This window comes from Acromyrmex echinatior, chromosome 6 (assembly GCF_024713525.1).
Source record: "Acromyrmex echinatior isolate Ae372 chromosome 6, ASM2471352v2, whole genome shotgun sequence".
NCBI classification, from domain to species: Eukaryota; Metazoa; Arthropoda; class Insecta; order Hymenoptera; family Formicidae; genus Acromyrmex; species Acromyrmex echinatior.
Window position 1 is genome coordinate 13615126 of NC_141857.1, and position 144179 is coordinate 13759304.

General features: G+C 35.0%; 3 protein-coding genes, 1 long non-coding RNA gene and 5 pseudogenes across 9 annotated transcripts; 4 read left to right on the top strand and 5 right to left on the bottom strand.

Moving 5' to 3' along the window:
- Positions 1 to 29975: 29975 nt before the first annotated feature.
- Positions 29976 to 32816, bottom strand: LOC105154797 (uncharacterized). The gene is made up of 4 exons (XR_847243.2): positions 32711 to 32816; positions 30504 to 31763; positions 30201 to 30292; positions 29976 to 30122 (listed from the first exon to the last, which is right to left on the bottom strand). It is a non-coding gene; the product is annotated as an uncharacterized LOC105154797 (long non-coding RNA).
- Positions 32817 to 33577: 761 nt separating this feature from the next.
- LOC147909500 (uncharacterized) lies at positions 33578 to 35237 on the bottom strand (annotated as a pseudogene). Its single transcript, XR_015545359.1, has 3 exons — positions 35158 to 35237; positions 34533 to 35092; positions 33578 to 34444 (listed from the first exon to the last, which is right to left on the bottom strand). The product of XR_015545359.1 is annotated as an uncharacterized LOC147909500 (transcript).
- Positions 35153 to 35562, bottom strand: LOC105154796 (uncharacterized; annotated as a pseudogene).
- A 3066-nt stretch (positions 35563 to 38628) lies between these two features.
- On the top strand, positions 38629 to 106448 carry hd (humpty dumpty). 3 transcript variants are annotated; one of them, XM_087406870.1, is made up of 8 exons: positions 38630 to 39056; positions 80051 to 80124; positions 96715 to 97356; positions 97567 to 97895; positions 102935 to 103152; positions 103214 to 103417; positions 103515 to 103695; positions 103775 to 106448. In XM_087406870.1, the coding sequence occupies exons 3-8, from the start codon at positions 96719 to 96721 to the stop codon at positions 103960 to 103962; spliced, it is 1758 nt and encodes a 585-aa protein (XP_087262996.1). In that variant the 5' UTR covers positions 38630 to 39056; positions 80051 to 80124; positions 96715 to 96718; the 3' UTR covers positions 103963 to 106448. The 3 variants fall into 3 exon arrangements, with proteins under 3 accessions (XP_011068822.1, XP_087262996.1, XP_011068821.1); XM_011070520.2 differs by lacking the exon at positions 80051 to 80124 and having other exon boundaries at positions 38629 to 39056; positions 103013 to 103152; XM_011070519.2 differs by lacking the exon at positions 80051 to 80124 and having other exon boundaries at positions 38631 to 39056.
- LOC105154794 (uncharacterized) lies at positions 45723 to 66527 on the bottom strand. Of its 2 annotated transcripts, XM_011070518.2 has the most exons (4): positions 47385 to 66527; positions 47182 to 47292; positions 46807 to 46936; positions 45723 to 46643 (listed from the first exon to the last, which is right to left on the bottom strand). In XM_011070518.2, the coding sequence occupies exons 1-4, from the start codon at positions 47418 to 47420 to the stop codon at positions 46471 to 46473; spliced, it is 450 nt and encodes a 149-aa protein (XP_011068820.1). In that variant the 5' UTR covers positions 47421 to 66527; the 3' UTR covers positions 45723 to 46470. The 2 variants fall into 2 exon arrangements, with proteins under 2 accessions (XP_011068820.1, XP_087263004.1); XM_087406878.1 differs by having other exon boundaries at positions 47182 to 66527.
- LOC147909501 (uncharacterized) lies at positions 87121 to 93070 on the bottom strand (annotated as a pseudogene).
- Positions 106449 to 107910: 1462 nt separating the features above from the next.
- LOC147909502 (uncharacterized) lies at positions 107911 to 112453 on the top strand (annotated as a pseudogene). Its single transcript, XR_015545285.1, has 3 exons — positions 107911 to 108109; positions 108270 to 108619; positions 108726 to 112453. The product of XR_015545285.1 is annotated as an uncharacterized LOC147909502 (transcript).
- A 2563-nt stretch (positions 112454 to 115016) lies between these two features.
- LOC147909503 (uncharacterized) lies at positions 115017 to 117982 on the top strand (annotated as a pseudogene).
- An 8687-nt stretch (positions 117983 to 126669) lies between these two features.
- LOC147909504 (uncharacterized) lies at positions 126670 to 129935 on the top strand. The gene is made up of 3 exons (XM_087406812.1): positions 126670 to 127783; positions 127854 to 128443; positions 128490 to 129935. Exons 1-3 carry the CDS (start codon positions 126670 to 126672, stop codon positions 129933 to 129935), a joined length of 3150 nt encoding a protein of 1049 aa, XP_087262938.1.
- Positions 129936 to 144179: the final 14244 nt, after the last annotated feature.

The following is a 144179-nucleotide window of genomic DNA, read 5'->3' on the forward strand; positions in this document are numbered from 1 at the left end:
GAAGTCCTACCCCACCCGCCGTATTCTCCAGACGTTGCTCCCTCTGACTATCACTTGTTTCGATCAATGGCACACGACCTGGCTGACCAGCACTTCCGGTCTTATGAAGAAGTAAAAAATTGGATCGATTCGTGGATCGCTTCAAAAGATGATCAGTTTTTTCGACGCGGGATTCGTATGCTGCCCGAAAGATGGGAGAAAGCAGTGGCCAGCGATGGACAATACTTTGAATCATAAATGTATAACCAGTTTTTTACAATAAAGCCTCGAATTTCGGAAAAAAACGGTATAAGCAAAGTCGTACGCCTTATAATATTATCTTATGTTTATTTACAGTATAAGACGAATTAGAATTAGCATCCTCGTCTTCATACATTCTTTTTCGTATGTTTTTTTTTACATTCTTTGTTTTATTGATATCTAACTGTGAGTCGATGCATTAACATTGTCTAATAGCATTAACATTGTCTTCTTCAATATTTTCGTCAACAATTTTTTGATGATTTTCAGATAAATCATCATCATGTTCTAAATGAAATATATTTCTTTGCAAATGTTACTTTAAATTGATAGTATTGCCACCATGCTTTAGTGTTTTTTTACATAAAATGCAAGTAGCATTCGTAGAATCTTCTTTCTTAAAATATTTCCATACGACACTTTTGCACATGCTTTTCTTTTTACCCATTTTATATTCTAAAAATAAAAGAATTAATGATAAAGGTTTACAATACCCCGGTCACTTCAAATTTTGATAAAAATAGACTCAATCGATGTGTTTTCACGTAAAAATAAAAATTCCACAAGAAAAAAGCGTCACTCTGCCCCACGAACCGCGATATTAAAAGGGTTTGTTTTAAAATCGTGAATTTGTGTTTTAGAGCAGAGAACTTGTTTTAAAAGCGAATTTGAGATCATAGCGAATGCTTGCATCGCAGTATTTCGCGGCTAACAGACCTAACCTCAATCGTCAACTTTAACTTAAGCTTAATATCTCAGTTCATGGGGCAGAGCGCTTTTTTCTTGTGCAAAAAGCATCGATTCTTAAATCATCGATCGATAATTTCCCATCCCTAATATAAGCCTTCTAACCTAAAAAAAACCTGTTGCTTTTTGCTGTTACTTAAAAAATTGATCACAACGTTTTTTTTTTTTTTTTTTTTGATAACGGAGAGGAAATGCCTGACGCATACCGGGTCTCGGGGGAGAACCCGGGATTATGTGGGGCTTGCACCCACTAAAACCCCTCCGGGTGTCCTTACCTGGCCTTGCGTGAGGGGCTCCCAGGAACGCGTGCAGCATACTTCTGGGAGACGCTTATTATATCTCATTACGAAGATTCATTATGATAATGAATTTAATAATGAAGTACTTGATACTTAAAATGTGATGGACGAAGATATAAGTGATGTAACTTTTATAAATGAAGATTCTGTGGATGAAGATACAATCCTCATCTCTTTAATTCAAGGTTATCCTTATTTATATAACAAGTAATTAAATGACTTTAAAGATAGCCTCAAGAAAAAAAATGCTTGAAAAGAGATAGCCAAGATTTTAAACATGAAAGGTATATCTATCATAATATATTTCTCTAATTTTAAATAATTCACAAATCAAAATTTAAGTTTAACTTGAATACTTGACTAAATGAAATTGTATTCAAGATTAGTGATTTTTTATTGAAAATTAATAAAGATTCATGACTGAATGAAGAATTCCATACAAATCATATGAAAAATAGATTCCAGTCAAATTAGTTGAAATATCCTGAGGATACCATAAACTATATCATAATAAAATTTCAACCAATTCAACTAAAACCCATTCTTTATAAAATTTATGTGGGGTCCTTTATTTGTTTACTTTTTTAATGTACATTATAATATATCAAGTAAAATTTTCCTTGGACAGAAGACATTTTGAAATGTAGCCTTAATATAAAATTTGAAACATGTTTGCAATCAATAATAAAATTTGTTTTTCTTAGAAACTTAAGTGCAAGTGGCGAAAAAATGAACTTGTTACATTATTCCTCGAACAGGCAAATAAGTGCGCCTCTGTCAACAGAATAGTCTTGAAAAATTTGTAACATTACCAATCGAAGTCTACATTCCAAAACGTCTTCTTCGAAGAAAATTTTATTCGAAATATATAGTATACGTAACGCGTATACTATAATATATTGAGTAAAATTTTTCTTCGACAGAACATTTTGGAATGTAATCTTAATATATTGGGTCATCTAAAAAGTATCCGCGGTTTTTGTCACTAGATGATGTTGATGGTCAACACCATTTAGTGACAAAAAACCGCGGATACTTTTTAGATGACCCAATAAAATAGAATGTACGTGTGTTTGCAAATCAATAATAAAAAATTAAAAATTAAAAAAAAGAAGAACATAAAAAACCACAGCACAGGTTGTCGGTTGTGAAAACTTTATTCAATAATGAATTATTTAAGCGTTTATCAATACCCATATCAAAAAATAAGCGATTAAACGTTTCGGTCACAATCTGGCCATCTTCAATAATTAAACATCCTCTTAAAACGCAAAATTTTTACATTTAGTCGAAATAAGTACAACGGTCATATGTTAAAATAGATTAAAAGTGTTCTTATTAGTGTGACGATGATCGTGCGGCAATATTACAACACCAGCTTATATGCCAGGACACAGTAAAACAAGAATTTCCAGATTCTAATCAGAATAAAATTTATAATCTCGTTAATCTCTTATACACGAAAAATAAAGAGTAGATGCGTTACCTGTTTTACAGTCAAAAAACGAAGCGGTGGATCTCAGACATTACTTTCGCACAATTAAAATTTAGTCGTGACATTGTGTGTTGTTACTGGTCATATCATGTATTTTACCACTATTTATATACCAAGTGAAACTTTCGAAAGTACCAGAACAATCCTTGAAGGAAAAGAAGAACCTACCTAAGCAAAGGAAGATAAATATCGGGTAAACCTTCCGTGTCACTTTGCTTATTGATGCCTTTTGTTTGTTTCTTTATATGAATCATTTCTGAAATTCTTCTTTTTATCAAAGATCATTCTGTATCTAAAATTTTTATATCCTCCCAATCCAGATTATGCATCTCGCTAAGACGATGACGCGAAACTACGGAGATCTCAGAGGACGGTTTCTTTATGTCGGCTTTATGTTCCTTTATCCGAGTTTTTAATTTTCGTTTCGTTTGGCCCACATATAATGATTCACAGTTTTTACAATTTATTTTATAAACTAAACTGCTTTTTTCATGCTTTGAAAGAGAATCTTTTCCTGTCTTAATAAACTTGTTCATTGTGTTCATGGGTTCATAGGCTATATTAAACCCATGAATGTGTGAAAGTTTTTTGAACTTTTCGGATACCCCACCAAAATACGGTATCGTAAAAAATTTTTTTGAATTAGAGTTCGAATTATTTTCATCATGGTTCTCTTCCAAGTTAATTCTATTTGCTAAAGTTTTAATCCTATTGTTTATATAATAATAAAAAAATTTTTTTTGGAAACTAACGCAAGCGGCGAAAAAGAAATTAATCTATCTTCTGCGAACGTGACTCTCTCAGTTAGACCGGAATCAGACTATGCATTGAAGAATGAGATTGAAGATTGAAAGATTGAAGTTTGACCGATCAGAACAAAAAGAGCCAAAACTTCTTTGTCCTCATTAGTGAAATTTCTTTAATCTGTAATCTCAATCTTCGATGTCTGATTCCGGCCTTAGATAATCTTCAATACGTTGTAATCCAAATTCAGGACAAAATATATTTCTAGAGCTTACATCCGAATTAGACATGAATGAAGTTCCACGAATTTGTTCGCCTTCGTTATCATCATCACTTTCTAAAACATCTCTCCATCTCCTTTTTTTTGGCAACAGAGGAGAAATGCCTAACGCATACCCCGGGCCTCGAGGGAGAGCCCGGGGTTATGTGGGGCTTGCACCCACTAAAACACCTCCGGGTGTCCTGAACAGGCCATAGCTGAGGGGCTCCCAGGAACGCGTGCAGCATACTTCTGGGAGCCCCTCTGGCCAGTCGGCTATTTCGCCGACAGTCTTTTCCGCCCGGGGTTTCGTCAGAGAGAGACGACCCCGGACGGTGCGAGGCACTGCCTGCTCAATTCGGGCGCTGGAGGGGACACCACCCTCGCGCCCGCCACCCCGATTGTTGTTGGGGGGGGCGGGAGTTGGGGATCCCGGCCCCCGCCGGAATCCCCAGCCCCAAGGCGCGCCAATTTTGAGAGTTTGGCGCCGCGAGACACGCTCTCGCGGCGCATCCCCCGCGCGCGGCGGTGCAGAGGCCCCGACCCCGCGCGCAGAGGGGTTATCCATTGTCCGGCGGCGGTGCGACCCTGGGGTCGGCAGTCCGCCGCCGCATCACTGCACCGTCCGACACGTGGAGCCGTCGGTGATGATGGGGGTGGAGGGGCCCATAACCTCGCCTGCCCCACGCACACCTTCGTCATCCTCCTCTTCCGTCACCTCAGGTATAGGGGGAGGAGGACACCGCCGTTCTCGCCCCGTGGGGCGGTCCCGGCGGCGAGTATACGCGAGCGGCGGCGCGGGCGACCCGGCTGAAGCCGGCGCCCGCGTTGTTCCCCAACGCCATCATCCCGCCCATCTCCCCCTCCCTTCATCGCCTCCGCCGCCCGGCAGGGGCTGTCTCAGGCTCAACTTCCTAATGGAGCCGACTACGCACGCCACTGTATTTGTCGTACTCACGGCTCTTCCCAGGTCGTGCCTCCGGCCACCACCAACGTGTCGTCCGCGTAGCAGACGACATGACAGCCGGGGGATAGAGCCGCGCGGAGAACATAGTCGTATGCGACGTTCCAAAGGGGATCCAGCACGGACCCCTGTGGAACGCCGCACAACGTGTCCCTCCGCTGCTGGAGTCCCCGTTTATCGTGGAATTCCAACTGCCTGTCCCGGAAGTAGTCCTCAACGACGGCGACCAGGTGGGGGGCAAGAGGTGATGTCCTCTCATCGCCTCCACCACCTGGCCCCACGGGACGCTGTTGAAGACGTTGGCGATGTCCAGGGACACCGCCAACGCCATCTCCCCGCCCGCAGTCATCTGCTCCGAGAGGGCTCGGACTTGCCTGATGGCGTCGATCGTCGACAAGCTCTCCCGGAAGCCGTACTGACCGCGGGATAGGTTGGGACCATCCCGGGACAGATGCTGGACGATGCGGGCAGTGACGATCCAGCAATTTTCCCGCATCGTCCAGCAGGCAAATCGGCCTATAAGCGGAGGGACTCTCCGCTGGCTTGCCCCCCTTGCGGAGGAGGACAAGCCTGGCCCTTTTCCACAGCCTGGGAAATATGCCGTCTCTGAGGCAGCTCGTGAAGAGCCGCCTCAGACGGCCGCCCACTATGGGGGCCGCGGCGAGCCAGATCCTTCCGTGTACACCGGAGGGTCCGGGCGCCCGCGGCCACCCCTTGAGGCGGGCGAAGGCCATCACCATCTCCTCCCGGGTGACGCCCAGCTCCTCCGTCCATTCGAACGGGAGGCCGACCCTCTCCGGTATTTCTCTTTCCCTATTGGGAAAGAGGGCGGCCACTATATCCTCCAGGAACTGAGCGTCCAGGGTTTCCGTTATCGGGGGGGCCCATGGACAAAATTGCTTCGTCACAATTTTATAGGGCCTCCCCCACGGATCCCTGTCCAGGGAGGAGACGAGGTCGCGCCAAGCGTCGGCCTTCGCCCTCCTAATGGCCCTCCTAGCTTCACAGAGCGCCCCGGTGGCCACTTCCACCTCCGCGTCGGTGCCCCGCCGTCTGCGGCGGGTGTACCTCCGTCGGACAGCTACGGCGACCCGTCGTAACTCAGCTATCTCCTCGGACCACCAGTAGACTGCCTTCCTCGCCACAGGACGGCAGCGGGGCATCGACGCGTCGCATGCGCGCGACATGGCGTCCCCGAGCCATTCGGTCTCCTCCTCCACCGAGCGGGCCGGATTATGTTCCGGCCAGGTAGAGGAGAGGAGGCTCACCTCGAGAGCGCCGGGGTCCAATTTGCGCAGGGCCCATCGACGTTCCAACTCGTGTCGGCGGCGTCTTCGTGACACCTCTGCGGGGATGGACACCATCTCCATACGGACCAGGCGATGGTTCGTAAGTTCTCCCAGGGAGCTGGCGTCCACGTGCCATCCCTGTATCTTGATGGCCGCCGCGGGGGTCGCCCACGTCAGATCGACGATGGACTCCCCTCGGGCCCCCACCCACCAGTACTGGCCTGGGGGAGCGTCGTCTGATGTGCTCCCCCAGAGACTCTAGGGCGTCCTCGTATTCCCTCCTCGTTAGTCGAGGAGAGAAGTAGCACCCTGCTACATCGATGGGCCCCCACTCTACCAGAGTGAACTCCTCCCCCGCCGATATTGGGATCATCGGCGGGGTGTCGCGCGCGTGCCGCCTGACCACCGCCACTCGTCCCAGAGAGTCCCCCGCCCATTTGGGGTGACTCTCAGGGATTTGGTATGGGTCTGCGGCGATGGCCAGTCCCCCCCCCCACTCGGTGAGGCACTGCATCAGCATGCTTTGTGCCCCGGCCGAGTGGTTGAGGTTTGTATGTGCGAGGGCGAGGGACATTTATTCGGTTCCTCGCTCCTTGCCCTCACCGACCTTGGTCTTGTCGGCCACATCTGCGGCCGCCGTGGGGGGTGTGTCCTCCACGACGACCATCTCAACGTCGGCCACTATTACGGCCGACGTTGTCTCTGCGGTGGTCGCCGCCGCCGCGGGGGGTTGTCCCGCCGCTTCTGCCCCCCCTTCTTGCCCTTCGCTTTAGCGGCGCCGCCGATTCTGTGCCCCGAAGGGCGGCCGAGCCCACGGCACGCGGGGCAATCGACCTTGCCGCGGCACTCGCGTGCCGCGTGGCCGATGCCCCGCACCTATAGCACGACCCGGATCGGTCTATTGTACTCATGCATTTCTGTTGCACATGACCAGCCTCCAGGCATCTATAACATTGGAGGCCCCGGGCCGGCAGTAGTGCCATTCTGCAGCTCGACTACCCCACTACGACTCTAGAGGCGACCACGAGCTGCTTGGCCGCCTCTACGGGGCACCGCACCTTGAACTCCGGCGGGAGCCGCCCACAGGCCCGGGCCAACTCCTCGGCAACCTCAGTGGGGGTTGCCGAGTCGTCCAACCCGGAAACCCGCACCTCGGCCGCCTTCGACGGACGGGACACCTTTACGTCGTTCCTGTCCGCAAAGACGGCCGACAGTTTCTCCACCAACTTGTCAGCTTTGGCGCGACTCTCCGGGTCCCGGACTTCCCAAATAAGTGCCCCTGTAATGGCCCTCCTTGGTCGGAGATCCTCGATCCCCACATCTTTGAGGGAGATCGAGGACCGCGCTTTTGTCACCACCTCCTGGTAGTTGGTGGGGTCGGCGCAAGTGACTACGATGACCGTCGAGCCGGGCAACCTCAGCTTAGGAAGGGGGGGAGCCTTCTTGCCGGAGGCTATAGGCTCCACGGCGGTGCTCCCCTTTCCGGCCGTCCTTCTCGCTTTCCCGCCGCTCCCCTTTTTGGTGGGAGCGGGAGCTACGGGCGCTTTGGCGCTCTTCGCGTTCTTGGGGGGCGGCCGGGGCGGCTCCTCCTCCGCCTTCTTTGCCTTGGCGGCCGCCCTTTTTGCCCCCCTCGATACGACCTGCGCCCAGGTCGCCTCGTTCGCGTCCGTCCCCGTCATTCCGTCCCCAGATGTTTTGGAGACAGCCGGGGGCGGCAGGTTCGCCTTAGCGGTGGGGGGAGGCGCGTTGGGTGCGCTCTCTCCCTTTTTAGGAGCAGCTTTGGCCGCTTTCTTCGCCGGTGTGGCATCGGCCACACCGTTCCGCGGCTTTCTTGCCGGCGCCGTCATCGGGGCGAGCCCCATCTCCCGCAGGAGACGGGGCAGGAGTCGCACGATGAGCCGCTCGATGCGGTCCTCCTCATCATCGACCCCGTCGGCATTCTCCCTCCTTTTATTTTTCGAAGGGGGTTTCTTGCCGACAGGGGCGGTCCTATCCGCGACTGCCGCCAGAGGGTTCAGCTGCTTGCTAACCCCCTGCAGAGGGGTCCTGAAATACGGGGATCTCAGGTCCTCCTCTGTGACCGTCACGCGCGGCCCCTCCCTCTCCGCGGGAGCAGTCCTTTCCCTAGTCCTAATAGGACTGCGGTCGCCGGCCAGGCTATCGGGACCCGACCACTCCATGGTCGAGTCCCATTTCATCCTCGGCACCCTGTCCCTGCCGGACGTGCAGCGGGAGGTGGACGTCCCCCGGCCGTGTTCCAGTACCGCGACCCTGGAGCGGAGGAGCACCAACTCTTCATTCAGCCGGCGTCTCTCCTCCACCCAGGCGGGTCTGGAGCATTCCCCCCTCTGGTCACCGTTCGCGACCACGCTGCCATCACTCGCCCTCGTAAGGACCGACGTGAGGGCTGCGGACAGCTTGGTGTATGCTGTCCACATATCTCTCACGATATCTCCCTTTATATTTTTCGATCTTTCAACCGACTTGGCAATGGTCGCCAGCTCGCGTGTTGCGACCGCGGCGACCGCGCAAATCGGTTGATCGTCGAACTCGAGGGCGAGTTCGACAGCCTTCGCTTGAGCCCTCTTGGCTGATGTGGAGGTCGGCTCAACTTCCGGATCCAAGATCGTCCGGTGGTCCTTCCGGAGCTGCTGGGCTTTAGCCTTTTCGGCCTTCTTTGCCATTGCCTCGGCAGTATATTTCCCGACATGTTCGGGATTTAGAGCTGGCCTCCCCCTAGGACGTTTTGTTGACTCCCCCTCGGAATCCGAGGAGGAGACAACGTATTCAGCCGTCCGTTTTCGGCTCTCTCCTCCGAGGGAGATCAGAGAGGCCGCAGAACCGGCCCTCGACAGCGCTACCTCGAAGGCAGCTGCCTCGGCGCGCGTCCCCAACTTGCTACATGCGGGGCCAGTGCGCGACCTCTGTGAGCTGTCGCTCGCGACTGAGCGATCCTCCTCCTCTACGCTCTTGGCAGAGCGTGTTTCCTCCACGTTGTTTGTTTGTTCTTGATTATTATTCATTAGGTTGATGCCCGCGGCCCGCAGCGGCTCCGCCAGCCAGGGTGTACCCTCACCCCTCCCCCGAAAGTTCAGGAGAGGGGGCCACGAGTTCCCCCGGGGGGCTGGCATATGGCTCGGGTCCCCGGAATGTGTCATCGGGGACACAGGCCTCCGGCCCCTTACTCCCCGTGAGCGGATGACCCGAGTTTCAGGGGTCCCTCGTCTCCGATGTCGAGGGCACCGCTGCGGGTGGCGCCACCCGGGGCGGCCCCACGGACGGTTCAGGTCACGGAAGCGGCGCCCCTTCCGGACCCTAGCCGCCGTGGCGACCAGCGTTGTTTGCACCGCCCGGTGTCCCGCTTTGGAAGGGACGCCGTCGCGGAGACACCGGGCACAATACTCGACGCCCCCCTCCGGCCCCGACCTCAGAATACGTCCGAGCGGCCCGGAGGGGGCGGGAGTCGCGCGCCCTGCCTCGGAATACGTCCGAGCGGCCGCGCGATGCCCCCACCAGGAGAGACGGGTAATTCCGCGACGGACCGAAGTCCGCGCGGCCCCGTCCTCCCCTACGGACATAGTCCGCACCTCTCGAGGCGGGAGAAGTCCCCGGTGCAATGAGCCGAAGCTCTCGAAGACCCCATCCCCCTCAGTGGCATGAGCCAGCCCGTAGCCAGGAGCACCCAGCATACGGGCCGGCTCGCCTGCGGGAGCACCCGCGTCGACCCTTTTGCACGTAAACCCCAAGGGAACCACCCCACCTCACAGGGAGGAGGGGAGGGCCCCACGGGGGTCCACGTGCAGTGGAGGTCGAAACTCCACATCACGCACGGGAAGGGAGCAATCCTCCCCCTGACGGTGCCGTGCCACCGGGCGATTGAAGTCAGGGCCGCCAACTCCTACCGACACACTGGGGACCCGTCCCGAAGGACGAGACCCCCAGGAGTCCCTCCCACGAGGAGAGGAAACCCCCTTAGGGTGCAGGACCCGGTGTACAGACTCCCCCCGTGAGGAGGGAGTCCGTACAGGCTGCTCTTAGACCCCCACGTGCCGCAAGCGACCCGTGGGGGAGCCCTCTCACCACGACAAGGTGGCAGCCCACGAGAGGGATCTCTCCATCTCCTTTTTTTTTTTTGATAACGGAGGGGAAATGCCTGACGCATACCCCGGGCCTCGGGGGAGAGCCCGGGGTTATGTGGGGCTTGCACCCACTAAAACCCCTCCGAGTGTCCTTACCTGGCCTTGCATGAGGGAGTCCCAGGAACGCGTGCAGCATACTTCTGGGAGTCCCTCAGGCCAGTCGGCTTATTGCCGACTTCTATTCCCGCCCGGGGATTTTTATGGCGTCGTCTGAGAGACGACGTGACTCCGGGCGGTGCTTGGCACCTTCGACTTTATTCGGGCGCTGGGGGGACACCACCCCCTGCGCCCGCCGCCCCGGTTGGATCTCTCCATCTCCTGTATCATGTATTGAAGATAAAAAAAAAAAGGATCAGTATTTCCACAAACATCTTTATGTATAAGATTTTTATTTTTTATTAACTTTTTTGTATGAAAATTTTCTCGTTTAGTATACATATACTATTGGGATTTTTATTACTGAATAAGATAAAAATACAGAGCTTGGTTTCTGGCGTGTGCGAACAATAATAAAAAGGTTAGATTAGTACGAGAAGGGTGCTCACGCTATCTGTCAGGTAACTGATATAATAATAAACAAGAACACGTGATATACATATAGTGGGACTAACGGCATACAATCAACACCCCCTCTTGACGTAGTCTCACTCGATAAAAAGAAGGTTACAGCAATGGAGCAGCTTTGCATGGGGTAGAGGCTTCGTTAACATGTCCGCTGGGTTCTCTGTGCCCGCAATATGTTTAACTTTCACGTTGTTGTTTCCAACAGTCTGTCGTAGAAAATTAAAGCGAACATTGACATGCTTGGTTTTCTTCTTTATTTCCTCGGATTTTGACAGCTTAACAGCCGCTTCATTGTCGCAATAGATTATTATTGGTTTCTGAGAAGACGTCATGAGTTCTTTCATGAGATCTTTAATCCATATGGCTTGTTTCGATGCTTCATAAGCAGCCTGCAGTTCAGCAACAGTTGTGGAGTCAGCGACAATCATGCTCTTCCGTGATTCCCAGGATATTGGTCCACCGTTTAATACGAACACATGTCCATAAGTACTTTTAGCAGTGTCCGGACATCCAGCATAGTCTGAATCACAATATCCAACAACTTCGTTTTTACCTTCACCAAACTGAATTCCTACTGACATTGTGCCTTTTAAGTAACGGAAATTCTTATCACTTCCTTCACGTTATACGGTGTTGGTGCTTCAACAGCGCGAGCAGCATGATTAACCTGAAACGAGATATCTGGTCTCGTATGCGTCTCGCTGCATATAGTAAACATCCAATAGCTTGTCGATAAGGGAATGGAACTCCAAATGTTTCATCGTTCGTTAGTTGATGTTTCCTAATTTGAACTTCTCCCGGAGTAGGGGCTTTGTTACAATTTTCCATGCCAAAACGGGCGAGCATATTACGAATATATCCCTGTTGATTTACGCGAATACGTCCTGATCTTCGGTCAACATTTAGTTCCAAACCTAAGAAACAGGTTCTTCGATCTTTATCTCGAACGCAGCCCTCATGAAATCTAGCAATTCAGTCACAACATTTTCTGGTTGTCCAGCAACGAGGGTGTCGTCTACATATATTGCCAACAACAAACGTCCCTTCTGACCATTTCCATAATATATGCAAGGATCAGCTATAGAACGAATCAAACCGAAGGTTGTGACAAGCTTATTAAATTTCTTGTTTCAATTCCGAGGTGACTGCTTCAGATCATAGAGCGATTTTTTTAATTTCCAAACTTTTCCATCATCAATGTCTACTGCATCAGGAGGTCGCACATAAATTTCTTCCTCGATGTCTCCGTAGAGAAATGCCGACTTGACATCGCATTGCTTGATCACCAGCTTCTCATGAGCTGCAATAGCTAACAAAATTCTAATTGAATCCATACGAACTACAGGTGCGAATGTCTCGGTAAAATCAATCCCGCGTTTTTGACTGTATCCACGGCAAACAATTCTAGCCTTTAGCTTGTTGATTTCATCATTTAGATATCGTTTGATCTTCAATACCCAGCCTGTGTCAATAACATTCTTTCCTGATGGCAAGACACATGTCTCAACCACATCATTTTTCGCGAAGGAATCGAGTTCATCTTGCATAGCCATTTGCCATCCGGTGGAGTCCTTACCCTCAAGAGCCTCTCTTGCTGTCTTGGGTTCTTCCATGTTTAACGCCATCAGGACTTCATGCCCTCCTTGTTGCTTCTCGTCAAGAACATCCTCACTGATGATGCTACGACTTCGGAGCTTCATGGTTAAAGGTCCACTGGGTTTGCGTACATTTGTTGACTTCGGATGAAGAGTAGATACTTTAACGATCTCATTTACAATCTCAGTAGAATCATTTTCTTTGACTTCATAAGTTTCGTCATTGGTGGATAATGATTTTATCTCGTCTTCTACATAGAAAGAATTTTGCTTTCCTTCATTGAATTTTACATCACAAGCGATGCGAACATCTTGAAGATCCTGAAAGTAAACTCGATACAGCTTCGTACTCGGTCCGTAACCTATCAGCTAACTTTTTCAAGCTTTCTTGTCGAACTTATTTCGCTTCGGTTTTGGGATGTGCACAAAAATCACAACCGAATGCACGCAGATGTTCAATGGACGGCTCCTTCCCATGCCAGAGTTCATACGATGTCTTCTTTAGATCACGAGTGGCGACGAGATTGGACAGATAACAAGCAGTCGAGACACACTCGGCCCACATAAATTTTGGCAAGTTTGCATCTGCAAGTAGAGATCGAGCCTTTTCTGTAAGAGATCGAATGGCACGTTCGGCCATACCGTTCGACTGTGGTGTACACTCATCTCATGCTTGATTTTATGTTCCTTCAGAAGATCTTGAAATGATGTACCAATGAATTCAGTGCCTTTATCAGTCCGCAAAATCTCAATTGGATGACCCGTCTCTTCCTTGACTTCCTGAATTACTTTCTTGAATTCTTCGACAAGTTCCTTCTTTTTCAGCATGGCAACTTTCTTGTATCCTGAGCTCTCGTCAACAAAAACAGCAAAATATTTGCAACCACCTGCTGATTCAATTGAAACCTTCCCACTAAGGTCGCAGTGAATTTTTGCACCTGGCTTGAAATCCTTATTAACGATTTCCTTGTATGGTCCTTTGGTCATTTTTCCAAAAATACAGGCTTCGCAGAAGAAATCTTCTTTTCCAGTTGCACAATATCCTTTAGATTCTAATAGAGCTTTGACTTTGTTTTTTCCTGCATGTCCAAGTCGACGGTGCCAAGTTTCCCATGATGCGGAGATCTCCTTCTGAGCCGTGCAACCTTAGCTGGTTTCTCGACTTTGATCAGCATTCGATACGTCGAGTGTCCTTTTTTAATACCACGGACAATCACCTCGCCTTTTGAATTCTTTACAACAACCTCTGACTTACTAAAAAGTGCTTCGTAACCAAGGTCAGTCGTGGCTACAATAGAGAAAAGATTGAATGGTCCAAAATCAGGAACTAACCTTACATCCTTGAGACATCTCGGCACCCACTCTTTACCGTTATGGACTGTTACATTTATTTTGCCAATAGCCGTCGCCATTAGAATCCTGCCATCCCCTATTTTCACTTCTTCCGGAGGATCCAATGCCTTTGATTCTACAAACCAATCACTATTACGAGTAATATGGCTGTACGCACCTGAATCACCGATCCACTCATCAATATCTCTTAATTGTTGTTTTGCTGGCATTGCCACACGATTGCTAGACGAACGTCCTTCTGAGCTCGTGTCTTTCTTCTCGAATGGGCAGTCACGAGCAAAATGTCCAAAACCTTTGCAGTTGTGACATTGTAGCTTCTTTCGGTCCTTTTTCCAGCCTGCTTTCTTCTTACCTTTGAAAACTTCTCGGTCTTTCTGACCTTTCTGACCAGATAACGCTACACCATGATTTCCGGATGACGTCACGTTAACGTCACGTTCGACATCTAACAGTTTTGCTTGTAATTGTTCTACCGTAATGTCCTTCGTAGGACAAATCCGCCATACTTGCTTGAAGTTATCAAACTTTTGCGGTAGACCACGAACAATTTTTGTAATAATTATTTCATTTTCGATATTTAATTTTTGCGCCTTGAGCTTATTTTCAATGAGCATAAGCCCTGAAATATACGACGTCACAGTCATATCGTCTTTCCAGTGATAGTCGTTGTATGCTTCCAATGCAGCCAGCTTCGTCGTGTTTGAAACCTCGTCATAATGTCCCACGAGAGTCTTCCACATATCAGCGGATGATTTACAGGCGACCACCAAATTAAAATGTGCATCATCGAGAGAATTACTTAACAAAGACCTCGCCAAGGCGTCCTTCTTTTTCCAATCAGCCAGTGTGGCATCCGTTGGTTGCTCTCTCGATCCATCAGCCACATCAAACACATCGTTTGCTTCGAGATGAGAATTTCAAAACGCCAACGAACGTAACTGCTTGAGTTCAGTTGCGTAACAGACTTCAAGTTTATTTCCATCCTTGCAGATTCAAGCGATGTTACTTGGACCTCTGTCTTCCTTGCACACTATCACTCTCCTTTTTTTTATTATTATTATAGCCGTTCACACTCCTGGGCCCATAACCTATTGGGATTTTTATTGCTGAATAAGATAAAAATACAGAGCTTGGTTTCTGGCGTGTGCGAACAATAATAAAAAGGTTAGGTTAGTACGAGAAGGGTGCTCACGCCATCTGTCAGGTAATTGATATAATAATAAACAAGAACACATGATATACATATAGTGGGACTAACGGCATACAATCAACATATACAGGATTCATTTTAATCTTAACAAAAAAAAAATCTTTAAAAATTGTGCAATTTTATCAAAAAAATTCCAAATAAAAGTTATATGGTATGGGGGGGGGGACACACAGTGATGATGCCCTCCTCTATACCATACAACTTTTATTTGGAATGCTTTTTTCTAAAATTCCATATTTTTTCGAAATATTTGTCTTTAAGATGAAAATAAGTCATTCCGTACATATGTGCGTGCGTGCGTGCGTATTTCTTTAAAAATATGATTTTATGAATGTTTGTTTATTTATACATACATGTACAGTACACAACAAATATTTGTAAAATTATTCATATTTTCTTGAAAATTTATGTTTTATATTGTAGTTCATCTAACATCCATTCATTTATAATACATTAATGGGATGCTGGAATGCCCTGTTTTATCAACAAAGTGATTAATTTTCTTCGGCTTTCTTTCTCTTAATTGCACTTATGGATTGAAAAGTCCTTCTCTACAATTAAAGTATCGACAACAACATTGGCTGCTAGCTACAATTTAATACGAAAAATGAAAGAAAATTAAAAATTGTAGTTTTGTCACCGGCTCCTGCACTCGACTCGTCATATCAGTATGTGCTGTATGTAAGAATTTCAGATTTTACCAAATTTTTTTAAAATAAGTAGCCAGCAGTCTACAGAAAACCTCGAACAATACTATGCCTGTAGAAACGAGCTAGAAGCTTTAATATAAGAGAATAGAGTTATCAAAAATTTCGTTCATATGCTACGAATAAAATTGACATGAAGCCATCGAGCACTATTTTAGTTCCTCGATAATGCGACAGCGGCACTGTCATTAAGTGTGCCTCGCTGGATCAGCAGAAACGATCAAAATTCGACCTACTCAGGCCCGTAACAAGCTTTTTACGTGCCCTGGTCAAAATTTTTTCTCTTGAGAGGAAAAATAATAAAACAAATATGATATTAATTATTTCAATTTTTATGTACAAATAATCTGTCTTTATAGACACAAAAAATATACAATATTATTCACATATATTATATTATTTTCGATTAATTTTCGACTCTGCTCGGATGCCAAAGCGTTAAGCAGCAATTTCACTCATAGCATACAAATGAAATTTTCGTAGACTCCGTTCTCTTATATTAAAACTCATTTCTACAAGCATAGTATTGTTATTTGAGATTTTCTATAGAGCGCCAGCTACTTATTTCAAATGTACCAAGTTGAAATTGTTATATGCAACACATTTTTTACTTGGTTCGAATGTCAAAGTGTCAAATGGCACTTAGTAGAAAATGTCATTTCTCTCATTGCCTGCGCACAAATATAGAAATAGAATTGAATCATTATGTAAACCATTATGATTGAATCATTATGTAAATAATATATTATCAACTGGAAACGCCATAACATATTTTTCTATATACAATATAAAAAAATATATATTAAAATAGAATCGTTGCTTAAAAAAGGAGTCGTGCATCCTTATCGCTGCATCGACGATAATGGTAAACCGGAACTGATAGAACATTCTTGAATTACAGAATGAATTATCGAAACAGAAGTACGACAGAGTGAGACAGAGAAAAACAAAAAAGAATAGAAGCTCCAATTGTAATCGGTGAGGCGCACGCCGAGTTGGGTTTGTCGAGCGAAACAGCGAGTCTATCTTTCAGAGTCTGTCTCTCTTTCTCTCTCTCTCTATAGTCGCTTGTTTCTAGCGACCGAAAATGCTTTCTCGGCAATTTCGTCCGCTCAACGTGTATAAATAAGAGGAGAAGGAACATTATAGATAACGTATAAGTTTTAATAAATTATATTAATCGTATATTCCTCCAATTTATGTATAATAGCAAAAATAATTTCAAAACACGATAATTGACGAGATATTGACATTTCCATGATTTTCCATGAGCGTTATATACCACGTTCACAGAAGTGGTTTGCAAGACCTCGGCGTAGTCTCGCGCGTAGGGTGCGAGATCAGAATGTTAGAGACCCCACGATCGATTCCTTTTTTCTTTTTTCGTATTTTTTTTTTAAATAAGTGACATTGTTAATAAACACATGTTACAAGTCAAATATATTATTAATTATTGAAATTATATGTGTATTTCTAAAAGTATTAAACCGACAATTGTAGCAAAAATAATTTGACGTAATATGCGTCGAATAGATAGAAAACTAGTATTTTTATAAATGAAATCTGTTTACTTTTAGAAAAAAATCCAAAAAGAAATTATGTTTTTGTAATGATGTTACATTTGGTATCGATCAGTACTTTCAGTTAAATGTTTCTTTTATAACTATTATTCGAAAATTCTGATAATGAACCAAATTGCAAAAATGCGATGATTAATATAATTGTAGGATGATGTCAATATAATTTTATAGTTCACAAATTAAAAAGCCTTTATATGTCGTGCAATATACAAATAATTTTTTATTTATTTAGAAGTGATTCGGTATTCTTCAAACAGTTGTTGGAATACATATTGTTAAATTTTCCGGTGCTCGGAAATAGCACATTTTGGATCGACTTTTAAAGCGTCGTCTTTTCCCTCGCCGCCTATTATCGCTCAATGCTCGACGGCTAAGCCGTGTGCGGACGTGTATATCAGGAGCATTGCATTATAAGAAATATGCTGCGACCGTACCTTCCAGCAAATTATCAATCCTTTACTTTTCTTCTTACATAATTATAATTTTCTTTATTAAATCAAACTTTCTACTAAAATATATATAATATATATATGCATATGTGTGTGTGTGTGTGTGTGTGTGTGTGTGTGTGTGTGTGTGTGTAATATATATATTTTATATATATATATATATATATATATATATATATATACATACATACATATATCAAGGACTCGGACCGAAATGAAATTTCGGTCTGATTACGGTCACAGTCAGAGGCTGTACCCAATTTTCAGTTTCGGTTCCGGTTCCGGTCCTTTTACCGATAACGGTTTCAGTCTTTTTCGATCTTTTTTAGTTCCGGATCGAAAAAGTCCGAAATCCAAGCGGTTTCGGTTCTTTTACTGATATCGGTGACCATAACCATTTGGATTTAAGTTTTTTTTCGATTATGGTATATGATTATCTACTGTAGAGAAAGGTAATACAACAAGCATAAGTTGCATGTTTAAGGAAATGTTTATTTTAAGACAATATTGAATTGGAGATAGGTAAGCACTAAGCAGTGTAAGTCCCGTTTCTACCAATGCAGTTTAACTTTAATCTCGGTTCAACTTAGGGCTTTAGCAGAAGGCTGACTTATAACCTTAAGGCTGTTTGTTAATGATTTGACTCACTTTTTGATTAAAGGATAACTCGCTTGCTATGGTCGCACTCTCCTTTATTGTTATAAACAGACTCGTACAGTAAAATGATATGACTTCATGTTTCGTGATCACACGTGTCCTTTTTCAAGAACTCGACAAAACGTAATGGCGGGTCGTGACGAACTGCGCACGCATCCGCAATATAGCTGGCTGGCAAGAAGGCCATCCGGCCGAAACTAAATACTAGGGCGTCCCTTCGATCGAATGAATGCCGAGTGGCGGGTAATAAGAACGCGCCGATCTCAATCTCAAACAGTTCCTGACTAATCGCGGCGGCCATGTTGGAATCGTAACGATAGAAGCGAGGAATGACACGTTAATTTATGTTGCGTGCCATTTTTAAATAAAGACAATCTGGATGAAACGAAATGACGAGATCATTTTAAAACATTTGTAAAAATCGATGAAAACTGTCCTTTCCTCTCTTGATAGTCAGTAAATGATAATAAAAGGCATGAACTTATATTAGACCAGAAACACACGGTCCGACAGCTATTGAAACGAGTAAAATATACGCTTTTACATAGAAAATTCCAAGACTTTAGTTTTCATCGATAATTATGACTTCGATAAATATGAGACAAGTCACATTTCCACAATTAAGCAAATAATAACGAAATGGCACGCAATATAAATTTCGTCGTCAAAACGTCACTTTTCCACATCTACTATATAAGTTCGGCTATTTATCGCGGCGCTGTAACACACAGCACAAGCCATGTCTGTGTGCTCGCCTGCGGCGCGCCGAGAGTGAGCAAAACAGTGAGCTCCTTCTCACACTTGTTTCAAGCGAAAAATGTTTTCTCAGCCACTCGGCGATCCTAGACATCAATAAGGGGCGGAGGGCATCCTAAATAACATATAAGTTTTAATAAATTGCAGTAATAGTGTACCTCTCCCCTTAATTCAGAATAGTATAAATCATGTTAAAACGCAATAGTTTACAAGATAGTTGTTTACGATTTTTCATGCGCGTTATATATGAACTCGAATAGCAAGAATAAATATTACTTCTAATAGAAGTAATAGTCTAATAATTCAAATAGAAGTAGATTTTACCGGAAAAAAATTATAAACCAGCATTTCTTTTCACGAAAGTCTTGAAAGGTCATCAAAAAAGAAATGCGTATGTTCGAGACTCGAGATTTGTGAAGAAAATATGCGGGAAAAAATTGAATAGTTGCAAAAAGCATGTTTTTCGCTTATAAAACAAAAGATATTGATTGTATGAAAAAAAATCGGTGTAAAAAAATAGATATTTGAAATAACTACAAAATGAGGAATAGCGAATGAGCAAGCAAATGTGAGGAAAGTGGAACATTAAAATCGATCTATTAGATTAGTTAAGTAGAAAAAAAATAAAGAACACCTTTTGATGAAAAAGTCCTTTTTTTCACTCGCTCTTTGTTCATTGAGATTTAAACGATTTGAAATTTTCATAAAATATAGCTCTCGTAACGACAAACAAATCTAGCCCTGAACAAGACTAAAATGTTCATTAGTTTTTGCAAAAAGCCATTTGTTCACTAAAAACATGTCTGCGGAAAATTTAATTTCTTCATCTTTTTGTAGTCGCACAACAATTTACAGGAGTGATTTTTCTTCTTCAAGAGTTGCATTACCACGTACACTTAATAACAAAACGATTTTTTGCAGTTAAACTATTATAAAACGCCTTTAAAAAGTGGCTGTCTTAAAAAAAAATGGAAATAATTTCGTTAATATGCATCACATCAAATAGCCGTGTAAAGCATTCGAAATCTGACATTTTTCTACAAATTTAAAAGAAAAGATTACTCTCCGATTATTAGGAGCCGAGATAATAATTTAAAAAAAAATCACTGTGGCTTTAGTTTTTAAGATTAGGAGTTCCGTCTAGCATCAATTTGTCAAGGAAAAATTGAATTTGCTGTTGAAAAATTCTAGAATTTTTTGCTGCCGAAAAAGTTTGTTTAAAACCATTAGAAAGTTGAAGAACGCGAGCAAGGCAGTGTGCCGGGAGGAGTGAGGGAAGCAGGGTTGATAAAAAACGTGTTTTAAAAAAAAAACATTCAGTTTTTTTTTATTTAAAATATGTTTTTAATGTTTTATATATGTTTTAAACAGCTTTAGAAAAAAATCATGTTTAAAACAAAAAAACCTTTTAAACATATATTTATTATATTTTATTATAACGCATTTTTACTTTCGTATTTTGGAACGTTTCTGAGGTACATTTTAGCATTTAATTACATCTACTTCCTCATTTTTCTTAAATTTGAGCGTATTGTCACATAAATATATATATATTTGAATGTGTTGTTGCTATTTAACATTTTATTTGACTGTACATATTTTAAATTATGCAAATTTAAACAATAGCATGGCATTTGGCTAATTTATAAATATATAAATATATAAATATATATATATATATATATATATATATATATATATATATATATATATATATTAGGTCATCTAAAAAGTATCCGCGGTTTTTTGTCACTAGATGGTGTTGATGGTCAACACATATATATACATATATATATATATACAGGGTGTTTCTTTTTAATCTAGCCAGGCGAATATTTCAAATGCTGTTGAGTTTATAGAAAAATGTGTCAGATGAAAGTTGTAGAGTGCGGAGGAGGACATAAGATGGTGATCTGGAGTTTTTGATGAAGGTCAAACTGAAGGTCATTTCAAGGTCAAGTTTGATTTTTTTAATGGAATATATAGTATTTTTCATTGCATATTTGCATACATTTCTGAAAGAGCATAAAATTCTGCGTTGTCTGACACCTTTTTCATGAAAATCCATTTTATTGTAGAAATTTAGCAATTTAAGCAAAAAAATTCGTAAAAAGAATCATGCATCAAGTTGTACATGTTCATGAACATTTTTCGTTCTTAGAGTTACCCGGAATCAACGGCGTGGACGTGACGAAAATCTGATCCCATTGAAGTGCTTGATTAAAGTGAGTCCCCTTGCCTCTCACTACGTATCAGATTACTGTAACATTACAGGAGATGTTCAAAAACGTCTCCTCCAACGGCAATAGGCACATGTGCAATCACGTTGAAGTGAAAGCGTCGTTCTTCGTAATATTTCTTCAGGAATTAATGCCATTGCATTACGTATACGATTCTGCATGTTATCGGGAGTTGTTGGCTCTATAGCAAAAGCAATCCCTTTCACGTAACCTCATAAAAAATAATCGCATGTAAGGTCTGGTGAATTCGGTGGCCAGCGAATGAAACCCTAATTAATCCCTTTTGGTTACGTCGCGTAGACAATTAGCACCAATAGAGGGTCAATGCTTGGTGCGGAATATTGGTTGGGCAAATTGTTGGACCATACTTTTTTAATGCCAATTTAAATAGCGATGTACCTGCAGTTTTTGCAAAATTATCTGCTAGGTTGATGGAAGACATCAATTTGCAAACTCGCAGGGACATGTGGTTCCAACACGATAGCGCTCCAGCACACTCTGCGGGTGTTGTCCGAGATTATTTAAATGAAAGATTTCCTCAACGTTGTGTAGACAGAAATGGTTTGATTCGCTGGCCACCAAATTCACCAGACCTTACATTGTGCGATTTTTATGGAGTATGCTCGCATACGTAATGCAATGGCATTAATTCCTGAAGAAATGTTACGAAGAACGCTTTCACTTCAACGTCGATTGCACAGGTGCCTAGCCGTTGGAGGAGACGTTTTTGAACATCTCCTGTAATGTTACAGTAGTCTGATACGTAGTGAGAGGCAAGGGGATTCACTTTAATCAAGCACCCCGAACGTGACAGGCAAGGGGATTCACGTAAATCAAGCACCCCAATGGGATCAGATTTTCGTCACGTCCACGCCGTTGATTCGGGGTAACTCTAAGAACGAAAAATGTTCATGAACATGTACAACTTGATTCTATTTACGAATTATTTTGCTTAAATTGCTAAATTTCCACAATAAAATGGATTTTCATGAAAAACATGTCAGACAACTTTAACGCAGAATTTTATGCTCTTTCAGAATATGCAATGAAAAATACTATAAAATGCAATGAAAAATACTACATTCCATTTAAAAAATCAAACTTGACCTTGAAATGACCTTCAGTTTGACCTTCATCAAAAACTCAAGGCCATCATCTTATATCCCACTCTTTTGTCTGACACATTTTTCTATAAACTCAACAACATTTGAAATATTCGCCTGGCTAGATTAAAAAGAAACACCCTGTGTATATATATATATATATTATATATAATGTTTAAAGGTAACCGAAGGGGCCGCGAGGAGCGGGAATGGCCTAGCAGGCGCGCCGCACCGTTCGAGTTTAGAGGTCCGCGCGCCGTGCGCTCGGTGGGCCGTACCTTCGACAATAGTAGGTCAGGCGGACGCGCGTATTCAGCTATCTTTAAACGTTAATATCTCGTTAATTATTGCGAGCATTGTAAAATAGTATAGGACTTTTCTATTCAGTTTAATCCGCTCTACCTGCTCGGGACGAGTGGGGCCATATATTTATGCCCTATATATAATATATATATAATATATATATAATATATATATATATATATACATATGTGTGTGTGTGTGTGTGTGTGTGTGTGTGTGTGTGTGTGTGGCTTCAGATGTACTCTTTACAAGGTACAATAACTGTGTGTGTGATACATGTGTCGTTTTTACAGAAATCGATGCTAGAGAAAAATATAATAGGTTTCTGTGTGAGTGTGTGTGTATTTGTGTATTAAAGGGCAGGAGAGGAACTTCTTATAAGTTCGATGAGATGTTCAAGTGATTGGTATATCTCATCACAAGATGTGTTGTCTTCCGCAGGAACTGGAGAGTGAGAAAGCAGAAAGTTCTGAATTTTGGAAATTATCGAGGAGAATAGGAGGGGAAAGAGAATTCAAAATCCAAGGAAGGGTCTGTATTACTAGAGGAACTATCGATTGGCTTGTCGGAGGTAAGGTCTATCAAGGACGTTGGGAAAGCCTTGATCTCGATATTTTTGGCACAAATGAGCCTTTTTAAGTTGACGATGGAAGGGGACTTGAGGGGAGATAAATTACCCGGTTTGTATCCGCGTAATAATTTGGACGCTAGCCTTTCTGAGTTTCTCGAGTTTGGCTCGCTTCTTGCGTTCTGCTGTGTCTATTCCGCCAGACCATCTATTAAAATTTTCTCTCGTTAGTGCCCATGATGGATAATTAGAAGAACGTAGAAGATAATTCCGAAGAAAAGGGAGGGGAAGATAGATTTTCTAGGAATTATGATTTGCTTCTAGGGAGAGTAACCATGGGTTATTTAAGACATTTTATTGCTTAAGTGAACTGTGAATACGGAAAAGAAAAATTACTTGAAACGTTTTACCGCTTAAGTAATTTGGAGCAGAGTAAGAGGTGAATTACTTGAAACGTTTTACCGCTTAAGTAATTCTGAGGAGAGAAAGAGATGAATTACTTGAAGTATTTTACCGTTTAAGTAACTCGGAGCAGAGTAAGAGGTGAATCACTTGAAGTGTTTTACCGCTTAAGTAATTCGGAGCAGAGAAAGAGGTGAATTACTTAAAGCGTTTTATCGCTTAAGTAATTTTGGATAAGAAAAAGGAGAATTACTTGAAGCGTTTTATCGCTTAAGTAATTATGGATAAGAAAAAAGAGAATTATTTGAAGCGTTTTATCACTTAAGTAATTTGTTAAGAGAAAAGATAAGCAGGATGTGTCTGTGGTTAAAGAGAGAAAAGATCAAGGAGGAATAAGAGAGTAAGAAAATATTGATGGTCATATAACTTTGAAATTAAAGTAACATGAGAAAGAAAAAAAAAAGAAAATTTGTTCTTACTATTTGCTGGAAGTAGTGGCAAACTATAGCGGGAGTCATAATGTCTCAGTGATGTCTCTTAATTAAGGATGAAAGATCTTCAACGTGAACTATTGATTTTTCTTAGATTGCACTGAGCCGAGAACTTCGCACTTGGAACAATTAAACTCGTCGACTGATCTTGAATGTCACTTATAACTGCTCGAAAAATTTTTTGATAACTGCGCTTTTCCGAAGGGCCATATAAATATCGGGATTATTTACTGACTGTTATGGAAGTAAAGACAGTACATCCATTTTTATAAGTATTGCAAGAATCAACCACAGGCGAGCATTTTTCTCTCTTTCGACTGTAAAAGGGGAATGCATTGTTCTTGTTGTACACCATAGCCAATGTTCGGCCGTAGGAATATGTATGAATATTATATCATGGGGATATGTATGTTTCGTGGCTGTAGAACTGTAGTTGACGATCGTTCGTACCGAAGAGGTTAAAAAAATCGAAAACTGGATTGAAACCTAACCAAAAAACATTTTCAATCCGGTTTCGGTCTATTAGCCTGTACAATATTTCGGTTCGGTTATCGTTTTTGGTCCGACAAAAATAATGGTTATGGTTCGGTTATCGATTACGGTTTCGGTCCGGTCCGAGTCTCTGAGATATATATGTATATTATAGGGAGTACAAATTAGTTCGGTCCGTTTTTTTGTGTTCAAAAATGCATTTATTTCAAAACAAAATGAATGAACAGATTAATTAAAATATTGTCCATCGCTGGTTACTACTTTTTCCCATCTCTCAGGCAATTTTCGAATTCCATCTCGAAAAAATGACTCGTCTTTGGAGGCGATCCAATTTTGGAGCCAATTTTCGATTTCTGCGAAAGAAGTGAAGCGGTGACTTGCCAAATCGTGCTGCATCCTTCGGAACAATCAATAATCAGAAGGAGCAATGTCTGGAGAATACGGCGGTTGCGATAAAACATCCCATTTGAGCGTTCCCAAATATTTTTTTACGACTTTTGCGACATGAGGCCGAGCGTTGACATGAAGAAAATTAACTTTATCATGTCTTTGCTCGTATTCCGGCCGTTTTTCTCGCAATGCACGGCTCAAACGAATCAACTGTAGCCGATACCGATCGCCCGTAATGAAATCGCCAAGTTTCAGCAGCTCATAGTAAACAACACCCTTTTGGTCCCACCAGATACAGAGCATGATCTTCGAACCATGAATGTTCGGCTTTGGTGTTGATGTTGAGGTCGATGGCAACGATTGACCGGGCTTAGCGTATTTTTTCTTCTTGAGGTTGTCATAGAATATCCACTTCTTATCTCCAGTCACAATCCGATGTAAAAAATCTTTTCTTTGTTGTCTTTGAATCAGCTGTTCGCAAGTGAAAAATCGCCTTTCAATGTCTCTCGGTTTCAGTTCATAAGGCACCCAATTTCCTTGTTTTTGAATTATTCATAGCTCTCAATCATGCAGAAACAGCTTGTTACTCCCAATGATTTTGCAAACTACTCTTGCGTTTGACTCTGATCTTCTTCGAGTAATGCCTCTAATTCTTTGTCTTCGAATTTTTTTGGTTGTCCAGAGCGAGGCTTGTCTTCAACGCTGAAATCTCCATCCTTGAAACGTCGAAACCATTTCCTACATGATTTATCAGTTGGAGCAGTGTCACCATAAACTTCGACAAGTATTCGATGGGCTTTAGCTGCACTTTTCTTCCAATTAAAGCAGAAAATTAGAACCTCCCGCAAATGCTGCTTGGTTAACACAAAATTCGACATTTCACACACAATAAAAATCAAGGTTTTTGTATGAAACTCAAAGCGATATATATATATATATATATATATATATATATATATACATACATATATATATGCCTTGGATATGCATAATAATAATAATTAATTATCTTTCAGGTTTATGATAAACTAGAATTAGGGTTGAAATTGATCAGCGCAAGAAACGAGATAGAATTAGATTAAGTATTGAATCTGTATCTGAGACAATGGAATAGAACATTTTAAAATGACTCGGAGACAACTGTGCTACGCGACGATGTCTTCGAATCTCGGATAAGACAAAGTACTGCGATAGTCAATCGAGCGTCTATTTTTTTTGAGCAATAAAATAATTATTCTGCTTTAGATTTTGATTTTTTGTTCTTCTAATTTCCTTTTTTTACCTTGTAAAGCGGAAGATTAGTTCCATCATTTAAATTCGAATACGTGTGCTTCTATGAACGCTCAATTCACTGTTAGACAATAGTTTTGTTGTTTATTACAGTAATAATATATAATACTTAGGTGTTATACAAGTTAAACTGTAGTAAGTTAGAACATTAAAGTTAAACTATGTGTATAAAGTATTTATTAAACAGGAGGTATATATATAATATAAATAATGTATACATATTATTAAGAATAATTATAACTGCGATCAATTTCTAATTGTTGTCGCAACTGCAATAATAAAAGTGGAATTCATTTCCATAAAGTTTGAGAGATTTTAAATTTTGATTTTCGAAAGCTTCTATAAGCTAGTGCTTACGATTAGTTTATGTTACGAATTCCTTTGGAGTAATTATCTTCTCTTAGAGATAAGAACGCGCGACACTCCTTTGTGTCGTCTACATTGACTCGCTAAGAGAAAAAGATTCGATGAATATATTTTGATTACAATATTTTATTGCTACTTGATAATTATTTATTAATTTAGATCTCTCAAGATTATAGAAATGTTATATATAGAAAAAGGATATTGTATAAATTTATATATATATATATATAATATATAAATTCTGTATATATATACATATATATATATATATATATATATATTTCTGTAAGCAATAACATTGAGTTGACATTCAATATTTGGAAATTATTATATGTTATTCTTTAGCATTGTTATGCAACGCGTTAAAGGATATATTTATTAACTCATTCCTTTTTTGTTTCATTTATTGTTAAATAGCTTCGAATCGAGGAAAAGAAAATGAAAATTAATGGGAGTATAACTATTGTATTATTATAGATAGTGTTACATTAATTAGTTGTATATTTTCGTAATCATAGCAATATTCCATTTACGACTTTATGTTGTCAACATAATGTTATGTTCACCAGAGTGGACCAGCTTGGAAATTGTATGAATAGCACGATCTCTTCTAAGTAGAAGTACGTTGGCATTTATTTTATCGGCGGACGTTACACAACACTATAGGTTTCTATGATGACGTAGCGTGTAATAAAATGTCTAAACGAATACATTCATTACAATTTTGATCAATAATGATTGCATGACATGCAGTTTTTCGGATCAATAATTATGAGTTTTTTTTTACAGAGTGTGTATTATGAAATTATTCAAAATGGATTTCAATCGGAATTATTCAAGTGCCAGAATGTGCCAGAAATTCATGAAATGAATACAATACAAATAATATATCAATTTTTTATCCATTCTCTCCCCAAATTTTACAAGAAATTTTATTTTTTATTCGGAACATGACGCTCCATTCCGATGATTAAAAACTATTCTTGCAATTATTGACAAAAAACTGCATATGAAATCGTTAGTTACTAAAATTGTATTGAACGTATTCGTTAGATTTCCTACTACATATTATGCTATACCATAGAAACATATTACCATACCAAATATTATTACTATATGTTACCAAATGTTATTATGTAATTAGAAAAAAAGTCAGTGTACGAACTCTTTGTTCAAATCATGTCAGTGCATTTCTCTTTTTAATTATACAAAACAAAAGCAATAAATACTTTAGAGTTAGAGTTAACCGTTGTCCTGGACTAAATGCACGTTTACTCAGTTTAGTCAAAGAAGATGTCATTTGTAGCAGAAAATTAAAAATTTCCTTTTTCATCCTTACATCGATAAAATATATCAAAATCATTATATTTCAATTCCTGGAAGAGATGATGAAAATTCCCATATAAAGGTCGTACCACATTAATGGGTCCCACCACCTTCGATGTAACCATTTCGTTTCACTCTCTTCTTTGGAGACAATAAGCATAATAATTACAAAATTGATAAAATAAATACATCTTCATCATCCATATTTATAGAAATTTATATGATGTTCAAGTATGTATAAGTTCAAAATATACCTAAAAATATATAAACAATAATAAAGTGGAAATGGACTGATAAAAATAGTTCAAAACAAATAATAACGCAAATATCTGTCAAAACGGATTTTGGTTTTTGAATAATATTTTTGCTTTCCAATGTTAATGTTATGTTAAAAAACACGTAAATTATAACTGATTTCACACATATGTAAATAATTTATCATATTCTTTTTAACAATGATAGACTAAGGTCAATAATCGAGTCTTTAACAGATAAAATATATAAAGTGCGATATAATACTAGACTTGATTTAATGTTGATGTTAAGAATATAGCTTTAAATGTTTCGGAACCACAGGTTCCCTCTTCAGTTAAAAAAATAAAATTATAATATTTGATATGATGTCGATTTATGAGTGGTTGGCGGTGTGACTTTGACGTTCGCGATGTACTTAGCGTAGGTTTTATTAGATGTATTGAGCAAGTGGAAAACCAGTTTCCAATACCATCACGTCTTTTATCAATAATCTCACACACACAATGGAATATAGATGTATCAACAAACTCAACTCTTTCATCAGAGTACATAAAGATAGAATTAACAAAACTCACACTCAGAATATAAAATAAGTTGCAACTGTGATGCCTCGTATGTAGGACAGACAAAGAGACAATCAAAAACGCAACTAAAAGAACATAAAAGCAATATTAGATATGATCCGTTTAAATATACAATCATCACACAGCATACATTAGAGAATAATCATAATTTTGATCGGAAAGGGATAGAAATACTAGACATAAAAAATAATTACAATAAAAGAATATCTGAAACATATCAAAGAACAAAGTCAAGGAATTAATTTGCAGGACACCGAGAATCTATATAAATCATAATCTATATAAATCATATTTCACTAGAGTCTTTTTATAGAAACAAAAATAAATAGAAACGAGCCTCTTTGTCGGTCATACATTGCGAGATTTTGCGAGCTACACAAGCATGGACGTGATGTTCCTGTTCACTCATAAGTTTTTTAAAATCGGAATCTGTATATGTATACTCTTACATATACATGTATGTATCGATGTTATACAAAAATTTTGTATCCGAGTTTTAAAAAAATATTAGATCTCATAAATGTCATCATCAAATTGAATCTCGCATAACCACGATGGTTCAACGTTTAAAAAAAAGCAGAGTGACTCAGAGACACCATGGTAAACAGGTTTACATAAGTTCCATAAACTGCATCACATGTCTTCGACCACGTTTTGAGATGATTCCACTTGCTCAACACATCCAGTAAAACCTAAACTAAGCACATCACAAATGTCGAAGTCACATCGCTAACCACTCGTAAATCGACATCATATCAAATATAATTTTATTTTTTTAACTGAAGAGGGATCCATGGTTCTTTTACAGTTGTAAATATATTAAAGATGTTTCATAAAGAACTCTTAAAGATATATCAAAGTTGTGCGTCGATTTTAAACATTCTGTATATTGAGTAATTAAAAAAAATATCAAAAATTGCAAAATGAGAATTTTTTCACTTGGTTTAGTCCATTATATCTGTATATACATATTTTAAACAAAAAAATTTCATCCCAAATGTTTAGAAAAATCTTAGATAAATACTCTTATAGAGATATGATTGTGTTTGTTCTTTAATACATGCTAAGAAATGGAAACAATGCTCTGAGGAATGATGACGACTGAGAAAATAAAAAAGTTTGTGGAACTCCTTGATTCTTTTTTTATTTAAGTCTAAACTTTTCGAGTATATATGCCTTGAATTCAGATGCAATCTGTGTAAAGATTGTTCAAAGATGTCGCATTTGCAGGAGACATTTATTTTTCACCACTTGCGTCAAAATTTCTAAAAAAAGAAATGTTATCAGTAATTTGCAAACATATGTTTTTAATTTTATATAAGAAATTGATAGATATTACGAACTTTTCAAGACTGTATCTTGATGGAGACACAATTATTTGCACGTTCTAAGAATTCTGCAACAAGTTTATTTTTCGCCACTTACACCAAAATTTCTAAAAGAAAAGATATTTAACTGATTTGCAAACATGCTTCCAATTGTATATTAATATCGATAAATCGTCTTGATTCTTTCTATTTCTGTGAAGATTTCCGATCATTATATTATATACATTTTGAAAAAAATTATTTTTCGAGTAGAAAAAAATCGTTTTTCGAGTACAAAAAACCGTCTTATGAATAAAATATATATAAAAATAAAATTACTCTTATATTTTAATATCCTTGTTCTTCTCAGTTTATTTTGCGCAATAAGGCGGAATTAACAACTATTACAAGGAACGAGCGGCACGAGCAGACACGAAGCACAAGAAGAGGTTAAAAAAATCATTCCATAAAATCTGGTTAGTTGTGGCATTTTCGCGTTTATGCCATGTTTATACATAAGCTTGTGCGTTGCTGCGCAACTGTGTATGTTCCACAATACATGATTTCTGATAGGTTGAAATTCTTATTCTCTGTTCTCTGTTCCCTATTCCTTTTATTGTGCGGAGCCCCTTAAACCGTAATCACACTAGCGATTGCCGATTGGATTGAGATTGCGATTGGTGATTGACGATTACTTTTCAATCAATCAAAGCAAAGCAGTAACCGATTGAGATCCGATTGAGATTAGTGACTGCCGTTTAGACAATGCTCTATTTTCTAATCGTCAATCGCAGTTGTCGACCAATGGTAGCCAATGAAATATTGTGATTTTAGTCACGTGATACCAAATCACATGTGTCTCGATGATATATTAGATGTACAAATAAGTTTTAAAGCGTTTTTAATGAAATTTAATATTTATTTATTTAGAAACGAAAATACACTTAATTATCAAAATAATCTCCATCATTATCTATGACCTTTAGCCATCTTTCGGGCAGCTTGCGAATTCCAGAAGCAAAGAAGGTTTCGTCTTTCGATGCGATAAAATTATCCACCCGGAATAAATGATAATCAGAAGGGGCTATGTCTGGGCTATTCGCCGAGTGCGGCAGAACTTCCCAACCAAGAGCTAGTAACGTTTCCTTTACAAGTTTACCAACACGAGGCCTAGCGTTGTCATGAAGCAATTTCACAGAATGTTTTCCTTTGCCAGTAAATGGATGATTTCGTTCGATTTCTTGATTTAAACGGATCAATTGTTGACTGCAGCGATCACTGTTAACCGTTTCATTCGAATGGAGCAGTTCATAATATAGCACACCCTTCATGTCCCACCAGATGCATAGCACAACTTTGCTGCTATGGATTTTTGCGTTTTGGCGTTGATGTAGTGGGTTGTCCTGGATCCACATAATGTTTTCTCTTTTTAGGATTATCGTAAAAAGTCCACTTTTCATCACCAGTCACGATTTTCCACAAGAAAGATTTTCTATGCTGTTTATTGTACAGATTCAAACACTTCTCAAGACGATCATTTTTGTTTTTTTTACTTAATGCATGCGGCACACACTTTCCTTTCTTCAGAATCTTTCCCATCTGCCGTAAACGAAATATCTTGTTGAGTTACTCCAAGTTGCTGTGCAAGTTCGTTTTGTGTTTAACATGAGTTTTGATCGAGTAATGCTTGCAATTCATTGTTTGTAACCTTCTGAGGAGCACCACTACGTTCTCTATCGCTAACATCAAAATCATCCTCTTTATATCGCCTAAACCAAAACTCACACGTACTTTTGGATACAACATTGACTCCAAGAACAAAACAAATTGATTCACATGCTTTAGCAGCGCTTTTTCCTTGATGAAATTCGTATCGAATGCAGTGTCGAATAAATTGCTTGTCGCTCGCCATTTTAAAACCATTTAATTTTGAGATTAAGTTTCCAATTTTGTGAAGTCAATTATGTTTTTTAATAGTTATATTAAGCGCCACAACATATCAAAAGAACGCGAAAATATTTGAATTCTAAGTTTAAATTATACGTTACACAAAATACGCTTTAAAACTTATTGGTACACCTAATAATATATTAAATTGTAGTCAAAAGTGTCATACTTGATACAAGAATACAAGTTTATGTGTATAATGCCGCCAAAAAAGCAGACATTTACTATTGATCAAGAATTTTTATTGATTGATGCGGTAAAAAATAGATCTCAGTTATGGAATGTTTCTCATCCAATGTACACAAGAAACGATATAAAAGAAGTTCTTTGGCAAGAGGTAGCAGATCTTATGGGGATCTCAAATATAACAGGTAAGAAGATTTAAATAAGTATATAATGTTGCTATAAATTTTATTTTTATGAATTTTCTTTACTTCATTTTCCTTGTTCTTAATGGAATAGATTAAGGTTATGTTAGGTTATATTTTTCTATATTAGCTAGATATCTAACATTTTATTTTTTAACTGAAATAATTCGTGACAGATTCATTAATATGAGAACTATATTTATGAACAATGAAAACAAATGTGCCACTCACACATATAACTGCATCTGCCAGCAGTAGCAGTATTTCAATTGAAAAAGTTGGAGTTCCACATACATCTGTATTATCTGAAGAGCCATGTGCGTTTCACATTACAAATTCTGAATTATTTTCTTCTGAAAACTTACAAAATTCTCGCTGTACATCTACATCTTCGCAATCTTCAAATTGAACTTCTATGTCTGAAAATAACAAGCAAGCCAATAATTCAGTTTATGTAAAGCGTGGCACAATGAAAAGGACAACTGTTATGGAAGAAGCAGTACAAGCATTAAAAAGAATAGGTAATACGAAAACATCACAAAATCAAATGCATCAACAATCACCACCTAGGATTATTGATGCTTGCGAACATCTGGGTTTATTTATTGCTGCTCGATTAAGAGAGATGGAACCAGAAAGACGTTTGTATTGTGAAACAGAGATTCTAAAAATTCTTATCACTGTTTCCTCTATTAAAATGCGAAAGGAAAATAATGAATGCTGATAACAATATTCTATTTTTATAATTCTATTTCTATTTCTTATTTGATACAGTACCACAATGTTTTTTTATTTACGTATGATTACACATTTTTGTGTAAAATTATTTTCATTAATATGCATAAACGATCACTGCTACTTAAATATTGAATGTGTTACGTTTAAGTTTGTTGAACTGTTGGAAACATTATATATTTTATTTAAAGGTATATAAAAAAAAATGTAATAAAAATTATAGAAATTGTAAGGGCCGTAGCAAAAAAAAAACAAAAAATTTACATCATAAAATATTTTAAGATTATGAGTCAGTCATTTTGCTAAGGCCCTTAAAAAAATAGGTATGTGTACACAAATAACAAAACGTACTTTGCCAAATCGTTCATAAACATTATTTTAAAGTATACATATAAGTATATAAACAATATATAAACATTAAATATTTTAAAATATTTATATAAGTATTAGATACTTTAGATTAAAAAAATAAGCTTCGTATTATTTTAAGCATATGTTTAATAGATGCAACTTTTAAATGTTATGTTAAATAGATATTATTTGTACACTGAGAGAAAAATTTGCAGATTTTAAATAAATATTTATTCCAATAGTACTAACGAAATATTTACTTATATTAAATAAATATTTATTCAAATAAAATAGTTGTGTTTAAATCAACTAAATATATGTTTACATTTAGTAAATATTTCATTAATACTATTGGAGTAAATATTTATTTAAAATCTGCAAATTTTCTCTCTGTATTAATATAGTCTATTACTTGTATTTTATACTGTGTATTATTCTCATGTGTATTTTTTCTGATAGTAGCTATAAAAGATATATTTTTAAAGAACGTATAAATAATGTTACAATTTTTTTATCGCACCATATGCTCTTGCCATGGTACTGCATTAAAATAGTCGCACCATTTATTTCTTAGAAAAATAGAATTTGCGTGCCTGTTTCCTCCTTGATTACCCAGATTTATTAAACCATTTGCTGACTCTTCCCGGAAATCACCCGGTCTGATTTCACCTGACATTATATCTTCTTCATCAATAAATGATGGAAGTGTATACATGGCCCTGCCAACAACTTTACTCCGTAACATATTGTGGAGACAGCAAGTTGCCATTATTATCTTTTCACCATCATCTGAATCATATCTCATTGCACTTCGATATAAAGGAATCTGGCTCCAAAATTACCAAAAGCATTTTCTGAGCAACGTCTAGCTCTTGGCAAATGTATAATACAGTATTACCATCGATCCATTATCAATAAAATCATAATCAAGAGAATTTTGACATTTAATTCTTAAAAAGGTACCTTACCTATAATTGAAAATTCTACGATTTTTTTCTACCAAAGCACTGAGAAGGATACAGTATAAGGAGTTTCTCTGTTAAAGGAAAACCTTCATCACCTATTAATACATAAGGAAACATTTCTCTTGTGCCCGATAATGAAGATGGATCCAGAATATGAAGGCTGTTGCTTTCTAAACGAGCTTTGAGAGTACATTTATTCCATACACCCGAATCACTATTCGTCCATTTGTCCCAATATCAACGTATATAAAGCGTAGATAAGCATCGACAACTGCCATTGAAACAATACTGAAGAAATCCTTGTAACAATAATAAAGTGACCCTGATCTAAGTGGTGGGTCAATTCTACAGTGTTTCCCGTCAATTACACCTATACAATTTTCAAATTGCTATAGTTCACCAAAATTTCGTGCAATTTCTTGCCACTTCATTTCAATAGAAGGAGCTTTTAAATATTCTTCCTTTATAATACAGTAATGATAGCTCGACATACTTCTTTTATGATGCCAGATATTGTGCTTTGACCTATTCTAAAAGTTAATGACAAGGATTCCTGTCTCTCCTAAAAATAAAATATAAAATATAAACAAAAGCAATTATATATCCAATAATTTAATTTAATCTAACCTGTAGCCAAATGCCGCAAAGTTAAAGAAAGTCTTTCTGCTGCTAAAATAGAAATGCTTTCTCTCAAATGTGTATTCTTCTTTTCAACAAGTTTCAGGAGAAACTTTCTCTAAAAGTTCTTCAAAAGTTGCTGTGTCCATACGTAAACACTGTAAATAAATATTATTAATTGATTATTTTAATATTTCTTTTTTAGATGTACATTAAAGAATGTAAACTCTTATGTATACACCTCCTGAATCTATTAGGATCTTCTAGACTGAGTTCCAAGAAAAAGTTATGATATAATCCTTTTTCCTTTCTTCTTGCTATCCATCGATGCGTCCAAATTCTCTTGTTGGTACATTTACTTGCAAGGAGCATAATAATTATCACAATCAATTCTTGCTCCCGCAGTTGCCAATATTAATATTTCTTGGCATTTTTTCGATGCCATTTTTCGTTTCAGACACGAATGAGCGATTGTAGCGGCCACAATTCCTAACTACAATCGTCAGTGTAATTGAATGATTGTAGATCACCAATTGCCAATCGCAATCTCAATTCAATCGGCAATCACTAGTGTGATTACGGCTTTATGCTATGCGCTTTCCCTTAAGCTGGTTCTACATTAGTTGCATGCTGATCGTAAGTTTGTTGCGACAACCAATCTGAAGCTTGCATTTTGAAATCAATGCTTCAAAATGGCTGTCGCAACAAACTTGCGATCGGCTTGCAACTAATGTATTGGGTCATCTAAAAAGTATCCGCGGTTTTTTGTCACTAGATGTGTGTTGATGGTCATATATCTAGTGACAAAGTACCGCGGATACTTTTTAGATGACCCAATATAATGAGTTCATTAACATTATATTATTATATAATTCTGATTCAAAAATCTCGCTATGAACAATTTTCATGACACGATCGAATTATGTCTTTTTTTTTAGAAAAATCATTCTATAGCTTTATAAAAACTCAAATTTATAAGCGCCTTTCCAACCTACAACATGCGAATCATGTGATCTGGGACTCACTACGTCAAAGGTGCCGACGATCAGTGTCCATACTGTACATACTGTATATATTTATACTATGATACCGTATAAAGTTAGTTCTACATTAGTTGCAAGCCGATCGCAAGTTTGTTGCGACAGCCATTCTGAAGCATTGATTTCAAAATGCAAGCTTGTATCTGGGCGCAGGCGACGATTAACTAATAGTAAAGGAAAATTGGCGGGAAATCACTAAGTTCACAAAGAAATGTTACTCATTGTTTCTGATTCACAAGCCATAAAATGGTTTAATATAAGCTCAAATAAATATGTGGAACGTACAGATCGAATGTACAGAAAGAATAGAAACGTAATTGCATGCGTTATACTACAGCTTGGATATCGGTATCGCATTATTAGGTTAGAATACGAGAAACTAAAAAATCTACATAAGCATTTATCTGACGGCGCAAGTAATTACCTAACACATTGCGCCACATTGGGCACAGCAGCCACAACGTAGTCACAATTAAATGGATTGTGGCACCATCTCATAAAGATTTACTAGACTTATCGAATCACCCTTATATTATAATAATTAAATAAATACAATTTTTCATTGTTTTACCGTTTTCTCTATCCCTATCCTATATCCTAGGCAGCATAAATTTGAATACATGTCCAAAACTGGGGAATAAACCGTCTTAAAGATTTATGTTATGGCGTCTTAAAGAGACGTTTTATATCCCAATTTTAAACATTGTGAATGAAATTGTTAATTAATTGTTGACTTACAAATATTTCTCATACTGTTTTATAATTTCATTTGGTTCATTCCAGAAATATTAGGTGTAGTAAAAAGAAATCCATTATTTTTCCAATAGATGGCTTTAGTAATCTGTATCACGCGTAGACGAAATACAGATTACTAAAACCATCTATTGGAAAAATAATGGATTTCTTTTTACTACACCTAATATATTAAAATTAGAAACAAAAAAATAGACTTATATTGGTATATACAGTGTATATCTAAAATCTATATAGTATATCTAAAATCATATATAGAATTTATATATACAATACTTTTTAATTTAAAAAATACTTTATATGCGAAATAATACATCTCTTGATGCCGTTTAAATTCAGCGGTCCGTAAAACTTTCAACATGGCTTACAGTCACGTGATCGATGATTACCGATATCAAAGGAGTCGACAGCTACTGCATGTAATTATACTAAGATACTAAACGAGTATTCGCATCCGCAATTTTTATTCTTTTTCTCATTCTTTTACTCCTTTCCTTAATTCCTTGCTTTTTCTCCATTTCATCGCTAAACTAAGATTGAAAAGAGAAGAGAGAAGGTTAAAGAGAGAACAAAAAGTGAGAAAAAAGACAAAATGGCGGATGCGAATACCTACATTATAGTGCTCTAGTTATACTGTAACGGCTATTCATGCAGAGGTCCGTTCGATAAATTAATCATGTGATTAGTAGATGAGAAAGTGGATGTGCTAGCCACTAATCCCGGATCTACAATAAATTTTTAAGCCTTATTAAGCCATAAGGAATGAACGAATCACAATCAATTCTCGACTGTAGTTGATCAATTTCTTACGGCTTAAAGCTTAAAACACCTATTGTAAATCCGGATCTATAATAAATATTTTAAGTCTTAAGTCGTAAGAAATTGACCAATTACAGTCAAATTTGAAAAGAATAATCGACTATGATTCGTCCATTTCTTATGACTTAAGACTTATGGCTTGGGCACATCAGAGCGATGTTCGTCGCGCGCGACACGCGATATCCAATGAGAATACCTTTCATGTAAAAAGATGCATTTTCACGAGCTGCTCAAATTGGCCGTTTCAGCGACAAAAAAGATCATGTGACTTTTGTCGCAAAATTATTAGAGTGACAATTTTATACACTAAAATGGACAAGTAAAATTGACATTTGAGCGACAGATTCGATATGCTGTTTTTATTGTATTTTTCATGTATCATTTGCAATATTAATACGTTGAATTAAACAGTTTATTAGATTATTCTGAATACATCGAATCCTCTATCTGGATCAGAAATAAAAAAAAATAAATTAGATTATGTATATCGCAATCAATGGTGGTCTACACGATCGATACAGTATGTCAGCACTGTCAATAGCGTTTGAGCGTTTGACGCTTGTAGTTGAAACTGTTCAAACTACAAAATTTCAGCCGCTGGATAACGAGCGACATATCTCCAATTGCTTATTTTATCCGCCTGTGAAAATGTATCTATAGAAATTGACGAATATCACGCATCAATTTTGATCACGTGACTTATTTTGATGCTGAAAATGAGCGTTGAGCGTCAGCATGAAAAGGCACCTTTACAGTCGAATGTGAGGAGAATAATCAACTGTAATTCGTCCATTCTTATAGCTTAAGTCTTAAAAATCTATTGTAGATCGGGCTTACGCCTTGTCGTGTAGACGAGCCTTAATGTATAAGAGAATCAATCAATCGAAATTTTTTTTTTCAGTGAATGCGAGGAAAGGAAAGATTCTGATGATTTTAGTTGATTCGCTTATGCACGATGCGTTATGCGTCATGCAAAAGTTTGTGCTGCGGCCTTAATTTTTCTTTTTTTTTTTTGTTATAATTTAATTACTATAGAAAAAATTTCGCATTTTCTAATAAAACTGGAGATTTTCAAGTTTTTTTTTGGAAATCTCTGGAAATTTTTAGAAACTTTTCAACTCTTATTTAGAGATTTTTTCTATCAGCGAGTTGGCAACTGCCTTGGTGATCATTGGCAGCTATGTAGAATGTATTGTTTACATCGTACTTCGAATTCTTTACACGAATGATCAGGAGATAAAACTTACGTTAATAGTCGATCGATATTGACGAATAATTGGCAAATAATAAAAAACGGTACGTATTTTCTTTTTCTAAAAACCGTAAACCATTAATTACGATGAATTAATTATTCTCGTGAAAAATTACGATCTAACCTATATGTTTTAATAGTTATTTAATAGTTATTTAATAGTTGTCAATTAAGCTCGGTAAACTATTATGACTTATTTAAAATAAAGTGTAAAATAAGTTCTAGATACTTATTTAAAATATAAACTTGGAGAAATCGAGAAAAACTACGAGAAAAATATGACTTGTTTAAATAAAATAAAAAACAGAACACACATTTCAAAAACTTATTTGGAATATAAAATAAGAAATAAATCCCAAAAGCGTTACTTAAATAATTGTTTAAAATACCCTCCCTCCCTTTCCTAAAATCTTAATAAAAATATACTCATTCGACGCATTTTAACTTAAAAATGAAAGGATTTCGCAGAAAAACGCGGTGGTCTCGTGAATTGATTAAGCATTAAAGTTCGAGACTTTAGAGGTTAAGATATCTGTCATCCTAAGTCGATACAGCGCTATGTATACGTTCTGTTTTAATTATACAAATTTTCTGTTTTCCAAACACAAATTCACTATTTTGAAAACAAATTCATTTCTTTAAAAACAATTCACTGCTTTAAGCACACAAATTCTCTGCATTAGTAGTGAATTTGTGTTTTTACAGCAGTTAATTTGTGTTTTTAAAGAAGCGAATTTGTTTTTGTAAAATAAAGAATTTATGTAATTAAACTAGAAATACAGCGTATATCCATAGCGCTATATCGAGTTGGGATGATATATCTTAACCTCTAACAGCCAATTACGACTAAGATCATTAATTGAGTATTAAGCGTTAAGCTGATTCTACAATGAGTCGGTAATCGGAAATCTTAAGTTTTAATACTTAGGTGACTATGATTTTTCACATCTACTAGTTGTACAACGAGTCGTTTAGCTCGACTAATGAGAAGGGTCAGTCTTAAGAAAATCGGTAGTTTTAATCGTATAAGTTGGCTGTTGGATAACTTCACCGATTCATTGATAAGACTTAGGACTATCGACTACCTATTCATTGTAGAATCAATTTAACGCTTAATAACTCGATTCACGAGGTTGATTGCCGTGTTTTTCTGTGAAATTCTTTCGTTTTGAATGAAAACGCGCCAAATGAGTATATTTCTTTATTATATTTTTGATGTATATATTTTTTAAGATTTTAAGAGGAGGTGAGATATTTTAAAGTGTCCTTATTTATGATATAAAGTAAAAAATATATTTTAAATATATTTTAAATATTCTGAAATAATCATCAATCAGAAATATCTGGGTGATTGAAAGCAATAATAATGCAGAAGTTGGTGCGTTTGATCTTCACCATAATATATTTCAATTCTTACAATATCGATTGAAATATTCTGAAATAGTAAATAGTAACAATAAACGCTTGTTATATTGCATAGCAATCAAAATAAATTTCTAAAAAAGAACAACCGAATAAAGGAGTAAAGTCACCGTAGAAAAATAATAGTGTATTTTGTAATTTACATAGTTGATTTACGTTTTAAATTTACAGAGTCTTTTTCAAAATCTAAAACAAATCCAACTTATATGTTAGTACAGGAAACAAATTGTCATATATAATACATTTAAAAATGCTTCAGAATAATATAATAAGATGCCAATTCAGTTCAGACTGAACCTTCCATACTTTTCAATAAATGCGGTGATTTTGATCCATACTTCATTCCTTCTTAAGAGATGAGAAAGATATGCGCATAAACGACAATTTATTTTCTGTAGTAGTTAGATTTGTTTCTAGGTAGATTTTGAAAAAAATTGAAGTCGAAACGTAAATCAATTATGTAAATTTTGAAATATAAGTACTATTACTCTGTGTTTTCTACAGTCTTGATTTGATTTTGCTTGTTAATTCGATTTTTTTTAAATTCTAAAATAGTTTTTATGATTTTATTTATTAGAATATATTCATTTCAATTTTTATGTACAGCTATAACTATTATAGTGTTAAATAGTAAAATAATTATAATATTGTATTAGCATATTTTGTACATATAAACTTCTTAAAATTTCAATAGCAAAGTTCAGTAAAATAACTGATACGACTTATTTAAAATAAAAAGTATAAATGAAATTCCAAAAACTTATTATTAAAAATATTAAATAAGAAATAAATTAGAAGAATACAGTAGAGAGCGCCTTAAGGATCGGTCAAAATTGAAAGTTTCGAATAATATATATTCTAAGTTCATGAATTTAATTAATCTCAAATGTGACTGTGTCTTAATTGTGCTTTAATTAATCTCAAATGTGATTGTGTCGAAACGTTCGGACATTAAGACACAATCAATCTGAAGTGCTAATAATTTTTAAGGCGCTTTCTATATTTATTATGTTATTACATTAACTCGATCGGTTTTTATTTCTTAAAATACGCCGCCTGGTTACGCGTTCTCTTACTATACATGTCAGTTATTGCGATAAATATTTTCGAAGCCTCAGTGATCGAGCTGGCTAACACACTTTCCCTGGAAAGTCGAGAGGTCCCAGGTTCAAATTTTGGCTGAGGTAATATTTTTCACAATAAAGGTTTCTTATTTGAAATAAGAGGGGATTATATATACTCGCGATTGTCCGACCGTTTCGACTCGCGATTATTAGCATCTCAGATTGATTGTGTCTTAATGTCTGAACCTTTCGGCACCCAGTCACATTTGAAATTTATTAAATTCATGAACTTAGAATATATATATATATATATATATATTATATATATATATATATATATATATATATATTGTGTATATGTATATATACAGGGTGTCCCATTTTAATTGCCCACCCCAAATATTTCGAAAACTACACATCCTAGAAGAAAAAGTTTTAGACAAAAGTTGTAGGGTTTCGAGGGGGGCATCCAACAGTGACTTTGACCATGACCGTTACCATGGCCGTCAAGATCATTTCAAGGTCAAGTCAAAATTTTCAAATGGAACGCCCCTTTTTTCACACCGCAATTGGAAAGAGGAAGAAATTTTACGTCCGAATATGACCTTGACCGTGACCTCAATGTCAAGATCATGTCAAGATGAAATCCAAACATCTTGAAAACTATGTGCTCTTGCAAAAATGTTCGACACCAAAGTTGTGAGGTTCGGCGGGGGTTACTTAATGACCATGATCATGACTTTCAAGGTCATTTCAAGGAATTAGAAAGAGGAGGAAATTTTACGGGTCTGAATTTTGTGTGATCATAAAAGCAAACTCCCAATGAAGAAAACTAATTATAAAGGACCATTTTATGAAAATTAACCCTTACTCCGTAGCCCTTTGTTTCGCACCTTAAATCTGTAAACCATGGTCTTTTAGATCCTGTGCCTTTTTTAAACGGTAAAAATGCTTTGAAAAATCTGCAGAAATTCATGAAGCTTCTTAAAACCCTCAACTACAAATCCCAATTAAATATTTCGGGAAAAATAATTTTTTTATACATTTCTTACTTGAAGAAAGTGGAAAAACCTATGGAAAAATCACTTGCTCTTGCACTTGCGGCAGGGTCTTGTAGACCCTGGGTTACAGATTAAGGGTTAAAGATTTACCTTCGACATTAGTGTTAACCGACGTGTACGGCGTGGAGGTCCGAATGGATTTCACACGTCATTGGCCCTGAAAAGGGCCGATATTAGTCAGCAGTTGTTGGACCATGTAAATAACTGAATGCCAACAAAGGCCAGATGTAATTAAGCATCCAGCCAACAAAGGGAAGATGTAATGGAGCATCCAGCCAACAAAGGCAAAATGTAATGAATAATCCAGCCAATAAAGGCAAGATGTAATGGAGAATCTGGATAATTTACACAATATCCAGCCATCAAAGGCAAAATAAAGTGTACAACCCAACCAATAAAGGTAAGATCTAATAGTGAAATTGAATAAGTTAGGAAATGCCCAAACAACCATGGCAAAATGTATCAATCAAGTTCAGGGATCTATTTTAAATGTTCAAATGCCTCTCCATTCACTTCCATGCATTTGTTAATTCTTCTTTGGAAGGAATTTCTTACATTTTGAAGAAAAGTTGGAGGAATATCTTGGTATGCCCTTCGAATTCTGTCCTTCATATCTTCCATTGTTGTGGGTTCCGTTTTATAGACTTTCTCTTTGAGATATCCCCAAAGAAAGAAATCCAAAGGAGTTAAGTCCGGTGATCGTAGTGGCCAAATTTGCGTAGTACTTCCCAGACCAATCCATCTGTTTGGGAATCGCTCATTTAAGTAATTTTTTACTTGTCGAGATCGATGTGCCGGGGTCCCATCTTGCTGGAACCACATTATTTCCTGAATATTATGAGATACATTTCTTAAAAGATTTGGTAACTCAGTTCGAACAAAATTTAAATAGTTATTACCATTTAAATTTTCCTCAATGAAATATGGTCCCACAATGTAATCATCCACAATGCCAGTCCAGACATTAAGCGACCATTGACGTTGGAACTCCTTATGTCTTTTCCAGTGTGGATTAACATCTGCATAATAATGCATATTATGCCTATTAACGTCATCTCTATTGGTGAAGGTGGTTTCATCGCTGAACAGTACCTTTCCAACGAATGCTGGATCTGCTTCCACCTGGCCTTGCACCCAGTTGCAGAAAGCTAAACGTCGAGGATAATCAGTCTCTTCTAATTTTTGAAGCATGTGAATGTGATAGGGATGGAATTTTTGAGCCTTCAGGATTCGATTGGCCGTTGATTTTAGGATACCATGCCTTTTTTCTATTTCTCTTGTTGACATATGAGGATCCACAATAGCAGCTGCCACAACAGCTACAGATTTTTCTTCACTAGCACCTGATTTTCGTCGCTCTCTTTTTAGACTTCCGTTCTCAGTTCTGGTGCAAAGCCTTTTTATAGTCTTCCTATCAGGATGACGCCTGTTCGGATATTTTTCAGCATAAAAGCGCGCTGCTAGTGAATAATTATGCTCAGCTCGACCAACTTGGCGAATCATATCAACAATTTCATTAGGCGGATAATCGCCCATGATTACGGTTTACAGAAAAAAAAGACAGAAAAAAATCTAAAATAACCGTTAAACTACTACAAACAACAGAAATCCAAAGATCTTGTTATTGTTCGAGACAACATCAAAATTTCTTACTTTATGAAATAAACATTGAGTATAACTAGATTAAATGACAATCTGCCTTCCGCATGAAAATTAAGAATCTTCCAGTTATTCAAGTGAATAAAAGAAACTAAAACGAAACATGGATTACATAAATAGAAATTGACAACTTTTCAGGTACTACTAAAACAAATGACAATCTGCCTTCCGCATGAAAAATAAGAATCTTTCAGTTATTCAAGTGAACAAAGGAAACTGGCTGGATGCTTAATTACATCTGGCCTTTGTTGGCATTCAGTTATTTACATGGTCCAACAACTGCTGACTAATATCGGCCCTTTTCAGGGCCAATGACGTGTGAAATCCATTCGGACCTCCACGCCGTACACGTCGGTTAACACTAATGTCGAAAGTAAATCTTTAATCCTTAACCTGTAACCCAGGGTCTACAAGACCCTGCCGCAAGTGCAAGAGCAAGTGATTTTTCCATAGGTTTTTCCATTTTCTTCAAATAAGAAATGTATAAAAAAATTATTTTTCCCGAAATATTTAATTGGGATTTGTAGTTGAGGGTTTTAAGAAGCTTCATGAATTTCTGCAGATTTTTCAAAGTATTTTTACCGTTTAAAAAAGGCACAGGATCTAAAAGACTATGGTTTACAGATTTAAGGTGCCGAAACAAAGGGCTACGGAGTAAGGGTTAATTTTCATAAAATGGTCCTTTATAACTAGTTTTCTTCATTGGGAGTTTGCTTTTATGATCTCACAAAATTCAGACCCATAAAATTTCCTCCTCTTTCTAATTCCTTGAAATGACCTTGAAGGTCATGATCATGGTCATTAAGTAATCCCCGCCGAACCTCACGACTTTGGTGTCGAACATTTTTGCAAGAGCATAGTTTTCAAGATGTTTGGATTTCATCTTGATATGATCTTGACATTGAGGTCATGGTCAAGGTCACTGTTGGATGCCCCCCTCGAAACTCTACAACTTTTGTCTAAAACTTTTTCTTCTAGGATGTGTAGTTTTCGAAATATTTGGGGTGGACAATTAAAATGGGACACCCTGTATATATGTGTAATGCTCTAATCTTCTCTAGTATTCAAAAAATGAAGAATTTTGGATTCGGGAATGACCATATGAATTGCTAAATCATCATTGTCGAATCCAAAATTCAGATTTTTCGGATACTGGAGAGATTAGAATATTACATACTTATATATCATACAGGTAACACAATACAAATCATATATATGTCTATATTACAATGCATAAGTTCATAAATTAATAAACGCGTCAACAAATACAAATAATATTTTATATTATTTATTGTTTTATATTATACAATAATTATTATACATTAATATAACATATATATAACATAGTATAAAATATATATCGATTTCTTTAAAGCTAATTTCTCTTTACATAAATTGCTCAGGTATATAATAAAAATATGAGAAAATATGAAAAAAATCTATACTTTAATAGGTGGACGCAAATGAGAGCACTTTATATCTCAAATAAAAAATAAAATGTATATACAGAGTAATGAAAACTGTAATTTATTTAGAAACAATTATACATGATCGTCTTTTATCGATCACATTTATCAGTACTTGTAACAATTGTGCTTTTTGCGCACCGTTAAGATTATATTAAACAGTGACAGAACATATTTGCAGAGGATATCATTGTCTTGGAAGCAATATATAAATGTAAAAACTAAATTTGAGGTATACTAATAATCATCAAAGTTATATATGTTAAAATAATGCATGTATACGTATTTTAAATTCATGCATTTATCTCAATAATAAAATAATAATTTTAACACTTCATTGCAAGATATGGATTTCTAATGCCAAATCAAATTGATGCTAAAATAATGTCCATATTTTTCTGAAAAATTAGCTTTGTATTCTAAAACTCAAATAAAATTTCTTTAAGTAATGTCATTGTTCATATAAATTAATATAACAAATTCACAAACGTTAAACTAAAATTTAGTGATATACTATTAATAATCAATTGTTAATGATAAACGACAATGTTTCAATACTATATGTAATATATTATTAATGAACAAAATAAAGGATAATTAAATTTTATCCACAAAATAATTTTCACACTTACTAGATCACATATCGATACATTATACTCTTAAGGACGGGTACGATTGCGATGAATTGATGAATTTGTCTATAGCTGGATTTTCCTTTATTGTTCCCATCATTTCATGATCAATGTATTCCATTGTGTTTTTGTATGCATTGGAGTACTTTTTATCTCAAACATAGTATGAAGTCAATAAACAAGCTACTGATTTGCAAACAGATGGCTGAAAAATTTTCATTCTAATCTCATCTGCAACAATATAGCAATACCTCCCTCCATTGTGAACAAAACTAGTCGAGGTGAATCGTCTTCTACAGTCATTAAATTTTGTGTAGAAGACATAGCCTGATAGAAAAAGGAAATTAAAATTATTATTTCCTGAAAAATGGAATTTCTATATTAATTAATAGATATGAAAATATCTCTTTCATAAGAAATAAAGGGGTATTTTTTTTAAATTTCTTGTTTGTCACAGGTTCATAGAGTGTAAGTACGGCCTGGGCTTTACCTAATTCATTCTGCTCAATGCCAAAATGCTGCATTAGGACTTCAATCGTAATATTTATTTTTGCAATGAAGGTTTCTGTAGCTCCTTCCTCCTTCCTTTTTTTTATATTAATGCAGAATTCAAACAGAACCTGTATAGAAAAAAAGGATTTTTAATAATAATAAGTGTTGTTGAAATCATTTATATTTATGTTCTATTTTTATTTCATCCTATTCTTTAACAACTTGAACAATTCATTTAAAAATCATTATTTGACTAATAGTTGCTGATTATTTAACCAATCTGAATATTTAACCAAAAATATTCGGCCAAATAATGTCGATATTCGGTGCATCTCTAATGCAGATTACAGATTGCCATAAAATAATATCTTACCTGTACATCAGTTTTATCTAATGCTAAATTGTTTGTTGCATCTGTCTGTTCCTGAATAATAAAAGGAATGTCGTTGATATCCATCTCCATAATATGTTCAGATTCTAAATTCTGTATACAATTCATTGTATTACTTGTAGTAACAACAGGAAGAAATGTTGAAAAAGTAGGATTAAGATCTATCAATAAGACTGTATCATTACTTTCAGTAGAAATTTCATCTTCTTCTTCAATGTCATAAAGCCTACTTTTTCCTGGAATAGCTTTTTGCAGTATAATTCCTTTTCCCCTCATCGTATTGTCGAGAATGTTGTCCGAGGCACAGGCTTTGGCCAAAGCTTGGTGTAAGCATTCTGCATCCGATAAATGATTTTCTTTTACAAATTTCACACGCTTGTATCGTTCACCAATTTTGCAATAAATCTTGCGTTCTATGATAGACTACACTAGAACAGTTACGGTACAAAGAATTTTTAAGCACGAAGGTCTTTTTTTTGTTCTTAATCCAATATGACTCCCGGTTCCCGCCAATTTCGGAGACAAACACGCATCCGCCAAGCGATCTCACGAATGATTTTCTTTTCTTCTTCGTCTTCGTCAGGTTATGACCACGCTTCCTTCTCTGGAATCGATATAACCAGAGTTAATAATAAAAGACACCGCAATGCATCGGCTATTTTGAATTGGGCGGATTAAATAAAATTAAATGATGCAATTGAAAATGGCAGTGCAATCCTCTAAACACTGCCCAGACGGGACGACGCTTCCACGCCGCACGAACGCGCGTCCATATTGCCGCAAAAGCATCACTGTGTGCGAGTCGAACGCTTGCTGAAATGAGATAGCGCTCGAGGAGATTTGAATATTATCTCATTTCAGCAAGTGTTCGATTCACTCGCACGCAGTGATCTTTCTATCAAAATAATGACTTTTTCCGAAGAAACATAAATTCTATTGCGAAATATAAATTCTATTTCTCCTCTTCTCAATTCTTAAGACCGATATTTACGATTACAGCCTAAATGCATATCATGTGGTTAACCTTGTATGTATGTACCTTCTATGTATGATTTATTAGAGATTAGTGAATTAATTCCCACACTCATTGTTAATCTTTTCAATTATGGATAAAAAATACATCGTTTTGTTAAACCACAACCGAACAGAATTTTATGGTTGAGAATATCACCGTATATTGTATTGCTTGTTTCATATAATTTTATTCAAAATAAAATGTATATTATAATCTATTTTTAATAGTAATATTTTAATATTTTCTTAAATTCTACTATTTATCCATCTTATAGGATAGTCAATGTCTATATCGCAGAATAAGTTCAAAAATAAACTTTTGTTAGTAACAACATTTATATTATATCGTTGATATTTTCGTCATATTTTTTTATTCATTTTTTTATATATATGCTGCGAGGCTTCATGTGTAATTCCTGTAAATGTGTAACTTTAATAATGTGTTGCTTTTTCCAAATGTGTTATTCTGTGATTCGTGCATTAATTATACACACATTATATGCATTCATTTTGCTGAGTTGCGATATTAACACGTATGAAGTGTGTTATCCATTGTAACACAGAATTTGTGTGTAGATTAATGCATTTCGTGTGTCATCTCAACACATTTGTAATCGCAGTTGTATTAATTTAACACATCAATACACCACATTAATGAATCGTGTGTTTTAACACACTTGATAACACGCCTGTTTTTATAGTATACCGATCGAATGTGAGGCGATTTTCATCGCACTGTGCGATTTCTTGTCACCCACCTTCATCGAAAAGAAGAAGAAAAATCTACGACTACGACACGTACGATTATCCATACTTGCCTTTTATACGAATCCGCTGGAAAATGATCTACGCGACACGTAGACGTAATGAATCATATCCTCGAGAAAAATACATGTTTCGAAATCGATACTCGGGGTTAATTATTTCAGATCAAGTAGCAAATAGCCTCGACGTAGTATCGTAGTATGCCTCTTCTAAGAATTTCGGATCGTCGGGATAGACTTGACGCGCTAAATGACGAATTTGAGCGTGATCACATGGATTTTTGAAAACGACGATGTAATTTGCGTTGAGCGATATATCGCGTTGACCACGCTCCTGATGGGATTCGATAAATTCAATAAGTCAAATACAAAATGAAACCTCAAATTTATTAGAAAAAAAACAGAATTTTTATGAATGCAAAATTGTTGAGGAGACTAACAATTCTGCGACGACTGTGGCATTAAATAACGATCCTCAATCTCCAAAAAAATAATGCAAAAGCTAAGATGATCAGACAACAACGAAAACTAAAAGAATTTTAATATTACTCCTAGATAGATTTAATGAAAAATTTGATATACGGAATACTAACGAACAATGGTTTAAAAATCTTAGTAATGCCAAAATTTCAGAAAAAGCCATAGTCGTATTACAATTAGGTCAACAGTTCAATTTATCTAAACGTGGTTAGTAAGGACAGAATTACAAGTGAGTTCATTAAACAGGTTGAACTTAATCTTTTTAGAGCTGACAATGAAATACATAAAAATGTTAGGAATGAAACAGTCCAAATTCTTAAATCGATTAAGAATTGTTGAATATTAAATCTGCTGAAAATACAATTTTATATGAAGGTGTAAGGGAGGTTAAGCGATTCATCTCAGAAAATCCGGATATTTTAATTACTAGAGCGGATAAAGGCAACCACTGTAATTATGAGTCGAGATAGTTACACGGAAAAAATGTATGAAATTCTCAATCAGACTACATACAATTTAATAAATAAAGATCCTATTAATAAAATAACTGTGAAAATTGGTAATTTACTAAAAAATTGGAAAAACAAGGAGTGATTTATACAAAAATTTATACAAAAAATTGTATGTGTCGGACGGCGAACTTCCGAGATCTTATGGACTGCCAAAAATTCATAAAGAAGGTCATCCTCTAAGATTAATTGTCAGTTGTATTAACAGTGCTTTTTATCCACTGGCGATCTTCTTAAAAGAAATCATTGACAATAATAATATAAAAAATTTTAATTATGTAAAAAACAGTTTAGATTTAGTAAATAAACTCAATGGTAAAGTAATCGATAACAATTTTAGTATTATATCATTTGACGTGGTCTCCATGTACACGAACATTCCGACTGAATTATAATAGTATCAAAAAGTATTGAACGTAGGTGGAATTTTATTGAGAATAAGACTTCAATTCCTTTACATGAGTTTATTAAAGCAATTATGATTATAATTAATTCCACATTTTTTAGATTTGATAAAAAAATATTTAAACAGATTTTTGGCATGCCAATGAGCTCTCCTTTGTCCCCTATATTGGCGAACATAGTTTTACAAGATTTAGAACAAGAAATTATTACCACGAATAATATTATTTCGTCTTTTTATTTTCGTTATGGATGACATTGTGTTAGCTGTACATAAAGAAAAGGTTGAAGGAGTTCTAGAATTAACTCATATCATGAAAGGCTTAAATTTACTGTTGACTTTGGCGATGAAAACGGCATAAATTTTCTAGATATTAAATTAATGAGACAAGAAGGAAATATCATCTTTGATATTTATAAAAAACCTACCAATTCTGGGAGATATTTAAACTATTTTTCGAAATCATCCGTTAGTACATAAAAGGGGAGTAATTATTGGGCAATTTGATAGAATTTTACTTTTATCCCATCCTAAATTTCATGAAAAAAACATCTTTGAATTAATTCACACGCTTTTAAGTAATGATTATCCTTTAAAATTCATATTTTCAACAATAAAAAATAGAATAAAAACATTGGAAAATAGAACTAATTTAGATCAAAATCGCGAAGAAATTAATAATGAATGTGATTCTAAGAAAAAATTTTTCACGATACAATACTTAGGCAAAGTATCTGAAAAATTCAAAAAACTTTCACATGTTCATGGGTTTAATATAGCTTATAAACCTATAAATAAAATGATTACTTTTATAAAAACGGGAAAAGATTCTTTGCTTAAGGATGACCATTGTGGAGTAATCTATAAAAGCAATTGTTTAAACTGTGAATCGTCTTATGTTGGCCAAACTAAAAGGAAATTAAAAATTCGGATAAAAAAACATAAGGCTGACATAAAAAAAAACCTTCTTCCGAAATTTCAGTGGTTTCACGTCACCGTTTGAATGAGAGGCATAAATTGGATTGGGATAACCTAAGAATTTTAGATACAGAACAATCATTAATGAAAAGAAGAATTTCGGAAATGATACATATAAAAAGATAAACAAGAGGTATCAATAAGCAAAGTGACACGGAAGGTTTGCCTGATGTTTATCTTCCTCTTAAGAAAGATCTTCTCTCTTTTTTTTAATAAATAATTCTAGAACTTTCTAAACTGTTGACTCATATATATAAATAGTGGTAAAATACATGATATGACAAATAACAACACATAATGTCACGACAAAAATTCTAATTGTGCAAAAGAAGTACTTGAGATTCATCGTTTAGTTTTTTTTGCTGTAAAACAGGTAACGATTTTATTTCTTTATATTCCGACTAGAAGAGATTAATGATATACAAATTTATTTTAAAGAATCTGAAAATTCTTGTTCTACACTTTTCGTGATATGACAATTGGCGTTGTACAATAATATTTCGTATGAAGCATCTTCACATAGAAAAGAACACGTTTATTTGATTACAACACCCGACTGTTGAATTTAATGTCAACTAGATGTAACTTTGCGTTTTAAGAATATTGCTGAATTACTGAAGATGGCCAGATTGTGGCCGAAACGTTTAATGTTTTAATTAATGTAATAATAATTAAATATCACAAACTGTAACTTGTGCTATGGTTTTTTATGCTCTTCTTTTTATATGTTTTTAAAATTATAACCACGTTAGTTTTCAAGAAGTATTTTAAAAGAATTTGCATTATTTGACAAATCCCAAACCAAAATTACGGATTATTTTCTTAAAACTATAAAAATAGTTATTGAAGACCATCCTGATATACAAAATATTTTATTAATTGTTACTAATGTAGAAAATAGAAATAAATTTTCGAATACATAAGTTCATTCTTGTATTGTTTAAGAGATACGGCAATAAAGAACATCAAACAGAGACAAGAAACACGGAAACAAATTTACTGAACTTTAAAGTTTATAAATTAGAAAACAAAGAACATAAAAAGCCACAGCACAGGTTGTCGGTTGTGATAATCAAACTTTCAACAATAAAAAATTTTTTTAAGCATTTATCAATACAACATATCAATCAATAAATTAAACGTTTCGGCCACAATCTGGCCATCTTCAGTAATTAAAAATCTTCTTAAGGCGCAAATTTACATTTAGTTGAGTTAAATACAACAGTCGGTTGTTAAAATAAAATAAAAATGTTCTTATTTGTGTGAAGATGCATCGTACAATAATCTTACAACGTCAGTTTTCATATCCGGACAATGTAGAACAAGAATTTCCAGATTCTAATCAGAATAAAATTGTATATCGTTAATCTCTTATACTCGAAATATAAAGCATAGACACGTTACCTGTTTTACAGTCAAAAAACTAAGCGGTGGATCTCAAATAACACTTTTGGACACTTAAAATTTAGTCATGACATTGTGTGTTGTTACTAGTCATAACATGTATTTTACCACTATTTATATACCGAGTCAAAACTCTCGAAAGTTCCAGAACAATTATTGAAAGAAAAGGAGAACCTACCTAAGAAAAGGAAGATAAATATCAGGCAAACCTTCCGTGTGCTTATTGATACCTCTCGTTTGTTTTTTTATATGTATCATTTCCGAAATTCTTCTTTTAATCAAAGATTGTTCCGTGTCTAAAATTTCTATATTCTCCCAATCCAAGTCATGCATTCCGCTAAGACGATGACGCGAAACAACGGAGATCTCAGAAGAAGATTTCCTTACATCCGCTTTATGTTCCTTTATCCGAGTTTTTAATTTTCGCTTTGTTTGGCCCACGTATGGTGATCCGCTTTTTTCATACTTGGAAAGAGAATCTTTTCCCGTCTTAATAAACTTGTTCATTGTATTCATAGGTTTATAGGCTATATTAAACCCATGAATATGTGAAAGTTTTTTGAACTTTTCAGATACACCACCAAGATATGGTATCGTGAAAAAATTTTTTGAAATAAAGTTCGAATTGTTTTCTACACGGTTCTCTTCCAAGTTAATTCTATTCGCTAATGTTTTAATTCTGTTGTTTATGGTGGAGAAAACAAATTTCAATGGATAATCATTACACAAGAATACATTAATTAGTTCAACAATGTTTTTTTCTTGGAATTTAGTATGAGACAAAAATATAATTCTATCAAGTTGACCGATGATAACACCTCTTTTATGTATTAATGGATGATTTGAAAAAAAGTTTAAATATCTTCCCGAATTAGTAGGTTTTTTTTATAGATATCAAAGATTATCTTTCCTTCTTGTTTCATTAATTTAACGTCTAAGAAATTCATACCATTTTCGTCACCATAATCCACAGTAAATTTTAGTCTTTCGTGATATGTGTTGAACAATTCCAGAAATTCATCAACGCTCTCTTTATGCACGGCTAATAAGATGTCATCCACATAACGAAAATAAAAAGATAAACCAATATTATTCTTGGTAATAATTTCTTCTTCCAAATCTTGTAAAACCATATTAGCGAGTATCGGAGACAAAGGAGAACCCATTGGCAAACCGAAAATCTGTTTAAATATTTTATTGTCAAACGCGAAAAATGTGGAGTCAATTATGGTCGTAACCGCTTTGATAAATTCGTGCAAAGGAATTGAAGCCACATTACCACTGTCATTCCACCTACGTTCAATACTTCTTATAACTAATTCAGTCGGAATATTCGTGTATATGGAAACAACATCAAAGGATACAATACTAAAATCCATATCCATAGCTTTGCCATTAAGTTTTTGCCGTTAAGTTTAAGACTAAGTCTAAGCTGTTCTTTACATAACCGAAATTATTAACTATATTCTTCTCCAATATGGTTTTTAGAAAGGTCGCTAAAGGATAAAAAGCGCTGTTAATGCAACTAACAATAATTCTTAGAGGGTGACCTTTCTTATGAATTTTTGGCAGTCCATATATCCTGGGAAGTTCGCCGTCAGAAACATACAATTTTTTATATATATTTGAGTCAATATAACCTTTGCTTTTCCAATATTTCAATAAATTTCCGATTTCTGCGGTAATTTTATTAGTAGGATCTTTTTTTATTAACATGTATGTGGAATGATCCTTGAGAATGTCATACATTTTTTTCCTTGTAACTATCGCGGCTCAAAACCACAGTGGTATTGCCTTTATCAGCTCTAGTGATTAAGATATCTGTATTATCTGAGATCAGTCTCTTCACTTCCGCTACATCTTCACTCAAGACAGTATTTTCAAACGATTTGATATTACATTTATTAATGGATTTTAAAATCTGAACCGTTTCATTTCTAATATTTTTGCTTGTGTCATCATCAGCTTTGAAAAGGTTACCTTCCACATGTTTGATAAACTCACATGTAATAACCTCCTTATTCACCAAATTGTTAGGTAAATTAAATTGCTGACCTAGCTGTAATACCATTATGGCTTTATCAGAGATGTTAATATTGCTTAAATTTATTAGCCAATGTTCGTTAATGTTACGTATATCAAACGACTCGTTGAATATGTCCGGACTGATGTTAATATTGTAACCTGAGTAAATTTTATTCGAATTCGTAATCTTAGTCAAAACTGTATTAAATTTTGAAGGCGGAACGGAAGCAACAACACCCACCTCAGATTCCACCTTTCGTGAAATGTTGTAATTAATGCTGTTAATTTTTAAAATTTCTTGTCGAGTGTGTTTGGCCCGCAAATTCGAGATTTTTTTGGCAATTCTAATCTGTTCTTTATTCCACATGATGTTCAAATTAATTTCCTGTCTTCGAAAGAATGAAACCGCTACGTTATGAGGTAAATTATTTTCAATTCTTCTGCACATACTGAGTAATTCAATTTTAGTTTGGTCTAGATGTTTGTAGGCGTCTTGTAGTTCTACATGTAAATATTTAAATATAAATATGTGTTTAATTCTGTCAATTCTTTCCCTCGAAGACCGAAACAATTTGTTGTTATCTTTACATATAAGCTTATACATATGAATAGGAATTAATTGTTCTTTTATGCACGATTTAAGAAATTGTATTTGTAATCTAGTATATAAATTCGCTCTGTAAGTTCATACGCATTTCTTCAAAAGCAAACTTGCATTTACTCCAAAGTTAAATTTAATGAAATCGAAAAATTGCGATAATTTACACATGTCAATGCTCGTGTAATTAAAATATATCATATTCGCGTAATTAAAATATATCGTAAAAATATTCGTATTCGCGTTCTCGTCCCGTGTGGATTATGCAATGACCGAATTCGCGTTCCTTCCACACTAGCCACTTTAAAGCTTTTCGCGAATGTCCGCATTTCTGTATCCACCCGAAGGAATGATTCCTATTTCTTCCTCGCGCAAAAAGTTTTTGCGAAAAACTTTCATGCACGAGGAAGCGATAATTGTGCATTCCTCGAACGGACATACATTACCGCGTTCTAGAAAGATCTTTCTAAATATCATGCACGAGCATCAGAGAATAAATATACAACTTTCTGAAAATGTCAAAATATACGTAAAAATTGCTTAATAATTTTTATATACTCATAAAAGTGATGGAATTAATCCGAGACCCATTGTGTGTAATAAGGGTGCCAAAAACTAAAGTGTATTGAGAGTTAATATAATCTTTTAAAGCAAAAAGCGTTTTCATTCGTACAGTCCAATAATGTGTATCTTATAATAAACTTTTAACTTGTAACAAACCGTGTCTCGGTAAGAAATTTTTTATATAAAAACATTTGTATATAAGTATAATTTTATATAAATATATATGTAAAATATTCTCATATTTTTTCCTTCTCTCTGTTCATATTTAAAAAATGATAAGAATAATTATTATTTATTAATAAATAAGAATTAATAAGAAGAATTGAATATTAATTAATAAAAAATAACATTTAAATTGATTTTTTACAAAAAAATTATATAATATCCTATATGTAATGATATACGTATATAATTTTATATATAATTGATTATTTTTATATAAATATATTTTGAAGTTTTTTCGTAAAAAATAATGTCAAAATTATTCTAATTATTTATTATATTTGTTACTATTTTTTCTGTAGAATTATACATATATATATTTATGTAGGGTAAAGCGGGGTAATTTTGATGAGTTAACAGAAATTTTTTAATTGTAAAAAAAATTGACGTCTCATAGTGTATTCAATATCATAATATATATTATTGGTGCAATATAGTGTATGTTTTATATAATTAAAACACTATGACTTCAATCATTTATAAAATTTAAAAAATTCAAATTACCTCGCTTTATTCTACTTTTTATTTGAAAAAGATAATACCGTCGATATCATTGTTACATGTCAATATCCTGATTCCGATTATCGTTACGTAGAGTGAGATGCTTATTCTGAAATACAATTATATTCAAGTTACGTTTTGAATTATCAGTAAATAAAAATAAGTATCGGAGATGCCGAAAAAAGTGTCATAAACAATTTACATATAAAAATACATATACAATAAAAAATGTTGAACTATCATTATATCGAACGTAGATTATAAAATGGATAAAACTTTTCCGGAATATTCTTCCTCTTTCATTCTCTCTACTAATTAGCAGCAGTTCGTACCTTTTCTTCGCATTTCATAAAAACTTCCACCGGTGTCGTCAAATAAGTCATGCTGGTAAAAGCGTTGCGTTTACACTTGTTGCATTTAATTCTCCCAATGTTCTTTTCGCGATCGCTAAAAATATTAAAAAAAAAAACAATGTGCGTGTTGAATTCTATCAATTTTTTTCGAATACGAATACAAGTAGCTTTTTACTACTCTTGGAACTTACACGAATAATTTACATTTTAACATAGCATGACTGTTTACAAAATGTAAACAATGCCGCAGTCTTATCAATGTTTAAATGTTGTCTTTCTCTTTTTGTACTGTTTCTATTTCTCATCTTCAAGCATCTAAAACACGTGTCTTCCATTAGATTGTTTATTACGCAAACATTTAAGTAATTTTAGTAATTATATATATATATATACCAACAGATTTCTTGTTTCTATTTTACAATTGTACATCGTTACGGCAATATTTAACAATTTCGAGTTGAAAATTAAAAATGAAGTTTGATCGTATCATTTCCTCGTGCCATTTTGTAAACCGTTCACGTTCTTTGGGCTTTATTTGATCGGGAGAATAATATCGTGCGTCGGGTATCAGATGTACGTTTGATTCGCCTTTATATTAACAACATCCTTATTACGGGTGTAATCCCGTACGGCCTCGATTCGTGCTCTTTCTAGAAAATTAAATATTTTTAGTAGACTATCTAATTCAATTTACAATTTAATTTCTAATTAATTTTCATTATTTTCCAACTTACGTGTTGGTACGACTTCATTAATCGCTTGTTCGACTGGACGTCATCGCCTCAAACTAAATCGATCTAACGAGTATTCCCCACGGTACGAAATCGCCCGGCCTACAATACAGTTCGAAACTTTGAAACAAATGTTAGAATTTAATGAAGCAAACTTTTAATAAAATTTTCTTTGATTTATTTCAAAAAATATATTGTTACTGCTTACCTCCAGCGCGACACTTGAAGTTAGCTATGTAACCTTCAGTATCGTCTTCTTCATGATTAAAGCACTCACGTACTTCTAAATAATGCGATTATTTCCATCAATCTCGCATCACTGCCGCAATGCCCCAGCTTGTGCATAATACACAACAATGTATTGGAGCACTCACCCGCGAAACACCCGAAGATTGAATAATTCTCCTTGTCGTTTTCTGATAACTTTGTTAGATAATCAACTGCAACTAACTTCTGATTCAAGTTGCAACCAATGATAAAGAATTTTGCAAGCGATTCGCGAAGTGTCATTTTTATTGTTCACGAAACTATTGATTTTATAATTTCACATGAAAATCAACTCTTGACAGAGAAAATCAACGTAGAATTAATCCTTAACTCACACAATACGCGTTATTTATACGCTGGTGATATTCGCGAAAATTCTTAAAGAAGGATGAATTAATAAAAATTTCTAGTCACGCTATTGGCAAGTAGATTTTGACAATTTTTTCGATTGGTTTCGTTCATTTTACACGTAGAGATTTTCTTGAAAAATTTTCAGAGTGAGAGATGAAAAAACTCTTCGGTTACGAACAACATTCTAACAAATCTTGACAACATAAAATTAACTCCTTTCCTTGCATATGAGCATCACTCCCACCTCCACGCTCGTTTTAGGAAATCCCTTTCCTTTCACTTTTGTTATTATCTCGGAAAAGTTTTTGTCACATGCTTTTTCGTATTATGGTATTCTTATTGTCGGAGTAACTCAAATTTAATTTTTCCCATTTTTGCCGTTTTTTAAAAAAATTGTCATACTATTAGTCTACGAAAAACAAAAATAAATTTTTTCAATGAAGAAAAAACAGAATTTCATTCTTATATCGCATTGTGCTTGATTTTTGTTAGATTTCTTTTGACATAAGAAAGAAAAGTGGATTCACTTAACATAACTCTCGTCACTTAAATTTTTTTCTTGATTTTTGTTATATAATTAAGACTTCATTTTTTATGCTATATAAAAAGTTTATGATGGTTGACAAATAATTTTCCTTAGAGATAACGTTTCTCTTTCGTTAGAAAAGAATTTTTTTAAACATTATTGCTTTAAACAGGATTGCTTTTTTTTTGCTCGGATTAACTTTCATGCGTATCCTTAGTTCCAGTTGTACTAGTGAAAAATATTTATAAAATTTATGAAAAATAAATTCGATAGATTAGAATATTTCCTTTACTTTGACGAATTATTTTCAAATATAATAATACTTTATATTCGAGTAATCTTGAAGATTTAATCTTGAAGATTTTTTACGAATTCGAGCATATTTGTGACATGAAATATTCCCGTTATCCATCTTCGAAAAAATTCTTTCTGAAAAAGTAACTGCGTCATATAATAGCGTAGCAAGATTTTTCTAGAAAAGTAACAATTTAATAAACAAATATTCTGCGCGCGCAGATTTTTGTTAGTTTTCGAAAAGCATATATAAGCAAATCGCTTCACATAGTTACGATACTTTAGTCGTGTCTCGTTGGATGAATCTACTTTGAGATCAGTTTTCCTCCTAGTTTTCCTTTATTTGTGTGAGAAACATTCCTCCAAAGTTTTCGCGTGAAGCGACATAACTGAAAGACAGAAAATTGGAAATCACTTTATGCCTAATAATCCTCGCGTGATAAACAATATTACCGAATGAAATGAGCAACAATATTTGCTGCTCTTTACGACGTACCCACTCAACTCCTCTCATATGAAGAAATTATACGTGGAATTACGATCCACAAAGGAGAAAATCTTCGAGCCTATCGTCAAATTGACTGGTAATTACGCAGAAGTAAAAAATCTACTTCGATTCGAACGCATGGAAACAATTTCAAGAAAATATGAGACTCATGAGCACATACCTAAACAGAAGTAGCAAAATCAAAGTAAATTCTATCTCATTTGCAAACATATTTGTCAGTTTTATCTCCACATATAGTGCGAAAGCTATACTGGTGCAAGAAGATGAAAATTCGCGCAAAGAAGATGAAAATTTTCCAAAGGAGAGACTTCATCCGCAAGTACACAAGCAGAATCAACACAACTGCCGACGAAGAAAAGAAAATCTTACTCCGTCGCGATTGTAATGCAGCAAGCTACATCATTTCAAGGAATGGAGAGAGTAATCAAATGTGTCGATGTGCATGTAAAGCAACTGTCTATTATCGACAATATAACGAATGCGCCTGGTGAAAAAATTTCTCTGAATTTCTTCGAAAATTTTTCTGAAAAAGTCTGAAAATTTTCCTGAAAATGTCCATATCGGACACGTTGCAGAGCTTTCCAGAGAATTTTTCAGTATAAATTTAGATATTTGTCAGAATATTTCAGTGACTTTTAAAGATTTTCATAAAATTTTTTATAATATATTCATAGATTTTTAGAATTTTTCAGACATTTTCAATGATACTTGAAAAAAAATTTATATTTTAAGACTTATAAATTTGTTTCTTTATTTAACAGAAGTTGTTCCATACAAGATATATGTAATGATTTTAAAAAATAATTATTTTGAAAAATACACTTATCTAATGGGATTCGAACCTGGGACCTCTGGTTTATAAGTTTTCTACATTACGTACTACATCACTTCTTGAACTGATAAAGCATGTTATTTATATCTATTTAAGTTTCAGAGACATCATTGAATTCGCGTGAAATTCAGGAACATTCAGACATTCTTGAAAATGATTTTCAAAAGAATTCTCTGAAAGCCTTTGAAAAATAAGATACTATTAAAATTCTATCGTCAGAGATATCTGAATTCCCGAATTTCAACGAAATTCGAGGAGTTTTAGATATTTGGAAATGATTTTCAGAGAATTTGCTGAAAATCTCCGAAAAGTGAAAAGTCGTGAAAATTTTATCTTCAAAAACATCACTGAATTCTCGAGTTTCAGCGAAATTCAGAGACTTTTAGATGACATCGACTTGGTGATGATCGACACACTTGGAGATGACTTTTGGAGAATTCTCTGACAATCCCTCAATTTTTTTGAAAAATTCATTATAAAAATGAACGTGGTTTATAATTCAAAACATATGAAAAGAAGAACATAAAAAATCACCGCACAAGTTATAGTTTGTGATATTTAATTATCTTTACATTAATTAAAACATTAGATGTTTCGGCCACAATTTCTGGCCATTCTCAGTAAATTCACAATATTCTTAATTCGCATATTCTTTATTCTTAATATTCTTAAAACGCAGAGTTACATATAGCTGACATTAAATTCAACTGTCGTATAATATTATATAATTGTATATAAACGTATTCTTTCATATGTGAAGGTGCCTCGTATAATAATGTTATACCGCCAATTATCATATCACGAAAAGTGTAGAACGAGAATTTCCAGATTCTAATTTAACAAATTTGTATATCAATATCTTCTAATCGGAATATGTAAGAATAGAATCATTACCTGTTTTACAGCAAAAAAATATAATGATGAATCTCAAGTACATCCTTTGCACAGATGGAAATTTGTCGTGACATTGTGTGTTGTTATTTACCACTATTATATATATTTTATATACATTACATATATTTTACCACTATTTATATATATGAGTCAAAAGTTTAGGAAGTTTTAGAATTATTTATTAAATGAGAGAGAGATCTTTCTTAAGAAGAGGCAGATAAACATCAGGCAAACCTTCAGTGTCACTTTGCTTATTGATACTATTTATTTGGCCTTTTATGTGTATCATTTCAGAAATTCTTCTTTTCATTAATGATCGTTCTGTGTCTAAAATTCTTATGTTATCCCAATCCAATTCATGCATCTCATTCAACTGGTGACGTGAAACCACTGATATCTCGGAAGTGGATCTTCTTATGTCAACCTTATGTTTTTTTATACGAGTTTTTAATTTCCTTTTTGTTTGGCCTACATAAGAAGATTCACAATTTAAACAATTAATTTTGTAAACTACTCCACGATGGTCATCCTTAAGCACAGGATCTTTTATAAATATATTCATTTTATTCATAGGTTTAAGTTATATTAAAATCATGAATATGTGAAAGTTTTTTGAATTTTTCAGATACTTTGTTTAAGTATGGTATCGTGAAAAATTTTTTCTTTGAATTAGCGTTAGAATCACATTCATTATTATTTTCTTCACGATTTTGATCTAAATTAGTTTTACTTTCCAAGGTTTTTATTCTATTTTTTATTGTTGAAAATATGAATTTAAGAGGATTATTTAAAAGAGTGTGATTAAATCAGAGATGTTTTTTTCATGAAATTTAGGATGAGATAAAAGCAAAATTCTATTAAATTGCCCAATAATTATTTCCCTTTTATGTACTAACGGATGATTCGAAAAATAGTTTAAATATCTCCCAGAATTAGTAGGTTTTTTATAAATATCGAAGATAATTCTTCCTTCTTGTCTCATTAATTTTACATCTAAAAAATTTTATGCCGTTTTCGTCGCCAAAGTCAAGAGTAAATCTAAGCCTTTCATGATATGAGTTAAACAATTTCAGAACTCCTTCAACCTTTTCTTTATGCACCGCTAATACAATGTCATCCACATAAATATATGGAAATAAAAAGACGAGATAATATTATTAGCAGTAATAATTTCTAAATCTTGTAGAACTATATTCGCTAATATAAGGGACGAAGGAGAGCCCATTGGCATGTCAAAAATCTGTCTAAATATTTTTTTTATCAAATTTAAAAAATGTAGAGTTAATTATAATCATAATTGCTTTAATAAACTCATGTACAGGAATCGAAGTCTTATTTTCAATCAAGTTCCACCTACGTTCAATGTTTTTTAATACTAAATCGGTCGGAATGTTCATGTACATGGAGACCACGAATGATATAATACTAAAATTTTTATCGATTACTTTTCTATTGAGTTTATTTACCAAATCAAAACTGTTTTTTACATAACTAAAATTCTTTTTATTACAATTGTCTATGATTTCTTTTAAAAAGGTCGCCAGTGAATAAAAAGCATTGTTGATGCAGCTAACTATCAATCTTAGAGGATGACCTTCCTTATGAATTTTTGGCAGTCCATAAGAACTCGGAATCTTATAAATCTATGTTCGCTAATATAGGGGACAAAGGAGAGCCCATTGGCATGCCAAAAATCTGTCTAAATATTTTTTTATCAAATTTAAAAAATGTAGAGTTAATTATAATCATAATTGCTTTAATAAACTTATGTACAGGAATCGAAGTCTTATTTTCAATCAAGTTCCACCTACGTTCAAATAAGTTTATTACAGTTTTTTAAGATTAATTTGGGAAATTTGGGGAGATTATTAATATTTCAGATCAATTGCGTTTAATGCCGACAACCATATCGGCACATAATTATCATTTCTGAAATTAATTCATTTATTTGAAAATATATATATTAGTTCAACATCTCAACACTCAGACCGTAGTGGCACTTCGGATTTTAAAGTAATGTTATTTAACATAAACGGTTTCTTGTTTCCTATCTTAAAATTATAAAAATTATAAAAATTCAATAAAGAATAACGATTCAAGTAATTAAATAAATTAAATAATATAATATAGAGCTATGAACCATTTGTTATATATTAATTTGTGAACATCTTGTGCCATTACCAGCAACATTTTAAAAATCATAATTTAACATTGAGAATAATCCGATAGAGATCGAAACATCTGTACGTAAATTTAGATTGTTTATAAAAAAATTTTACTCAAATTTTACTCAAACATTCTGAGTGGCCCTTATATTATATTATTTAATAAAATTATAATTGAAGGATACGTACAGACAATTATATTTTATAAGATTTTTGATTTACATCCTCTTAGAGTAATTATTTCTTCTTTTAATATTCCATTATATACATTAACATATTTTATACATAACATTATTCATAGGAGCATACCTAAATCCAATAGTCACATTAAGAATTTTTATCATCTTGTTAATAAATTAAATAACATACAATTAGAAAACAATCAATTGTTAGTATCATTGATGTAATCTTCCTTTTTACTGATGTGCCAACAAAGTTGGCACTAGAAAGTATTAAAAAGAGATGAAAGTTTATTGTTACTACTTTAATAAAAGAATTTTTAATGGCCATTAACTTTATTTTACATTCGATATATTTCCCATTTAATAATATTATATATAAATAAATCTTTGGTGTGCTAATAAGTTCTCCTTTGTCGCCGATTTTGGCAGACTTAATGATTCAGGATGTGGAGATTGTAGCTTTAGAAAAATTGTCTTTAATTACCGTTTTATATTAAATATATTGCTAGCTACACCTGAACATTAGAAAATATCAAAAATATTTTCAATTCTCAACATGAACGGTAAATTAGAATTTATAATTAAAATCGAAAAAAATAAACATTTAACATAGCAAAATAAATTATCAAACAAAATAAATAAGGAAATTGAGATATTAAATTAACAATTAACATATTTGAATTCAGATTTTAAATATGATTGATAAGATTATCAAATTGATACATTCAAAATTCCATGAAAGCAATCTGAAAGAGGTTGACGGTTTACTTAACAATTATTATTCATTAAAATTTATTTTTATGACAATTCGTGAAAGAGTAAAATTTTATCTAAAAATTATAACAAAGATTCAAATGCAAGGGACAGTTGAAAAGGTTTTTTTACAATCCCATACATTAAAAATGTGTCAAATCATTTTAATAACGTTACTAAAAAATTAAATATACAGCTTGTTTATACAATACCACATAAATTAAATAGGTTTAAAACTATTGATAAATATATAATAAAATAAACATACTAAAAGTGTAGTTATTTATAAGATTGATTGTTTAGATTGTGCAGTTACATACATAGAATAGATAAAAAAATAACTGCATACCAGAATAAAAGAACATGTCAGAGATATATTATATTAATAAAAAAGTGGTTCTCCTTTTGTTATATCAGATCATAAATTTGTAACTACTTAACTTCCGTTGCACGAATTAGCTCGTCGGAATTCAAACGGTCGATCAAAAACGGAAGAGGTTTAGTGGCGACAAAAGAGAACCCTTTTTTTAAAGATTTTTAATAACAAAAAGATAATGATTTACTAAAAAAAGAAATAACATACCGAAAATATATAGAATACGGATACACAGTAATTATAATACAATGCTCGCCACAATGTATGGTCGTGGTCAGAATCATAGACATATAAGATAGATTCAGCATTAGCTACATACACCTGGATTTGATACCTGGATAGAACGATGCAAGAGGCAAAATATTGGAGGAACCTATCCTCTGCGCGCGCATCTTGACAGTAAATTTATAATACTTTGGTAATACTCAGGGTATATATAAGAGATCAGATATTCGCAATCGCCATGTTAGACTGCTTTATTTTGGCGATCGTTCAAACAATACAAACATATATATCGCTTTGATAACGCTTCATGTTATATATTTTAATGTTAGTATTAATTTAATTTTATGAATCCTACAAAACTTATTTTTTCTATTAGAGTGAAAATGCTCGTATATTTTCAAAATAAATTAAACAAAGTCGCTTATTTCGAGCTTATAATTAGACTGACTTTAAATTAATACAAGCGCGTCTTCGAATTCCGAACGGCGCGCTTGCCAGGCCATTCCCACTCAATGCGAGCCGCGCGCCGAGTTAGCAATGGACGTACTCTTAGCATAGTAGGTGTACAACTTTGCTTCCGTTTTCCTATAAATCGCTTTAGCGGTAAGTGGTGGTATCGAAATAAATAGATCATAGACGTCATACAATAAACTTGGGCATCTGTCAACATAATCCCATAGAAACATTAGTCGATTTGTGTCTGCATCATAAAGTTATTCTCGATTGAAAATGTCAGTTTACGAGCAAATTCTCGTCATTTGCGAGAGGTTTTAATTTTCTGCTTCAATATGAAGAAATCTGCGGCTGAGGCTCATCGAATACTCTCAAATACTTATGGTGAGCTATTAGTGAAAGAACGTGTCGTGAGTGGTTTCAACGCTTCAAGAACGGTGATTTTGACGTCGAAGACCGGCATAGCGGTGGAAGAGAGGTTTTCGAAGACGCAGAATTAGAGGCATTACTTGATCAAGACTCGTGTCAAAATCAAGAAGAATTGGCACGATCATTGGGAGTGACTCAACCAGCCATTTCAAAACGTCTCAAAGCCATGGGAATGATTCAGAAGCAAGGAAATTGGGTGCCGTACGAGTTGAAACCAAGAGATGTTGAACGTTTGCTTGTGAACAGCTGCTTGAAAGGCAAAGACGGAAGGGATTTCTGCATCGCATTGTGACTGGGGATGAAAAATGGGAAGAAATTCATTACCATGACCCCAAGCGCAGAAAATCATGGGGAGTTCCCAGCCATGCTTCCACGTCGACGGTTAAACCGAATATTCACGGTTCCAAGGTCATGCTCTGTACTTGGTGGGATCAGCTCGGCGTAGTGTATTATGAGCTGTTAAAACCGACTGAAACAATCACAGGCAATCGGTATCGAACGCAATTGATGCCGAGCATTAAAAGACAAACGGCCACAATACAACGAGAGACACGATAAAATGATTTTGCAGCATGACAATGCTCGACCTCATGTTGCGAAAGTGGTCAAGACATACTTGGAAACGTTGAAATGGGAAGTCCTACCCTACCCGCCGTATTCTCCAGATGTTACTCCCTCTGATTATCACTTGTTTCGATCAATGGCACACAACCTGTCTGACCAGCACTTCCGGTCTTATGAAAAAATAAAAAATCCTCAAAAGATGATCAGTTTTTTCAACGCGGGATTCGTACGCTGCCCGAAAGGGAGAAAGTAGTGGCTAGCGATGGACAATACTTTGAATCATGAATGTATAACCAGTTTTTTATAGTAAAGCCTCGAATTTCGAAAAAAAAACGGCGGAAGCAAAGTTGTACACCTAATACGCGAACGCGCGTATTCGGTAATCATTAGAGATTAATACCTCGTTAACTATTGCGAAAATTGTAAAATGGTAGAGGATTTTCCATCTCAGTTTAGTCAGCTCTACATGTCCACGAACTCTGTCCAAAGAATTGTCAGATATCCTATATACCTTGGTAGAAATGCCTTTGATCATATCAAATGCTAGTACTTGATGATCATCAAATATAGCATTTTCTTACAGATTATTATGTAATTAATACGACATCCACTTTAGAAATTTTATGTATATATAATTATGACATATTATTGTTACGTCTCAATGTTGTTATTGAGATGTTTCTCCGTTTTTGAGTTAATGTATTTAAACAATTTACTCGGGGACCGGAGATTAAGTTGTGTAGTTAAGGATGCGATTCACTGGGAAGTATTGGATAATTTAAAGGAAGGGTAACCTTGAATCCGGTGCCAAAAAGATCGCGAAGTTTATAGGCGAATCTACGTGGATCGTGCTTTGGAATGGTTTTGTAACTAGGAAACGTGAGGTTGACCTCCAATTTATTTAGAGTATAGACAGGTTCGCGGGGTGAGTCTACCGGTTTGTCTTGGTCTAGCAATTGCGCAAGTTTTTGGAAATAGGGGAAAGGATCTTGATTCGAAATAAGGGCCGATTTAACTTGGAACCTCAATCTCTTTTCTCTTTGTCTTCGTCCGCCTTTGGCATGGAAGTAATGCAAAAAAAAAAGAATTATAATGTTCCGGAGAACTGTCGTAAACGGGGGCCACGCTATTGGCAGCGACAGTCGTAACAGCTCTCTGGATACGAGGAAATTATGAATTCTTCGAGGAAGTGCCGACAAACGGGGGCCACGCTATTGGCAGCGACAGTCGCGACGACTCCTCAGATATTCATGTATATATATATATATTTATGTATGTGTATATATATATATATATATATATATATATTATGAAGAATTAGAGATTAGAGATTTAGACGTTCCGTCGATAGATTCGATTTAATATTATCGTTTATTAAAAAAAAAAAGATAAATGCGAAAACGAGGTTCTGATGAAGCGCGAGGATAGTTCTCACCTTGACTGTAACTGACTGACTGGCTGATTGATCGAAGCAGTGCGAGTCTGAGAGTGAGTCTAAGTCTAAGTCTGAGTACAAGAGTGAGTCTAAGTCTAAGAGTCTGAGTCTGAGAGTAAGTTTAAGAGTTGAGAGTAAGTTTAAGAGTTTGTGAATAAAATGTACGTTTCTGTCTTCGACAGCTCCCTTTATATACTGAAAATGAGTATGGGAGTGTCCCTTCAGAATCAATCGACACTTCCCAAAATTTGGTAGAACCTATACTCGCGCTTTCTTTGAGATAAGGCAACAAGGCTCCGCGTAAGCCCTACTCCCCACTCTACAAGTTTATTCTTAATAAGTAATAGTTGAATTTTAACAATTTGTTATAAAAATTCGGTTTTCCTTAATATCCTTTATGCGAGGCGAATTCACTACATTCATATATTTAAGATTAATTTAACTTTATTAGAAAAAGAAAAAGGGAAAAAAAGAAAAAGATATTCGTTCTCGCATTCAGGAAATTTCTATTTTACTGCTGATTACTTAATCGTTAAACGCTAATATAATATACGTTATTATTATATAATATTAATGTATAATACGCTTTTATATTTGTTATTTTATAGGAGGGCTTCTTTGAGAAAGATCGTGTGATATTCTTAGACATTCTTTCTAGAATATTCTATAGATAATTTTTATGACGCCTAAAAGTACATAACGTGACCTATCTGTTAGAGTTTGAATGTTCAAATAAAGAAACTGAATATAAAAGAGAAACGGAATTTCCAGTTTCGAAATAAGGATAAAATAGGGAAATCTAGCGATAAGATAAAGTAAAGTATAAATTGTATACCTATGACGAATATATTATTCTATAAAGAATAAGGGGATTTTATTGGTATGTAACATTATACAGAGTGTTTGGAATTAAAATGTCAAAACTTCGAGAGCGTGTAGAGGATCAATAAACTAAGAAAAAAAATCTTGTAGAGATGTGCTCGTTTTTACTTTGTTTTGGAGAAAATCGGAAAAAAGATAAAACGTAGTTTTCATTTTTATACTTTCTCATTATTTATTTATGTTGTATTTATTCACTTAATAATTTGCTTAATGTAAATATCGTTCAAAATGTTGGCCTCTTACAGCAATGCAAGTATTGCATGTAGTATGGACAGCTCGTATTGCAGCTAAACACTGATCTGGCGATATTTGGTGCACTGTAGCCTCGATTCGATTTCTCAATTGTTCTCTTGAGTTGATTGATAACGAATAAACTTCGTGCTTTAGAAAATGTCTAAGCCAATATGCGGTTAAGCCGCGCCGCGAATTCATAGGATGACCCACACTCGAGCGGCGACGAAGCGCTTTTTCCCCCTCCCTGCGCGTCGCCGCCACCGCCTAATTCGAAAACTACAGCGAGTATTTCAAAAATGGTATAGGAATTTTTCGTTCCCTTTTATCCATTCTCCATCCTCAATGTGGCTCCGACCTATCTTAAGAGACACCCTGTATATATTAAAAAATGTTAGTTTGAATGTTTCGGCTATTGGCATCTTCAGCCAATACATAATTAATACATTAACAAATATCTTTTACCCAGGCGGAAAGTGACAAAAGTACAAATAAAGAAGCATATACAAAGAAGTTGCCTGTCTTCTTGGTTAACAAGTGATTGTTCTAATAAAGTTATTAAGAATTAAAATTACATAAAATTAATATTAAAATTGTATAAAGAAAGTGCTTATCTCAATCACATATAACACTGCAGTTAACTATGTTAAGTATTGAGTAAATGAAAAAGATTTATATAAAACATGTTGTGATGAAACTTAAAAATCGTCAAGATGTATCGAATGTTGTTAACTTGTCACGTTTAAGAATGTAATAAACAAGATGTTTTTAAGATAGATACTGAAAGGACATAGAACGATGTTGTTATTGTGTAAGTTGAATCTAAATTTATTTACATTTATTAAGATTATTATATGTTTAAGATTATTATATCATTATATGTTCGATCTAAACAATCATTTGTTTATCGTTTTATATTTATGATTTCTGAAATCAATCGTTTGTTAAAATATCTTCGTCCAGAATTTCTGTATTACCCAATCAATTTTGTGATTATGATGCAAAGCGTCTTCAGTGATAACAGAATAAGAATTAGGACCTTTACATAAATTACTTTTATGTTCTGTTATCTTGTAATTAATTTTCTTTTTGTTTGACCCACGTAGGATGCATCACAATCCTTATAGTTTATTTTATAAACAACGTTTCTTTTTTGTTCTTTGGACGTCAGATCTTTATGAATTTTTACAAATTTATTTAATTTATTTAAACTTAAAAAGTTCTATGTATATCACCATTAATTACATTTTTTAATTTATCTGAAATACTTTACACATATGGAATAAAGAACCATCTTTTTTTCATCTGAATCTTTTCTGAGTTATTCTTATTAGTCTACGAATTTGTTTTTTTAATTAAATGTTTAAGTCTATTAATTATTGGTCTTGAGGATAAAATCTATAGTCATTGTCTGTTAACATTTTATTATAAACGTAAAATTTTTTTCATGAAATTCTGGATGTGAGGCAGTGCAAGAACGAAACTATGATTTGTCTTTTTTGCGATTTTCTCCAAAACGAAGCAAAAACGAACATATTTCTACTTTTTTTCTTAGTTTGTCGATCCCCTACACACTCCCGAAGTTTTGACATTTAAATTCCAGATACCCTGTATAAATATAAATTAATTCCTAAAGATTCCTTAATAATACAAAATGGTTGGATATAACAAGGCAATATAATGAATATTGGATATAACAGAATTCAAGCATAGGAATAATTTTTGTATGAATCAATACAAAACAACGGTTAACGAAACAACTTTATTAATAATTAATCCGTTTACATGTTTTGGCTCACTTTTGAGATATCCTCAGAGACAATATGATGTTGTAATTATAAAAAATTTTTTTACAAACTAATTCATTTCAGCGAGCCACTTCCATCTATTAACGGAAATTATAATATAAAAACGAACTCTAATAGTAATTTGCAAGAAGATGCTAGAAGTAATAACATATAATGATCACAATAATAAAATGCATTTCTATTTGAGTATATATGTATACACACATATTTCATATATTAAAATATATTATATATAGTAAGAAATATAAAATATATATAGTAAGAAATATAAAATATATATAGTAAGAAATAAATATAGTAAGAAAGTAATATAATACCTGTTTTTAGTATGTCTAACTTATTTTTTTTTTACGGATGTTGCGGTCTTTGATGCAAACATCATTCTTGCATTACTTTTCTTTAACCTCTCTCTCTCTCGCTCTCTCTCTCTCTCTCTCTCTCTCTCTCTCTCTCGTAAATTTTCTATATTTTTAATTTTAAGATTAAAATATAAACGAGATCAAATAAAGTGCAAAATTCTTGTGCATATCTGCAACTGCAGTATATGAGAAATACACCTTGTACTGTTTTAATTGCCTTCGCATTTAACTAATATTTTATTGCTTGAAAAGCTATTTCCTTTACAGAAAAGTAAAATGTGACAATTTTTTTAGAATGTTGTTTTTATAGAAGAATACAATTATTGTTGTGTCCTCTCTTTACTAAATAACAATATTTCTTTACTAATGACATTACTTTAGGAGAAATATTTAAAGTATCTGCTAAAGAAGCTGTGTTCTCCGCTAAGAATTTTAAATTATTATGCGATAAAGGAGATAGTTCTGCCATAGAAATAATATCTAAAGATGTAAATAATAGGATTTTATGTATGCGTGATAAAGAAATGTTTAAGTGAGTATGATAAACTGTATCTAAATTCTGTTCATCACATCTTGAATACTGTCTGTCCATTGATAGATGAAATTTTCTATTTTGATTTTCTTCTCTAAAGCATTAAAATAAAAAAATAAACTAATCTCTTTAATCAAATATAAACGAAAATTTGAACTTTTACTTAGCAGAAAAGTAGACTAATTATCAGAATATATTATGACCGTAATCTCAACTGATGGCACAACTTCGTCGCTTTTCTGTGATTGCAATTCGACAACCAATGATTTTACTCTAATACTCTAATACTCTAATACTCTAAGTCGATAGCTACTCACTGAATTACCGCGAATTCTTTCTTAACTCAAGTTGGGCGCCAGGAATGAGCGTGCCGCTTTTTGTGACTCCTCTCAATCGCGACTAATTATTTTCGATATTTCTTTAATGTGACGGACGACAACCGACTGCTCAATCCCACAGCGAGAGTGGATGATTTGGAGCGGAAGTGAATCGGAAGGCGAGAGAACAAATAAGAATTACTTCCTTTTAATAATAAGAGAATGGAAAACATATATTCAATATTGATAGAGAACAATTACATGAATCTATTCAAGTACGCAATTCACTATAGTTACCATAATTTGTCTCAGGGCGAACATGAGCTCGTTATAAGCGGAAGTTATCGAATCGCGTAGCACAAAATAATACGAGAAATGTGAATAGGCGATTATCGCGAGTTATCCCAAATTCCTCAGTCGATTCAAGTTTACAGTAACAATCGCGGCTTTCCGCCAGACGTCGTATAATGATTTTCTCTACTCTACAAGTGCGATTCAAACGGCGATGTACAATGCAAGATGGCGAGTTAACATACAATCTCATTAACGAGACGCAATGACTTTGCTGTGGTGAGAGGGTGGCAAACTTTACGCGAACTGAATACAAAAATCTATGTGAATCAAGCGAACAGCAAACGACAGCGAAGAGACTAATTACTCGCGGTAGCCCTCTGTACGGACCGCAGCCTTTCGGCTCGAATTCAGCACGTGCTATTCGCTCGAGATCATGTTGTTAGGGATCGGCGGTCTTACAAAATTTCTAACTTGTCTCACCGGCAACTCCTCCCTTTCGGTTCTTCCGTTAGCTCTCTCCATTAGCTCCCTTCGGCTCGGCTCATTCCGAGGTTCGATAACGCTATTCGCACGGATGCTCGCTTCGTCATGGATCCTGCTTCCTTTAACAATTTATCCACGGCTCATGCTACAACGCAAGTGATTTCGGCAGGTCCCGGTGATGATGCACAGGCCGTGTTGCTTTTTGGGAGTGAGGCCTCTCGGCGCCTGATTGACCGATAGCGGCGCCGTGCGACCCCGCGAATCGCATGGCAGCGACGTAGCTTCTCGCGCCTTGCGCGAATCTGAATTTCGCCTGGGTAGTCTTCTCGCCCGAAACTTTTCTCTGGTCTCGCATGGAGCTCTTCTTGCCTTAGGCAGTTCCTTTAGTTTGAGCCCGAGTTCGCCATGGTTCTCTCGGCGGATGGTTTTCCTCTTGAGAAGCTACCTCATCCGGAGCTATGTCTCGGCATCCTTCGTTCTCTCTGTAAAACAGGAGCGACACTAAAAGGATGCAAATAATAGATGCAGGCAGGAAGTTAAAAAGAGATATGATCTGCGCGCTCCCGTCATTGAGGCATAGTCTGGAGCCTCCTCGGTGACAGTCCTCTTTCCTGCTAGCAACCGGGTGAGACATAATCAATGTACACAGTTACTGATCCTGGCAACGATTCTCGCAGAAAAATAATGCAAAAAAATACAGAAAAAAAAAATAAATAAAAATAAATTTAAGATGGCTCATGAACGATAGCGCCCGCATGCTTATTGCTCGCCCTCACGAGCCGAGAGGACTCAAGATCCACTTGGCTTATCCGCGTCAAAGTGACGGACGAAAAATGTCACGGCGCAGTACATAATAAAATAGTCATACTAGCTACTGTAATTTATAGAAATGTTCCATTTTTCAATCAAGTACTTAACATAAAGATATATGTCAACGTGATTGCTTCTTATATTTACATATTGAATTAAAAAATAAAAATCAATCATATTAATTTATATGTTCTTAATCATTGACTCAATGTCAAGATAAGTTAACAATTTAAATATATTATTACCAATTCTATTTATAATACAAGTTTAGATTATTATTCTACATGCTTTTCTACTTGCTTTTCTGCTGTCAATATAAATTTTTCTAAAAAATATGGTAATAAAATATTTGATACAATATGTCATACACAACTGTCATAACAACAATATGTCATACACAAAATCTTATCTGAATCATTTGCATTAGCAAGAGAATGAGAGAATGTTGTTGATACAGCATCAGGTTTAAGCCTTCATAATCCATGTTGCTCTCCTAATCCTTGTTGCTCTCCCACTATTGCTCATTAAAATGCACTTTTACATATTAATGCATGCATACACATATAATATAACAACATACATATATATATTGGGTCATTTAAAAAGTATCCGCGGTTTTTTGTTCAATTTTTGAATGAAATTTTTCTTTATTGAAAATCAATTTTAATCAAGTATATATTGGTCATTATTATCTATAACCTTTTGCCATTTTTCGGATAATTTCATAATTCCATCCGTGTAGAACTTCTGTGGTTTATCGGCGAAAAACTTTTTTAAGTGATTTTCGGCAGCTCTTTTGTCGGCTAATGTTTTTCCATCAAGAGAATTCTGCAGAGATCGAAACAAATGGTAGTCAGACGGTGCAAGGTCCAGGCTATACGGTGGATGCATTCAAAACTTCCCAACCAAGCTCCCTCAATTTTTGGCGCGTCATCAAAGATATGTGTGGTCTGGCGTTGTCATGATGGAAGACAACACCTTTTCTGTTAATCAATTCTGGTCGTTTTTCTTTAATCGCTTCCTGTAATCTATCCAGTTGTGAACAGTAGAGCTCTAAATTAATCGTTAGGCCATGTGGTAACACCTCATGATGGACGACTCTCTTCCAATCCCACCATACACACAACATCACCTTATTTGCCGTCAATCCAGGCTTTGAAGTCGTTTGTGGTGGTTCGCCGCGCTTACTCCATGATCTTTTACGAACGATATTCTTGTATTTCATTCATTTTTCATCGCCCGTGATGATTTGCTTCAGAAATGGATCGATTTCGTTGCGTTTTAGTAGTGTTTCGCTGATGGAAATTCGATCAGTCAAATTTCTTTGCGTTAATTCATGTGTTTGCACCCAAACGTCGAGTTTCTTTGCATAGCCAGCCTTTTTCAAAAGCCAGCCTGATTCCAAACTGTCACATGATTGATTCTTAGTGCATTAGCTATCTCCTGACAGCTCACATGCCTGTCTTGCTTGACCAGTTGCAAAATTTCATCGACTTTTTCAGTGACTGGCCGACCAGAGCGAGGTCGATCTTCGACATCAAAATTTCCAGAACGAAATCGAACAAATCACTCCTGCGTCCTGCGTTCACTTACAGCATCCGCGCCATAAACTTCACAAATTTTTCTGCATGTTTGTGCTGCGTTTTTGCCTTTTTTGTAGTAAAAAGCATCACATAGTGTATTTCTTCAGAAAGTTCACTCATTTTCAAACCAATATAACTTTTGATACGATTGATGAATCACCAAACTTTGTTTACAAAAAATGTAACCTAAAATGTCATCTTTCAAACGCGCGTTCGTTGACACAATCGGATTAGTGTTGCCCGATATATGATCATCAACACCATCTAGTGACAAAAAACCGCGGATACTTTTTAAATGACCTAATATTAATATATATTAACATATATTAATATATACTCAAGTAATGACGTCAAATGAAATCATGACTGAAAAAGGCATTGCTGAGACAGCACCATCACCTTGCAACTTGAATATTATTAAAACAACAAAAAATTATTAGACGGTTTTTTTAAAAAAAGATACAAGTACACTCATATTATATGTAAAGACAACCACACATTGTCCAAAAAAGTATTTAATTGACAAGCAAATTAAAACTGAGATTATATATTATAAATGACTAAAGAAAAGTATTTAGAAAAAAACGTGACAAATATGATACACCAGAGTTTCCTAATTCATTAAAGGGTACAATATAAGAAATGAATTCGATTGGGATAACAGATTTTGGATTAAGATTTTGGAATGAATCTTCATATGTTAAGAATGGTGTCTGATTTGTAAACAAAACAAAACGCAGGATAAATATTATAAAAAAATGTCTATCTGACAATCTGACACCTATCACCCCTAGATCTTCTATCCGTCACTTAGATACCTTTGTTTTTCCATCTCTTATGTTTGTATGTATTGATGTATTGATTTTTATTTGTTGTACGTTTATTCGTATAATGTTCTTCAAGAAGATAGACGTTTTGTATAGTATTCGACTAACGTCTGTTTCTACCAATGCTGTAAGATCAAATAAGAAAAACTATAATAAAATCTTATAATAATAATTAAGAGGGTCTTTACGTTTGAGAGCCAATTTTGAAGGCATTTTTTGAGATTTTTTAAAATAAATTTTTTTAATAAATAAAAATTAAGATACTAATACGGATCTAGAAAGTGTGTACAATGTATATGTAAACAAATATTTTTTTATAATGTTAACTTTTCACAGAATAGTAATAAGGTGGCGTTAAAGTTAGTTCTGCACCGCGATGGTCAAATGGTGATCAAGATACAAATCATATCGTTGATTTGAAAAAAACAAATTGATTTGAAAAGAACAAAGCTTTTTCTTAATGAGTGGATTTGTAATTTTCGCTTGACCTAGCATAATTAATATCATGCATATTTTCAAAATATGACCTGACTTTGAGTCGCCAAGGTTAGGTCAAGATCAAATTGATTTTTTTTGAATGGAACATTCTATATTTGATGCCAAAATCTAATAGCTGGTATCAAGAACTTTCCAAAACACTATAATAAAGTTATTTTTCGTTAAGTACTTTTTTCGAATTATAAGGCCTGAAAGAGAGCGTCTTGCGTCCCGTTATGACTGGAAAGTTTCCCTCGCCCAGCGCGTTTGTTTTTCTTCCGCACCATTATCGTAATGCAGAAAGAGTGGACTGTCTCTCAAGACCTGTCACTCCCGACCATTCGATTAACTACGGCCGGGAGTGACAGGTCATCACTAATGATCACACTACAAAAGACACTCCACATTCTAGGCGGAGCACTCTGCCAGCGTGTGATGCGCCATATCTACCGCCTCTGTGCAATGCCAGCATCTGGGTATTGATTGCTTCATAATCCAGTGCAGGTATTTTCTGAAGCAATCATGCCCCGAGAGGACTTGCATTAGATGATAGGTCAGGCCGCCTTGAACTCTGTTTATCCAAGCGCGTAGATAGGGCTGGATAGCCTTGACGGTCTCATGGCCGAGGATGAAGAAGAAAGATTTCTCTCACTTTTTTATAGACTCTCTTCTCCCTTTCCCTAATGATGTCACGTATCTTCGTTATAAGGACTCTGCCCCTTCTCTTGATTCGGTCAACACACCGCCCTTGTGCGACAGATCAAGAGGCGGTGTACCAGCGAAGACCGTAATCACCACGTGCAACACAGTACAGTAGGCCCGTGCAGCGATTCGTCTATTTGATGCGTTTATTTGACGACATCTCCTTGGCCCACAGTGATGCCCCGTAAAGGAGCATCGATTGCACTATGTTCGCATACAGACGCCAGACTTTGGAGTTTGGATCATCAAGGTTGGGCAGGAGGCGTCACAGTGACGTTGCTATCCTCTGGGAGTTATAATCTGGAAATGTCTCCAGAACCCATTCTTTCAGAGCTCATTCAATGTGAGCCCCAGATATTTCGTGTGGCTCACTTCGATACGGATTGATCCAACTACCATCTCTTGGAGGCGGCTCCCTCGAAGTCTTGTCATAAAAGTAAATTATTTCGGCTTTTTGTGGAAAATAATTTCACATGATGGAATTTCCAGATTCTATTTAAAAATCACTCTTTTAATTCTTGCCATGAAAGAATTAAATTTACATCGAATATGATGATAATGGAGTAATAAACTTTCTTGACGTAAAACTATTAATCGAAAATGGGAGAATTATTTCTGACAATTACAGGAAGCCTACAAATTCTGGAAGATACTTAAATTTTCTTTCTAATCATCCTGTTGAACACAAAAGGAGGGGAGGAGTGTTGTAATTGGGCAGTTAGACAGAATTCTATTCCTTTCCCATCCAAAATTTCATGAGAATAATATCATTTTCCTAATCAATATTCTCCAAAATAATGGGTATCCATCTGAATTTTTATTTATAACAATTAACAACAGGATCAAGACGTTGTCTTTCAAAAACAATTTTAATATCAAGGAACACAAAGATATTGCCAACTCGGATTCCTCCAGGATTGCTAAAAAGTATTTTACCATTCCTTACGTCAATAAAATATCTGAAAAATTTAAGTCTTACAAAAAATATTAGGTGTTGGAATTAATTCGTAGCGTTTTTAATGAAAGAATGTTATTTATTTCACATGAGCATTAAAAAATACATTAATGAAAGTACTTCCCATCACTTGTAAAACGCTACGAATTAATTCCAACACCTAATATATGAAAAGAAAGAGCACAAAGAACCACAGCACAAGATGTAGTTAGTGACACTCAATCATTCTTGCATTACGATTCACAATAAAAACACCAGAGAAGTCATGAGAGATGACTTCTGACGTTCTAATATTATTATATGAAGCAGCGTCGCTTTGATGCAAACACGATCTTTACAATTATAACACACGAGAGTTGAATTTGATTCCAACTTGATGTAACTCTGCATCTTAAGAATATTATTAATTTTACTGAAGATGGCCAGATTGTGGCCGAAACGTTTGGTGTTTTTATTGTGAATCGTAATGCAAGAATGATTGAGTGTCACTAACTACATCTTGTGCTGTGATTCTTTGTGCTCTTTCTTTTCATATATTTTTGAAATTATAACCACATTCATTTTTTACATTTTTGTCAGCAGTGATTCTTACCATTTATTCAAATTGTTCTGTTTTTTAAATTGTGTTACTTATTCCTAGTTACATTTGCGAGGACTTGTATCAAAAAATACGTGGTAAATTTACGAAAGTTAATGTGAATTTATATTGATTTTCATGAATAATTATTGTATTGTTTAAAATTTAAATTATTAAATAGTGCTTTCTTTTCTTTTAATTTTAAATAGAATCTAGAAATTCCGTATTTTCACACGATGTTGCTCTTTTCTTCCTTTAAAAAGAATCATAAATGGAACAGATTATTCGTCAGAAGCGTTAAAATTTTTGGTTAATTTCATTTTCTGGATTTCATTTTATTTGTACCATAAGCGATTGGAAAATTCTTTTATCTTATTGATTAGTGATCATTGTTTTAATTTTATGTAGTTTTTCTATTTGTCATCTTGATACTGTTTTATCATCTTTTTGACTAGCGATTTTTGCTTAATTAATTAATTTTTTTGTATTTCTTTACTTGTCTTGATGTACTGATGATGGTCAAATCTCGACCGTCTACGTTTTTATATGATAATTTTAAATATATAATTTTCGTTTCAACATTTTATCGTTGTGGCTGTATGCTCTATTATTTATATTTTTTATTTTTTATTTTATTTGGTATGGTTGGTGTAAGATTTAATTTGACGCCAGTTGTTGATATTAAATCTTTTAAATGAATGATACATATTATTAGAATTAATATTATTTATTTAATTTATGGGATTTAACTTGGCGTCAATTATTGATGTCAAATCTTTTTATACGAATAATACATAAAATTTTTTTTGTGGAATTTAACTTGGCGCCAGTTGTTGAAATCTTATATAAATGATATATATGATTAGAATTAATAAGTAAATAAAGATAGTGCCATTTAGGTTTTACTTTTTTAAATTGTTTATAAATTTAATTTGTGATATTACTATAGTTGATTGATTGCGTTTACAAATTCGAAAAATCATTTCGGCGCGCAGTTCAAATAATTACGTATTTAGTAATATAGATAGTATATAAATTCACATAGAAATTATTTAAAAGCATTAAAGATCCAGCTTCGACCGGTATATGTAGTCTTCTATTATAGTTTATCAATTGTGTTCTCACATGTACGATCTAAAATAAGATTTTAATTGTTTATATTTTATCGCCTGAAAAAAGATATTGTTTCTTTACATATACCGATTATTGCGAAGAATATTACTAAGGCTTTTCTAGACTGGAGGCTTAGGACGGAATACAAGAAATCCGAGTTCAACTTCTAGTTGAGGTAATATTTTTCGCAATATATTTGTTTACAGTTTTTCAATACATTAACGTCTTTCTAATATGATGCCAGATTGAGCAAATTATTAAATTGCTTATCAATTTAATTTGTGATATTACTGTAGTAGTTTGATTGCGTTTACAAGTTCGAAAAATCATTTCGGTGCGCAGTTCAAATAACTACATATTTTAGTATATAAATTCACATAGAAAGAATGTAAAAGCATTAAAGATCCAACTTCGACCGATATAGACTTCTAGTTTATGGTTTGTGTTTTCACATGTACGGTATAAAATAAGATTTTAATTGTTTTTATTTTTAATTTGATAGAATTTAAGTTGGTTAACTAAGATAAAAGATACATAACGTATCATTTAGGTTCTATTCGAGAAGCATATTTTCAGCGCTTTTTACTTTATTTTTAAAAATCTTTCTTATGTATCCCTTAATTTGCTAATTATTTTTCGCTAGAATTTAAAAATTAAGCTCCAGATTAAAAAGAATTTGAAGAAAAAAATCATTTTAGAATGAAGTCACAAGAGTATGACATTTTAAGACTAAATTTATTTTAAGTTATCCTGCATAGGGTGTTTCTTAAGTAAATAGCGCTACTAATCATATTATACTATTCCTAATAAAAAGTCTTGAACTATTTTTTTTAATAATGTTCTACGTTTTTTGTTTGAGAGAATGTCCGTGAGCTATATATTCGGTAATACGTATATGTAAACGCATATTATTAGGCACGTGTCACTAACGTGTGCCTGTCTAATGGGACCGATTTCATTACCTTGATAATAATTACTTCATTAAGTATTGTAGAGAAAAAGTAGCTCAGAACTTTTCAATTCAATTTTTGATGAGGAATAGCATTATATAATTACTGAGCGCTATTTAAGAACACATACATACATATATAAGTTTTCCGAATTCAAATGGCCAAACTTCGGCGTGTAGAGGATTGATTTAATTGATTGAACTAAGTTTTAAAAAAGTTTTTTAGAGATATAATTGTTTTTGTTTGGAGAAAATTACAAAAAAAAAACAAAATGTATCTTGTACAGACAACTCGTGTTGCAGCCAAACATTGATATGGTCAATGTAATGATTCGCCGATCTGGTACTCTTCTATCTGGAAATCGATGCGCATACTCTCGCATTGTTTCTCACTGTATTATCGCTGAAGTTGCAGTTCATGAAAACAATAATATTCTGAAAATTATGTTTTCTTTTTTTTATGATTTTTTTCAAAATGAAACAAAAACGAACATATCTCTAAAGGATTTCTTTTCTTTGTTTATTGTGGAGGTGTCGAATGATTTGAAGGATCCAAATTAAGAAAAATTATTCTTTATTTCGGTTGTATACACTTTGTACACTGTATGTATAATATAATGTACCGAGATGATACAGTACTTGGGATAATTTTTATTATGTGCCAATTGGCCTAGGATGCTGATAATTAAAAATATCAAAAATGAAACTAATCGAAGATGCAGGTGCCGCCAATAACATGTCGTCAACAAACCTATAGGCAAAAGGGCAACGGAAACCGAATCGAAGACAAAGCTCTAACCTCCAGCTTTCGCATAATTAGATCCGCGATGACGGGAGACAACGAAGAGCCCCGTATAGGAGTCCCGTAATTCCGCCTATATATAATACTATCAAAAACAAAGAAAATAGAAATTAAAACAAACTGAATCGCTTTGATGAATTCCTCCTCCGGTAAACAACAAGAAATAAATCTCTAGAAATAAATCGCCAATGGTCTTTAATACAGTCTATCGCATAGTCAATGGGGACATTAGTGAAGAGACTTACAACATCCAATTAACTGAAATTCTGTCTTATCTTTGAACAATAGATTAAATTTAACAGTCAATCTTATTTAATGTATTGAAAGTAATATTTACAAATTGTCTATTGATAAGCGGATCTCGACTCACTCACTTCCTGTACTAAATAACTTACCTTCTTGTTCCCTACATTGTAGAGGTAGATAGGAGTTTGATAGGATCATTTTTAAATGATAATTTTTAATGAAAATAGTTTTAAATTTGTTAAAGAACTTGATGATAGAAACATTTGAGTGATGAATTTTAATTAATGTCACTGGATGTTGTGAGCCTCTTCACTAACGTCCCCATTGACTATGCAATGGATTGTATTAAAGACCATTAGCGATTTATTTTTAGAGATTGTTGTTTATCGGAGGAGGAATTCATCAAAGCAGTTCAGTTTGTTTTAGATTCTACTTTCTTTGGTTTTGATAGTGTTATATATAGGGTGTCATGAATATAGGCTTCACTCAACTACGGCTCGAGCTCTACTCGTCCTGAACAGGAACTAAACTGAGTAGAAAAGTCCTCTACCATTTTGCAATGTTCACAATAATTAACGAGATATTAACGTTTAAAGATAGCCGAATACGCGTGTCCATTCTACTATTGCCAAAGGTACGGCCCACAGAGCGCACGCGAGCCACGAGGAGCAGAGATGGCCTAGCAAGCGCGCCGCGCCGTTCGAGCTTTGAGAGGCTCGCGGTGAGCGGGGCGCGCCTGCTAGGGGCCATCCCCGCTCATTAATTATTGCAAGCATTGAAAAATGGTAGAGGACTTTTCTATTCAGTTTAGTCCGCTCTACTCAGGACGAGTGGGGCCGTATATTCATGATACCCTGTATATAGGCAGAATTACGGGACTCCTATGGGCTCTTTGTTGTCTCCCGTCATCGCGGATCTAGTTATGTGAAAGCTAGAGGTTAGAGCTTTGTCTTCGATTCGGTTTCCATTGTTCTTTTACTATAGGTTTGTTGACGACATATTATTGGCGGCACCTGTGTCTTCGGTTAGTTTCATTCTTGATATTTTTAATTCTTAGCATTCTAGGTTTCAATTCACTATGGAGGTAGGGGAAGATGAGGGGAGGTAGATAGAGGAAGATAGGGGAGATGGGTGATAGATGATTGAATTTTTTGGATGTTATAGTGATTAGAAATAATGATTGATAGAATTCAATTGGTACTACAAGCCGATTTTTTCGGATATTTGAATTTTCGGTCACAGTACTCGGTTTTTCAAAAAATACAATCGCAGGATTAGTTGATAGGGTAATTTTGCTTTCGAATCCTAAATTTCACCTTGATAATTTGTATTTCATTATTAAAATATTGTTAGAGAATAATTATCCATTGAATTTTATATTTGAGAATATTAACAATTATTTGAAGAAAATTATTATGACTAATAATCGGAAGAGTGTTGTTAATAATAATAAGGTTGAAGTAGTGCAGCCTTCGTGGTTCACTTTTGTTCATGGTATCACTTAGAAGTTTAGTAGAATAGCGAGCGTATGAGGGTATCGTTTTATAGTACTAATAAATTGCGAGAATTTATTAGGGTGCATAAGGACTTTTTATCGCGTGATAAGAAGTCGAATATTATTAGGTGTTGGAATTAATTCGTAGCGTTTTTTAATGAAAGAATGTTATTTATTTCACATGAGCATTAAAAAATACATTAATGAAAGTACTTCCCATCACTTGTAAAACGCTACGAATTAATTCCAACACCTAATATAAGATCTCGTGTAAGATTGCGATGCAAATTATGTGAGACAGACGTGTAGACAGCTGAGGTCAAGAATCACGGAGCATAAGAATCACCCCGATGGAACACGTCTACTCGAAATGTCAAAACGGAGCATCGGTTACAAGAAGACCATGATTTCGACAACATTACGATTGGGACAACGCTACAATATTAGACGAGGAGCCTTACTACAGGAAGACTGATTTCGGAGGTGATATTCATCAGGAGATGCATGAACTCAATCTGCAGACGGATATGGAGGGACTCCCAATGCTAACCTCATAAACAAGCTATAAAGGCTTGAGTTGTCTAGTCAGTCAGTGTCGTTCGTACGCAGTAATGAGTCTTTCTGGCGTGTTTATCGATTACTTTCCAACTTTCTTGTTCTTGGAATTGATTAATGTTACATTTTTCCATTTATTACCTCAGAAAATTATTAGCTAAAAAATAAAAAGTGACTCACTGTGTCTGATACTGATTGGCCGACATTATCAGGTGCCGGAGATTCTTGAATTATTTTTATATATTAGGTGTTGGAATTAATTCGTAGCGTTTTACAAGTGATGGGAAGTACTTTCATTAATGTATTTTTTAATGCTCATGTGAAATAAATAACATTCTTTCATTAAAAAACGAATTAATTCCAACACCTAATAATAGTAATGTTGCGATATGGTGCTCTGTCAGCATGGTAAGCATCCTTATATTTGCTGGATAATTAATTATAATCTTAAAGTTGTTTGATAAATTAGTCCTCCAAATTCTATTTTATGATATGTTCTAATTTCTTTTCTTTTTTCTTTTCCTTTTTTTTCACTCTTTTTGGTTTTAATTCCATATTTAAATTTTCGATATAGGGGAGCTTACCATGACAGAATAACTTTTATTTACAGTTTTTATATATGTTAATTTATGTTGTCTCTGAGGAAGGCTCAAAAGTGAGCCAAAATATGTAAGCGTGTTTAGTGAATAAAGAAGTTTCACATTTCATAGGTATATTATTTGCACGAGGTCTTTTGCGCTTGACTCCTACCTATACTCTTTCCAATTCTTTGATTTATAAGGAGTCTTGGTTAGTTTGATTTGTTATACGATCAACTAAATTTTGATTGGTATCACAAACCGACCTTTTCGGGGAGATTTCTAAATTTTTTTCAAATTATCCTCTCTCACAAAAAAGTGGAGTTATCATTGGTTTAATAGATTGAGTTCTTTTACTCTCGGATTCAAAATACCATACAAAAAAATTTGACGATAATTGAAATATTACAGAATGACTACCTTCTTAATTTTATTTTCGAAACAATTAATAATGGAGTCAAATGCATTTTACGAAGGAAGACCGTACTGCACAATAACTTAGAAGAGAAAGATGAATCATTAGTATTTCCATCGTGATTCACTGTACCTTTTATTCCATTTTTAACAGATAAATTTATAAAATTGAATAGTGACGACATCAGGGTGTCTTTCTATAGTTTAAACAAATTATACATCGATACATTAAAGTACATAAAGACTCTCAACACCATCTTTGAAAAAATAACGTTGTATATAAAATCAGCTGTAATGATTGTGATGCAACATATAATATGTGGGACAGTCAGACAGAAAACTTAAGACAAGAATTAATGAACACAAAAATCATATTCGATGAAACACCGTTTGATCAGTGATAACATAACACGGAACATAAGTTGCAACATGATTATGACTTTGATTAGGACAATATTAAAATTTTAGATGAAAAACTTTGTTAGTAAGCGCTTAATTTTAGAAATGTTAAACATAAAGCTTACGTACCGCTAATAAATAAAATCTGACATTACAATACCAAGATGATTTTATTATTCTTCAGTCAGTGTTTGTCGAGAAAGTAACATATATGTTTAACACGGGTCTCTTTTTTAATATTTTTTGGTATATTAATTTTTACCTCTATACATCATTAATTTTATATTATGATAAAATTTTCCATCGTGATATTGGTATTTGTTTCATCACAAACTAACACATTGATGCTGAATAATTTAATAATTGACGAGCATCTTCTCAACATGCGCAATTTAAATATATGGCCAGTTAGATGAGTTATTTTAGAAGAGTGACGCTTTTACTCGAATTTTTTTCTTTTTTATTTTCTTTTATTAGGTGTTGGAATTAATTCGTAGCGTTTTACAAGTGATGGGAAGTACTTTCATTAATGTATTTTTTAATGCTCATGTGAAATAAATAACATTCTTTCATTAAAAACGCTACGAATTAATTCCAACACCTAATAATTTATATTTAACTTGACTTTTCATCAGAACATCGGGAAATTTTAAATAACCAGTCGTCCAACCATTTTGCGAGTAATTTCCGTTTCTCTACAAAACATCTCTCTGATCTTCATTAATATGTTCATAATTTTATCTATTTTTTTCGACTGCGTTTAACTAATATAACATCACCTGTTCATATACGATTTTCACATCTCAATCGTAAGACCGATCATGTAATGTATATATAAAATGTAATATATTGGGTCATCTAAAAAGTATCCGCGGTTTTTTGTCACTAGATGGTGTTGACCATCAACATCTAGTGACAAAATACCGCGGATACTTTTTAGATGACCCAATATACAGGATGCGTCACCAAAATCCGGACAAATTTCAATTCAAATTTTCCGCTATACTGTGCCTCCGCCAGAGATTGTTATTGGCGTCCAAGAAAGCCTGATGCTTCTAGTAAACAGTCATATTCTCAAAATGGCCGCGATGTTGAAACCAAGTGCGGAGTATAATCGAAGAGCCGCGATCATCGAAGACCTTCGCGCCGGGCGCTCAGCAACGGAAATAATTCGGTTCTTTGGATACCCGAGATCCACTGTTTATGACGTTGTGGCAAAATATACGGCTTTAAAACAGTCCAACGAAGGTTCCAGTATGCCAGCGAGGAAGAGTCACTCGAAAGAACGCACCGCGAGGATCCCTGCAGTCGTTGAAAGGGCTCAAACGCTGATTTCGGATGACCCAAGGCAATCGTTGCGAAAATTAGCATCGATTGTTGGTGTAAGCGAGCCAACAATGCGTCGAATTGCCGAGAAGGACCTTCGATACAAATCGTACGCATTAAAGAGATTCTCTGAGGCTGCCACGACAAGGAATTGTTCGATTTGTCCGGATTTTGGTGACGCACCCTGTATATATATATATATATATATATATATATAATGTATTATAATATATCTATAACCTTTTAAATTATTTATAGAATATTATATTAAATATACTTCTTGTTTGAGTTTTTATTTTAAAAAATTTTTTCGTTATATTTATTTGACTCTGTCATGTACACTCTTGATATTGTTGTTTAATATATATATATATATATATATATATATATATATTATATATATATATAATGCAAATTGTACACTAGTATTTGGTAATTATTATTCTTCTAAATACAAAATGACGGAAAATACAGATGACCGTCGTTTTGATGTTTTTACAGACTTAAGTAATTGTATACCTTCAATTCTTCTTTAAAACTGATTATATAAAAATTATTTCACAAAGAAAAAGGGTCAATAGGGGTCAATTTTGGCCTGCTCCAAAATTTCATATAAACACATGAAAATCTATTTCTTGAAATCAATTATAAGGTAAATTGTTTATAAAGATGTTCGTCTTTACAAAATGCGTGATGATCGATACTATGTATTGATACAAACTTTTTACCTTTTTAAAAAAGGTAAAAAAAGGCGCTAAAAGAATAAGTGCTTTTTAAACCTAAGTATCCAATCTATAATAATTAATAGTAGTTTTAATTTTCCTTCAAGAATATTCTTATTGAAGGTCTTATTCCAACCCAAGTAATCTCAACTTTAATTCTCTGTCAAAAATTATTACTCTTCGAAAAAAATTAATGTATCTAATGAAAAATTAAAACTCAGATGCTACAATCTTAATTAATCAAGTTAAGTTCTATCAAATTAAAAAATAAAACACAAATAGTATTGTCTCTTGTTATTTACTTAACTCTAATGATATATATCATTCATATAAAAGATTTGATATCAACAAAATTGGCGCCAAGTTAAATTCCATGTAATTCATCGAATATCAAATTATATAAATAATATTAACTTTAATGATATGTACCATTCCTTTAAAAGATTTGATATCAAGAATTTCGCTAGCGCAAAGTTAAATCCCATTTCTTTATATCATGCCAAATTAAATAAATAATGAATATAATCTAATGATATGTATATTATTAATTTCTAATGATATGTATATTATTTTTATAAAAGAATTGATATCAACAATTGTGGCAAGTTAAATTCTATTAGGTGTTGGAATTAATTCGTAGCGTTTTTAAATGAAAGAATGTTATTTATTTCACATGAGCATTAAAAAATACATTAATGAAAGTACTTCCCATCACTTGTAAAACGCTACGAATTAATTCTAACACCTAATATTATCAAAATCAAAAGTAAAACCTAAGATACTGCCTTATTATTATTTATTTAATCCAAATCGTACTATCTTTAATTTTTATGAAATGAAATCTATACGTATATAAGTATACGTATATCTTATTGAAGGATCTTCCCATTTCAATCTAAATAGTTTAAATTCCTCTGAAATGAAATTATTATATCATAATTTATTCAAAGACATATAATTTACCGATAATAGATTCATGTTTAGTTATCGGTTCTTCCCGGATCCATTCCTTAAAACGTAAAACTATTTGACTGATCATACAAATTACGACGTCATCTGTGCTCGGTTTCAGGAATAGGCTTCAGGAGTAGAAGATCGCAACAAAGCTTTCAAATATTTTTTCACTGTCAAACGAAACAAGTAATAATTAGTAATAATTAGTAATAATTAGTAATAATTAGACTGTACTAAGTTAATTATACGTCATTATCTCACATATTCCTAAATGAGTACTCTACATAAATTAATCTACTGTTGATTTATCTACTGTGTTTACAGTTTTTACTTTTTATTTAAAACAATTACCTGTGTAACTCATTTAAATTGCTGTTTAATGTCATCAATAATTAAATATAAATGCGATTGCAATTATTTCTTAGGCAAACGAGAAGATGCTTCAATAATCAGTCTTAAAATATGATTCAAATTAATACAGTTGCTATACCAAACTGATCCAGCTTTCAAAAATAAAGTTTTTAGTAGTTTAGTTAGTGAGGTAAAGTCGACGAGTCGCACCAATCTTCAATAATACTTGAAAATGAGAAAAGTTCGGAAAAAATGCCTCATACATAATAATATTACTTGTGTTTATTACATAATAATAATTTATCATTTAAATACTTCAGAATGAATATGCAATAGCTCCTGACAGATTTAGGAAATTATTCGTTGCAGTTAAACAGAGATGTAAATTAAATGTGAATTTGACAGTCTTAAATTTTGTTCTAAATATCCTTCCATAAATTCCATTTAAGAAAAATCTTTTTGACATTTTCTGATTCGTTAATAAGAGGTTTTAGTTTTAAGGAAACCTCGATAGAAAATTTTTCATATGCATCATGAAACGTATCTTTAAACCAACGCGTCATACGTTTGACGCTATAATCATCTTGATCCAATCTTCAATAATCCGTATTCATGTATTCCATAATCGATTGCATAATTACAATTTGCTCAAAATTGTAATCTCTGTGTAATCTCTCAACTTTCTCATCTGGACATTCGAGCCAAATATCAGACATTAGTATCAATTTACATTAGTATAAATTTATATATTTTACAAATTCTTTTATATTATATTGTATAAGTAAGGTTTCTTTCTCACGATTATCTATCAAGATCATATCTTCGTCAAGATTAATTTCACAAAATTGAGTCGCACTATCGTTATAAACTACAATATATTTTTTCATTTTCACAAACGGAGGCATAATCGATGGTGTACCTATACAAAGTTTCCTGTAGTTAACAAATTTATATTAGTATTTTTGGAATGTAATGTTGTTATTAATTGTGCCACAGGGTTATCTTCATTATGTAACCTGCATATCATATCCAAAAAATTGGGTAATATTTTATGGCTATCTTTTGCCAATGCACTATTACAATTTTGTACAAGCACATCTAAGAAAAATAGAGAATCTTCTTTCACACGTGGAGCAATATGTGTATTGGACAGCTCAGATACGATATTATATAATTTCACGCAAAGATGTCAATTGTTCATTTGAGATAAGGCCAAGAATAAAATTAAGTGCATGAAATGAATTTGTGTGTATTTTTTTCTCTTTATCAAGAAATAAAGTTGCGATACCATGTAACAGAGAATTCAATTGTGAATGTAAAACTTTTATAGGATTTTGTAATAAGATGTCTTTTAATTGTTTCAAAGCATCTTGTCTCACAGTTGAATTATAATGCCGAAAACATGTTAATAAATCTTGAAAATACTTTACAAGTTACACAATAATGTACGAACAAGGTCGAATTATAACGTACTAAACAATTAAATTTATACAAGACATTAATATTCGGTAATTGTTGAATTTTCCTCACCTTCTCGAGGTTGATAAAATTAGACTCATTCGCGTTTTTGCACTACATGAACAAATGGCAAAAAAATGTGTCGCTCTGCCCCGAGTTATTAATTGTTAAAGTTGACAGATATCCAGATTAGGAAATCTGTTGCATTGATGGCATAAAGAATTAAACAAATTTTTTGCTTTACAGCAGACAAATTTAACCAAGACAAATGCTCTGCTGTAAAAATAAAAATGATATAGAAAATAATTTGTATTCTTAAAGCAAAAAATTTGTTCTTAAAGCAGAGAATTTGTATAATTGAAGCAGAAAATACTTATTCTAGCTTAAATTACATTTCAATTATATGTTCTCATGTCCTTCTATGCCATCGATGTGACAGATTTCCTGACTTGAATAATCATCAACAACTTTAACGATTAATACTTCGGTCCACGGAGTAAAGCGATACATTTTTTTTGCCAGATTCGCTTATTTCGTGCAAAAATGTGTCGACTAAGACTAATTTGTGTAATTGCAGAAGTAGAAAATCACTTACGTGTTTCTCTGTATCATCGATGTGACGGATTTCTTAATCTGTTTCACTTTAATTCCAAAAGTGTACACTAATTTATCATCAGCCACAGAAAACAGACATGTGTAATGTGTGTGCATTGCCAGCGCCACATTTGTCTTTTACGCCAAAAATTCCAAAAGGACAAATCCCCCATTCCATAGCCGACGACGGCGATGTTTCTTAATCTTAATATAAAAGTTTTAGATTCGAATTTTGCATCGCAATATCTGGGCTCGTAGGGTACATAGAGAAAAAACAAAAATATTTTCATTATATATTTAGACTGGATGCAATCAATTGAGCACACTTAGAATCTGATCAATTCAGCCCTTATTGAGATCCAATAATCTAAATTCCTGGCAACTCGCCGGCTCGTGTAAAATAGCCACGGCAGTGTCACTGCATGTAGCTTAGTGCCGAGACACTACCAGTGTCTCCAGATTAATTAATTAATATAAATTTAAGCTGAAGATGTGATATTATGTCCTTATATTATTGCACAATGGTTAAAAAAAATGTTCTCTCATAGTTGAAATATGTTATGCAAATATATGTAAATTATATGTTAATTATTATATGTAAATAATTATTATATGTAATAATTAATATATGTTAATTATTAGTAGCTTGTAAAATTTTCTTAATACATTTAATTCTAATTATTTGTTGTAATTATGATACTTTAATTCGATAATTTGCAATTATTTCACTGGATAGAGCAATGTTTCAGTTTTAAGAATCTGTTTGTTTTTTTAATTGCAGTACAATTAATTTTAATGACGTTATGAGCAATCAAAGTCAAAATGCTCCTTTTTATTTAACTTATGAATAATTCAAGAACAAAAAATCATAGGAACATTTTTAAAAAACAATTTTGTAAGAAAATCTTCAAATTTTTACAATAGATAATTGGAAATTTTGTTTACAAGTTTTTTTGACACATTTTTTTCAGACCCACAAAGTGAAAAGAAAACTTTTCCTTTGTTTTCAACCTTGCAGTTTTTATACGTAAAAATTACCAAATTCACATAAACTAAAAAATTATGGTAATCTTTTGAAAGTAGAGATTTCAAGCTTTAAAACTTTTTTTAAATTTAAATTTTGTTCATTTTTGATGAAAATATTATAAAATGTAATTTTGAGCTAACAAAGTACCGCAGAACTTTTCTCCCAACTCAATATATATATATATATATATATATATATATATATATTCCATACATATAAAATTTAAAATTAATATATGGGGTGACCCATTTTAATCTACCATCCCAAATATTTCCGTTCCCTTGCATTTAACAAAAAAATGTTTCAGACAAAAGTTGTATTATCTCAAGGAGGCCATAAAATGATGTCATTAGTTTGACTTTGGATAGTCGCTTAAAGATCACATCAAGATCATCCTCAATTTCTTTAACTAAACCCACTATTTTTCATTTATTCTTATAGCTCATATTTCCAAAACATATAATAAAACATTTTTTTATTAAGTATTTGTTGAGTTGTGAGATTTAAAAGTTACGATATTGCCGACATTAGCGTTATTTGAGATGTACACCACGTAGAGGTTGAACGGTCAGATTTACATCTCTTTTGTGTGTGCGTGTGTGGGTGTGTGCGTGTGTGTGTAATGAATAGGTAATTAAAAATGATTAAGTATTTTATTGAAGATGTTTGAAGCCACGTCCACCTTGTTAGATACATAAACGCAATCTTTTATGAAAATTGTTACGCACTCTATTAAGAACAGTTGGTGTTATGCTTTTGAACACGTTACGAATACGTTGTTGCATATTTTCAATAGTCGTCGGATCAGTCTCTTCAGAGAAAAAAAATAATGGCGTCAAATCCGGAGATCTAGGAGGTCACTCCTGAGTTTGACTACCTAAACCAATCCACTCTCTTCCGAATACATTATTTAAATAGTCCCTGACGTCGCGTGCTCTTTGAGCGGGCGCCCTGTCTTGCATAAACCACATTCGAATACGAAGATCAACATTTTCTAAAAGAATCGGTAACTGATTTTATAAAAAAATTAAATAATTTTGCGCATTAAGGTTTGCTTGAAAGAAATATGGACCAATAACGTAATCTACTAAACCGGTCCATACCTTAACAGACGAGATGTAAAAAGATCAAAATGAAACAAGTCATCGTTTAACTTAATATTTTTCCAAACTGCTAGTTGAGTTGTTTCGTTCTTTTTGTGTGATCAAACTTTTTTAGAGGTCACATTGATACCTCTTGATACCATAACATTTTCTTCAGTAGAAAATTCTTTTCATCAGTTCTGTAATATGGCAGACTATCCGTCACACGAAATCATCGATATGATAGGTATCATAGGAAAGACTAGAGGCAATTATAAGGCTGCAGAAAGATTATATGCAGAGAGATTTCCTAATAGACGACATCCAACGCAAGTGATAATAAAACACGTGATTAATAGAACTGAAAGAGGTGACTTAAAGAAAAAATGTCGAAAAGTTGGACCTGACGAAGTGAAAACACTAGTAACTGTTGCTGCTGTTCAGATGGATCCGTATACTTCCACGAGAAAAATTCAACGTCAGCATGGTGTATCGCAATCAACTGCGAGTCGCATTTTGCAAAATTATAAATTACATCCATATCATATTACTTTGACCCAAGCATTGAAATACGAGGATTTGATCCATCGTGTAAGATTTTGTAATTGGGCTAAAAATCAAATGAGATAAGATCCGTTATTCTTTCGTTATATGCTTTTTTCTGATGAAACCATATTTAATAAGAGTGGAGGCGTTAACAGACATAACTGTCACTATCATTCTAAAAGAAATCCACATTGGCAATGGAATGAAAAATTACAATGGCAATGATCTGTTAATGTGTGAGCCGGTTTAGTAGGAGATTATGTTATTGATCCATATTTCTTTCAAGTAAACCTTAATGCGCAAAATTATTTAATTTTTTTACAAAATCAGTTACCGATTTTTTTTAGAAAATGTTGATCTTCAGACACGTATTCGAATGTGGTTTTTTAATGCGCCCCTTCAAAGAGCACGTGACGTTAGGGACTATATTTATAATATATTCGGAAGAGAGTGGATTGGTTTAGGTAGTCAAACTCAGGAGTGGCCTCCTAGATCTCCGGATTTGATGCCATTAGATTTTTTTCCCTGGAGAGACTGAGCCGGCTATTGAAAATATGCAACAACGTATTCGTAACGTGTTCAAAAGCATAACACCAACTGTTCTTAATAGAGTGCGTAACAATTTTCATAAAAGATTGCGTTTATGTTTCCAACAAGGTGGACGTGGCTTCAAACATCTTCAATAAAATACTTAATTATTTTTAAATACCCCCCCCCCTTTACACACGCACACACCCACACACGCACACACACAAAAGAGATGTACGTAGGCTGCTGGAAAAGTTTCTGCAATCTAATACTTCCAGTGTCGCCAACGTTTTGCTACTATCATATCCGTAAAATTAGACGTTTTTAACTATAATTCAGTTAACAGTTTGTACCCAAGCCAACTAACTTTGTTTGCATAGTATTTTAAAAGAAGTTATTTTATGAGAAAATGGAAATTTCGCGTGAAAATTTTCGGGCAATGATTTTTTACGATTACAAATGTAATCTAACTCCAAAACAATGCATCGATTGACTTCATTTGCCTTTTGGAGATGAAGCACCATCCAATAGGATTGTTTATAATTGATTTGCCGAATTCCAGCGTGTACCTTTCTTTGTGACAATTTCCGTGAAGGTCGTCCATTCACGTCTGTTGTTGCCACTAATGTTGATGCTGTGTGTGAAATGATTGAGCGAGACCGGCATATGACATACCGCGAGATTCAGGCATCCTTAGGCATTGACATGAAAGCAATACATACGATTTGCATGATCACTTGAGCGTACGGAAACTTTGCAGTCGTTGAATCTCACACAATTTGATCGAAGCTCAAAAACAGACTCGTGTTAAATGGAGCAAAAAAATGCTCAAAAAAATTCAACCGAGGTCGGTCAAATTTGATGTCTACATCATCGTTATTGGGGACGAAACATGGATCTATTCGTATGAGTCCGAAAGTAAACAACAATCCACTGTTTGGGTATTTCAAACTGAAACCAACAAAAGTTGTTCGTTCACGCAGTGCTGCCAAGCAAATGATTGCTTGTTTCTTCAGTTATACTGGATATGTGGCAACCGTGGCTTTAAAGGATCAAAGGACTATAAATACTGATTGGTATACAACAATTTGTTTGTCAGAAGTCATAAATGAATTGCGTAGGACAATCCAAAATCGTCGCATCATCCTTCATCGTGACAACGTCAGCTGTCACACAGCACGTCAAACCATTGATTTTTTATTAAATAAAAATATTGAATTGATGACTCATTGTCCGTATTCATCTGATTTATCACTTAATGACTTCTTTTTGTTCCCAAACAAGAAGATGCGTGGTGAGCGATTTTTCAATCGCCTGAAGCAGCTGTTGAAACATTTCGTACACTGATTTCTGAGGACAGCCTCAGAGTCGAAAAAATGCTTCGAAAATTGGTTCGAACATATGCAAAAATGTATCGATCTTAAAGACGAATACTTCGAAAAACAATAAAGCCATTTATCGAATTTTACATGTTTTTTTTTATATTGTTTGCAGAAACTTTTCCAGCAGCCTACGTAAATCTGACCGTTTAACCTCCACGTGGTACATCTCGGATAACGCTATTGTCAGCAATATCGTAACTTTTAAATCTCACAACTCGATAAATACTTAATGAAAAAATGTTTTATTATAGTGTTTTAGAAATGAGCTATAAGAATAAATGAAAAATAGTGGGTTTAGTTAAAGAAATTGAGGGTGATCTTGATGTGACCTTTAAGCGACTATCCAAGGTCAAACAAATGGTATCATTTTATGGCCCCCAGGAGACCATACAACTTTTGTCTGAAACATTTTCTTGTTAAATGCAAGGAAAAGGAAATATTTGGGGTTATAGATGGGGGTCAGAAATGGGTCACCCTGTATATGTTGAGATATGTGCAACATTCTATAAAATTATTTTTGATAAATCAATATTTTTGATGTATCAATTAGGGGACCAAGTTCCAATGATTTTGATCTTGATGTATGTTATCAAGGTTGTGATCCTGAATGATCTCTAACAAGTTTTAGCCGTCGCTCGTTCTTCATTAAAAAGTTATTAACAAAAAAAGAAATAACGTATTTAAGAAATTAACGTATATAATATCTCTTTTCCACTATATAAAACAGAAATTTTCTGCTTTAAAATATATTTTACAACTTTTTACGCGAAGCGACTCCCACCCTACCTCCTTCTCCTCTGCTTGGGGGCGCACGACTTTCATATTTTCTTATATAACTTTTGTTCTTAGAAGAGAAAATTTTTTTCTGCTTTACTCTGCATACATAGTTTACAATACATGGTTTGGTTAGGGTCCTAATTCTGCTAATCCTAACCGTCCCCTAAACTACATATTTATCCAAATTTTCTGCTAAAGCAGTGAACTTGTGTTCCCGTGGAAAGTCGCGCGCCACTAGGCAATAGGAGAGGTGGAATGTAGTAGATGGATATAGTTTAGAACAGTTTCTAAACTTATATATAGTTTCTAATATTATATGTAGCCGAAATAAGACATTATTTTTTCAAACTTTTTTTGTTAATAACTTTTTAATGGAAGAGCGATGGCTAAAACTTGTTGGAGGTCACTCAAGGTCATGACCTTGATAACATATGTCAAGGTCAAGTTCATTGGACCTTGGTCCCTTAATTGATACTTTACTTTTTTAATATAAAAATCTGTAGTAATGTAAAAAAAATATTATATAATTTTCTTTGATTATGTCTTGTACATATATGTCATATCTTATAAACTTTTACAGCGACATGTCAAATTTAATACGTATGCCATTATCAGAGTCTGAAAATGTAACTACATTGGAATGGACGCGTCCTGATCAAGTGATGCAATTACATCGCATGAAATTAAAAAAGCGTGCACTTCAAGCGCGTATAAATAAAACGACTATTAATACTGGCACTCAACAAACGACTACGAATTTAGATGAACTTAACTCTAGTAGTAATGTACTGCAATGTATATCTTACTGTCAAAAGCGTAAGAATCCTTTTGCAGTCAGTGAAACGTGTAAGAAACAAAAAGATATAACGTCTTCTGAATTAGACATTAGTAACGACAATACATTGTTCGAATTACTAAATATTGATGGACGAAAGAAACCAACGGCAGAGGATTCATCTATAAAAAATTCCTTAACTTTTGCTAATGTACTTTCAAAATTAGAATCAATTAATCAGATTCCAGAAATAAATCTCTCAAAGAGTGCAAAGCATGTTCCTATAGACTGGACATTGAAAACTAAAATGAGGTTTATGTCTTTGAAGCCTTTTCCATGGAATTGCAAACTCAAAACAAGTGAAGAGGCATCAGGTACTACAGGATTTGTAAGATGTTTAAATATTGGAGAAAAAGAGACAACTTTGGATACCAGTCCAAATGCAAGGTTAGTTTTATTAATTTTTGTCATTCTATTAGGTGTTGGAATTAATTCGTAGCGTTTTTAATGAAAGAATGTTATTTATTTCACATGAGCATTAAAAAATACATTAATGAAAGTACTTCCCATCACTTGTAAAACGCTACGAATTAATTCCAACACCTAATACTATTTGTTTTTTAAGTCTTGTAATAACATCTTAAATATTCTTATTAGATTTCATCAGTGTTGCTTAATATGGCAACATCCATCTATACCATGGTTAGAATTATTCCCTCGCTCTGCTAACAAAGTGAGTGCATCTCTCGCAAATAACACATTGACAGTAAATAATCAAAATATGAAAGATGCATTATACCGAGAATGGTGTGATAGCTTCAGATCTCTATTTCACTTATTGCGAGCAAGGCAATGTCCATACTTTTACGTATGTGCAAATACTTTTACGGTGCTCTTTCGTGCTGCTGGCATCTGTGGATTGTCGGAAATTCATGCACTTGTTACACCCACAACACGTGGATTCCGGCAGTCATTAAAACAAGAAGGTAGAGAATTTTGTTATTTCATTTAGTTATTTATTAATAAAAAAATATGTCTTTAATGGTAATATAAGTACAGCTATACATGTCCAATACAATACAAATAATGAAATATTAACTATATGATGAAAAATAATCTTAACCCCATTAAACCTTATGTACATTATAATATATTATATACATTGTGTATATTATAATATAGTATTAATAATATTATTAATAATCGGCAATAGTAAGTCGGGCGGATACGTATTCGGCTATCTTTAAATGTTAATATTTTGTTAACTAAAATGATAGAGGATTTTTCGACTCAGTTTAATCCGCTCTACCTGCTGAGAACGAGTGGGGCTAAAATTTGGAGTCATTATGTATATATCATATTCTTTAGTAAATCAATAAAATGTAGACAAAAGCATTAAAGCCGATGCTAATTCTTGTTGCGAATATTTAAAAATTGTTTATTCATAAACTATAATAATTCTAGACATTTTGATCATTATTAGGTCATCTTCAATATTGTTCAAATACAATGTTTATATAGTAATTCGTTGTTACGTTTTCTTTATCAATCTCTTCATCATCATTATAATTAATTGTCTTCAAACTTTCAAATGCATCTACAATTACGATAATTAGAAAATATAAAATAATATAACATTAAACAATGTCGTGGCTTATTTCGAGCTTGTAGTTAGAATAACTTTAAATTAATATAATTAACATAAGAATATAAATACTAAATAATATTCTACACAAATTTGGCTTACAAAACCTTCTTCAGTGTTAAAAGGAATACAATATTAAATTAACAAACTAAATAAATAAATACAATAAAAATTAAATAAAAATCTTTAAATAAAAGGCAAAACTATTTTATCGAGGGATATAATGTAATCTACTGTTGATTGAGGTATTTAAAATCTTCTTATCTTATTGTAGTCTGTCAATATTTTTTGACGTTTGAATTTTTTATATATTGATCACTGATGGTTTATTTAAATTTTCATTGTATTTGTTTGGTTTGTTAATTTAATATTGTATTTCTGCGTTTTAACTCAAGAAGGCTTTGTAAGCCGAAATGTTTAGAATATTATTTAGAATAGTATTTATATTCTTATGTTAATTATATTAATTTATTCTAATATTAAAGTTATTCTAATTATAAGCTCGAAATAAGTCACGACATTGTTTAATTTTTTAAAAAATATACGAGCATTATTTCTCTAATATATTGAGAGTACAAATTAGTTCGGTCCGTTTTTTTGTGTTCAAAAATGCATTTATTTCAAAACAAAATGAATGAACAGATTAATTAAAGTATTGTCCATCGCTGGCTACTACTTTTTCCCCATCTCTCAGGCAATTTTCGAATTCCATCTCGAAAAAATGACGTTTTTGGAGACAATCTAATTTTGGAGAAGTGAACCGATGATTTGCCAAATCGTGCTGCATCCTTCGAAACAACCAATAATCAGAAGGAGCAATGTCCGGAGAATACGGCGGGTGCGGTAAAACATCCCATTTAAGCGTTTCCAAATATTTTTTTACGATTTTTGCGACATGAGGCCGAGCGTTGTCATGAAGAAAAATAACTTTATCATATCTTTGCTCGTATTCTGGTCGTTTTTTTCACAATGCACGGCTCAAACAAATTGTAGCCGATACCGATCGCCCATAATGGAATCGCCAGGTTTCAGCAGCTCATAGTAAACAACACCCTTTTGGTCCCACCAGAGTATGATCTTCGAACCATGAATGTTCGGCTTTGGTGTTGATGTTGAGGTCGATGGCAACGATTGACCGGGCTTAGCGTAGTATTTTTTCTTGAGGTTGATGTAGAATATCCACTTCTCATCTCTAGTCACAATCCGATGCAAAAAATCTTTTCTTTGTTGTCTTTCATCTCTGTTCGCAAGTGAAAAATCGCCTTTCAACATCTCTCGGTTCATAAGGCACCCAATTTCCTTGTTTTTAAATTATTCCCTTATTGGCTCTCAATCGTACAGAAACAGCTTGTTGAGTTACTCCCAATGATTCTACAAGCTCCTCTTGCGTTTGACTCTGATCTTCTTCGAGTAATGCCTCTAATTCTTTGTCTTCGAATTTTTTTAGCTGTCCAGAGCGAGGCTTGTCTTCAACGCTGAAATCTCCATCCTTGAAACGTCGAAACCATTCCCTATATGATTTATCAGTTGGAGCAGTGTCACCATAAACTTCAACAAGCATTCGATGGGCTTCAGCTGTACTTTTCTTCCAATTAAAGCAGAAAATTAGAACCTTCCGCAAATGCTGCTTGATTAACACAAAATTCAACATTTCAAACACAGCAAAAATCAAAGTTTTTGTATGAAACTCAAAGCGATATAAACTGAATATTATTAGCAGATGTCTAACCTCTCTGAAAACGCCAAAATCAGCTGTCATTATAAACCATTCACAACAGCCGGAGCCATCTTTTGGAAAACGGACCGAATTAATTTGTACTCCCAATAACATAAAGTTGAAATTATAACTTGAGAGTGAAATCAGTTAAATTTTTGCTCATATATTACTCGTCTCCCTGCTGCATACATATCTTCCATTTTCCATCTGTTTTCATTCCGCTTTTTTTGACAATTGCTCAATTGTGCCAAGAAAATGCTAGTGTTATACATTTCTCTATTTATTCTCTTACAACAACCATTTTATTACAAAAAATCTCTTATCAGAGATGATATACATAAAAAAGTAGACCCATTTAAATAAGCATAGTGGTACGGAAAAATTCCCAAATGTCTGTCTTCCTATATTAGAAGATACATCCCCTCCTCAATGATAGAGGGAATGATTAGTCTTTGCTTCTTGTTAAGGATACATATGTTATCGAATCGTTGTGCTATAAGCATCGTACTGCTCTCGTCACTTTATATATTTAATGGAGAAATTGATGAATGTATGATAATTGTGGTCAAATTGTATGGATATGTTGCAGACAATTATTTTCAATCTTTCAATTCATAATGACTATATTAATTTTTGATAACAATTGAAAAATCTTAAACAATTATTATTCAAATTTATAACGATGATTTCATGTTAATGATTTTCTGATATATTTGTTTAACTTAATGACTAATTTGACTAATTTTTATTACTTTAATGACTTTCATAAAAATTTTAACTTAATAATAAATTTGACGACTTATTACAAAATAAACAAATATTGAGTTTTTAATTTGATATTATAGAAATGACGACTTCTATGCAAATATTGGCCACGGTTGTTGTAAGAGAATAAATTGATAAATGTATAACACTAGCATTTTCTTGGCACAATTGTTAAAAGAAGCGGAATAGCAGATGGAAAATGGAACAGATATATATGCAGCAGGGCGGCGAGTAATATATGAGCGAAAATTTAACTGATTTCACTCTCAAGTTATATTGTAATTTTAACTGTATGTTATATTATTTTATATTTTCTAATTATCGTAATTGTAGATGCGTTTGAAAGTTTGAAGATTAATTATAATGATAAAAGATTGATAAAGGAAATGTAACGACAAATTATTATATAAACATTGTATTTGAACAAATTTATTAAAGATGACCTAATAATGGTCAAAATATCTAGAATTATTTCTTGTTTGTTATAAAAAAAATATTATAATATTCGCAATAAGAACTAGAGTTGGCTTGAATGCTTGAAAAGCCATTACTATACCGTATTAATAATATTATATTCTTTAGAACGACCGTACATATGAGAATATATCAAATATGACAAAGAACTCCATCATTTCGGTCAAAGTTAGACGATTCGAATGATGCAATTAAATAAATTTATTTCAAATATAATTGCGCGCCGATAATTTTCAGACTTTCAACACAATCAGGGGATTAGTAGACTGATTGTTTTAGACTGATTGTGTTGAAAGTCCGAAAGTTATCGACATGCAATCATATCTGAAATAAATTTATTTAATTGTATTATTCGAAACATCTAATTTTGAATGAATGAAAATGATAGCGTTCTCTGTTATACTTTATATGTACGATCATTCTAAAGAAATATATATGTATTTGTATACACGCAGTCATAAAATGCGTTTCTCTCTATACTAGGTGACTAGATCAGTCCCGTTTTTAATAACAGAATTGATCTTATTTTTTTTTAGTTGCATCCCGTTGTCCTGACAACTTTCTAACGGGACGCATATATGTCCACTCGATTTGTCCAATTGATATGTAAACGAAACGTCTAGAAAAATACGATGCTTGAATTTCGCGCCTTCTGTCTCCGATTGATTGTGTTTTAGAACTATTTGGTTTAGAGAGTTTCTTAAGAAGAGCATTTCACAATTCGATTTTAACAAATGTTAGGTTTCTTAAGCAAATATCATTATCAGATAAATGCGATGCCATGCAAAATGTCCTACAAACGATACAAAGTATTGAAGGATCTGGAAATCTATTGCAACCATCGTGCTCTCATCACGACATTTATTATTAGCACGTATTATTGATTATAACATTACTTAAACGAAATACAATATGTATCTTTTACTGTTTACTTAGCTAATATAATAATAATTTATATCAATATTATTATATTATTAATAATAATTTATATCAATATTATATCGCAATAAATGGAACCATTTGTTTCGACGCTGTAGAAAAATCCTTAGAAAATTCTTTGACCCTTACTAACCCCTATAGCAAAATTCAATTAATCGATAATTTTTACAATTTTTCTCTAGCTCACTTTGCTCGCGTCCCGTTTTTTCATTTTGAAAATCTCCCTACTCTATACATATAGTTATTGTGAGGAATATTTCCTAAGCCTCAGTAATCGAGTTGGTTAAGACTCTTGCCCTAAAAAATTATTTTTAAAAATAATTCAATTGAATTGAATTAAAAAAATTTTTGTAACGTTCCATTAAAATCAGATTTTTGAAGGGGTTAATGAAATATAACTACATTACGAAATAAAAATAAAAACAGATTTTTAAATATTAAAGTTTAAAATAATAATCATGTCTCTTATGTTCAATATGTTTTAGAAATAGAATATTCTATGCCTTTAAGGAAAGATTCCAAAAGACGATCTGATACAACAGATTCTGATTCTAAAACTGTAGATGCTGTATCTACTAAGGATTGTCAACATGAGAGTGACTATTATGAGAAAGAAAAAGAAGATGATGATGAAACTCAAGATGCATGGCTCGAAAGTCTTGGTATAGAAAATTCAGAAATAAAGAAAATTAATCACTCACAGGTACGCATAAATATTGTGCGTAATAATTCTCAATTTATGTTCATATTTGGATTCATTTTAGGCAAGAATGACTTTGGAAAAAGAAAGCGAAGTAGATAACTTGAGACAATCCCTTGTGTTCGTAAGAGGTGTGGAGACGCAAGCGTTATTTAACTTTTTAATTAATTGTAAATCAGCTATCGCGGCGACCGGTGCGTTAGCGGGTGTTCCTCCTACGCTTTTAGCTCCGACAGCTTTTCATGGTGCTACATTAAAACCGCTTAAGGTATCGCATAATTAATAGAACATTTCATTTCTGTTGTAGAACTTGTAGAACTGTTTGATTTTACAACTGTTGCTTTTTTTCTTTTTTAATAACAAAGGTTCGAGAAAGCATAGTGCATGATAATAATGATAGATATTATTCTCTCGAATTGAGAGGACCTCTTTTGCCCCATGTATTGCCTTCTCTCTGCCATTTGATGAAATCCAGTCAATTAGAGCAATATTCGGTAAGCTGCGCGCAATTGGCCTCAACAACTCCATTTTCCACAGCAAGACATGGTATGGACATGCGAATACATATTAATCAACGAAATATTATGAGCCAAATAGCCAAAATATAACTCTTATACTTTTATAGGCCACGCGATTGCAACGAGAGCAGATGACAGTATCACAAAAGTATCGTCTAATGTTTTTGGGCAAGAAAATTTAAGCGATTGTGGATTCAACGAAGAATTATTGAGCCACTTTTGCAATTCTGATCCGACTACAATAGAAGTTTTAGATAATTTCAAGTTTTTTAATGGATTATATACATGGTCGTGATCATATAAATGTACAGTTTAGAAATAAATGTAGTACTTCTAAGTACAGATTTTGTACTCATAAACATTAGTTTTAAATAAACGCAACCGATTTTTTGTCCTAAACTAATTAGGACAATATTACATCGCTGACGATATGTATCGTCCGATAATGAAAATATCATTATGCTTGTAAAAATATAGGAATGTCTAATGTATTAGGTTGGTGCATATGAAATGTCGGATTTTTTTTACATATGAACGTTTGTCTCCCTGTTTTCGTTATGCTTTTGTTTTTGGTATAACCTCGTTTATAATCGTATTGTCCATTGCCAGAGTCACATTTCAACAAAGATTTTCTCAAAAGTGTTCCATTTTGTTATTTGTTTTGAATTTCGTAAGGATATGAATTCAACCGATATTCATGTAATTTTTTTATATGAGTATAAACTTGGTAATAATGCTGCAAAAGCTGCACGCAATATAAACCAGGCATTTGGGGAGAATACTGTTAACGATCGAAAAGTGCAGCGTTGGTTTGAAAAATTTCGGTCTGAATTTTTCCCTACAAGATGAACCGCGTGGAAGACCCAAAACGTGAAAAATGATGCTCTGAAAGCATTGGTGGAAACGAATCCAACTATATTTACAAGGGAACTTGCTACCAGAATGAAAGTTGATACAACGATATTGCGACACCTTTCTGAAATTGGCAAGGTGAAAAAAATTGGTACCGCACGAACTAACCGAGCGAAATAAGCTGGATCGATTGAACGTATGCTCATCATTACTAACCCGATTTCATCGAGAGCCATTTTTCGATCGGATTATTACTTGTGATGAAAAACGGGTTCTTTACGACAATAGGTAAAGGTGTGCTCGGTGGCTTGATAAGAATGAGGCTTGTGCTCATACTCCAAGGCCATCACTTCATCCACGGAAAATTTTAATAACAGTTTGGTGAAATGTGACTGGAGGATTCATTACTCATTCCTTCGAACTGGGGAGACAATTACAGCTGAAAAGTACTGCCAGTACATTAATGAAATGCATGAAAAATTGAAAATTATACGCCCATCACTTGTTAATCGGCATAGCCCAATACTTCTCCACGATAACGCCGCATACGTCGTACAATTGTGAAATTGAATGAATTAAAATATGAAATTTTGCAGCACCCAGCTTATTCACCGGATCTTTCGCCAATCGACTTTTATTTTTTTAAACATTTAGAACAGTTTTTACGAGCTAAACAGTATGAAAATGAAGACAGAAAATGAAGATTGAAAAATTCCATATCAGAGTTTATTGATTCTAAAGATCAGAATTTCTTTAAGACAGGCATCTATGCATTAAAATCTCGTTGGGAAAAGTGTATTGAAACAAATGGAGCATATTTTGATTAAATAAACAGCTTTTGAAAAAAGATATGCAGTTTTATATATTCACTTAAAAATCCGACATTTCATACGTACCAACTTAATAATATCTAATGATATAATTAATGTGTAATAACAAGTATTTAATGTAATTACTTGCATAAATTGCTATTATAAATTCATATTTTTGTTAATGTGTAATTTAATGTGTTATGTAATTTAAATTGCTAAATATATGTACATATTGTGTGAAAGCATATTATGTGAGACCACAAATTGTTATCAAAATCAGATAAAGATGTTTTCATTTAAATCAATGTAATATTACATCCTTCTGACGATAATTTTGTAGATTACAAGAATCTTAAGGTTCCTTAGTATTCAGCTAAGAACTCTGCATTGACGGTGACGACACAGAATCAAACGGCGGCCTGACGAAATTGGTCACGAGTACGAGTCCATATACATGTGCTCTTGGAACACCGAAGGCGAGTATATGTATATGAGCTCGTGTTTGTATGCATGTTACAGCGTAGACACGACAGTGTTACAGTCTCGCCACGACAAATGACTGAACTTACAGGCTTGGAAAAGTGACGTTTTGACGACGAAATTTGTGTTGCATGCTATTTCGTTATTATTTGCTTAATTATGAAAAAAATGTGAATTGTCTTATGAAAGTCCTAAAAATGGACGGAAAATACAGTTATCTTGGAATTCTATACATAAAAGTGTATATTTTACTCGTTTCAATAGCCGTGTGTTCCGACAACCGTTGTTTCAGACTGTGTGTTTTTCTGGAAAGAGGTTCACTTTACGTGCTTTTTACGACCATTTACTTACTGATTATTAAGAGAAGAAAGGACAGTTTTTGTCGATTTTTACAAATGTTTTAAAGTGATTTCGTCATTTAGATTTATCCAAATTGTCTTTTTTATTTACAAATGACATGCAACATAAATTAACATATCATTCCTCGTTTCTCATCACGATTCTAACATAGTGACTACTCAGGAGCCTTAATATCTTTATATTTTACTGCGCATATGGACTTCTGTTTATAGTTTAATCCCGGCACATTTATAAAAAAATTAAATATTGATTTTACTACATAAGACGAAAAAAAGAACTAGTCACGGAAAACTAAATTTAATATTGACTTGTAATTTGATAATGGTCGTTTTTAATGTATTAGGTGTTGGAATTAATTCGTAGCGTTTTACAAGTGATGGGAAGTACTTTCATTAATATATTTTTTAATGCTCATGTGAAATAAATAACATTCTTTCATTAAAAACGCTACGAATTAATTCCAACACCTAATAGAAAAGACAATCTCATTATCTTCATTAATTTAATACTTTTAGTTTTCTTAAAATAAATCGTGCACGATGATAACATCACTAGGAAGGCCCTTTCTCGAGGACTCTAGGGTAAGATAGATGGAATGACACAGCGGATGAACTGCCCCTAAAAAAATAACGAATCGATATTCGCCCACTGCCTCCAAATCAGTTGTCGGACGCTTGAGTCACGGAGGAAGAGAGATAAATAGAAAGATAGATAAACCATTTATTGATATTTTAAGTCCTCTAAGAATATAAAGTATAGCTACAGAATGGTTAACAACAAGTATTTTAAATTTAACAATGACATTTCGCTATGATATAATGACTGACAAACAACAGAAATGAGAACTAGTCACGATATAGATAAGTTATGATAAACATTGTAAGACGACATGTGTTCGAGATGCATCTTAAAAATCAGTTTTCGTAGATTTGGTGTGCGTGCGACAGGCAGATTGGAAGCTTCTCGAAAAATTTCAAACGTTTCTAGAAGTTTCCAAAAAACACAAACTTGACAATCACTTCGTAAATAAAGGCAAAAAATATAATCAATCTTGCATGTCGCACGTACACAAATTCCAACCGCTAAAACGGCAATCACATTCAAAGTAATCACAGCGCACGCGCGCTCGCGTGACGCGAAACGCGTAACATAGGAACATTCCAAGGATTCCTGATTTGGCGGACGCGCATGGCAATAGAGTGAGTACTGCTTGGCAATCGCAGTCGAGAATTGCTAATCGCAACTCGAATCGTGGGGATCATCTCAATTTTATAATTTTCTAGAATCTCATAGGCGATTAAAAAAGAAAGCATCTGTGCTACAAAGGAGATAATAGAGCTGAATCGATCGAGCCGCGATCCTTCTTCGCTTTTTCGGTTAAAGCGAACGTTCCGCAAAAAGTACAATCGTCTGTGAGACGCTCCGCCGCCAGAAAACCGCCGCGTTCGACTTATAATCGGAGATTCGCGTAAAGCCGTAATCACACTAGCGATTGCCGATTGGATTGAGATTGGTGATTGACGATTACTTTTCAACCAATCAAAGCAAAGCAGTAACCGATTGAGATCCGATTGAGATTAGTGATTGCCGTTTAGACAATGCTCTATTTTCTAATCGTCAATCGCAGTTGTCGGCCAATCGTAACCAATGAAATATTGTGATTTTAGTCACGTGATATCAAATCACATGTGTCTCGATAATATAATATATTAAATTATAGTCAAAAGTGTCATACTTAATACAAGAATACAAGTTATGTTTATGTGTATAATGCAAAAAAGCAGACATTTATTATTGATCAAGAATTTTTATTGATTGATGCGGTAAAAAATAGACCGCAGTTGTGGAATGTTTCTCATCCAATGTACACAAGAAATGATATAAAAGAAGTCCTTTGGCAAGAGGTAGCAGATCTTATGGGGATCTCAAATATAACAGGTAAGTAGAAGATTTAAATAAGTATATAATGTAGCTGTAAATTTTATTTTTATGAATTTTCTTTATCTCATTTTCCTTGTCCTTAATGGAATAGATTAAGGTTATGTTAGGTTATATTTCTCTATATTAAACTAAATATCTAAAATATTTTATTTTTTAGCTGAAATAATTCGAGACAGATTCATTAATATGAGAACTATATTTATGAACAATGAAAAAAGAATAAGAGAATCAAAACAGAGATGCAGTGGTAAAGGTACAGATGAGATTTATAAACCTAAGTAGTCATTCTACACAAGTCTGCTATTCTTAAAGAAAGCCTGTGTGCAAATAGAAAGCTCATCAAATCTTGATGATCTAAAAGATGGTCAGGCATTTATTATCAGTAACAACAATGAAGAAATGAACAATAATCTTCTTGCAAATGCAATTAAAAATAATATACATTTTGATTCTAATTTACAGGTAACTATAACTAAAGAATTAAGTAAAAAAAATAAGCAATTTCTTTTTAAGAAATGAGAAATGGTTTTTTTTAATTAATTGGGTGTATATTATTATACATAATTCATTTCATCATAAATATAAAATTAGACGTTATGTTCTATTTTAAAAATTATTGATATCAGACAACATCTTAGATGAATCTACTTCACAGCCTTTATATCAAGATACCAGTTCTATAGATTTAAATCCGTCTTTATTAGAGCCCACATGTTCTCCTGAAAATATAATTGAACAATCTTCTGCGAAAACAAATGTGCCACTCACACATATAACTGCATCTGCCAGCAGTAGCAGTATTTCAATTGAAAAAGTTGGAGTTCCACATACATCTGTATTATCTGAAGAGCCATGTGCGTTTCACATTACAAATTCTGAATTATTTGCTTCTGAAAACTTACAAAATTCTCGCTGTACATCTACATCTTCGCAATCTTCAAATTCAACTTCTATGTCTGAAAATAACAAGCAAGCCAATAATTCAGTTTATGTAAAGCGTGGCGCAATGAAAAGGACAACTGTTATGGAAGAAGCAGTACAAGCATTAAAAAGAATAGGTAATACGAAAATGTCACAAAATCAAATGCATCAACAATCACCTAGGATTATGATGCTTGCGAACATCTGGGTTTATTTATTGCTGCTCGATTAAGGGAGATGGAACCAGAAAGACGTTTGTATTGTGAAACAGAGATTCTAAAAATTCTTACTACTGTTCTCTCTATTAAATTGCGAGAGGAAAATAATGAATGCTGATAACAATATTCTATTTTTATAATTCTGTTTCTTTATTTGATACAGTACCACAATGTTTTTCCAATCAACTAAACTTTTTTAAACTAAATATATGTTTACATTTAGTAAATATTTCATTAATACTATTGAAGTAATACTTATTTAAAATCTGCAAATTTTTTCTCTGTATTAATATAGTCTATTACTTGTATTTTATACTGTGTATTATTTCTGATAGTAAGCTATAAAAGATATATTTTTAAAGAACGTATAAATAATGTTACAATTTTTTTATCGCACCATACGCTCTTGCCACGGTACTGCACCTCCAACATTAAAATAGTCGCGCCATTTATTTCTTAGAAAAATAGAATTTGCGTGCCTGTTCCCTCCTTGATTATCCAGGTTTATTAAACCATTTGCTGACTCTTCCCGGAAATCACCCGGTCTGATTTTACTTGACATATCTTCTTCATCAATAAATGATGGAGGTGTATACATGGCCCTGCCAACAACTTTACTCCGTAACATATTATGGAGACAGCAAGTTGCCATTATTATCTTTTCAGCATCATCTGAATCATATCTCATTGCACTTTGATATATCTGGAATCTAGCTCCAAGATTATCAAAGGCATTTTCTGAGCAACGTCTAGTTCTTGGCAAATGTATAATACAGTATTACCATCGATCCATTATCAATAAAATCATAATCAAGCGAATTTTGACATTTAATTCTTAAAAAAGTATCTTACCTATAATTGAAAATTCTACGATTTTTTTCTATCAGAGCATTGAGAACCAGAATACAGTATAAGGAGTTTCTCTGTTAAAGGAAAACCTTCATCACCTATTAACACATAAGGAAACATTTCTCTTGTGCCAGAAAGTGGAGATGGACCCGGAATATGAAGGTTGTTGCTTTCTAAACGAACCTTGAGAGTACATTTATTCCATACACCCGAATCACTTATTCGTCCATTTATCCTAATATCAACGTATATAAAGCGTAGATAAGCATCGACAACTGCCATTAAAACAATACTGAAGAAATCCTTGTAACAATAATAAAGTAACCCTGATCTAAGTGGTGGATCAATTCTACAGTGTTTCCCGTCAATTGCACCTATACAATTTTCAAATTGCTATAGTTCACCAAAATTTCGTGTAATTTCTTGCCACTCCATTTCAGTAGAAGGAGCTTTTAAATATTCTTCCTTTATAATACAGTAATGATAGCTCGACATACTTCTTTTATGATGCCAGATATTGTGCTTTGACCTATTCTAAAAGTTAATGATAAGGATTCCTGTGTCTCTCCTAAAAATAAAATACAAAACATAAACAAAAGCAATTATATATCCAATAATTTAATTTAATCTAACCTGTAGCCAAATGCCGCAAAGTTAAAGAAAGTCTTTCTGCTGCTGAAAATACTTTCTCTCAAATGTGTATTCTTCTTTTCAATGAGTAGAGAAACTTTCTCTAAAAGTTCTTCAAAAGTTGCTGTGTCCATACGTAAGCACCTGTAATAAATATTATTAATTGATTACTTTAATATTTCTTTTTTAGATGTACATTAAAGAATGTAAACTCTTATGTATACTCCTCCTGAATCTATTAAGATCTTCTAGACTGAGTTCCAAGAAAAGGTTATGATATAATCCTTTTTCCTTTCTTCTTGTTATCCATCGATGCGTCCAAATTTTTTTGTTGGTACGTTTACTTGCAAGGAGCATAATTACCACAATCAATTCTTGCTCCCGCAGTTGCTAATATTGATTAATATTTCTTGACATTTTTTTCAATGCTATTTTTCGTTTCAGACACAAATAAGCGATTGTAGCGGCCACAATTCCTAACTACAATCGTCAGTGTGATCGAATGATTGTAGATCGCCAATTGCCAATCGCAATCTCAATTCAATCGGCAATCGCTAGTGTGATTACGACTTAAGTCGAACTGTAATTCAAACGCTCAGATTTTCGTTCTAACGCTCTCGCTCTCGAACAACACGAATAGAAAGACTTATTTGTATATATATTAGGTGTAGTAAAAAGAAATACATTATTTTTCCAATAGATGGCTTTAATAATCTGTATCTCGCGAACGCTTCTTGCGGCGGAGGCGATCCGCCGGAGTGAGGAAATCGAGGAGGAGAGTTGGAGACGAGTGGAAACCTTGCTCCCCTGGAAGCGCGTCGTTTTGGCGCGGCGGGATAGTGCTTGCATGAATGGATAATAAAAATGAAAAAAAAGTAACACAAAACGTAATGATTTCAGTGAATTTTTATTGGCAACGTGGCGTAGATAATATTACAAACAAGGAAGAACGGAGAACAGTAGTGTCACTGGATCGGCAGTCGGGGTACCATCCTCACAATGAAAGTCAATCTTGGTGATTTGCGGGAGAATCCGTGAAGCGGAGCGCGACGGCGGCGGATCCGGGTGTTTGCCGGGCACTGAATAGTACTTGGGTGTCTCTTGGGTCGGGAGTCCGTGAATATCCGCGGATCGTAGGATACAACTGTGTGATACTCCCTTACCAAGGCGCGTAACGCCTGTTCCCGGTCGGTTCGCCTATTGCGGCTTGCGGTCCATCGCGTTCCTGCGAACATTGTCTCATTTAAGATGTAGTGGCGGAACGGAAGTACGCAAAGAGCACGTCTGTTCCCTGCGCTATCCGGAAGGGAGAAATCAGGCTCACCTCGAAACCTTTCCCTTTGTGATCCCGGCTGGGATGGATTAGAATGAACGACGAGGGGCAAGGAGGGAGGAGAACAGGGAAGGTTGAATGGCGGGGCGCTCTATCAGAGCGCTTGTTGTCCGCTCGGAAAACAGCCGCAGGTTTGTGGTCGAGTTCACGACGATCGGGGTAGGAGGACCCACTGAAAAGGGCTCACGCGCCGACGAGATTCTATGCATCGCTCGTGCGACGGAAAAGGGAAGCTCGAGGAGCACCGCGGGATTTCCTGCGCTACTCTGACTCCTCTCGTGGCACTTCCGCGCATAAACACTGAAGGGATGTCACACGGCACGATCACACTGATGCACTTCACGTCGTAATTAGATGTCGGAATAAAAATAAAAACAAAAAAAAGGAAAAGAGAGAGAAAAAATTTAACACGCAATCGTTTGACACTATAATTAACTTTATTGCTAACTTAAGCACACGCGCATACAAAAGAAAAGAACAAAAAGAACAAAAAGAAAACTTGCGAAATTCTTGTAATTTATACTGCTATGCAGATTCGCGACAGTACGCAAAAAAAAAGGAAAAGAAAAGGAAAAGGAAAAGAGCAGAGTCTTGGCTTATAGCGAATCTGAACCTTTGAAATCTCGTTATCTCGAGTGAACAATCGGGTATCCGCAATTGGAAAACGCCAAAAGAAAGTTTCGCGACTAAAGATTGTACTAAAAATATTACTTACTTTAACGAAATAACTACCGAAATGCTGACTTTTATGAAGTGCGCTCTGCTTTGAAAAGACTCTGTTTATATACTCTTCTGACCGTCGACGTTTTGCGGTCGAAAGATTAACTAACTAACTGAATGTTCTAAAACATTCACTAGACGATTTTTATATGAATAATTTAAATTTATCCGATTTTTTCATTATGGAGAGATATATAAGGGCGGTCACGGCTCCTTTCCGCAATCTCTCGCGATGTCAGGTCTTCGCCTGCTGGATTGATATCCAGGGATATACATTTTTATTGTCGCAACGAGCTCGTTTGGTAATTGTTTAACAGAGTTTCTGCCGTGTTTACTTAAACTGCCGTGCTTTTTTGGCACTTGGTATGCAAACTTCCGTTAGACAATAGTATACAGGGTGCGTCACCAAAATCCGGACAAATTGAACAATTCCTTGTCGTGGCAGTCTCAGAGAGTCTCTTTAATGTGTACGATTTGTATCGAAGGTCCTCCTCGGCAATTCGACGCATTGTTGGCTCGCTTACACCAACAATCGATGCTAATTTTCGCAACGATTGCCTTGGGTCATCCGAAATCAGTGTTTGAGCTCTTTCAACGACTGCAGGGATCCTCGCGGTGCGTTCTTTCGAGTGACTCTTCCTCGCTGGCATACTGGAACCTTCGTTGGACTGTTTTAAAGCCATATATTTTGCCACAACGTCATAAACAGTGGATCTCGGGTATCCAAAGAACCGAATTATTTCCGTTGCTGAGCGCCCGGCGCGAAGGTCTTCGATGATCGCGGCTCTTCGATTATACTCCGCACTTGGTTTCAACATCGCGGCCATTTTGAGAATATGACTGTTTACTAGAAGCATCAGGCTTTCTTGGACGCCAATAACAATCTCTGGCGGAGGCACAGTACAGCGGAAAATTTGAATTGAAATTTGTCCGGATTTGATGACCCTGGTTTTGGCGACACGATATTCTTACGATTTATGCATTCGTTAATTACTGTATTTAAATTAATTATTGATTTTCCATTGCTCCCTGTGTGCAATGTGTGACACTTCGGCTCGGTATCGCAGCACTCAGCAAGTACATACATCGTTGCCACAGTAACAATTTCAGCATCGCAATCGGTACCGAGTTTATCGTTGCTACAGCAAAGACGCTCGCGTTGCGCCTAGTAATGTTCGTCGTTAATAAGGAAATTTTGTTACGACGGACGTTACTGTTTTTTTTATATTTAAATATGTTAAGGAATATGTAAACAATCACAAGTATTAAATTCTGGATATTATTAAAAAAATAAAAAAATTTGAATTGGCGTAACACTTTCTAATTTAATATTTATATTATTATTAACACTTTTGTATTTGGTTCTTGTTTCCGAATTTGTGTTTTCGACTTTTTATGTTGCCTGTCAAAAATCTATATCGTGCACGACGAAATGCGAAAACGAAGGGTTGGACGGTTTGGACACACACACATACATACCTCTCGCATAGGAACACACAACTTATTGTGTCACGAAGCCGCCAACGTCGCGCGCGACTAATACAAAGGATTGTTGGCGCCTATAATCTTGGCGGCGAGTACCGCGCTTGTCGTATTCGTCGTCGCCATCGATCTGCGGTCTCTCTGATCCACCAATCAGAAGCCAGATCGGAGTAGTTCGGGGATCAGGATCGAAGGTAATCGATCACGGAGCCTAGCAGAACGTACACATCCAGAAGCAATCGTGAGTCAAGGCATAATCCAGGCCTTCTCGCGAGCGTTCGAGTAAAAAGTATTAAAGTATCTGCCTCTAAGCGTATCATGCGTCTGTACCCTCGAATCAGGGCAATAGCCTCAAAGCGTTTCCCATACTTCGACTCAGGGCATCAGTTCCTAGGCGTCATCGAATGCAGAAATCAATATAAATATTATCCGAATATTATCCAGTGCGTCAACAAATATATGAACGTTTATCAATACATTGTTACCGCATTCATCCAATGCGCTAGTGTTAACAAAAAATATTTTGTGTTAACATTGTGATATTTACGGGCTGCGAACCCAAGACATGAAAACTATTACTTAATAAAATAAACTATACACGAAAATACAGTATAAAAATTTAGTGGTATTGTTTTATACTAAACTGTGAAACATTTGGTGCCTCCTGTGAGGTGTTCACACGCACGGACGTAACATTAGAAAATACAAGCTTTCACGATTCAATTTTTGTGAGGCAAATAAACGGCCGTACATGATTCATTCCGAATCTGCGAAATTGCCAGAACAATTACACGTTCAAGTTTCCACTTATATGGGTCTTGTGGAGCGTAAATCATTCGATTTCACTTCGAATTCACATTACACAAAAATAGCCGATAGAAGTTTCTGTTACAAAAACGAACCTCTTTAAAATCCCAGATAACCAACTTGTCGAACCTTCTTGACAAGGATGATCTAAGAATGAAATAACGCCACGTTAAAATTAGAAATCGCGCGTTTAACAGACTTACATAATGTATTCGAAAAGCATAACAGCGAGCTTGCCATGACGAAAGATGTTCATCAGAATGAATTCGCTAGCATTCAAGAGCGATTCTATGCTCTCGCTGGTAAAATTGAAGATATTCTAAACCCGGCGAATACGTCAAATGCCGGCATGTCGAATATCGAGACATAATCCGGTAACAACGCGAGCGCGACAATTGTGAAGAACTGGCGAATTGCCTGGCGCTCCTATCTACGTTTGATGGAAAATTGGTTGTCATTTAAAAACGCGTTTCGTAACATGATAGGGTTGCGAATCTGTCCGACATAGATAAATTACATTCTAAAATCAGTTCTAATGGAAGAAGCAGCCAATAAAACGAGGATATTCGAGATGGATGGAATCAATTATTCGAAGGCATGGGAATTGTTAGAACACTCATATGAGATCAAACGCTTCTTAATTTCATAGCATTTCTCTTTAATTTTGAATATGAGCCGCGTTAGCAAAGGAAACCTCAAGCGGTCTTTCTAAGCTCGCGGACAACATCCAACAGCACGTCACTTCGTTAAATGTCTTGGGAGTTTCTATCGGTCCCGAAATGCTCGTCCATATTTTAGATATTAAATAACCAAAGAGTACGTTGGAAAAATGGGAAATGACTCGAGAAAGAGAAATGAATTTGACGATATGTACAAGTTTCTATTTAAAACCGCAATGTGCGCGTCAAAGTGAAAGAGATCGAAGATCGCGGATTTAGAGAAAGAGGGGCGAGCCACCAGCAAAAGAAACGTCACGCCACGAATTGAGCATGTTTATTAAATGCATCGCGTACTTGTTTAGCATGCAAGGTAAAACAGCATCCTTTGTATCTATGCGATAAATTTAAGCGACTGCCTATACTTAAACGTATTGAACTCGTGAAGAATGTAAAGGTTTGCCATAATTGTTTGCGTTGTCACCGAGATAGTCCTTGCAAGTTCTCGAGTTGAATGATTTGTTAGAAGTGTCACAACACGCTGTTCTCGAGAACTACGTGACCAGTAAATCTAGTGCAACGAAGCCTGAGATTACGCAAATCGACTAACTGATCCCGCTGGTCGGTAACAAAGCAATAAACTTCTTGCATACACCTACGCCGCCATTATCGACAAGTGCATTGATATACATCGGTGACCATTAAAATAAATAATTATAAAATGTCGCGCCTTGCTAAATACTTGCTCCACTACAAATTTCATCTCTGAGCATATGAAGCGTCTGGGCATTTCCATAACCGTCGGTATGACTTCGATCGGCGCCGGTATAACTTCGATTAACACTACAAGTACGGAATCGAGAAGTGCGAATCACCGTGCAATTAACGCGTGACGGCTTTCGCAAGAAGCTGACGTGCTGGACGACACTGGCCATTGCAGATTTGATACCATCTGAAATTTTTCCGCGAGAGTTTATTAAAATATCGTCGAATATCAAGTTGGCAAATCCAGATTTCCATTTGCCGCGATCCATCGATTTATTGATCGGATCTGGAACAACGTTATCATTGTTCTCCATTGGACAAATCAATGTGTCACATGCAGGTCATGACCTATATTTACAAAAAACACGTCTTGGTTGGGTGGTCGCCGGCAGTACATTTAGCTATTCTCCTTCAAAATCGGAGATTTATCGTTTAACAAACTTAGAAAATCAAATAATAAAATTTTGGACGACCGAAGAAATTATAGTGAAGCGTCCGACGAAGAAATTCGATGAAGAAATCGTGTGTGAGACACATTTTATGAAAACTTCTCGTAATGCCGATGGACGTTACGTAGTATCTTTACCATTTCGTGATAACGGGTAAGCATCTTGGGGAGTCGCGAAGCGTAGCGAGAAACTCAAACGTTTCTCAGCTCTCGACCGAGACAGGGCATTTAAAGCCGAATATACGCGAGTGTTTGAACAATATTTGACATCGGATTATATATCAGCGGTAGACAATCCCGAAGATGATAGATATTACATGTCTCATCACGTGGTATTCAAAGAATCGAGCGATACAACTAAAATTCGAATAATATTTGACGCTTCAGCGAAAACGAATACCGGTATATCCTTGAATGATGCGTTGATGGTAGGGCCGACCATTCAAAATGTTCTATTTGCAAAATACTCTACTTAATTCGCTTCTGAACATATGAATACACTATAATTGCAGATATTGAAAAAATGTACCTGCAAGTATTAGTTAACAAGGACGAACGAAGCGTATTTCGTGGCGCAGGAATGAAAAAATTGAGACCTTCCAGTTTAATACGCTCGCATTCGGTGTAGTGTCTTCTCCGTTTCTTGCGATCCGTACCCTCCAAAAGCTAGCGGACGATGAAAGTTACACTTTTCCGAAAGCAGCTGAGATTCTTAAGATATATTTATACGTAAACAATCTGCTGTCCGGAGCGGCTAGCATCGACGAGGTTGATTGATCCGGAACGAAATGATCGCCTTACTGGCGCGTGGAGGCTTTAACATTAGGCAGTGGGCGTCCAAAAATGAATGTGTCATTAATGATTTATCGACACGAGCGTGACACGCGAATCTTACACTTGATGCAGACCGTTCTTTAAAAACGTTGGGAATAACATGGAACATATTAGGGGTTTGCATTAAAAGCCACTGTTCACGTTTAGATGGCAGTAACTGCGTAACTGCTATGGTCAGAGACATCTGCTACTTATATCATTTTTAAATGTGAACATTTCCTACTAAAATTCAGTCAACAGACGTCATCCTTGTTTACATATGTGCTTTTCTATAACTGAATTAAAATGGAACGTGATAAGTTGTTTTTCCGATGTGTACTTTTACACTATTTTGATTTGAAAAAAAGTGCAGCTGAAACTCATCGATTGCTTGCGGAAATTTATGGTGAATCTGCTCCATCGGAAACAGTATGTAGAGACTGGTTTCGACGATTCAAAAGTGGTGATTGTGACGTTCACGACAAACAACGAACAGGTCAACCGAAAAAATTCGAAGATGAACAATTGCAAGCTCTATTGGAAGAAAATCCAGCTCAAACACTCAAAGAATTGTCTCAACAACTGAAAGTCGATAAATCAACTATTTTTCGACGTTTACAAGCTATGGGAAAGATTCAGAAAGAAGGAAAATGGCAGCCACATGAATTGACCGAAAATGCCATTGCCAACTGTTTAAACATCTCAATTTCTTTGCTTGCAAAACATAACAAGAAGAGTTTCTTGTGGCGTATCGTGACCGGCGATGAAAAATGGATCTTTTTCAACAACCCAAAACGCAAAGAATCATGGGTTGATCCTGGCCAACCATCAATATCGACTCCAAAGCGAAATATCCACGGTCACAATGCTCTGTATTTGGTGGGATATGGAAGGTGTCGTGTATTATGAGCTGCTTAAACCGAACGAAACAATCACCACCGAGCGTTATCAACAATAATTGGAACGTTTGAATGATAATTTGATGCAAAAACGACCATCAATTGCATCAAATCGTCGAAAGGTGATTTTACTCCATGATAATGCTCGGCCGCATGTTGCTATAGCCGTGAAACAAACACTGATAGATCTCGAATGGGAGGTTCTCCCGCACTCAGCGTATTCTCCGGACTTAGCACCAAGCGATTATCATCTGTTCCGATCGATGCTCTAGAAGATACACACTTCCATAATTATAGCGAAGTCGAAAATTGGGTTGCTGAATGGATTGACTCAAAAGACAGACTATTCTTTCGTCGTGGAATTCAACTTCTGCCTGAAAAGTGGCAAAAAGTCATAGCTTCCGAGGGAAAATACTTTGATTGAGGTATTCATATATTTTGTTATTGAAATAAGTGCTCAAATATAAAGAAAAAACAGCGGCTTTTAATGCAAACTCCTCATGACGATAGAATATGTTATGTAACAAACCCAATAAAAATTGCCGAGAGATTAACAAAGAGAAATGTATGTATTGTACGCGATTGTGCAGATTTTTGGGCTTGTTAAGTCCGATGGTTTTATATGCCAAGAAATTGATGCAGGACGCGTGGCATTCCGGAGTGTACATACACGGATTAGCTACAGTTTGCTCAGTAATTAGAACTGATATATAAAATTTCCTTTCCCCATAAATTATTGGTCGAAGATGGCTATGAGATCCAAATCCACAGGTTTTGTGACACCAATAATGGCTATAGAGCATGTCTGTATGTGTGCACTAAGGGGGGGGGGGGAAGACGCGATCTCACGGTTTCTAGGCTGTTGTGCACTAAGTCGCGAGTTGCGTCATTAAAAATTATTACGTTATCGCAACTTGAATGTTGTCGGGCATTATTGTTAACTCATTTGTATCGTGAGGCAAACAGCGCTTTGTTGTACCTAAATGTTGTACCTAACAAAATAGTTTTTTGGAATGATTCAACCATCTTGCACTGGTTAAAGACTTCACCATACTCGCTCAATATGTCCATGGCCAATTGCGTCGCGGAGATTCAGGAGCTTATCAGTGTGAGCGAATAGCGACAAGATCGATTAAAGGATACCCTGTCGACGCGGTATCAAGGGATTAGTTACCTCGTGTATTTGCGCGAAATGATACCTGGTTCATACCTGGGATCCTCGTGACTGATTAGGGACGAGAGTAAATGGCCTGACGAGATCACGCGAGCAAAGTTTCCAAAGTGAAGAAAAACGTCTTGTTTACGGACGGATTAGACAATACCTAGCGACTTGGGAATCTTCAAAAAATTCTCATCTTATTCTAAACTAATTAGGGTCATGGCATACTGTTATCGCTTTCGACATACTAATAAATACACCAGATCACTAAACGTGCAAAAACTCGAGAAGGTGGGGATATTAAAGTTGTTACAAATTGTTATATTTTCCAACGAAATCAAAGCCCTTCAAAATAACGACCTGAAGAATAAGAGTAAAATCTCTGCGTTAAGTCCATTTTTAGATTAAAATGGTTTGATTCGGGTCGGAGGACATATTCAAAGGGTGAAGCTAATATTTTCTCAGAAACATCCGGTCTTACTTCCTAGTCGACACCCTTTGACCGATTACATTATTCACAAAACTCGCAAGAAGAATTATCACACGGGTATTCAAACTACTCTTCACATTCTTCGACAGAGGTTTTGGCTACTCGATGGCCGTAATAATCAGGTACGGAGAGTCAATGTTGTCTGCGATTTAATGCCAACTTTGTTAAAGATGGGCAATTTCTCAATGATCCGGATATGCCAGGCAGTTCCTTTTTTTAATACCGGCATCGATTTTTGTAATCTATTTTTCATTAAAGAAAAAAAATATCGCAACCGTACGCGGATTAAAATATATGTATACGTGTTCATGTGTATGGTAATCAAAGCAGTACACTTGGAAATCGTTAGCGATCTATCTTCCGAAGGATTCAACGCTGTTTTGCATCGGTTTGTTATGAGATGGGGACTGTCGCAGCACATTTTTTCTGACAATGGAATGAATTTTGTAAGCACAAATAACCAGTAAATTGAAGGAGTTATACGGTCTAATTTTGGTGAGCAAAAATTTAATAAATAGATTCGCGAGCATACATCAGATCACGTGACATTTATACCATCGGTGGCACCGCACTTCGGCGGTTTGTGGGAGTCGATGGTGAGACTATTCAAACATCATTAAGCGTATCATCATAGAAACTCCCTTCACCTTCGAAGAATTAAATATGAAAAATTTATGAGGAATTTATCATCGAAGTTGAGGGTCCTGAATTCCCGATCACGCCTTTATCCTCTGATCCAAATGACATGTTGATGTTAACTCCTGCACACTATCTAATAGGAATACCATTAATATCTCTCCCGGAAAGCAATCTTTCTTTTGTTCCAGTCAATCAATTGTCTATCTGGAAACATATAACAAAGGTACGACAAGACTTCTGGACACTATGGCACACGGAATACTTAAATGAGCTCCAGAAGGCAAATAGGTCAAAAATGGATCGAAACTCGAGTTATGCTTATCAAGGATAAAAATCTGTCATATATGAGCGCTAGGCAAAATTATACGAGGGCAAATCAATAAATTCTTAGAAAATCTGTCAGAAGGCACTCGCAGTGTCATGTCACATTACTTTTTGACAAGTAGCATCTTTCAGTTGATTATTGTCAAATTTTGAGCGGAATTCATCGCGTGGTTTCATTTGATTGTAGACGATTAAACCTTTGTATTTTTTGCAAAATAGAAAAAACGAGTTTCGTGCATCAAACATTTACATATGAAAGGTTTAACGCCGAAAGAAATCAAAGCCGAGTTGGATAATGTTCACAGCACATCTGCGTTTGCGACTGTATACAATTAGGTGAATGAATTTAAACGTGATCGTACATCCACATGAGATGCACCTCGTTCGGGACGTCCAATTGAGATTGCTACGCCAGAAATCATCGATAAAGTCTACGATGTTTTGACTGATCGACGAGTGAAAGTACGCGAGCTTGTTGAGACCATAGACATATCACATGGCACAGTGATTTCTATTTTGCACGAACAATTGGGTATGAAAAGCTATTGGCAAGATGGGTGTCGCGTTTTGCTCACTGTGGACCATAAGCGCGACCGTGTGACGACAAAAAATCAAAACAATGTTTGGAGATGTTTCAACGTAATCCAAATAAATTTCTGCGTCGATTCATTACTATGGACGAAACATGGATCCATTACTTCACACCCGAAACGAAGGAACAGTCAAAACAATAGACTTCACCGAATGAACCAGCTCCGAAGAAGGTGAAGACTGTGAAGTCGACCGGAAAGGTAATGGCCACAGTTTTTTGGGATGCATGCGGTATAATTCATATCGATTACCTTCCGTCGAAGCAAACGCTCAATGGCGATTACTACGCAGCCTTATTGGACCGTTTCAACAATATTTTAAAGAAAAAAACGTTCCCATTTGGCGAAAAAGAAAGTGCTCTTTCATCAAGACAATGCATGGGTTCACACGCACTGATGACCAAGTTCAATGAATTCCGCTACGAATTGCGTTCCCGTCCAGCATATTCGCCAGATTTAGCTTCCTGCGATTATTTCCTGTTTCCAAACTTGAAGAAATAATTCGAAGGAGGAAATAGTCTAGGAATATTTCTCTAAAGGAAAGAGATTCACCAGAGAGCAACTCATCATCGAAATAGAGGCTTATTTTGAAGGATTGGACAAATCATATTATTCGGCTTGAAAAGTTGGAGAATCGTTGGATCAAGTATATCGAGATGAAAGGAACTATGTTAAGAAATAAAAATGAATCGATCAAAAAAAATATATTAAAAAAATTTATTATGTTTTTCTAAAAACTTATTGTTGGCAGCCTTAGATTCTTATCGATTCATAGACAGAGATAGACAGCGGAGATTTAGAGAGAGATGCTTGCAAATTGCACACACCATGTTATCTCTTCCACCATGATTCGGACGCACACACATACATATCTTTCGCATAGGAACATATAACTTATTGTGTCACGAAGCCGCCAAACATCGCGCGCGGCTAATACAAAGGATCATCGGTGCTTGTAATCTTGGCAGCAAGTACCGCACTTGTATTCGTCGTCGCCGTCGATCTGCGGTCTCTCTCATACATCGACTACCAATCAGAAGCCAGATCGAGGATCAGGGTAGTCAGTCAGTCGATTACGGAGCCTAGCAGCGTACACATCCAAAAGCGATCGTCAAGGCATAGTTTCCAGGCATTCTTGCGGGGGTCCAAGTCGAGCGTGACTTAAGGCATCTGCCTCTAAGCATCTGTATTCGCGAATCAGTGCAATAGCCCCAAAGCGTTTTCTGTACTTCGACTCAGGGCATCAACCCCTAGGCGTCGTCAGCTCCTATACGGAAATTAATATAAACCGAATATTATCCAGTGCGTCGTAAATATACGAACATTTATAAATAAGTCGTTACCACACAAACGTTCGTCCAATACGCTAGTATTATAAGGAATAATATTTTATGTTAACATTGTAACATTTGCGGGCTGCGAGCCCAAGATATGAAAACTGTATATATATATATATATATATATATATATATATATATATATATATATATACTATTACTTAGTAAAATAAACTACACGAAAACACGTGTAAAAATATAATGGTATTATTTTGCACTGAATTATGGAATACTTATTACAGTTATTAAGTATCGGATACTAATAGAATTATATAGCAAAGCAAATTTTATTTCATGTTGTATAATAACCATTTTATTTCCACGATATATAATATATTTTATTTTATGAAACTGTATCAATGTATAAATATTATCGTATCTATATATGTAGACTTTGAATAATATTTTCAATTACATCTATATATAATCAAAGAAAAATCTGAGAAAAAACTTGCCAGTCCAAAACCTGTAACCGCAAAATGTTTGTGGCTGCTGTGCCCAATGTGGCGCTAAGCGTATCTGGGCGTCGGCGATGACTAACTAACAAAGGATAATTGACGGGAAATCGTTAAGTTTACAAATAAATATTATTCATATGGCGGTTTAATACAAACTCAAATAATTATTTAGAACGTACAAGTTATAAAAAGTAGAGACCTGATTGCGTGCATATAACGGCTTGGATATTGGTACCGCATTACTAGGTTAGAATACCTACAAAGAGAACAAAGAAAATCTACAATATAAGCATTTATCTGACGACGCGAGCAATTACCTAATGACAGAGAGAGAGAGAGAGAGAGAGAGAGAGAGAGAGAGAGAGGGGGGGGGAGTCGATTTAATTTAATTAAACAAAAACGATATTTCGTGCTGGAATAATTCGACATAAACACTATTTAACAATAACACACCATTTAAGAATAATTCTTTGACACCAATGAAAAATGTCAACTTTTAAGAAAACTTGCATTTTTTTTCCTGAAACCAGAACTATAAGTGTTTAAAGGATTCTTTTCAAATATGGATACACAAATTTGTTTTAGTTTTCCAAAATGCTTTTGAACCCTTTTTCTTGCAATTTGAATAAAAGATTGTAATTATATTTTATTCTTTTCTTACAAAATGTTTAGAATATTCCTTATACGGTGTTATGATCGAAAAATATTTCTTACTCTAAAATACAATCAAAACTGCGCATATTTATTAGAGAATACAATATAAATGTTTCATATTTATTTATTTAAAAGCTTCGGTATATAAAGTTTACTATAGTTTTTATTTGAATTGATTTTTTATAATTAACATGATACATCAACTTTTCATTTGCTTAGATACAATATCTTATCCAAACGAGAGAAAAATTAGTTATTATAATAAAATATACAAGAAGATAAAAAATATTGTACAATACGGCAGAGAACAATACGGTATACATCAACGGAACAATACGGTAGTCTTATTAAGAATCAAGTACCGCTATTATCTCAAATTATGGAAATTGACTTCACTATAGTATCATATTAAATATGCATATAATCATGAGAAAAATAAATGAATTTTTATACATTTATAGTTGCAGTGACAGAATCTTAATAATTTTAGAGAAGTCAGAGGCTAAAATAATTATCAATTTACTCTAATTATATTGTACTGTTTAGTGTATTGTTATGAGATTTTATACGTTATGTGGACGGAGATACGCGGATACATCGGCAAGCGGCAGTCGAGTTGCCATTGTCACGCAACACACGCAAAGGATTGAGTCCATATCCGTGTGTAATCGTGGCCAGCAAGCTCTTTCAGGCGGTAAAAGAGAACTAGCTCTGACTCTGTCGCATTACGTTCTCGCTGTTTCCTTCACTCTCGGCGCACCGAAGGTAACTAATTGTAAAACAGCCCGTCTTTCTCGCTCTTGTCTCTTCATTCAAGTGTAAAGCGATGTAAAAATGTTTTCCTCGACCGCTCAACAGGCTCGAGGATCACATTTTAGATAACAAGATAACATAACTTTTAATATAAATTAATAGAATTGCTCAATTGAAATAAATTAAGTATAGGTAATAACAGGGGCTACAAGCCGATTAAAATTAATAACCTTTAATATTTAAAACTAAATTAGTAAAAAGTATAAACGTTTCGACGCCGATTGAGATCATTCTCAATGTTAGAATAATGTTACAATAAAAGTCGGATTCTCATAACACAAAGACGATGTTCTCTCTGTGTATTATAAAATAGATTTAAAAAATGTAGATACGTATCAAATGCTTATGCCTTCTTTCTTTGTTACGAATATATGGTCCATTAAGATAATAAAAGTAAGATGTTGAAATCGCTGAATATAATCGGGACGCTCGTAATATGATTTTTCTTCAGTAAAAATCAATCTATTTAAAAAAAGATTTTCAAAGACTAGTTGTTAAATTACAAATACAATTAATAAATAATTTCAGAGTATAAAAGAAACCACTAATGATAATTAAAAGTAGATAAACAAAAGAAAAAATTCTTAAAAACATAGATGTTCGAGATCGGTAATTCGAAAGAAAAGCAAGAATTCTTTCAGTCGACCGACATTAATTGTCATTGAACGCATGCATAAATTGAGCTCGTGATTTCATCTCAAGCATGATCTTAATCCTCGTTAAAATCATCGATTCGTCGTTCTTTGTTCCTTTTAAAAACAATTCGTTACACGCAAACAAGTTGTCGTTACCGGCAATGGACAATCGAAAGTTCTAGAACGATTCAATTCGCGCACGCGAGCGCCGCACTCCGACGAATACGTCACGCGCTGTCACCAATCCCACGCACGGATTTTCTGTCGCGCATGACTGTTACGCTGAACGTCGTCAGAAAAGAATCCAAAGCGCCAATCAATTTTGTACACCTAATGCCACGTAATAATTACGATTGTGGCAAATTTTTATTGGATTTTTCCCAAAAAAGAAAGCTCCGGCCGAAAGCAATAAATGCTTCGATCTCGCCGTCCTCCTTCTTACTTGAAAAAGTTCTTAGAGTCTAACAGTTCTTAGAGTTCTTAGAATCATAATCTCGCTTCGTAAAATCGCCGTGCTAACCGCTTAGTGAAATCGCTATAAACCGAATCTTTCGAGAAGTGCCGAGAAAATCGCCGAGATTTTCCATCACCGCGATTCCAAACTCAATTTGGAAAAGGTGACCGCATTTAATATTCTGTTAATCTAATATTTAATTAATTATATTTTTTGACTCTGTAACTGATTATATTAAAGAAATTCTTTTGTTAAATTACAAAGAAACTGAGTTCTCTTTACTGTCGTGTATCATACCAGCCGTGTGCCGTTCTCTCACTCGAACCTTTCCGCGCGGTGCGCTCTCACACATTTTCTGGTCCTTCGAGCCGGATTCTCTCCGGCATCCGCAGTGTCGAGTGCATCGCGTCCAGTGCGCGCATTATCAAGAAAAGCAGAGAGAGAAGAATTCGCGAGTAAAAGCATGAGTGACGAAATAGCCGCCTTGCTGACCGCCCAAAGTGACATTCATGATCGCATGGCCAGGTCAGTGACCAATTTAAAGAAAATGGGGACAGCCAACATCACCCTCCGCGCTGTCGAAGTCCGCTCGACGCTTCTCGACCAGCTATGGACGAAATTTGAAAGGCACCATGAGCTTATTCGAGCACATTACAAGGAAGCCTTCAAACAGAGTGAGTACTATACGTCTCGATTTGCCGATTCCGCCGAAAACACGTACGTGCAGCAACACAGTCTGCTGGACGATTACCGGATACAGCTCAAAGCTGAGAAATCAAGTACCGCTCCTTCAAGTGAATCAGGAACCGATTGTTTTACCAAGTCGGCGCTGCCGCGGTCAAAAATCCGATCGTTTTCGGGCGTGGTTGAAGACTGGCCATTGTTTCGGGATATATTCTTGTCTGTCGTTGGCAACAATCCGTCTATCTCAAACGTAGAGAGACTTCACTATTTAAAGCATTGCTTGGAAGGACCCGCGGAGGCGTTGATACGCCCGCTGGCCGTAACCGGAGATAACTATTCGCGCGCGTGGGCGCTGCTCTGCAAGCATTATGAGAATAAACGGGAGTTGTCGCGCTCCAATTTTTGCACGTTCATCTCAGTGCCGAAAATGAAAAGCGATACCGCCGAGGAACTTAGCCGCGTCTACAACGCCGCGATCAGTGTCGTGAACGGCCAAGAAAGTCTTGAGAGACCAACGCTAACTCTCAAAGCCGCCAAAACTAAATCGCTCAAGGTCTCCGACAACCCGTCGCGATCTGCCAATTCGCACGTCAAGAAATACACCGAATCTTCACAATGCGTCCTATACACGAGTAAACACCACGTGATGGTGTGTGCAGAATTCACGAAAAAATCCACGGCCGACCGCAAGGCCGCCGCCGAAACTCACAAGCTGTGCTTCAACTGTCTCGGCTCTCATACATTCGCGAAGTGCCAGTCGACGAGGACGTGTTTCCACGTGCAAGTCTCGTCACCACTCAATGTTACACGACGCGTACGTTTCACCGAAATCTCAAGAGATCAGCTCACTGTCGGCAGTGCGCCGCGACAACAACCACCAGGCCATTTTGCTCGTAACGGCGCGAGTTTCCATCGCTGATCGTCTCGGCGATCGGCATACCACACGCGGGCTCATCGACCAAGGTTCGGAAACTTCTCTGATCTCCGAGGCTCTGGTCCAGCGCCTACGCTTGCCACGCTCTCGATCCGCAATCGAAGCCATCGGCATCAACGGCAAAAGCTCCGGGCCCAGCAGGGGAAAGGTGACTCTCAAGGTGACCTCGTTAACCACAGGGACCGACTTCAAAGTCGGAGCCTTTATTCTGCCACGTCTTTCGCTTTACCAAGGCTCTCACGCAAGGATCAGAATGGAGTGGCCACATCTAAAGGGGCTCCAATTGGCTGATCCGGACTACGCAGCGAACGACTCGATTGAGCTACCTTTTGGAGCGGAGGTATGCTCAATCATTCTCCAGGATGGTCTCCGCAAGGGAGGCCCCCAAGCGCCTATCACTCAAAAGATACTGCTCGGCTGGATCTTATCAGGAGGTTGCGACCAAGTAACCAACTCAGCACAGCGCCACTCGCTTCAGTGCACCGCAGATCATGAGCCAGCCGACCTTGTGCACCGCTCAACCGCCGATCACGCCGATGGTCAACTCGCCGATGACGACGGACCGCGTTTCCCTCGAGGCGCAGATCCGTCACGACACGACTGCTACGTCGACGATGTCGTAACCGGAGCGCATGAAAAGGACGACGCTATCGCTCTCCAAGTAGAACTCCGCAACCTCTGCATGGCGGGCGGGTTCTCTCTCCGAAAGTGGGCCGCCAACTGCCAGGAGCTTCTTCGCGACATTCCGTCTGAGTACACTGAGTCTCACCAGAGACTCGCGATCGTGGAAACTAGAGACCAACTCAACGCTAGGGTTGCGCTGGTATCCAACCAGGGACGAATTCGCCTTCTCAGTTCCTCCTCGCACTGTCGTCGCGTTCACCAGGAGAAGTCTGCTGTCGGAGACCGCTCGATTCTTCGACTCGCTCGGATGGCTGGCTCCAGTGACCATTCAAGCAAAAATTCTCATGCAGTCGGCCTGGCTGCAGCAGCTAGAGTGGGACACACCATTGCCGTCAACCATCGCTGGAAAGTGGAAGCGGCTCTGGGAAGAACTTCCACTGCTTGAGAAGCTCCGAGTCGGCCGCTGGCTCGGCACCGGCGACACGAGCTCTCAACTTGAATTGCACGACTTCGCAGACGTATCCGAAAGAGGTTACGCCGCTGTGAAGTATCTCCGCATCACCGCAAACAACCAAACGAAGACTCTATTGTTGTCAGCCAAAAGCAAGGTCGCGCCGATCAAACCTGTTTCTCTCCCGCGACTTGAACTCTGCGCCGCCGCCGTACTGTCAAGTGTACTCGTGCACACGCGCTCTGTGCTAAAACTAGTTGCAACGCCAGTGATCTTGTGGTCCGATTCCAAGGTCACGCTCCACTGGATTCGAGGTCACGTCTCCCGCTGGATTCCACAAGTCCAAGCAGTGGTCAAGCGATGGCTGCATCAGTGCGTGACATGCACACGGTGGAGGGCTGCCACTCCGCAATCAAAGATGGGAAACCTTCCTCCAGGAAGAGTGACTCCCGCACGATCATTTCTTCACGTGGGCATCGACTACGTCGAGCCTATCTTCATTAGGACGAGCAAAGGGCGTGGGCACAGCGCTCACAAAGCGTTCATCGCTGTCTTTATCTGTTTTAGCTCCAAGGCCGTTCATCTCGAGGCTGTTTCAGCTTACACCACCAACGCCTTTCTGGCTGCTCTCCGTCGATTCACATCTCGCCGAGGACTGTGCACGGACATCTACTCCGATTGCGGCACCAATTTTTCGGGCGCCGACCGGCAACTTCGTGAGATGCTCCGAGCCTCCTCGTCACGCGAGCACTTACATACTCTGGCTACCAGACCGAAATGGACCAAGGATGCTTTGCCACCACGCCTTGGATCGCTATGCATTATTCGCTCCGAGCTTCCACCGCCGAATAAGTGGCCACTGGCACAAATCACGCAGCTACATCCTGGGGACGACGGCGTAGTGCGAGTGGTCACAGTCAAAACCGCCTCATCCGAATTAACTCGTCCTTTGGTCAAACTAGTTTTATTGCCAGAAGAGGCTAACGCGTTTATCTCGCACGCTAATGCATCAAATGTAAAGGAGAGCTTGAATTGATCGCGTGTATTCTCGTGAATCATTTTTTCAATGTTATTTGTCATATAACTCTCGTTTACGGTTCAAGTTCTTCCACGAATTCATTGTATTGTATCGCTGGTCTTATTTACGCGTTTACGGTTTTTTGTAATCTCACTGTGCTCGAAGTAACTTCTATACATACATCGTCACGGAGATGACGAGGCGGGCGGGATGTTCGAGATCGGTAATTCGAAAGAAAAGCAAGAATTCTTTCAGTCGACCGACATTAATTGTCATTGAACGCATGCATAAATTGAGCTTGTGATTTCATCTCAAGCATGATCTTAATCCTCATTAAAATCATCGATTCGTCGTTCTTTGTTCCTTTTAAAAACAATTCGTTACACGCAAACAAGTTGTCGTTACCGGCAACGGACAATCGAAAGTTCTAGAACGATTCAATTCGCGCACGCGAGCGCCGCACTCCGACGAATACGTCACGCGCTGTCACCAATCCCACGCACGGATTTTCTGTCGCGCATGACTGTTACGCTGAACGTCGTCAGAAAAGAATCCAAAGCGCCAATCAATTTTGTACACCTAATGCCACGTAATAATTACGATTGTGGCAAATTTTTATTGGATTTTTCCCAAAAAAGAAAGCTCCGGCCGAAAGCAATAAATGCTTCGATCTCGCCGTCCTCCTTCTTACTTGAAAAAGTTCTTAGAGTCTAACAGTTCTTAGAGTTCTTAGAATCATAATCTCGCTTCGTAAAATCGCCGTGCTAACCGCTTAGTGAAATCGCTATAAACCGAATCTTTCGAGAAGTGCCGAGAAAATCGCCGAGATTTTCCTTCACCGCGATTCCAAACTTAATTTGGAAAAGGTGACCGCATTTAATATTCTGTTAATCTAATATTTAATTAATTATATTTTTTGACTCTGTAACTGATTATATTAAAGAAATTCTTTTGTTAAATTACAAAGAAACTGAGTTCTCTTTACTGTCGTGTATCATACCAGCCGTGTGCCGTTCTCTCACTCGAACCTTTCCGCGCGGTGCGCTCTCGCACAATAGAATACATAGAAAATGTAATACAATATACAGGGTGGGCCATCTATTGGTACGTTTTTAAAAATGCGATCAAATGAGCATACATTGATATTTTTTATTAATTTTTTTTTGTTGTGAAGCTAAAAGTATCCGCGTCAAGAATGAAAAACGATTTCGTTCATGTGGCTCCCTCTACTGGCCTTACAGTATGCCATTCGGTCACCCCAATTATTAATGACATTTTGGACTACCTCGGCGCCAATTTCACTCAAAACAGTCGTAATATTGTTTTTCAAAGCTGGAATTGTTTCACACTTTGGGCCACAGCCTCAATATTCTCGGGTGTGCGCACTGTCCGAGCTCTGGGACCACTTCTGTCATCCACTAACATCCCTTTCTCACGAACTTTCCTCACCAATTTGCGTATAGCTCCTTCGGTGGGTGCTCTATCACGACCCATATTACAGTTTCGGCGACACAGCACTGACTTTGAAAATAAGTTTTTAAAATTTCAAAACGCTCTTCAAGAGAAAACATGTTGTTTCGTGCCGCGGACGGTATGACTAATAAACTGTCAAAATTTCGGGTCTGTAGCTCGTTCGGTGTTGCCATACGACGAAATTCAAAAACGTACCAATAGATGGCCCACCCTGTATTAGGTGTTGGAATTAATTCGTAGCGTTTTACAAGAGATGGGAAGTACTTTCATTAATGTATTTTTTAATGCTCATGTGAAATAAATAACATTCTTTCATTAAAAAACGCTACGAATTAATTCCAACACCTAATATAATACATAAAAAAACCGTTAAAGTTATATTAACATTAGTATCAATTGCAGATTAAAAATGAACAAGTCAATAAATCAGTACGTATTAAAATATAGAACTATAAATACTTTCTTCAGTCAAACTGTTGTAAATAAAAAATTAAAGAGTGCAATGGATACAGAAATTTTATAAGCCATTGTGCTGTATTAGAACAGAGAAACGTGTAGCATCGACAGTATCTGACAACGTTTTGAGTTAAAAAGGAGACGTAGAGACATAATATATGAAAGGGGAAAGAAGAGAAGTATTAGGAAAAGGAAAGGTATGATGTTAGAATATGTTTCTGGCAGAGATTCCGTATCATTTTGCTTGTTAATCTCATGTTTCTGTTTGTTATATGTTTCTGTTTTTTATCATTTCCGATATTAATCTCTTGTTGTAAAAGGATTCAATGTCCAAAATTTCAAATTAAACTTAAATTGTGATTATGGTCAATGCTGTGGTTGGAAGTCACCGATGATGATTTAGATGATTTTTTACCTTCTATTAATATCGGAAGCATGTTCCTGTAATCTTATCTTTAATCTTATCTTTTATCTTATCTTTTTATTTGATCCACGTAACTAGCATTGCAATTATCACAAGAGATCTTATAGACTACGTTTTAATTGCATAATGGATTCAATCCTTTCGTTTTTTTATGAAATTTTTAATAGAATAAGTTAATTCATAGTTGAACATATTAACAATTGGAAAGAATTTCTCAGATATGGATTTCACGTAAAGAATTGTGAAAAACTTTTTCTTAACTTTTTTGTAACAATTCTGTTAGTATTATCCATATAAAATTTAATTCTTTTTCATATAGAGGAAAAGATGAATTGTAGTGGATATCTATTATTTAAAAAAATATTGATAGTATTAATTAGATTGGTTTGCTGGAAATGAGGATGACATAAGCGTATTATTTATCCACAAACCCGTTGATTACGCCTCTCTTGTGACAAAACGGATGCTGTGAGCTAAGAAATCTGTCGAAAAAGTTGTCTTGCGATATTTGTCAAAAATAAGGCTCTATTCCTCAACCATAGTGTCTAAAACACTTAATCTACTGTTAACTTCAAAATATCATTAATGTTCTTTGATGGAGCCACTAACATCCAACATGATATCGAAAATAAAACAACAACAGGTAACCTCCCAATTGCAATTTTCTTCAAGTCCTGCATAATCATATCAGTAACGATTGGGGACAAAGGTGATCCCATAGGAGTCCCAAATATTTGTTTGTAAATTTTTTGTTAAATAAAAAAAAATGGAATTTAAACAAATAGCAATCAAAAAAATTTTCCAAAGGGATTTTAGTTTTCTTGGATATGCATTTCCATCTCTTAATGATACTATCAAATGTCAATTCTATAGGAACATTAGTGAATAACGAAATGACATCCAAAGAAATCAATAAGTAATTAAGCTCGAAACTGTTACGTCCAAACTCCTGGAGATTTTAAATTTATGATCCTATTGGAAAGGAGAGGAGTGGAAATGGTGAGGGTACTTGGAAGGATGGTCAGACTCTTGTCTCGGTATCCGCACAGAGGTGAGTATCGCGAATTGAACGCATCCTTTTGTGCTCACCTCGAAATATGGGTCAATGTCCCGCAAAGACGCTAGGACACCTGTTTCCTACGAGCGGTGCAATCATCGGTCCGAATTTCAAGTCAAGGAATCTAACCCCTTTAACTCAGGAGTGGACCACGTGCGATCTCTGAAAAGGCAAGATTAAATGACTACGAGATTTTAGGATTTTAAATTTAAAAAATGACAGAGATGAAAAATTATTAGTATCGTTTATTATTACTAACCATTATCAATCTATCATTAACGGATTACAAGTTTAATACAATACAACAGAAAATAAAGAAAAAAGATTATACATTAATAAATGTATTTATTACAAACTAATTTATACATTAATTAATATGATTACTATAAAAAGAAAGAAAAATTTATAGATCGATGCGATAATTATTAACTATTTAACATTTAACAATTATTTAAATTTTATGCATGTTAAGTTGCATTAAATCGCCAGAGAATGAGGATGAGCAGAGCACACAGATTTTTGTTCATTCTATAGTATTTCATGGATAGTAACGGAGGAAGAAAGAAAAAGAATTCCACCAGAACCATATATGTAATACTACTATATTGCTAACACAGCCTCTTTTTAAGAGTGGGGGGTATGCCAAGATAGTGAGATAGAAAATCGACTTCTCGCTTCCACAATTCGTGTACTTTGAATGCGCATGCGGGTAACGTATGCACTCATGGCACGTATTGTAGAGGTTAGATATTATAAAGTATAATTAAAAGAAATATCAAATCTAAAATATATTATATAATTGTTAAAGTCACATTTGATTTCTTAGTAATTTCTCTTTAATATTTATATGAAAAATAAGAGTTAAATATCTTCTAATTGTAAATTACTGGTACATATATTAATTATTAATAAATATAGTTACAATTTATTTCAAAAATATATAAATAGTAATGTTGAAAAAAAAATTTATTGTACTATTTTTATTTGAATGTTAATATCTTTCTGTATATATAAAATTAATTTTATACCATTGTAATTTTATTTTATTATATATATATATATATTTATTGCGTATGTATATCACATTTGTACAATACATAATAATTATATTTAAAATATCATTAGTTGATAAAAATATTGTGACTTTTATATTAAAGATCTTAATAAAAATTAATATTAGACATATAGAATGTTTACAGTTAAATATGATAATATATTAAAATATGAATGTAAATAAATATAAGCGTGTTTATAATTTGAACATAGTTTTATTATTTTACAAATACCTTATTTTACAAACACATATATTATATGTATATTAAAACTATGAAATTTTACACAATCCTAATTATAATTAATGCTACTGATGATGGAATAAAATAAGTTTTGTGTATTTTTGAAATATAATCGTCTTAATTGCAACGTAATAATTCGCTTTCGAAGTCTTCTGTTTTCATCTTATAAAGATTTGATTTGTTTGCTTTTCTTTTGATCCATTTCTTTAATAAAATTGATTAATCTTCTCGTTCTTCTCGGTGTATTAATGTCACTAATATTAATTTCTAAAAATATATCTAGAAATATATTTCTAGAAATATATCTTGGCTCTGCAAACAAATTGAGTTTTTTTCGAGGAGCAGAAATGTTCTCTTTAGAAGCTAAAAATATAAAATATTTATCATTATATTTATATTTATTCATTTTTTACGTATTTCTGATGCTTTCGGAAATCTAAAAAGAATAATTTAATTTTTATTAACTATTATAAGCAATCGGACATGTACTTTTATTATTTGTAATTAAACTTACTTATGTAAAGTTATCTTTTTATCCTTTTTTTTTTACATAAATAATAAGATCGCGACATTATTTTCTTTTTTTAATTAGTACTTTTATATAGGTCAAATAACAAACTCAACTTCACTATTGAACACTTCGGACACAATAAACGTGATAAAATATAATAAAATAGATAAATTGGGAACACGCGCATGCGCATTACAAAAGTACACGAATTGTGAAAGTGAGAAGCAATCATCTGCACTGTGATATTTTTGACAGCTCTTAATTGCCGTTAGCAATATAGTAGTATTACATGACCAGAACTAAATATGGATTAGCGGAATTCGGAATAAACACCGGAATACAAAAACGGGGAGTTGGCTAGTAATTCCATGCCGGATTTCGTGTGGATCGAAATAATGAGGGCCGATCGTAAAAATCCCCTCGGGAATAGGTGTGGTAGGCCCGAGAATTGTCTAATGAGTGACTCAAATGAGTCACTCTTTTGGATGCGGAAATAAGATTTCGGTGATGGAGGAGGAATTTCTCTTCTAGGAACTCCACGCTGTCCGTGGAGTTCGTCGCAGACGGAGTTCTTCTGAGAGAAAACGGGATTGAGATGACGGATGAATCGGATGTTAGCGGAGGAATATCGGGGAAAATTCGCTCCGTCAGAGCGTCCGAAAACGCGGATTACGGAGATCGAGGAAGAGGTATCACCTCTAATGCATCTCGATTAGCAAGTTAGTAGCGATTAGTAGAGTTGGCGAAGCCGGTAGTGGCGAAGGTGATGGAGGCAATGCGTCCTCGGCTGGGCGACTTCGATTTCAAGAACTCAAAGTACTCCTGATCCAGGAGTCTCTGCACTTCACGATAGGCGCGGTTTCTTAGCCAACTTTGTGGAGATTTTAAGCGTGGCATTATGGTTTAGCGTGGGTTAAGTTTTGCGGTGAATATATGGATATATGTATATATGTTAAGATGAGATTTACTATTACTCTGCAAGTTTTGGTTTTTGAAGATGACTGTCGGATGTCCGATCTTTGTGATTGTAACTCCAAAAACAGAATTGACTCAACAATTTGGAGGCTTCAGTCGAGTCACTTGACAGTAATAAATGAATAAGATCGCTTGAGCGAACTGATCGCGGCTCACCACTAAAATCGGTGGAATATATGGATATGGTTGCGGACCAGCAGAGTGTCGGCTTGCTAAATAACTTGTATAGTTGCGAACCGGCAGAGTTTTGTGTCGAAGATGGAGTTTGACTGACTGACTGTTCGCGAAGGGCCTCCTTTTTATATTCGCGAATTAGTAGTGCAGGCGTTGCAGGCTTCGCATATGTTACTGGTTTAATCTAGTATTAGGATTAAGGATATCGGTTGTGAAATGGGATACTGGGATATGTATCTAAAACAACTTCCGTCATCGACCATTTGCCGGATACTCAATAGTTTAGAGCCATATGTGTCATTTATTACAAACAACTGCTGTTTCAGTTTGTAATTCTTAATCTATTTACTTCTTCTGTTCCTCGGATAAAGTTCGTTTATTCGGCACTTGGTTCAAATATTTAATTCAACAATTTCGTCCCGAGTGAATTATTAGTCTTAAAAAACGAATGTTATTTTGTTCGTCACTATTGTAACTTCCTATAGTAGAAACAAATGGTCTACCGGTGTTACTTGTTAATAACTTTTATGGTAATAATGAAAATTCTAATCGAAGAAAAGAACTGTGGAGTTTGGACGTAACAAAACGAACATTCTTTAATTTTTCGATAAGATGGAAGCTATTCTTAATATGGTCAGGAGCTTCAGGTATAGATTTGTTAATGATATTACGCAGATACAATGAAAAATAATACAATGAGCTATTAAGATGACACTATAATTCTTAAGAGGTTATCCTGTTTATGGATTTTTGTTAATTCATATGCTCTTAATAAATTCTTAATAAAATTTTTCAAGAAAGTAATTGAATTATTTCTAACAAAATTGGTAATCTTATTAGGACGACTATATAATTTTCGATATGTTTTATGAATTCAACTACTGTTCTATCCATGTTATTTTTACTGAAAGGGAGTCTAAATATCTCATATATTATAATTGCGGTTATTTTTACTGAAAGGGAGTCCAAATCTCTCAACTATTATAATTGCGGTAAATATAATCTCGATAAGAATGTCAACGTCGCTCAGATTAACGAACCATTTTTCATTTAAAGTATCGAGAGAAGCAGCTTCTCCGAAATTCTCAGGGGAATATATTATTTTTGTGTATTGTGACTTAATCCTATTGTCAGAATTAATATTAAATATGCTAAGAACGTTATTTTCAATCATTGATAGAAGCAAACATAGGAAATCAGTTTTATTTGAGACTTCTTTAATCTTTAATCTTAAATCTTTTGATTTTAATCAATCAATTTTCTTGTCAATTTTACATATGTGTTCAAAAAAATAAAAATTGTTTAAATTGTTTAAATATTTAAAAAACTCAAATTCCATAAAAGTTGGCAAGACATCTAATTTTTAACAAAAGTAGTAATGGTATACACTTCCTATTAGTCCAGAAATAAAATAAATTATGTCGAAACGTGGTAATTTGCGACATATTAAACGATTATGATTTTCTATGCGTTTTGTATTCCGCATTTATTGAATATGTCCATTTAATTAAGCGCTTCATATTTGAATGAAGAGACGAGAACGAGAAAGACGGGCTTACGCTTTTTTACAATTAGCTGCGTTCGATCAGGAAACAGCCGAGAGCGTAATGCGAAAGAGTCAGAGCTAGCCCTCTTCTATTGCCTGAAACAGGATTTGCTGGCCGAAGCATGATAGCACACGGATATGGACTCAACCCTTTGCGTGTGTTGCGTGACGTCACGACAGTGGCAACTCGACTGCCCCTTGCCAGTGTATCTGCGTATCTCCGTCCACATAACAATAAGCACTAAATAGTACACTATAATTAGAATAAATTGATAATTATTTTAGCAACCTGACTTCTCTAAAATTGTTAAGATTCTGTCACTGCAACTATAAATGTACAAAAATTCATTTATTTTTCGTATGTCTCATGATTATATGCATATTCGATATGACTGCAGTGAAATCAATTTCCATAATTTGAGAAAAAACCTGATCACTAAGTTTTTCACAAATTTTTAATATCTTCAAATAGCAATACTCAGTGAAAAATCATTGTAGCAAAATGTTTAAAAAAGTCTTTTAAATATTGAAATCTCTACTTTCCAGATCGGTATTTTAAAAAAACAGTCGTACTGATATTATGTATAGTTACACAAATATAAATGAAGATGCATAAATTCTCAAAATTTTTTAGAAAATTTGCGAAGTTCCATGGCGCAATTTTTTGCTCAATAAAAAAGCAAATTGGAGGTAAAGGTTTACTCTTTTGATTGCTGTAAACCACATTTTTGTATGAATTTCACTTCGCGCCTTTGTAAAATTTATACAAAATTTTCAACATTTGTCCGATATCTATTTGTGTCCGTATAGCTCCATAAAAAAATCAGTCTGATTGAAATATCAATTACTGATTTCAAAAGGAGAGATTTCATGCTTTTTTTAAACATCTCGCTACGATGATTTTTCAATAAATTATTGCTATTTGAATATATTAAAAATTTGTAAAAAAAATTTAGCGGCCAAGTTTCTTTGCATAGTGAAAACATTGACATTTTGACGCCAGTTACTATTTTACGACGATAGAAACAGCTATAATATAATCTTTTGAGTTGTTGTCTTAGAGCTGATGAATATTATATATTTACACATAATTCGAAATGATACTCAATCATTTAAAGATAGTAAGTAAGATGTTAATATTCACACGAGATAAACACATTCGATCTTTCCATACATGAAATGTACGTTTCCATATTTTGCGCAATGTAAAATCTACTGTTTACTTTTCTATTTCATGTTCCATTACATTATATATATATATATATATATATATATATATATATATATATATACTATATATATATACAGAGTGTCTCTTAAGATGGGTCGGGGCCACATTAGGGGCGGAGAATGGATCAAAGAAGAATTGTTGTGAAATTTCGTGAAACTTGGAAAAACCGCTACTGAAACTTATAATTTATTGAAAGAAGTGTATGGCCATGAATGTTAATCGCGTGCACGTGTTTTTAAGTGGTTTAAGCGTTTCCAAGACGGCCGAGAAGACGTTGAAGATGATTCACGCCCGGGTCGCCCTTCCACGTCAAAAACGGATGACAATATCGAAACAATCGGTAATCTGGTTCGATCCGACCGTCGGGTAAGTATTCGTGCGATTGGTGAAACTGTAGAAATTGACAAAGAATGTGTATGGCAAATTTTACATAACAATTTTAACATGAAAAAAGTGTGTGCCAAAGTGGTATCTAAAATTCTCACGTTTGAACAACAAGAAGCTCGCAAAAATCTTTGTACTGACACTTTGAATGCCATGGAAAATAACCCAAACTTATTGGAAAGGATAATAACATTAAATTAAAATAACATAAAATTAAAAGGAACAAGATTTGAGTTCGTTGAAGCTGTGAAAGAGAAAGCGGCACGCGTCCTGAAGGAACTGACAGAAGAAGACTTTCAGCACTGTTTCAAACAATGGAAGATTCGCATGGAGCGTTGTAGGGATAGAGGAGGGGTGTATATTGAAGGTGATAATAAGTAAATATATATGAAATCAAAATAAAATGTTTTACAGCGTCAGTCTCGTTATTTAATAGCCACACCTCGTATTATCAACATTCATAATGACCTCTCTAGATCAAAGCATTTATTAGTTAATAATTTATGTAGTTTACATAATATTTGTAAATTACTTGGCTCATAGCTCCTTGTAGTAATTTCGAATTTTAATCTTTAAACCTTCTAACTATAATTTAAAACTTAAAAGAGATATTAAAATATAAAGTTGTTACCTCGATCCTTAAGTTAATAAATAATTGTAAAGATTTTATCATTATACTTTATTAAACTATAATAGTAATAAGGCTCAATAAATTTAAAAAACAAAAGACAAAGGGCTACGAGCTTAAGATTAATCGTTATAAAATAAAAATTTTAAATTTTTTAAACTGTTAATAAATAAACAGTTAAAATAATCTAGTTAAAATATAAACTTTAATTTGCCGGTAATAAATAAAACGAAACGTTTCGATCCCTGTTGGATCATTATCAATGTAAACAAAAACGGTGGAAATATTACATAGCTAAGACATATCAAAATTAAAATTCGATCTCAATCGCAGTATTAATAATCAATATCGCTCAATGTACAATAAATATTACAGAAATGTAATCGATAACCATGTATTCCTCTGGATTGTATATGTAGATTATAGACAAAACGTAACATGTTTCTGTTAAAAAGTATAAATATAATATTGTAATCGGAATAAGTAATAAAGTCTAATAAGAGAAATACAAACTAAGAAGCAAAAAATACAAAAAAGTAAAAAAAGTAATCTAACATTATGAGAAATGTACATTAAAGTCATTAAAACGAATTGTAATTGTGTGATGAACAGTCATAAATTATATCTTTAATTTAGCTAAATCAAATGAGAATAAATACCTTCTAGATGTGTATCAATATAATATAAACGTCGCCTATTCTTAGGCAATGCGATGAGATTGAAAATATAGTCATTACTCTAAGATGCTCAGAGAGATAATATAAAATCCGCATATTAAGATAAGAAAGTTGAAGTGGTAAACTAGAAAGGAAGGGGAATATAAGAAGGAGAAAATAAAATAGAGAGAAAAGAAAGTGGGGAGCGAATGTAAAAAGAGGAAAAATGCTGTTAAGACGGAGAAAGAGATTGAATAATCTGTGAGTAGTTTCAGGTAACGATTCAGTATTATTTTTTTTATTAAGACCTTGTTTCTGTCTTTTGATGTGAATCATTTCAGATACTAATTCTTTGTTAAACGAAGACTCGTAATCCAAAATTTTCACTTCGTTCCATCTAAAATTGTGGTCGAAATTGATACGATGATTAATTATAACAGTAGGAGAACCAGTATTCTTTTTAATATCAGAGATATGTTCATGTAATCTCGTACTTAATTTTTTTTTAGCCTGATCAACATAGTTCGCCTCACAATCGTTACAGGAAATCTTATAAACTATGTTTTGATTAGATAGAAAATCTAACTTATCTTTACCTCTTTTAATAAGACCTTTTAGTGTGTTAGGGATAAAAAAGGCTAGTTTACAACACTGGAAATACTGGAAATAGGAAGAAAACTTTCGGAAATGGATTTGACGTAAGGAATCGTGAAATATTTGTTTTTAACTTGTAAATTACGTGTAATATGTTTATTATGCATATGGAATTTTAATCTTTGTTCAATTGTGGAGAAGATAAATGACAGAAAATAACAATTATTTAAGAAAATATGAATAGCATCTATCAAATTTTTTTGTTAGAACCATGGATGTGATTAGAGGATGATTTTGTCTATGAAGCTGATGATAGTGCCTTTTTTGTGGCAAAAAGGATGATTTGAATGGGAATTAAGGAACCTTTCCGAGAATGTCTTTTTATGATAAATGTCAAATATAATTTTCTGATCATCTATAACAAGCATTGTATCAAGAAAACTAAATTTGTCATCAATGCCAACCTCCAAAGTAAACTGCAATCTCATATGTAAAGAATTAAAAATATTTAAAGCGTCATTGATAGTATCAGATGGAAGTGCAAGAATAATATCATCAACATCTAAAATAAAACAATGTTTGTACTGATAATTTCTTGATTGCTATTTCTTCTAGAGATTCTTCTTCTTTTAATCTTGTATTATGATGTCAGTGATTATCGGTGATAATGGTGAACCCATTGGAGTACTAAATACTTGTTTATAAGTTTTATTATTAAAAGCAAAAAAAGTTGAATCTAAAATAAATTTAACTGCAATGGTGAATTCGTTTTTAGTGATGTTTGTTTTCGTTGAAATATAAATCCATCTCCTATCGATGCTATTTAATGCTAGATCAACAGGAATATTAGTAAAAAGGGATACTACATCTAACGAAGCCAAAACATATTGAGAATCAAAAACTGTGCCATTTAATTTCTCAACTAAATGGAAACTGTCTTTAATGTGACTAGGAGCTTTGGTATGCTATCATTAATTATGTTCTGTAAAAAAAGATTATACTTTATATTTTATTTTCACTGAAAAGGCCATAGATAAGGTTTGACCTTATTTATGAAGGTATTTTTTAGAAGATAATTTTTAGTTTTCATTTAATTGTAATTAATCCTTAAAATCCTCCGGACAAGAGGAGAATTCACAGAGCATTTTTTGCAATATTTTTTGTGATTTCATATTTTGTGCATGTATAGCGTTAACTTTTTAACGAATTTTGCCAAACGTAAGTTTTTACTACCGAATAATTATCTTACTTTTGATAAACTGGTTAAATTCCGAAAATCTCTTTCAACTCTTTCGATTTTGAATAAATCATTTTCTTTTTGATTTTTGCATTTTTCGAAATTGAAATTTGCGTGCTACTTCACAATTTTTTTTTGTCTGAAAAATAATAAAGGCCTTCGAGACCTGAATTGCCCGACGTAATAGATTCCCAGTTAAGGATTAAGTTAAATCATTTTTTTTTTTATTATGAACGTGATGATTGTTTAATTTGTTATGATCGTTATGATTGTTATGATCGGTATAACTATGAAGTTGCTTGTAAGGCTATTTTAAAGGTGTTTTGAATGATAGATATTTTATATTACAGAGCTGTATATTGCAAGTCGGTATTTTTGACTTGAAATCGAAATGTAAGATATTCACACCTATTACCATTCGTAGGAAAGGAGTAGGAACGGTAAAGGAAGGTGTGAAGCACTTCATTGCTGTTTTGTTATAGCATGCAACTTTCGGTCTCAAGGACGACACTTGTTTGAAATCGCTACAAGTTTTTGACTTGTGTCTTTTATTATGTAGTTAAATATATTATGAATAATAGTAGTAGTCTTATAATATTAGTAACAGAGTACTTTTAAACGTGAAAGATATAGGTCAATAACTTTTATGATTTCAGCTTAGTGTTGTTGAGACCGAGCATTGCGCGCTATGACAAAACAGCAATGAAGTGAAGAGTAGGAATGGTAATGGGAATACCAACATATTTCAATTTCAAGTCCAAAGGATTGCAAGTAATTAAAATATTACAATAAATATTGCATAAAATAGTATTTTAGAACATAATAAATACTATTTTTGAGAAATAATTTAAGTTTATTCCAATATATAAGTATTTGTATATTGCAGTCTGTAAATAGATGACACAAGATTCTTAACAAATTTATTTAAGTACTTCAGATTGAGAGGGTTACGGTCGATAATATTTCAAAAAAGTTTCAGAGCTATTTCCGTAACTTTTTGATTATATTTCAAGAAGATTTCAGATTTTTTTTGTAATATTTTAACAACCTTTCAACAAGATTTCATGTGCGAGAATCGCGGACGTTTTGCTATTCCGGAGCTGTCTCAGAAATATTGCAGATATTTCGCAAATTTTACGAAATGTTTCACTTTTCAGTTGAAATATTTTTAAAATACTTCCGAATTCTTTTTTATTATTTTACGAATTCTGAATACTTTCGGTATGGACGTACATGAATCTATCATGTTTTCCATTATGATATTGACATCCAAAAGAGGAACTTTTCCAGGAAAATTCCAATTGGATGTTGGTCTGAACAGACCTAAAATTTAAGGGGAATAATCCATTTGAACACTTAGAACCTTGCTAAAATCGATTTTGAACTCGAAATTTGGTCATTTTTTCACATTAATCGGGCAGTATTTCTTAAAGCGTATATCGTAGAGTTAAATAAATTATTGCATTGTGTTCAGCGATCAAAAAGACATACAATACCACATTTAAAATCCGGATTAAGTCATTTTTGCATCAAATCAAATATGTATTAAAAAAAATCGAAACTTTGATTTAAAAATCATTCACTAGTGACCTCTAAATCTTAATATTTTTAAATAAAAGGG

Coding starts and splice junctions, on each gene's coding strand:
- LOC105154794 (XM_087406878.1), bottom strand. CDS start 47,475: ATGAGGGGAAAAGGAATTATACTGCAAAAAGCTATTCCAGGAAAAAGT. Junction 46,937..47,181: donor TAGATAAAACTGATGTACAG/GTAAGATATTAT, acceptor TTTTCTATACAG/GTTCTGTTTGAATTCTGCAT. Junction 46,644..46,806: donor CATTGAGCAGAATGAATTAG/GTAAAGCCCAGG, acceptor TTTTTCTATCAG/GCTATGTCTTCTACACAAAA.
- hd (XM_087406870.1), top strand. CDS start 96,719: ATGTCAAATTTAATACGTATGCCATTATCAGAGTCTGAAAATGTAACT. Junction 97,896..102,934: donor GCAGTCATTAAAACAAGAAG/GTAGAGAATTTT, acceptor AATATGTTTTAG/AAATAGAATATTCTATGCCT. Junction 103,418..103,514: donor CTACATTAAAACCGCTTAAG/GTATCGCATAAT, acceptor TTAATAACAAAG/GTTCGAGAAAGCATAGTGCA.
- LOC147909504 (XM_087406812.1), top strand. CDS start 126,670: ATGAGTGACGAAATAGCCGCCTTGCTGACCGCCCAAAGTGACATTCAT. Junction 127,784..127,853: donor ACCACCAGGCCATTTTGCTC/GTAACGGCGCGA, acceptor TCATCGACCAAG/GTTCGGAAACTTCTCTGATC. Junction 128,444..128,489: donor ACTGCTACGTCGACGATGTC/GTAACCGGAGCG, acceptor CTCTCCAAGTAG/AACTCCGCAACCTCTGCATG.